General features: G+C 47.7%; 3 protein-coding genes across 3 annotated transcripts; 1 reads left to right on the top strand and 2 right to left on the bottom strand.

Moving 5' to 3' along the window:
• Positions 1-32,938: 32,938 nt before the first annotated feature.
• LOC119405313 (dual specificity protein phosphatase CDC14A) lies at positions 32,939-86,919 on the bottom strand. Its single transcript, XM_037672144.2, has 12 exons — positions 86,563-86,919; positions 77,328-77,500; positions 75,599-75,691; positions 73,767-73,846; positions 72,330-72,396; positions 70,846-70,996; positions 69,516-69,745; positions 67,727-67,866; positions 63,813-64,113; positions 50,939-51,066; positions 49,363-49,578; positions 32,939-40,357 (listed from the first exon to the last, which is right to left on the bottom strand). The coding sequence occupies exons 1-12, from the start codon at positions 86,612-86,614 to the stop codon at positions 40,318-40,320; spliced, it is 1,671 nt and encodes a 556-aa protein (XP_037528072.1). The 5' UTR covers positions 86,615-86,919; the 3' UTR covers positions 32,939-40,317.
• Positions 60,108-62,428, bottom strand: LOC125759844 (uncharacterized). Its single transcript, XM_049419255.1, has one exon. The coding sequence runs from the start codon at positions 62,406-62,408 to the stop codon at positions 61,440-61,442; it is 969 nt and encodes a 322-aa protein (XP_049275212.1). The 5' UTR covers positions 62,409-62,428; the 3' UTR covers positions 60,108-61,439.
• A 39,783-nt stretch (positions 86,920-126,702) lies between the features above and the next one.
• Positions 126,703-127,599, top strand: LOC119405636 (uncharacterized). Its single transcript, XM_037672471.1, has one exon. It carries the CDS (start codon positions 126,703-126,705, stop codon positions 127,597-127,599), a length of 897 nt encoding a protein of 298 aa, XP_037528399.1.
• Positions 127,600-144,179: the final 16,580 nt, after the last annotated feature.

Here is a 144,179-nt window from a genome sequence, read left to right on the forward strand (position 1 = left end):
CTCTACTGCTGACCCGCAGGTGCGGGATCGAGAATCCTGGCCGCCGGCGGCCGCATTTTCGATGGAGGCGAAAATGGTTTAGACCCGTGTGCTTTATTTAGGTGCACGTTTAAAGAACTCCAGGTGGTCGAAACTTCCGAAGCCCTCCACTACGGCGTCTCATAATCTTATCGTGGTTTGGGGACGTCAAACCCAACAATAATATTATTTTATTAAAATACTGCTGCCATGCTATACAGGGTGATTTTTTTCAGACAGTACATATCTTTTATAAAAAACTCTATGACGTCACGCTCAGTAGTACTCTAGTTCGAGGCGGAAATATTCTGCCGCAACAAAAAATGCGTTGACGGGACTAATTAACAAAAACCCGTTAACTAAGTTTATATTATTGACTTGAGGGCAGTTGTTTATATTAGAAATTTGTAGTGCGTGCCGCTTTATGGTATACCCATTTTTCAGAAATCATGAAAGTTTTACGTAACTCGAGATATTTATTGTGAAATTTTAAGGGCTAAATCAAAACTGATCGTGTCCGGCACACAGAAAACGCGGTTTTCTGTTACGTCAGACCGGAGCTGCCCGCGACAAGGGAGTGACGAAATTTGAATGAAGCGCGTCGTTGGTCGTACCTTTTCGTGAAAACTGGCAAGTCTCTAACTTGCGTCAGCGGATCGCCTACCTTTGCATCATGTGGCGTTTGGTGCTCATTTGTTTCTTTCGAGATGCGCGCATCCGAAACGGCAGTAATATCAACCTTTTCTTTCTATGTTTACAGATAAGTACCACACATCGCACCCAAATAATAAGCTGTTTACTTGTGTATTTCTGAATGCTTGCAGATTTTCCTGATCACATTCTGCTTCGGCCCACCTTCATTAAACTATCATCACCTTCTTTTCACGTGTAGCTCCGAGCTTACGTAACAGAGAAGCGACGTTTCCTGCACGTCAGGCGCTATCAGTTTCGATTTCGTCCTTGAAATTCAAGGATGAATATCACGAATTACGGTAACTTTCGCGATTTAAAAAAATGTGTATGCCATAAATTGGCACGCGATACAAATTTCTAATATAAACAACTACCTCCAGGTCAGGAATCAAAAGTTAATTAATGAGTTTTTGTTAATTAATCTCTTCATTGCCTTTTAGTTGCAGCAAACTATTTCCTTCTTGACATAGAGTGTGTGCGCGAAAAATCTTGAGCGTGACTATATACAATTTTGATAGAAAATGCGTTCTCTAAAAAAACATCCTTCTAATTGTACGGAGGTCATGCAGCGGAAACAGTTTGCAGCTGGCTAAGGGAGTAACAGACCCACAAGTACAGCAAAGTTAATGAGTATCCCTGGTTTTGTTCATTGCCATGACACTTCATGGAATCTGGTGTGTGAGCGCTGCCCTTGTCAGATTAAAAGGTGATCGATCTGTCTGTCATCATGTGTTTATTTTTGTGCACTTGACTATTTCAGGTTGCTTCAAGACTGCACATTGAAGCTCTACAGCTGCATTTGACCAGGAAGCCTCCTTGGAAACTTCGTGTCTCGAGGTAGTCAAGACGTGTCCAAGAATTCGGAATAGCCACGCTTAAGGTCTGGCCGTGAGTGGTCTCGAATCAGTGCAACCTGCTGTCCTTTTCGCCAGAATGCCACCTGACCTGACATGGTCTGGGAACACGACACTGCCAAGCTCATGCACGCAAGCTGTGTCACCTATTGGGGTCCTGTATCTCAGATGACTACATGAGAATCCTGTACTACATGAGAACTACACATGTTGCATGTTTTGCGCTGTATGCCACATAAAATATGTAATGGATGTCGCAAGAAGTGCTGATGGCTGGCCATTGATTCCTATTCATAAAAACTGACTGCTGGCTATGCTAATGTTTATGCCAGGTCTAGTATATTGCCGCATTTGACAGTAATGAACGATGTTAGCGAAACTATTGCTTTTCATATCTCACTCATTCTGACAGTAATGTGTCTCGCTGTATTTCTGGACGGGGTGTTTCTGTATTTCAGTTCTGTACAGAACTCTCCATACCACCGCAAAATATATATATATTATATATATATAAGGTACTTGACACACGACGTACGTTTTAGCATTAGCATAGTGCTAAAACGTACGTCGTGTGTCAAATGCCTTCCTACAGTATCAGGACCTTCGTGATCTTTCTGTAGCTCTTATATTAAGGGTCATTCCATGCCAAGTGTCCCAGACGTGGCGCTCGCACATCGCAGCTTTTGCTGATAAAATTTGTGCCTTTTTCCTGTGCCACATGGAGTATTGTGGCAAAACATTCTTGCTCGAAAAAATTTTGACGGTCCTGGCACCCCCTCGAATTTCGCTTCTATTTATTAAACTGTACCTAATAGAAAAATGTGTATAAAATCTACTTTTGTGTGTTGAGCTTCTAAACGCGCTTGCGCTATCGCAGAGGTTCTGTTTAGTTGTCCCATTCATTATTTCCGAATTTTGTGTTTCACTACCAGCTACGTAGCTTCAAAAACTACAAAATCTTCAAAGTTCGTGAATTTTTCTTGAGCTATCTGGAACTCACCCTAACCAATATTAATAATAGCCTGATTTCCAGGAAAGTGTATTTAGTACAGAAATGTTTAGGGGTAAAAATAGACTTCAGATCCTTTCCGAAAAAAAATTGTGAAATTAGAGAAAATGTTACGATTTGTTGCATGTTGACCATATTTTCATACTGATGCGGTCAAAGTAAAAATCCTCGTCATGCGGTGTTTGATAAAAGACTTCATCGTTAAGTAATGAAAAAAGTCTTATCAAATCATTTTTTTCTTTAAGGAAGAAAATAATTTTTGAATTTGGCCCTCCGAACGCGCAGTGCATTTCATTTTGGTGCCAACTGGCTATCGCCGCAAAGCACGTGGTAGCCCTTGCAGCTGACACTCTTCACAGGCAACATCCAGATGCGAGATGTATGTCAGTGGCTCGTGAGTGGTCGAAAGTCTTGGTCACGTTGATGTCAGGGCGACGAGTAATGAATTCGCGTTACAATGTGAGCTTGCTTGGCGGGCCCAATGGGAAGTATGGACCCCGAGAGCAGCCTATGGCGTCGTTGGCACATTGTGCTAGAGGCCCGTCTGTACAACATGTATACCCTGAGAAAGAAGTGTGTACAGTGTGCATTATTTCTTTCAGTATGTGTATGCTAGTTGTGCAGACGTCCCTCTAGGACATTGTGCCAACGACTCCACATGCTGCTCTCGGGCGTCCATATTTCCCATTGGGCCCCCTAGCAAATGCTCATTGTAACGCAAATTCATTACCTCGTCGCCCTGACAGCGCAACAAGACTTTCGACCACTCACTAGCCGCTGACATACATCTCGCATCTGGCCGCTGCCTGTGACGAGTGTCAGCTGTAAGGGCGACCACGTGCTTTGCGGCGAAGTGGCAGCAAAATGAAATGCAACTGCGCGATCGGAGGGCCAAATTCAAAAATTATTTTCTTCTTAAAACAAAAAAAATGATTTGATTAGACTTTCTTCGTTACTTAACGATGAAGGTCTTCTATCAAACGCCACATGACGAGGATTTTACTTTGACCGCATCAGTATGAAAAATACGGTCAAACATGTGACAAATCGTACATTTTCTCAAATATCACAATTTTTTCGGAAAATTTGAAGTCTATTTTACCCTAAACATTTCTGTACTAAAATACACTTTCCTGGAAATCAGGCTATGATTAATATTGGTTAGGGTGAGTTGCAAATAGCTCAGAAAAGTTCACGAACATTGAAGATTTTTGTAGTTTTTGAAGCTACGTAGCTGGTAGTGAAACACAAAAAAAATCGGAAATAATGATGGGACAACTAAACAGAACCTCTGTGATAGCGCAAGCGCGGTTTCGTAGCTCAACACACAAAAATAGATTTTATACACATTTTCTATTAGGTACAGTTTAATAATAGAAGCGAATTTCGAGGGGTGCCATGATTGTCAAAATTTTTTTGACCAAAAGTGTTTTGCCACAACACTCCATGTGGCACAGGAAAAAGGCACAAATTTTATCAGCAAACTCTGTGATGTGCGAGCGCCACGTCTGGGACACTTGGCATGGAATGACACACACACACACACACACACACACACACACACACACACACACACACATATATATATATATTGAGAGAGCGTAGGCATCGGCAAGTTGGTAATTCATGTTTGACTTTTTGAGCGCGCAAAAGAACAGGGACGAAAAACGACGCGGACACAGCGCTGACTTCCAACATATGCTTTATTTTCTACAGTGGTACATATATATATATAGACAACAAAAAGCAACGCACGCAGGTGCATTGTACAGGAAGGCTTCATGTAAACCACAAATAAGTATGCATGATAAGCAATCAAACAACCTGATACCGGATCTTTTTCTTCTTTAAGAGATCAAGCGGTCATTCCTGACTACCACTATTGTCTAGTCACCCTGTGGGCCTTGCTTAGAAAGTCTAGTTCTTTTTGGATAGGTCAATTGAAGGTGCACTAATGCACATGTCTCCCAAACTTGCAATCTTCGCCGCTTCAATTATCTCGCGTGTTGTTTGTGCCTGGCTCCTTCCTGTCGCAGTGCACTGCGAATACATGTGATCGCACCCACACTTCCTGCAGTGGAAAGCCACATGTCCCACACCTCCAGTTCGCACGTTATTTGCGTGCTCACGCAGCCTGTCATTGGCACACCGTCCCGTCTGCCCTATGTATTTCTTGCCACAGGACAGCAGTAACTCATAAACGATGTTGTTCTCACATTTAACAAAGCTTTCTTTGTGCTTTTCTTGGCACCTGGGGTTTTTCAGAACCACTGTAGGAGGCCTTGCACAGATTTAAAGCTTGTTTGGTGCTGAAAGGACGACTCTTACGTTGGCGTTGTTCCCTATCTTTTTCAGCCTATGTGAGACATCGTGAAGGTATGGTATGACGGTGCATTTCTGCTTGACAGGCTCCGTTTCTAGTGAAGCCTGCTCCTCACCCTCGCGAGCATGTTTGACAGTCTTGAGAAGACCCTCCGCCACAGATGTGACGACATACTGAGGAAACCCTGCCTTTTTCAGGCAGTCAGCTTGCGCCTGGAAACTACACGAACACTTGTGAGGACATGAGCGGCGAAGCGCATTCATTAGGGTTAATTTTGCAATACCCCTTTTAACTAGCTTGGAGTGGCCCGAAGAAAACGGCAGAAGCGGCTTATTGGCCCTAGGCTCGTACGACCAGCAGACCTGGTCTCGCTCGAAAAACATTCGTATGTCAAGAAAACGCAAGGCGTTGTTTTGCGGCATTTCATGCGTGACTGCGAGCGGTTGCAGGAAACGCGTGAACAGATCAAGTACGTTTGAAGAATCATTGCCAAATTCGCCTGGACTTGATTCTAGAAAAACAACGTAGTCGTCTACATATCTAAACACCTTCTTTACATTTGTGCCTGTTAGCTCTGTTTCTAGTTTCTAGTAACAGGCACAATGTAAAGAAGGTGTTTAGATATGTAGACGACTACGTTGTCTTTCTAGAATCAAGTCCAGGCGAATTTGGCAATGATTCTTCAAACGTACTTGATCTGTTCACGCGTTTCCTGCAACCGCTCGCAGTCACGCATGCAATGCCGCAAAACAACGCCTTGCGTTTTCTTGACATACGAATGTTTTTCGAGCGAGACCAGGTCTGCTGGTCGTACGAGCCTAGGGCCAATAAGCCGCTTCTGCCGTTTTCTTCGGGCCACTCCAAGCTAGTTAAAAGGGGTATTGCAAAATTAACCCTAATGAATGCGCTTCGCCGCTCATGTCCTCACAAGTGTTCGTGTAGTTTCCAGGCGCAAGCTGACTGCCTGAAAAAGGCGGGGTTTCCTCAGTATGTCGTCACATCTGTGGCAGAGGGTCTTCTCAAGACTGTCAAACATGCTCGCGAGGGTGAGGAGCAGGCTTCACCAGAAACGGAGCCTGTCAAGCAGAAATGCGCCGTCATACCGTACCTTCACGATGTCTCACATAGGCTCAAAAAGATAGGAAACAACGCCAACGTAAGAGTCGTCCTTTCAGCACCAAACAAGCTTTATAATCTGTGCAAGGCCTCCTACAGTGGTTCTGAAAAACCCAGGTGCCAAAAAAAGCACAAAGAAAGCGTTGTTAAATGTGAGAACAACATCGTTTATGAGTTACTGCTGTCCTGTGGCAAGAAATACATAGGGCAGACGGGACGGTGTGCCAATGACAGGCTGCGTGAGCACGCAAATAACGTGCGAACTGGAGGTGTGGGACATGTGGCTTTCCACTGCAGGAAGTGTGGGTGCGATCACATGTATTCGCAGTGCACTGCGACAGGAAGGAGCCAGGCACAAACAACACGCGAGATAATTGAAGCGGCGAAGATTGCAAGTTTGGGAGACATGTGCATTAGTGCACCTTCAATTGACCTATCCAAAAAGAACTAGACTTTCTAAGCAAGGCCCACAGGGTGACTAGACAATAGTGGTAGTCAGGAATGACTGCTTGATCTCTTAAAGAAGAAAAAATCCGGTATCAGGTTGTTTGATTGCTTATCATGCATACTTATTTGTGGTTTTACATGAAGCCTTCCTGTACAATGCACCTGCGTGCGTTGCTTTTTGTTGTCTATATATATATATGTACCACTGTAGAAAATAAAGCATATGTTGGAAGTCAGCGCTGTGTCCGCGTCGTTTTTCGTCCCTGTTCTTTTGCGCGCTCAAAAATGTCAAACACACACACACACACACACACAGATATATATATATATATATATAAAATGCTTGACAATTGTGGTGACGTGGCTAAGGACTACGCATTATTCGCAGGATGTTGTGCCTATAGTTTAGGTGCTTACTGATAAAACAGTAGGTTGTCATTACAATGTGAACATGTATGAAATGGCATGAAGTGTTTAAAACCGATTCAAAGAATAATTTACGAATCGCAGAGATTTCAGTTTGTTTATAGGATGAAGGCATGCAGACGTGAAAGAGAAGACACAGACAAACCAAACGCTAGCGTTTGAGCTGTCCGCATCTCTTCTGTTTCCGTGTTGCATGGCTTACTTTCTTCTAGAATCAACATTTTTTGTTGTTTTACGCGAGCGGAAATTGTTCTGAGACTCATCTATATAAACTTCGAGTAGTATTTTATTTCCCCCAGAGGAATGGAATGCAGCACTGTAAAGTTGCTACAAAAACTTGTTGCGGCTGTCATGCATCCACCACAGTGTTCCTGTTTGAGTAAACCCAGTGGAAGTGCCTTGTTGAGTAACAAGAGGTAGCGGCACCAACTTTCGTCGATTGTCAGATAAAAACCCTAATGGTGTTCGCTCTGATTTGAAGTTCTTTTGAAATTCTTGATCAATCTCTATAAAACTTGTTTAGTTTATGTGTATTTGTACGCTGACTTTGAAAATGCAAATATTTTTCTACTATTATATGTCGTGTTAAGTATATCAAACATTTCATGTGCCATGTTAGGCCTGCACGAGTTACAAAGTAAGCATATCACAATAATATGAATGGGAACTGTATGCAACATAACCAGAATGCATGTCCTAAACCCACTTAACAATAGTCATAGTATGCGGAACATTGACCAGTAGTGTATGTCTAGCTGGTGATTCGCTCACGAGAGTTCAATATTACGTAACTTTTAACTCTAATGGGTTTAAAACGCGAGTTCGTATGTGGCTAGTGGGTTCATGAACATTATGCCAGAACAGCGCAGTAAACTCCTTTGCCAGAACAGCGCAGTAAACTCCTTTAAAACTATTGCATACAGTTTTTATTCCCTAACTATAGCGATATGTCGATTTACTTTGTAACTCCAAGTTTGGAAAGGCTTGCTCATCAAGACACATGAAATTTTTATGTGTAAAAAACTGCGTTTTCTTCCAGATAATTGCATATTTGAAATCGCCACATAAGTAAACCTAAACTCAGCAAGTTTCATCAATATCGACCAAGAAGAAAAATAAACGCATTATTTGTTGCAGAGTGTCTCATTGAGTACCACGAAGTGGTCACACTGACTCTTGCCAGGGGAGTCATGTACACCACTGTCCTTAAGGACAACGGAGTCAAAGGAACGCTCCAGTGGGGGTCAGCGTTACCATGGCAAAGGGGTCACCCTGACTACCTAGAGGTACTAGCGGGAAATAAAAGGTAGTCATGTAGACTCCTGCGTTGGGAGTAACGTAGACTCTCTGCTTGTGAAGAAGGGAGTCGTTGGTCTGAAGAACGAAGGGAGTCGTTTGACACCCCAAATTGTGAAGAAGGGAGTCGTTGGTCTGAAGAACGAAGGGAGTCGTTTGACACCCCAAAAGGTCATCATATGTGTAGCGAGGCGATTACCACCCAAAGGTAGTCAGTACAGACACCCTTTTTTTTAAGAGTGCACGATGTCAGTTTTCTCGCAAAAAGCGACAGCACCGTTTTCCTCGAAACGCCAACGGCCACAAGTTTTCGTGCTATTTTTGGATGCTGTTTGTTGTTACTTTTGAACGGCGTCCGCTGTCTATTTTGAGCACCTCAGTTGCATTCTTCAGAATTGTTTTGTAGTCTTTTCTTTTTTTTTTTCGGAATGGCTTTTGAGACCTCTGCGACAACTCGTTCGTCCTGCGAGCGTCCACCGCACTCGTCTCGTCACGCGCGAAAAGACACGAGCAATTCAGGGTCAAAGTCCCTGCAGACGCGTAAACGCAGCGCCAACGTATAGCTATACAACGCTCGCTAAACAGAGAAAGCTTTAGAAATGGGTAGGCAACCTTTATGTTCGTAAAGGGGCACGACTGAAAACAATGAATCCGTCTATATTGAAAAATTTTACTCTGGGAACTCTAATGTCGTTAATTTTGCCATCTTATAGATTTATTGATAGAGGAGAAATCAAGATCCATGTTTCACTTTTAAATTTCGGACCGAAATCTCCCCGCGTGACGTTCCGGATTTCAAAGTCTTTTTCGCATTTCGACGACATTCGCTCAACGAAGCTCAAATTCGCCATGGCCAAAATCTCAATATGTGTGTGATGAAAAGGTGCGAGACCTTACGTTGCTAAGCACAGGAGCGCGGGTTCGAATCCTGGCCACGGCGGCCACATCTCGACTGGACTTCATACACTTAACTTGGTATGTTAAGTGTATGGCCCCCTCAGAGCACAATCTACTTCATTTTTACCGATTAGGAACTACGTAGGACCTGGTAGACACAGTCAAAATCTACGACGTCACGGCGTCTGGCGCGAGAATCTTAAGGTGCCGTCGCCACCCACATTTCTCTGCTGGGGGATTTCCCGCTGACCAAACACGTTCTCTCGGCAAGCGCGGTGAATTCGTCATTGTAAAAGAGTAATTTACTAATGTGAGAAAAATCGTTTTTCTCTTTAGTGTCTCTTTCAGGCATGTGCGCGTGCTACTTCTTCGAAAATATTCACAACGCTTGCACCAACGTAAAGATGGAAGTCAGAGAAGCTGTGAGTGTGGTGGATCTGGCATAGTGAATATTGCTGTAGTGAACTTATGTTATCAATATTGACTGTATTGAGCGAATAAGGAGATTACACTCAAAGATCTCGGTGTTTATCTTGCGCATGACGCATATTATTCCACCAACGGCGGTCTCAAAATGAAATCCTGGGGTACATAAGAAACCCCTTTGTTTCGAAAGTACTGAAATGACACCACGTTTCTTTCTTATAGAAGTGGTCCTGTCTTTGGGGAAAAAGTGTTCACGTCATTCTGCCATGTCGGCGAAATCATACACCTTTATATTTACTTTTACGTCATGTAACATGTCATCGAAGCGAAAACGCTGGATTACTAGAGTTAATCGGTTAATAATATTATATGGGGTTTAGCGTCCCAAAACCACGATATGATTATGAGAGACGCCGTAGTGGAGCGCTCCAAAACTTTCGTCCACCTGGGGTTCTTTAACGTGCACCTAAATCTAAGTACACGGGCCTCAAACATTTTCGCCTCCATCTAAAATGCAGCCGCCGCGGCCGGGATTCGATCCCGCGACCTTCGGGTCAGCAGTCGAGCGCGATAACCACTAGACCACCGTGGCGGGGCAAAGTTAATCGTTTAGCCAAAAATTGTTGTTCTACGCGTCTTTTGTCCGCGGACGCGATTTGCTTGGACCTAGCCATATGAAGCCTCGCTGCGACGTAACTTTTAACTAATAAATCCGTCAAATTTTTTACGGTAAATTTTGACGGATTTATCCGATAAGCCACGATTTTAAGAGGGAAGTTTCAACGTTCAAAGGGCATTTTCAAAGCTGAGAATCATCAATTGAAAGAAGCGCACCTCCATCAGCGACAGCAACCTCGTAAAGTATGCTTGCGTCTATTACAACAACGCTTTAAGGTTGTAATACGAACAAACGTAGGTGTTTTGTATTCAAGCATTTTTGCTTGTATGTATATGTGTTTGCGCGTTCAAACTTTCCCGTCATTTGAAATACACTCAGCGTGGTCATATGTTTTGGTGTTCAGACATCATTTCATCTAAGATATCGGAGTACTGAGAGTAATAATAATAATAATAGGTCTTTTATTTTTCATCAAGAAGATGGGGGAGGCTGGGTGAAAAAGCTGAGAAGCAGCTTGACTAGCTCCTGCTCCCCCTAAAAGTACACTTTGGCGAGTTTACAGTGGTGCACATCAACAGCCTCATTAACAGTGTAAATAAACAGGAAGTGAGAAAAGTGAAAGGATGGAAAAACAGGATTATCAGCAACAATGCAACGCATTTTCATTGGAAATAAAATCGATAAGAAGACATTGCGACAACTTGTAACGCGAAATTAAACACCAAGTTTCGGAGAATCGGAGATTTACGAGAAATAAGCTCCGATAAACGCCGAATTTCCTACAAAAAAAAAAAGTAGGCTCTGAATTTCAAGAAAAATAAACTCCTAAAACACGGCGCCCTTGATATGACGCACGAACCCTAGAGGTAAGCGTACTACTCATGAGCAGTGGCAACAAACGCAAGCTGTTGCGTGCGCACAGCTTCGGGCGCCCTATTCTAAAACGGCGGAACGTGTTTCTCAAAGCAGCGGCCGGTAGCACCGGAGACCTACGCCTGCTGTTCGTTGACATCCACTTGAGGTAGAAACGGCTACGGCCCTTCGCTGTCATTGATGATAACAGTGCTTTTCCTGTCGCACGGACGGCGATAAGCGGCTATAGATAGCTCGTGCACACCGCTAGCAAAACACACGTGGAAGAGATTGGACAGAGAGAAACAACGCAAGTGGGACAACGACACGCGTGCCCGCGTGTTGTAATATCCATTGTTTCTGCTCATGACAGACCGTGTGTTCGAGGCCGTAGGTAATTAAACCTGAGCTTATTGTGTTTTGTTGTTTTTGTTTTTTTTTTGAAGGGACGCTAAAGCGAAACACGTGATCATTTTGACAGACAAATTGCTTTTTTGAGATGTCTCTCTTCATTAATTTCTCTGTCATAGGTACATTTTTCAGACAGAAAACCAAGTCCAAAGTTTCGTCATTTGATTTCGCGCCGAAACATCAGCCCCTGAATGTGAATGTGACGTCATTGATTTCATGTGCATTTTTTTTTATCATATTTCGGGCCATATTGACTCAAGAAAGCTTTCCGCAACCTGCCATGTTACGCGTAGATCCCTGGCTCCATTAGACCACAGTGTCATTTTTGCCGATAAACAGTCATGTAGGCCCATTGCACGCTGTCAAAATCTGTGACGGGGATGGATGGATGGATGGAATACATGGATAGATGGCTGGTGCTGTAGCCTTTTGAGCGGACGCCGGCCAACATGTGTTTTGTTGTTGTTGTTGTTGTTGTTGTTGTTGTTGTTGTTGTTGTTGTTGTTGTTGTTGTTGTTGTTGTTGTTGTTGTTGTTCCTGCTGCTGCTGCTGCTGCTGCTGCTGCTGCTGCTGCTACGGACGGAAATTTAGGCAGGAGAGCGTGCCTGCTGCGTCACGGCCTAACTGATACCACAGCCCCGACGTCGTTTCATTATTTCCGGTACGTGGGGCCCCGATTCAATAATAATAATAATAATAATAATAATAATATAATAATAATAATAATAATAATAATAATAATAATAATAATTGTTGGGGCTCGACCTCCCAAAACCACGATATGATTCTCAGAGGCGCCGTAGTGGAGGGCTCCGGAAATTTTGACCACCTGGGGTTCTTTAAGTGCACCTAAATCTGAGTACACGGGCATCAAGCATACTAGAGCTAGGTGCGCGATTCAAAAAGTGCGCTCTCACCGTCCCCAAAGCTTGAGGCACGTGATCTTAAAGCACTTCACCGCGGCGCGGCGCTACCTTCTAACGATTTTTGGCGGGCGTTTCGAAGTGACGCCAACACCGTTCATAGCTAACGACGCCAGCCTTAATTATACGATACGTTACGGCACCTACGATTGAATTTTGCGATAATCATACACAAAGCTACACGTTAAAACATAAAAATCACAAACAAAAATTCGGGTGTCAGTGGTCAAAGAACTACCTACCTCGATGACCAACAGTCTGTTTCAATCGATATAAGTAACACGGCGCCTGTATACCTTGACGGCTTCGCAGCACGCATCCCATGTCTGGTCGGACGACTGCTGGTAGAAACCAGGCTGCGGATTCCAATTGTCCAGCGGTCGCGACGCCGTCTCCAGGAAGCGTCCTCCGTCGGTGACCAGTGCAGCGCGCACGCTCTGAGTCCCCACGTCTACGGACACAAACCGCATTCTCTCCAAACACCCTAAATTCGGCCCCGGTGAACGTGGTGGCTGCGTGGTGGTCTGCACTGCGAGTGCGGCTCCTCGCGCTCTTCACTCCCGGGCTCGGAGCCAGCGTGTGGAGAGGGATGAGAGGGCGCGCGTGCGGCGATAGCGGTGGCGGCGCGGCGCCTATCGGCCCCCCCCCCCCCCGGTGTCGAAGCACAACGCGCATTCGTGACGTGAAAAGGCGCGAATAACTACGATTACAAAGAATACAAAAATAAACCACGAAGCGCTACTAAATATTCAGATATTTTTTCCAAGAAAACATATATTTATAACACCGTTAGCCGCGATAACACAAACGTATCGACATCAAATTGAGGCGCCATTGTCCTATCGGAAAAATGGAGGCAAACGAAGCTTGGCGTGTGCGCGCCAGAGGCACTTTCTTTCTTTCTTTCTTTCTTTCTTTCTTTCTTTCTTTCTTTCTTTCTCTCATTTAATTATTCATTTACTACCCAAACCACCTATACAGGCATTACAATGGGGGGGGGGGGGTAAAGCGGGGGGGGCACAGAAAAAGAACAAACATGACAATTGCATGTTTACATAAATTTGTGCAAACGAAAAATGTACATTATTCTATACGCCGGCAACAAATATACACGGCTGCGCCGCACACAGCTACGTCGTAAATGTCACATGGGTTGGAAAAACGAGCTAAAAACAAGAGCAGAAAGGTTAATAATGAAAGAAGTGATTGCAGCTTGGCACTAATGGTGTAAAGACTAAAAGAGCGCAGCTGGGTCGCCTTCGCTGTTCATGGTTATGTTTTTTTTTCTTTATTCTCTTCCTTTCTCTTTCTCTCTGTTTCTTGTATCTCTTCTTTGTGTCTGCTTCTTTCTATTTCCTTCTTTCTCTCTCTATTTCTTTCTCTTTCTCACTCTTCCTATCTTCATTTGTCTTTCCTCCCTTTCTTTATCTCTCTCTATATGCTTCGTTCGCTGTCTTTCTTAGTTTCTCTTTATTTCTCTTTCCCTCTTGCCCTCTGTTTTTTCTATCTCCTTTTCGCGTCTGTTCCTTTTTATCTCTTCCTCTGTCTTTCTATGTCTTTATGTCTTTATTCCCTTTATTTATCTGTATTTTTCTCTTCCTCCTTCTTTCTCTCTCTCTCTCTTTCTTTCGCTCTATTTTCTATCTCTTTCTTCCTCTGTCTCGTGTTGCCGTGTTCGTTTTCGTTTGACACTCGTACCTGCTGTACACGGTAGTGGGGCTTGCACAATTGCTGCGGCGCATACCCACCTGAGGAGTTTTGCACGACGGAGCACAAGTTGCCGATAGCTTAAATAGCTTCACTGTAAAGAGAACGAAGAGAGAGCGCGCCGGTTCATGATGATGATAGTTTTTTACAACGGAGCACGAGTTGCCAACAGCCTAAACAGCTTCGCTGCTGAAAGGTAAACAACAAAGCGAAGAATAGTTACCACAAGGCACGGTAGTGGCAAATGGTGCACTTCAAGGTGCAAAGGAAGCACGAAAAAAAAACGATATAGCTTACAACTGGGATACTGTACACATCACGGTTATTGCCACGCGTACACACGATATTTTTAAGCCTGAGTGGTCAAAAGATTTTAACATTTTTAATGCAGAAAAGAAGCTTTCTTTCTTTTAAATGCGGAGCATTTCTTAGTCGCACCTGCGGCGTCGGCGGCGCCGTCCACACCCCCACTGCGCATGCTCGGTTCGTCTCGTGCCGGCAGCAAGCCTCTCCTCTCCCTCCCTCCCTCCTCTCCCTCGAACGCGGGCGGTGTGTATATAAGCGGCGGAGCGCGCGTTCGGAATCAGGGGGATGAAACTTCGCGGTTTTAGGGGCGAAGCTCCTTAAGGCGGCACCCGTTCGTCCCTCGTAGTCGTCGTAGTAGTCGTAGTGCGTAACCAGTCTTACGGTTTGACCTCCAAGGTGGTGCCGGTGGGAGATATTTCCTGTGCGTTGTTGAACAATAAAAAAATTCGCAGCGTGCGCGTTTACTAAAAGCCGAATTCTTCAGTCTCTCATTCCCCATTAGCAGCCATTGGCATGTTCCAGTAGGAAACGTTAGTAGAACTAGAAGTGTAAGTGTTAGCTAAAAGCCGACTTCTTCTGTCTCTCAGTCCCATTAGCAGCCATTGTTTACCTCCAAGGTTATGCCTGGTGAGATTTCTCCTGTGCGTGATTAAACAATAAAAATTTTGTTCAAAACGCCGTTGATTGATGAAATAAACCAACGAAAGACGCCAGATGTTTTGTAAAAGCAAAACGAAAGAAGGCCAGATGTTTCTAAAGCAAAACGAAAAGACGCCAGCTGCTTAACGAAAGACGCCAGATGTTTTCTAAAGCAATGGTTTTCTAAACAATGAAAGTTCACAGCGTACATGTAAAATTAAAGTGAGCTGCAAGTCGTCATAACTCATCGAACCTTTAACGCGCCCGATCTCACGTCGGTGATGATGTACTGGGCAGAATTCACGGAAGATTCACGGTTTACCGATGAACCTCCGCAGCTTCGCCCACTCATCATCATTCACTCCGTGGATATGCTGTGATTTTTTTTTCTGTCCCGTGACCGCAGCGATCCTAACGTTTGGGGGCTGTACTATACCTACGAGCATAAATGAACGTTCTTGTTCTATTTTATATGTATGACCAGTTTACTTATTAACTCCGGTGTTTTTAATACGCAAGTGAACCTAAAGGTTGCAGTTAGGGATTGCGAAAATACGAGCGCCACCCGGAGTGGAAAACGGGAACTGCGCCGTCCTATCTCTCACGGCGAAAAAGGGGCGTTTTAAAGACGATAGTCTTTCTTGGGATACTTAAACGGAGAAATTTTGGTCTGTCTTTCTGTCTGTCTGTCTTTCTGTTTGTCGGCATGTCCCTCGATTCAGCCACTCGGCCAAAGTTGAGCCACTTGCCCAAGGGCCAGCCATCTTGAACGGCTGACTAGGTTCATACTTGTGTACATTGTCGATCAAAAAGTAAACATTACGCACATCTGAGGCGCAACATCACTAGGTAAGTATTAGGTGGTGTGTTCCTTTAATAGAAAATGCATACATACGTAATTATAAAGACCCTAGTTTCTTAAGCTGCGCTGAAAATGCGACTGTCATGAGTAAAAGGGCACGGGGCGCGTGCCGGACAGCGCAATGCGTCGATGGTGTGCGGGGAATGGCAAAGTACCCGATGGTGTGCACCCCCGCCATGTTGACGCAAGCCATTGGCTGGAAAAAGGCGCGTGCCACGCGACCCGAACTGAGGTGCGGAACCCCAGAGGAACAAGTGGGCATTGTTCGGTGGAGTTGTCGAGGAGCAAGGTGCTGCAAGCCAGCGTCGCACCCGCGACGAGAGCAGCAGGGTTGAGTTCTGGAGGCAGCGTGGTGCATGTCCCGGGAGGGTCGCTGTCGACCTTGGTGCCTACCGAGCAAGGCTTCCCGGGCTTGCGGCAGCCTCATCACACAGTTCTCGTGGAACCTACGGCACTCCCACAGCTCGGCAAGACGACGGCGACCCACTGACAATCACCATAGAGCCACATCGGCAATTCGACCCGGTGGCACCAAGGGGAGGCCAGGAGTTGGGCCTAACTGGACGAGACAGCTGTTCTCGACAAAGGGCCGGAGGATCGGCGACGAGGAGGACTAGCAAGGCGGCGGATCGACGACGATGACCCCAAGACGTCGACAGCAGCTGCGACGACGGGGCCGAACGTCGACTTTGGCACTGGATCGAGGCGACGAGCACACCGAAGTAAGAACGTTCGATTCGCGTAGCGAGACTGGGACGCCATAGTGGCCAGACGTTCAGGCCAGTAGGGCCGAGCTTAGCTAGAAGTGTTTGTTGTATTCTTTTGTACCGCTTGGCGTTTTTGCACATGTTACTCCTGATTGTAAATTTTTAGTGTGTTAATTTTTTCGTTTGCCGTGGTGTGGGATATAAAGTTTGTTTGCTGTGACGCCACGGTCTCCGGCCTCGCTCTCTCTCCCAATTCCATAACATATTGCAAGCGTTCCCGAGATATGTGACAGCGACTGCGCCGAAACTTGCGTTCCTCCGTGCCCTCTGCACGAGCTCATTGTTGTGTTTCGTTTTCGGTTCTGTATTGCACTGTACGAATGCCATGGGGCGCCGCTCTCGCATTCCTGTTTTACCCAGGCGACGTTTAAAGAAAAGAGTGTGTGGAGAGTACTCGTTGAGTGCAGACGTTTCTTCTGCTTCAGCGCTTCGCGCCAAACCGCTTGTTCGGGCTGGCTGGCGTCCCCGCCGGTCGCGTTGGTCACCGCCGGTCTTCGCCTGCTGCTGCGCCGGGACTACCAGCCCGCAACACAGCATTCATGTTTCCCGACGTATTGCCAGATGGCGTCCATATCTCACGCAGTGCCTCTTCTATCGTCTTTAGACGACATTTGCAGCGAAGCACGCAGATACGCGGCCAATTTTCTTGTCACGCGCCCGTGTATGCTGCGGCCTACGGTGTCCCAAAGGCCGCTTTTACCACTGTAAAGTTTGTTTCAGCGAAAGTGACAAAACCCTTGCAAGCTTCAGCGAAACAGACGCATGAATATATTGACGCCGTTATCACAAATCGTGCTGTGCTGAGTGGTGTCGAAATTTTTCACGCCGCACCGGCATAAAATTCTTTCGGATCTGCGACGGATGAAAGGTATGATCTGCATGCTGCTTGTTTTGTTTTTCTACGCTTTCACGGCATATCAGGATACGGTTGCAGCAGTAGCTGTGTAATTTACTTGAGCATACACGTGCATGATTTATTTATTATATTCTGATTGTCTGCTTTTATTTTTTGTTGTGTTTTTACTGTATGAATGGTACGCTTAGGCAATAAAAGATTCAAACAAGCTATGCTCTTTATTCTTGTCTAATTTATGTGTACACGTAAACAAAAACACAGTCTTACTTAGAATAAGTGGTGTAAAAACAGGTGGATGGGCACACCTTCATGAATCAGAACGCAACGATTGTCGTTTTGATCATGTGGCGGGTTGCGCAACAGGAAGACGGTCGCGTGCTCGCCATCTGAATACCTTCCACTCGCTCAATTTGGCTTGCTGGTGCATCCCAATTGAATCTGGCGCTAAATCGCTCCCCCCGCCACTCTGATCATCAGTCCTCATCAAGATGGCGTCCCCCAGTGCGTGTCTGTAATGCGCCGCCATGTTTTAGTACCGCTCCCAAACACCAGGTGTTCGTCTGGCGCTGCGAGCGAATATCGCGTTCCATGGATGGTATAGGAAGTTTCACTCCCCTGTTCGGAATTCAGTCAAGGGTGTCTTTACTTGGCTTTCGCTTGACTTGACGCTTTGCTTGACTCGAGTAGATGCGATGGAAGCAACAGTACCTTCAATCAGCGTCCCACCACTCGTTGAAGGCAACGTTACCCCAACCTCACTATCGTCGGCCTCAACAACAGCAAGCAACGCAGAGACAAGGCTGCGAAGAGACGAGCATACGACGCTGAACGCAAGCGTTTGAAGCGAGCTGCGGACCCGGAACTCCGTGCACGCTGGAGCCGTTCAAGTCGTACTTGGTGTGCGCATCGTGTAACAATTAAGCATTCCCAAACCATACCCAATTACGCAACATTCACGCGATACCCCCACCACTCTGCGGCGCATTTACCCGAGTTCCCCCCGTGGGAAGATGCGGGCTATTTTTTTTCTTTCTTTCTTCCTTTCTTTCTTTCCTTCTTTCTTTCTTTCGCATTGCGCAATACTTCCTCCTAACTCTTTCCTTCCTCCATTTGGGAATTGGACCTTAATCCACGTGCTTAGTAACGCAACATTTCAGTTGCTACAGGCACCAACGACGGTCAGGCGTTCGTATCCAGGCAACAATGAAATATGGCAATGGGAAATGACAGGTCACCCGATAACCTCGAGAAAAGACAATATTGCAATATTGCCGTATCAGAAACGGGTGATCGCCTACAAGCCCACGATCGGGAGAGCGTCAATTATTGGAAAACGGCGCATACAAATACGCATGCGACCGGCACACCTTCGAGGGCTGCATTTGTTTGAGATCACGGGGGCCGGGATTTTTTACAGCCAAGCTGTTCTAGCTCGGCGTAAAGTGTGTCAACCAGCATCATCATGAACGGGTATGTGCATAGGCGTGCGCACAGGGGGCAGAGGGTGCGCCCCCCCCCCCTAATCACCTAAGAGAGAGGGGGGCAAAATCTGCCCCATACATGGACTTAGTAGGATGGAGGGGCGCTGCGATAAACCTTTGCCCCCCCTGATGGGGAACCCTGCGCACGCCTATGGGTATGTGCCACAGAATTTGGGCAGATCCCACTAGTCACCGCTACGGCATGGCCTGTAATAACCCTGAGAGCTAGTACAGAGAGAGAGAGCAAGAAAGAAACAGAGAAACAAACAGAGAGAAGGAAAGCAAGATAGGTGACCTTTTTTTTTTTTTTTTCGTAAAAGCCAAGTCCACTTTCAGTGAAACTGAGAAAAACGCAGTTTTTTGCTACTGACAACATGGTCGGGCCTGCTCGAACAATTGTTTGCCAGTGTGCTCATGCAACCAAAGTACATCAGTAGAGTTCTTTCTGGAACTAACCCCACCACCAAAGATAACGCTGTAACCTTCGATGCCGAAGGCATAAAATACCGACGCGATTTACTACTGGTCATATTACCGACGGCCGACGCTCTCGCCGCCGCTATCCATTACAATGTGTATTGCTTTTAGTTTAACTTTTCATTCCCTGGGCATAAGTTCGCCCGAATAAAGAGTTTCCTCTTGAACACGCCGACTGCTGCCTTATTCAACGTCATGGCCACGTGACAATATAATTGCCATGGACACAACTTGCATACACAATCTGCATTGCTACGCAAAATGCTAAAAATGTCAATCTTCGGGATTGTACAGGAAGCAGCTCCGATAAGTGTTCTCGAAGAAGAACGCAGTGAAGTATATATGGAAAACTTCCCGACAACACTGAATGCCGCTGTTGAGGTCGGGGTGGTCGATTCACGAGGATATCATTCCGAGTAAAAATATTCTATTGCAGAGTTGACCTAATTCGCGTCAAGGCGGCTTAACTCTTAAGAAAGCCCGCGAAATATGAAATAAAATCACGTGACTTCGCTCATGCGCTACCGTACTGCCACTGCAGTGCTCTTAACCGTGCTTCGAGCGAAACAACCAGCGAGCCAACCAGCGAGCCAACCGTCAACCTTGCCGTTTGCGGCCGTCGGTAATGCTGAAGTACAGGGAAGCCAAGCCGCGGCCGCTCATTTAGCCGCGGTCCGCGCGCCGGTTGTTTCGCTCGAAGAACATTTGAGAGCGCTGTAGTACGGCAGAGCAAGAATGCAGTCACGTGGTTTTATTTCACATAAAACCCCGCACGTGTACGTGGTTTTATTTCATATACAACCACGTACACTTGCTGATGGGGGCCTCGCGATAGCTAGCCAACACCTTAAATAGTGTTCGCTACCCCCGCCCACCCCCCTTTTCAACCCTCCATGCTCCTTCGGTCGACAGAGCCGGCCGACGTGTTTTATCCATGCTTGAGTCCACAAGCTTTCGCTCGCACATATAACGTACCATGCGCAAGGCAATTTAATCGACTTGTACTTTACACGGAACATGACGGCAACGGCAAAAATGCGCCTCGAGCGTCCTTATAATTTCTCTCGCAATAAAAATGTACAACATTTTTGTTGTCAAATTTAGCTCTTTCATTTCAGAGACAAACCCGTCGAAAATATTTGCAACACGCTACCTATCGTCTTGATGTTTATGATTATACAGTAGTAAATAGTAGTCCACGCATCGAAATACCTTAGCAGTGGCATTCATCTGGATGCTAGCCACGAGGTGTCTGTCATATCACGCAAGTAAAATGTCGCCAGGCATCGGTAAACATACGAACATGCAAGCACCATCCCGTTATTAAGATCTCGTGATGAACAAATAAAGGTAGACTCAAGATAAAACCATAGCAATTCTAACAACTTCGTGATAAGGATTCCACGTGTGTTTTGAAGTTTGGTGTAGCCATGCCGTTCCATGCACTTGCTAACTTCCTCAATGAGAAGATTACGTGGTAGTGAATAATACAAGTACCTAACATCAGTCGAAGAGGCGCTTACTTTCTGCGGAATCTCTTTGAAAGGTGTCCTGAACCACCCTTAGGTTCGGTGAATAACGCATTCTACGAACAGCAAACACTTTTTCGAACAATTCAGCCACCCACCGCGGTGATCTAGTGGTTATGGAGTTCTATAGGCGTGCGCAGGGTTCTCCTTCAGGGGAGGGGAAGGGGCGAAGGTTCGTCGCAGTGCCCCCCCCCCTCCTAATTATGTCAATGTATGGCGCTGACAGTGCGCCCCCCCCCCCCTCGAGTCGCAGCGCACTCCCTCCCTATTATGTCAATGTTTGGAGCTGACTTTGCGTCCCCCTCTTAGGTTTTTATTGCGATAGCAATTATATGGACAGTCTCGGCTGATTTTTGCCGTCGCCGTCGCCGCCGTCATGCTGCGTATATGTATAAGTATGTATATATACATCAATATCCCAAAGAAAAATAAATCAGAAAAATGCTTCCGAAGCGCGGAATCGAACCAGCGACCTCTGAATTCGCAGCGCGGTGCGCTAAGCACTACTCCACAAAGCGTACATCCTTCTGGCAGCTAACGGCGAGCGTTATATACACACCCTTTACCGTTTGCAGTCCTCCGAGACGGAGGCGCTTATAAGCGTTTCTTCATTGCCAGCGAGATGGCGCTAGGAGCGCGCGGGCGCTAGTGGGCGCTATAGCGGGCGCACTTAAAGGCCTCGGCCAGCTCTCTCGCTTCTTATATTTGCACAGCGAGAACCTTGTTCTTCCACTGTCTGCTCGCGCGGGCGCTCGAACAAACTACCGCAGTGTTCATGATTCTCAGCAGATCGAGCTACGTGGTAGCTCTCACCGCGCGTCACGTGCGTGTAGCTAAAAGCGTTTCAGATGTCGTGCACGTAACGTACGTGTACTTTTCACGTTTGCGTATGAGAAGTCCCTACGTACGTGAAATTAAAACTGTCTAGTAGCTACCGGGTAGTGATGGACGCACGGTAGTCGCAGCGCGTCCATCACGGGCCGCTTTTCTTGCTATCGCATTCATTGCTTCGCCCTTGCGGCGAAACTGTGACTTTTTTTAAACTATCGTTAATTAGACAAACTATAGATAGTACTACTACCCACGTAACACAAAAGAAGCTATTTGCCGTCTAAAAGACGTCTTCAACGGCTACAAAAAAGGGCTAATAGACGTCTTGGTCAAGACATTCCCCGTAGACGTCTTTTCGACGTCTGATAGCTGTGCTAATGTCCCGCTAGTTGACGTCTTTAAAAGACGTTTTGAAAAGACCAAGATAAGACGTTTTATAGACGTTCTTGTTTTTTCGCCGTTTTCGACATTTTGGACTTTCGAAATATAAAATAAACTAATATAACTGTCTTTGCAGCATGTTTGGTCGGCATCCTGACGGCTACCATAGGAAGATAGAGATTGAAGGGACCGAAAGAGCTCCCGCAAGAGCACTTTCCCGTTTTTTTCCCACTTCCTATGTCAGTCGTCAAGCAAGTGACCAAACGATCAAGCAAGATCACTATAGCATACGTATACATACCTGTTCACCCACGCATGTCCTCACTGTAGCATATATAAATTTTCGACGCTGAGTTTACTCGCGTTTATTGCGGACCGAATCAAGTTGTTGCGGTCGCTCATATATGCCGCGTGAATTATTGGCTACTTCAGCACACCATACATATCCAATTTTCACATAAAAGACATCGGTTTATAATAAATTTGAACACGTACGCAGGGGATCAACACGTATACTGTATTACATAAATGACGTTTAGCGGATGGCGCGCAAATAAATAATCGCGCTTCTCAGCAACAATATATTATCCCATGATGTTGTCAAATTGGCTTTATTAATGAATAAAGCACAACCAAATGTGGCACAAAACACGTCGGAAGGTGACCGCACAAGGTGAAGCTGAGTGGCACGGCAGCAACGTAAATAAAATGCTGCATGAATGCACTCCAAGTCTCGTCAAAGAAACTGCACTGGCTTCCGCATTAGCTGGCGTGGTCTCAGGCCCAATATCTTGCACAAACAGCAGTGAAGAAAAGCTGCATACAGAGAAAGCAAGTAAGCTACGCAGGATTTACAACAAATATCAGATCATCAAGTCACTCTAAAGAAACATTTCCAATTACAGATATGACAAAATGCTGTCATGTACTAAGAAAGGACAATCAATCATAACCGCACCTACAGGCGAGGCGCCTACGGTAGAAGCTTTGCACTTTGTCAGCGACAGGCCGGCGTAGTTGTAAGCATGCTTGCTTAAACGGTCTGTCACTAGCGTTCGTGCGTGGAGCCACGAGCTGTAACGCGCAAAACATAATTACTCAAAATAGGGCGAGTCAGTCTGGCTTACGATTCGCACCGGCGCGTATACTATTGGCCTCGAGGCCCACCACTGGAAACGCCGGCGCCACCGTCGGCGTGACGTGCTTGGCAGGATCACGTGGTCTCAGCGGCCGCGTCGGCTGCTTGTGGTGCACTGCCGCGTGCTTTGAAAACGAGTTTCAAGTCCCACATGCGCTGCGGTCTGTTCAAATTCGGAAGTTTTCTCTCATTTTCTACTCAATTGAAACCATTGTAATAGAGTGGCTGCCTCCGAAGGCGACGAACATGGGGCTCTACCGCTCGGTGCCGCAGTGCCGCGCTTACGCAAAGGAGCCCATGGTGTCAGCCTGCACTGGTAACCGCGGGACAAGAAACAGCGTGAAGCATGGGTTGCAAAGCTAAGCACCGGCAAGTAGCCATCGGCTAGGAGTCTTGTGTGCAACAAGCACTTCCGCGACGAAGACTTTTGTTACTGCGTCGGCCTTGCGATGTTCGGTGAGTAGCAGACAGCGCGCATGGAGACGATGGCTCGCGCGCGCTTCCCGCCGGCAAATGATGCTTATCTGCCACAGGATGGTAAAAGCGCTACCTTTTACCACGTGCGATGCCATCTCAGAACCCTCCAATGCGACCTCTTGATCGTCGGCCCCGTGCTCAGCGTCCACAAAATCGGCTGCAGATGCGCAAGTCATTGTTTAGATACGTTGAATGACTAGATGACTAGAAGGCGAAAGCCATCTTCTTGTCAGTCGATGTACTGATTCTCCCGCGCCCCCCTCGAAAAGCGTTCTGCACCTAACGCGGTTTTGCACGGCCTCCGTGAGCGATCACGGAGGCAATGCAAAGCGACCGTGACGTGTAAATACGTCATCATGTGGCGTCATAACGACGCTACATATTTTGGCGATCTGTGACGTCATGATGACGTCATATGGTGACACCATCACGTGACGATTATTTTTTGCATCACTCGTGTTGACGCCGCCGACGCGGGACGCCGACGGGCAAACTTCCCATTTGATGAGGCATGCATTGCCTCATAAGCTACATAAATTTTGCATTGCCTCCGTGATCGGCCCACCGGCCAACCCCATGTATTTTCTTGGAGCCTCATTTATTTACGTGAGAAGACTTCCCTTCCCCCTTTATAAGCTCCACAGATCACAAGCAAGCACGCTCCGCATGCTCCAGACGGGGTCTTACCCCTCCAGGGGCTTTCTGAGCATACTTCATCCGGATATTGATCCACTTTGTTCAGATTGTGGTGAATTTTGCTCTTTGAGTCGCATGCTCTGGCAGTGCCCTGCGTTACAGGATTTTAAAAGAGAAGAAGACTGGACGACGGCAATCACAGACCTCAGACAAAACGTCCAGCTTCTGGCTGTCAGAGGGCCCGTGAACGAGCGGAGACGCATGGCCTCTCTGTTCCGATATGGGACTAGCCAAAGCCTGGCTGGGGACCTACCTAGTTGGCCCGCTGCCTTGCCTCTCAGGATCACAATAAAGTTGTTTGTCATGTCATGTCTGTTGGCACACACCCACTGTCTGTGGCGCATAAAACTACACCATGCAAGGCTATGCCATGCTTTACCCTCTTCATTTACTTCCTCCTCACCCTCACTTCATATTCCCACCTCAATTGCTATATACCATGCTATGCTAGGATCTGCTTGGCACACACCCACTGTATGTGGCGCATACCATTTTAACAAACAGCTCTGCTGTTAAAAGGGTGGTGCGACTTAGGCCATTTTTCCCGTTTCCAGTTGCAATTTCAACAGTCCTTTTTCTTGAAAATCAGTTCTGCGGAATCCCGCAAGGTGGCGGAAAGGTTAAGAAAGGGAAAATAGACAACCACCCAATTGTAGCACGAAGCCACAAGGAAATCCATACGGATTTCTCAGAAATAAAGCTTCTTAAATTGGGTGGTTGTCTATTTTCCCTTTCTTGAACTTGAGATTTCAATTGATCTCAATCGTAGCCCATTGTGTGTAGCGACATTCAGAGAAGGCCACACGCTGCAAAAGAAGTCAGTATCCTGGCCCATGTGGCTTCCATAATGGCTCCATGCACATTCTAGCTGTTAATTATTTTTCGCTTCCAGTCATTTTGAATATGTGTCTACACTAACAGTTATCCCTTCTAGTCCCGTGAAATGCAAATGAATTCTCTCTCAAGGAGTGCCCGCTAAAGGCCACGGTTGAAACAACAGTGGCTAACACTTTCGTGACCGCGGAAAAATCTGTTGTTTTTTGGCTAGTCCCGGAAGTATTTTTTTCCTGCCACAGAATATAATTGATGCTAAAGTGTAGGGTATCAAATGATAGAGGAAGAATTGGTATTTCCAACAGTACTAATTCAAAAGAACAGATTTACTTTTAATATAATAAAAAATATCAAACAAACAAAATGCATCAAAAAGAAAGAAAGATTCATAAAAACATCAATGCTACTCTGCAAAGGTTAAACATTTAAAAAAATCGAAATATACGCTTTGAACGCGAAGCCCTCGTAGAATAATAGTGGAAATATAAGCTCTGTAAGCACAAAGACCATTTATATTAATACAAGAATATAGGCGCTAGTGCCTATCATGCCACCGCGCGATGCAGGTTCTCGACGCGGTGAAACAAAGGCTGGCTGCGCATGTTTCAGGAAAAAATTTCTGTTCAGCTCTTCTAGCACAGTTTGCAGTTCTGGAGTTTTTCAATTTTCCTGTATATTTGTTGAAATGAAATTCCAAATCTTCAAAAATCCATAATTGTACCCTCATTTGACCTCTTTCTCGCTCATATACTGCCGAATACCATACCGACCTTCACATTACACCATTTTCTCATCCACTGAAAGGTTCCGACGGGGTTAAAAGATAGCGTAGAAAAATCGTTCATGTGTTACAATAGAGAAGACACGTGGTGAAGATTCTCGTGGGATGCGACGGTCGTCTTCTTCAGATCAGAGACACTCAAGAAGCCTTGAACCTTTTCCGTGGCATCACTGACGGTGGACGAAGGCCTCGAAATGTGTGTCGTCGACACCAAGGCCAATGCAAGCGCGGGACTTCAACCATTACCATGTACACATGCAGTGAGACGAACTTGCTCATCTTCTCTTCAGTAACCTCCCTCCATGGATCTGTCCCTGTCACTGTATGTCGGCTTTTCGGAAGTATGCATCCACGCATACTTATCTGTGTGGTTGCATATCTCTCTGACGACATCTGCGGTAAAAAACAACACGAAGACGCCGCCGCGCAGCATACCGGAACGTTGGGTCAAAGTCCGCTCCGCGCCGTCGTCGCGAAGAGAACTGCGCTCTTTCTGCAGCCGGCGCCAAATGCTCCCGCCCGAAGTTAACACCTTGCAGATAAGAGCTGTTATTTTTAGAACGCACCGGATACGTTTACATCGACGTGCGGCAGCGATAAAACGACCCGAGGAGAAGACGAAACTTACCGGCGGATAACTGCTGATGTTCCGGGGAGGTTTGACGCACTTTCGCCGTCCGTACTGAAGCCATGGCGAATCGAAGTCGTCTTCCGTGTCTGTGGTGCTACCATCATCCAGAGATTCCCGCTCATATTAATCGGAATCCGTCGAAATTGGCCGTTTCTGTGGAGCACCCGCGAGCGGCGTCGGCGCGAAGTCTGAAACAACGAGCGCTCACCTACTCGACTGCGAACGAGCTTTAAAAATCTCCCCGCGGTGGTAAAAACAAACTCGCAAACAAAACTAATAAAAAAACACGTTATTTTTTGCTTTGTATTGCGTTAGCTGTCCAGAACCGTTCAGAGAGTGCCAAAACTTGATCTTGAAGTCATCGATAACATACTATCGATGGGAATAGGTGCGGTCACGAAAGTGCTAAGGGGCCTTCGGCACACTTTGGCACATGTCAACAACGCCAACTTTCTCTTGCAAATCTGCATCCAAGTTTGAACACCGAACCCAACTTAGTGCCCTTATCAGGCTTTTGACAATACCAGGGTGTCTGTTATAGCACTGTGCATTACAAAAAAAGTTGTTGTAAAGAGTCGCCTGCAGGGACCAACACAAGCCAAGTCCAGAAAGAACACACAAGACTCCCTGTGAGAGTTATTTAAAAAACTAAAATTTATTACACCGCTATAGTTTCTAAGACTCGGAAATCTAAAATAGTACACTTTTTTCTTTTCGTTCGCCTCCTGTATGCACAATATTACAAGACAACGCCTCAATACAAACATTGTACACGTATACGTACACGCAGATTTATACGTAGCAAGAACAACAAGAAGAAGAAAACACATAAGCCACACAGCCATGAATAAGAAGCTGCCCAGCTGATAATAATGAGTAAGTAGCTTGGCACACAATGAAGGGGACTGGGGACAAGGGCAAAGACCACGATCAAGGATGCCCAAAAGGCTACGTAAACTAGTGGCCCTTTGATAATAGAAACACCCGGTTTCTTTACAGCATCCATAACCCTCACATTACCTGTATCAGCCCATGGGCAACACAGCTATGTACGGCTTTCACTAACTCACGAATGCTGCTATGACAACACGTATGTTACTGTTCAACAAGTCACAGTGGTACATCCACGTATGTTCACACTTTAAACCACACTCTGCATCTTTCCATCCAGTTTCTAATGCTTCCAATTATGCACACGAAATGGGTGAGAGACAGTATCACGGGGCATTTCCTGCAGTTTTCACAAAATTTGATGAGCATGTGCTTGCGAACGCAAATGATAAAGTACACTTAAATCACATAATTGTGCGCCAGTTGTTTATGCATGCACGTAAAAAGATTTTATTCTGAGGCTTTGTGTGCCAAAAACCATGATATGAATCAAAACGTGGTTGGGAACTCCAGTTCAATTTTGACTGCCTGGAAGTCTAACATACACCCAAATTTATGTAAAAGGGCGTTTTTTATTCCCCTATTGAAATGTGGCCACTGTGGCCAGAAATTGAAGCTGCATCCTGAAGCTTAACAGCGAAACCCTTCAGCTACTAAGCTGCCAAGACAGTTGCTTAGCGTGCAAAGGAATTAGTATCAGGGAACTGGACTGAGAACACACGTTCAAGCTTACATAAAAAAATAAGATGCCTGTTTAATTATTAGTGTCACGAAAACATTTTTTTAGGAGAAGGCTGTCACCGGGGGCGTTGTTATGCACTGCTCAAGGGCGGTACTGTTAAAAAAACTGACTTTTCACCACATTTTGGCAAAGTGCGAAAAAAAAAAACTGTTCTGTTCCTAAGCACCTGGCTTACGTGACAGGCCAGGAGTGTAATCTTCACCAAAAAATAATGCGGGGCGGATTGCAGCTGCAACATGAGACAACGTTGCTGCACCAAGAACTAAAGACGGAAACGGATGTGCAGTTTTGCTTAAGAAAATTGCCATCCAGAGCCATCGTCAGCAGCCTGGACCTGTTTTGCAAACGTGAGCATGTGTGCAGTGTTGTCACAAGAAAGAAATTACAATACACTAGCTACTTCCAATGGAAGCCGTTCACAAGAAGGACTGAAGATGTACAAATCTTTGTTGCAAAATGTTTGCCAAAGAATGCTTCATGACCAACAAACCATTTTGGAGAAGTTTTTTTAGGCGTGACATCCAGCACAAAGCACAAACACTCAACAGACCTTGCCTCCAGAGAGTACTGCAAGCTAGTCCACCGAAGTTCCATTACACAGGTACATCTAGGAAGAACGTGGAGAGAAATCTAAGAAACAGCCCTACAAGTGCTTCACCGGCAACACACTTCAAGCACCATACCCCTTCTGTTAGTGTCTGTGCATTTTGATTTTCATTTAATCCACAACGGAACACCCTGAAGGAGTCAAATGTGAATACTAAACAAAATAACACACTCTTGCGTACGAGCAAACTGACAAAAAAAAACTGTAATCTCAAAATGGGCACTCCCTTATTTCTTTCGACCACTTTCCCGAATTTGAATGCACCAGGAAACAAGACACTCGAGACCGCAACTAAGCAGGCCCGCAACATCGCTTCGCTCGCTCTTACTCGAAAGAATGACACAGGTGGCTTAGCAAGTTGGCCCCTCACACTAGTGGGCAAGATGGGATGTGGTCAAACCATGCGAGTCATCACACGTGCAAGCAAGGCTTAATGCAATCCTCATGGATCACAAATTTACGCGGAACGCATCACCAGAAGTGCCTCCCAAAGAAGGCCAAGTTCACAGCACATGTTCATACAAAGCAGCGTAATGCAACAACGCAGAAACCAAAAGACGCAGAACTTGTGCGATTCTTTGTGCCCTGCGTTACGTTACTTCTCATTGCCCTCATAACAAACCCCTTGTCGAAACGCAGGGACAGCTGGGCAAGTTGACATGACAAAAAGCAGCACAGATGAACACTAGAAAAAACAGCAAGATGGCGCACAGTGTTCACTTTGTGATCATTTTCTTTGTGCTTGCCTTAGCACTTTCTTAACTTGTTTATCGCTTCAAGTCTCCATTCCATTGTGAACATCCCATATTAGGATTCTCGCTACCTGTTTTTCTTGTGATGACCAACACACGTGGCCCAGTAAATTTATCTATACTAAGAACCTCAATGACAATTCATGCCAGCTCAACGAAACTCGCATGCACTGAAACTTGTTTAGTAGCATTGCAATGCAAGATCACGAGAGAGTATTCCTTACAATACAAGTGGCCCTGCAAGTGGCACTAGTAGCACTGAAGGCTCTGTTAATGCCAAGAAAAACACAGCTGGATCTGACAGAACTTCACAAACACTTTTTATGCAAGCCATTAATACATTCAGGGTCACGAACAAAGTGCAAACCGACATTAAAAGTGGATTTCTCTTCTCGCTGTGTACACCGTAGATGACTTCACATTTGTCCCCCTTTGTGCGTATTGTGGTTTCCGCAACAAACTGTGGTGAAGCGAGTGTTTGGGACAGAAACAGCTTTCTAAATCTGTTCAAAAACAATACACTTTCAGGCAGCCGTTGGCTTTGTCTGATATTCATAATTAACAACACCCTGATTTAGAGCTTGGCACATATAGAATACATGACAGTCATAAGCGTAAGTCACGAATTAACTGTTTGGCTTAAAACTGCACTTAACTCTCGTTATAAAAAACTCATCCAGTCTAACACGAATAGCCTCGCTATATCAAAAAATTCGTTATAAATGTATATTTGTGACACCGTGTCCATGGCAAGACTGTTGTTCAGTTACTTCTTTATAACCGATAATTCGCTATATCCGTATTCATTCAATAATCAAGGCTTGACTGTACAGAGAAGAGCCCTCGAACCACCGACAAAAATACTGTCTGCAATATCGGCCAACATTCTAGAAGGTGTCACTCTCAATGTTCATTTTGCGTAATGAACCGGCACATATTAAAGGAGTACTGATACAAAAAATCTACATCTTGTATTTTCTGTTGCAATAGGTAGTTAACGACCCACTTAACGCAGCTGGTAACCTCGTTTGCTCAAGCGCAATATTGTTAATCAATTGGAGACAAATCCAACATAAATCCTGTTCCACAAATCCGACAGCATACAGCATTTCATGAAATCACTCTGCACACACAAAAAAGAAAGAGCAGCGAGTTCACTTTGTCATGAACACACAAGAATAAATAAAATTGTATTAAGACAAACAGTGTAGTTGTCAAAAAAATTATTGAAGTGGCTCATATAATCGCCGTACACTAATCCATTGTTACTGAATCAGCAAGCACAGAAAAACAGTTTGTTACAACAGTAAATTACAGCAAAGAGAAATCCAACACTGCACGGGCTCTTTGCACTAAACACATTGCTTGAATTCTTAAATATCTGTTGGGTAGGCGATTTGCGACACAACACTGCGTCCTGTTGTTTCAACTGACGAAAATTTTAAAACCACAGGAACGCATGCTTGTGTACTCAGCTAAGGTGCTTACTGTAACCACAGGTACATGGCAATAGTAACCAATATCAGTGTATGTGGCCACGCTGCTTTCCCGTTATACATGCCAGAAGGCCACATTAAGATAAAGTGGACGTTGTTAGGGTTGAAAAAAAAAAATGGCAGCACAATACGACCATGATTGTGTTCTGTGAATAAAAGAAAAAATGAATGACTGGAAAGATGAGATTTAAAAGGATAACCGGGATGATGGAGGTAAAGTGGATTGGATGGATATGCACTGTGGATGGAAAACATCACATCAGCGATATGTGCACTGGAAAAAGTCAAAAATGGACGACAGAGGCGCGAGGAACTAAAATTCACCGGTAAGATTCGCGTGTCGGCTCATTGGTTTCAAATAAAAGCCACAACTCAAATCCACGCGCGGGTATTGCCGCGTTTACCCTAGACCGTTTGCAATGGAAGATAAAAAGATGTAGAATTGTGAATATGACATTTGTAAATATAAAATGTGATATTTTATGATAATGTGAGGGTTGCTTGGTAGGCCTTTTGATTAATTGTGTTACAAATGGACAACAGACCTCCCCAATTTTTTGCAGAACAAGTCTGCATGGATTCCAAAATGCATGGTGCCAATGGGCAGTGTCTACAAATGAGACGACCAATGTCTTCACGTTGCAAAATAAATTTTTTTCAGAGATCTGCTAGCCACGGAAGTTATACAAAGGGGACAGAAATTGTCATGTGTCCAAAAGCAGTCACGAAGTTACAAAGTACACCACTTTGAAGTTCCTCAGAAAGGAAGTCTCAACGTTGGCAAAAAATTTATCCCGATCGAACCTTGGATCGACACCTCTTTCAGAAACGTCTGGTGCTACCACCTCCGACAATCCGTATGAAACCAGCGAGCATAATGCCTAGAAACACGGTACTACAGTTGAAGCCAAAAGAATTCAAATGGAAATATCCTTATGAGTCACGGTAAACTGTTTATCATATGCCAAAACACTGCTTGTATTGTTGTGCATGTGCCACAACTAAATGAAAATATTTCTAAGAGTTTATGCATACAATATTCGTATAAAAATGGCCAGAATTTTCGTTACGCGCTGCTTCTACAGAGTATCGGTGACAATCAATGTACGCACAGGTCCAAATAATCGGTCGAGCGTGAAAGACTGGGATTTTACACACAGGGAACAAGTAAAATGGATAGCAAGAATTCTGCAACAAGGATCTTTTTCCTTTTTTTTGCATATTAGTTGCGATATTTTATCGAGCCTCTCAAAAATGAGCCCCACAGCCAGCTTTACGAAAGTGGCACCCTCATTGAAATACACCAAACAGCAAATGGTAAGAAGAAGCCTGAAGACAAGAAAAAAATGCAGACGGAGTACTTGGCTCGGCTTGTGACTTGCAAAAAAAAAACTTGGAGCAAGCCAATGGACGAGAGAACCGGGATGGGATGTGCAACACGAGGAAACCCTGAATGCCTTTGGAAAATGTTTGTTTTCTGTGACTTGGGACTACGGATATGTTTCATGAATTCTACTGTGACCAGTGGAGATTGTGGAAAGCTTGTTTCAGCAGCCGTAGACGCAACATGCCCTGCGCTTGGACAGGCTCCATAAGTATATTTATGACGATGCACAGGACGAGAAATGGTGCATAAAAATTTACAGAGAATGAAGCCCAAAAAACAACATCTTCGAAAAAAAAAAATCACTTTTGAGTGCTCAGTAAATCTATTGAGAAAACCCTGTCTTTTTCTTGAGTGCTTGCTCTTCTTTTTTTTCCCCTAGAGACCAACGTGGATTTCTACATGTGCTCTTACGCCTTCATCTCGCAAAATACGTAGTGAATGGAGTTCACAGATGCTGTTTCACACTCGTCAGCCAGTCGTAACAGCTCGCGGAGAAAACGATTTGGCAGCCGTGCCAGTTCCGAAATGTCCCCGGTAACGTGTTGACTCTGGCGATGCTCGAAGACCGAAACGAACGAGACGTCCCCTGGCAGATCCTCTCACTTTAGGTGCTCTAGGCGTCTCCTACGATGACTGCTCACAGTTTGACGCCATCGTCTCCAACCTGCACAGTTACGTTTACAGCCTGTGCGCAGTGTGGTTCCACTGCGCACACACCAGAGACAACGGACAATGTCACTTCCTAAAGGCTGGAGATAATGCACGGACCGTGCTCTAAGGTGAGAGACTCGTTTTCAGGCAAAAGATTGGACTCAAAGTCCACTGCTGGGCATACACTTCAGATTACGATGTGAGATCCAGTGTAGAGTGTGCTGCAGTACTGTAATCGTTCATCTGGTGGAAGTAGGAAACAAAGCGTGGAGAGGCGAGTGAATGGTTCCCTGCACGTCACTTTGGCATGATCCAAAAAAACAGCTGGTCATCGAGGCATTCTTTTAAGGCAGCATCACCATTACAGCAGGCACAGACTAAAGAACTGCTACCGCTAGAAAATCTAACCACTGCATCCAGAAACACACCTCGACTCAACAGCTCCTTCTCAAACGGTGCCTCGTGCCTGGCAAGCACTGCTCGTCAACCCGAGCAGCAGCCGAGCTCCAACAACCCTCCTCGCCGATTCTTCTTGAGGTGAGGAGCTGCTTCACAATGTGCCCCTCTAGTCCTGTGCCTCTGAGTAAGCGCTCAATGTGTGTTATCACAAAACTACGGCGAAAGAATCGCCACGGAGCGTTGCAGAGACACGACAACCACCTCCATTTGCAGGTTGCGCTGCACTCCAGCACAGCCGAATCAGAGTTAAGCCACGTCGAAGCATATTTGCGAATGCTACCTCGAGCGTTGCAAAACCCAAGGCACCGCACATAACAGGCCAAGACTGCAGTTTTCGACAGCTTTGCCTTACGTTCAATTCTCGTTCAGAGTGACATGAAAAGAAGCAATGTACTAACGTTTTACCCAAACTAAGAACAAGCTGCCGCTACGTTCTCGGCTTAGATGGCTGCTAACTCTGAAAGCTCAACCTGACATGGCCCTCGTCCTTCCGCAACATTTACTTTCCATGCTTCGCTACAAGTGTGTCACGTGACAATGGTGATTATGATCATCGTTGTCGTGATCGTGTGATGATGACCACCCTAACAGAAAGGTCGCGAGATACCGCGTGGGCACATCTATTTTTCTTTTCGGAACGAACGACACAGACACCACAAGGACGAAGGAAGACACGCACTTATGGAGACAACAAGGAGTGAGTAAAATACAGAGACAAAGACAACAACCCGAGGCAGAAACCCGCCACAAGACAGCCACGACACACAAGGCCTCCAATTCTATGCCGACCCGGCAAAGAAGCCTGCCGTTGCTAAGATAAAAGTATGATACACATAACTATGTCGATATAAGAAATCGATGTCGATGCGACGTGGATCTAGGTTGACGACTGACCCGGCCTGCAACACTGCCACGCATAGGAGCCGGCAGAAACGAGAGGCACGACCCACGTGAAGTGGACAGCAAAAATAATTAGCAACTGGCCCGTTAATCAATCGTTAGACAACACGCAAGTTGTTAGTCCGTACCTTTTCATCCCACTGTCAGTCCAGAACTGCGACAACATCCACTGTACAACATGCATATTGACATTTATTTCTGTTGTAAGAGCCAGCCATTCAACGAGTGTCACGGCAATGTGTGGAACGCTCGTTTCATTCTGCCGGCCTCTTTCTCAAAATAAAAAAAAGCTAACCGGCCAATCCTGCCACTCCTCTCTGCCTCGTTATTCTGCAACTGCGATTGCAGTGTCTGCGCAGCAATTCAGTCCACTGCAGCCTAGCTACTGCTTCGTATGGTGGTTGAGATGAATCACGTGCCAAACACATGAAGACAAAAGAAGGACACTAGTATGGAAGGCATGGTCTACCACTGAAGAGATAGCAGTGGCATGATGCAGTGATCACGTTGACGTGGACCTGCTGTGCCGAACGCCAGCATCATGCAATGCCCTCGTATGATCTACAATGCCGTCTTACAGGAACAACACAGCGAATCATGGGTGGCATATACAAATGACCTAAACAGTGGATCTTTCAATGACACCTGAAGATGCGAAAGGAACGTGTGCTTATTCAGTAACCCACACTGCATAAGTGGGCAGTTAACAGTTGGCAATGCCATATCCTGTCTCATCGTGGACTCTGCAAAGTGTGAAAACCTCAGGCGCAGGCCAGTCGATTGGCTCGCTACAGCATAACCCTTCAACTGTGCTGCCGTACCAAAGCTGGAGCTGTCGATGAGGCGCCGGTTTTCAGTCCCTGGAAATGAGGCGCGGGCTTTCAGTCGAGACACTGAATGCTTGACTGCAATAGACTTTTGGTTTTATGGGGTTTAAAGTTAAAAAAAAAAAAGCTCTTGGTTGAGACATAAAAGTCACTAGAGCCTGACATTCGCCTGCTTCCATCATAGTTTGCGGCGGTGACTGAAAGGGAGGCACCCATGGGCTGAAGTGTTGCGCTGCAAGGATTGAGGACATGGCATTGATTCCCAGCTATGGCGGCCACATGTAGATCTGGACGTATTGCAGAAACAGCTGCAGGCTTAGATTTAGTTGTGCAAAGAACCCCAAGTCATCAAAATTAATCTAGAGTTTCCCACTATTGCGTACTTCATAATCATATCATTGTTTTGGCACATAATACCCCAAAATTTTAGTAGTACTTTCCTACGCTTCACAGAAAAAGTAATAGTGTTTGTATGTGGATAGCTACATCAATAGTACCTTTCTGAAGTGATAAAAGTTGATCGCAAGCTGCCGCGGTGGATCAGTGGTTACAATGCTCGGCTGCCGACCCAAAAATATGCAGTTTCAGTACCGGCCGCAGCGGTCACATTTCAATGAAGGTGAAGTGCTAGAGGCCCACGTACTGTGCAACGTCAGTGCACATTAAAGAACCCCAAGTGATAGAAACGACCCAGAGCCCTCCACCATGGCTTCTCTCAGAGCTGGAGTGGCTCCGCAGCTGTGTCTGCATCATGTCCCTATCTAAATGAGACCGCAGTGGCTGGGAATCAAATCCATGTCCTCTAAGCTTGGCAGCATAACACTTTAGCCTCTAAGCTAACACGACGAGTTATTTCGAAAATCGTAAACCAGTGGCAAGTCAGTGCAGTAGTTTGTCTCTTTACTAAGGTGTCGAAGTTTCAAGTTTGCGCATTTAGTCTAAATATGTTGTATCACTCATAACGTGGGAGACACTCTAATGACTGTCAACATAAACTACGTAAGGAATATGCATATGTCCAAACAAGAATTCCAGGTTGCGCCTACATACATATTTGCTGAAATTTTTTTTTAAAGTGCCATTCATTCAACTGAACCAACAAAAAAAAATGCAGCTCTTAACAAAATAAAAGTGGGCGGCTCTTTCGCACACTGACTGAGAACGCTCCATAGCCTTGTCTGTTTGCAGAGTCACGATGCGACAGGGTACAGCCCCCAATCCATGCAGGGATGAGCTGAAATGTGACGAGCGAAACGTTTTCAGTGCACCGGAATTGAAATGAGGATCAGTGATTAGTACGGTTCTAAATGCACCCTCACTTAGCTTACATAAATAGCATCGAGGTGATGAGGTCACAGTTTGCTAGGACGGGAAAGGGTTGGGTGTGACATGGTGAAGGTGAGGAGTGACAATGGGTGATAAAGGGGTGAAACCGGGTAAAACGGCACATCCAGGTTTCTGGGAACAACAAACGTGAATGTGCGATATACATATGTGTAGGTTTGAACACCACAACACTGCCACCGTCGTAAATATTGGCAGAAACCTGCCTCCCAGTGCATCTCTCAAAGCTCGCCTGTGAGATTCTTTTGCCGCTACTGCTGCATTGGCTGAAGTACGCAATGTGCTTGATGACAAATAAAACTGACATTCGCACTTGCTGGGTAGCCAACAAAATCCTTGCCAATACATTGATCGGTTCACTCTGCCGTTACCAGTGAACCTCGATACAACCAACGCAGATTTAATAGAAGTTGTCGGACATGACTTAAATATAAAATTCATTTGGCCATGCTTTAATTCGATGAGTATTCCGCTGCTATGACAATATGAAAACGAAGGATTCTGGGCAGTACTCGTAACAGTGAAGCAAATCATTTGCTCACTGCTCGAACAAGGTATTCTAGCAGCAAAAGTGCAAAAACATTCTGCAAGTGGAACGGCACATTGGCAGGAAGCTTGGCTCAGCCAGCGGCTTGGCTTCCGGCTGGGGCCCTCATACATCTAGCCAAGCCGGTCCCACGCTGTTACGCCTATTACGCAGTTGTGCATTATTAACGGTAGTGCTAGATGCATGGTTCGCAAATTGCTCAAATGTTATATGTTAGCACAGCAAGCCGACTATGTGCAATCAAAATCGATGGGAAATGCTTTGCTAGCCCGTCAGAGGCATCAACGCTCTTATATTTTCCACACAGACCCGACCGGCAGTCTTTCTTCGACGACGCTGGTCTGTATGTTTATAATTATTGGCAGGTAAATGACGACAGTATTGTGTTGGCATGCAACTTTTGTTATAGCAAATTGACTGCATGAGCCGTTTGATGACCAGGTGTCCGAGCGACGTAACAAAAAAAAGCCGATCTAGCCGGAAATGCGATGGATACAGAGCTACTGCTATCACAGCAAGCCTGAGTGCACTTAAATCACTTGACTAGCAGCTGAGTAACATAAACAACAAGGCCACGTTGGCGTGACTCCACCATTGAAGCCCTATGCTGTGACCTAATATCATGGGCCTGAGTATTGCTGACGAACTCCTCATCAAGAGTTAATGAACATCACCCAATGGAAAAGGCAAATGGCCCACTATACAATAAACCCTTGCCACAAAGTCATATCTTACATGGAAGTAGTTTCGTCACATCCAAAAATTCACTATAAACATACATTTGTAACACTGTTCCATGACTGTTCATTGACCTCATCAAAAGCGGAAATTCATCATATATGTATTCGTTGCGTCAAAGTTTAACTTCGATACGACCAATACAGATGTAATAACAAATAATTGCTTATAACAAAGTAAATGTAGTATAGTTTTTCTCTTCATACTGTGTCACAAATATACATTTATAACAAATGTTTGAATATAACAAAGCCACTTCCGTGTTGTATGAAACTTCGTTGCATTGAGGTTTGATGTAAGAAGCTGCAGATGGTCAAATATCATTCAGCACAAGCTGGCATCCGACAGCTCACCAAGCAGGAGGGTCTCTTTCTGGGGCCATATTTATGACTGATGACTTTCACTGCTAAATTCAATGCTACGTTTCATTAGAGCCAACGAACATCCCGTCAACCTGCTCAGCATACAATGCAATGATAGTGCTTGTGGAGAGTTCCATTTTGCCACATCTACTTATGTTGGCTTAGTCAATCAACGTGCACCCCAAAAGTGATCAAATGAGAACGTGGCCATCGCTACACTGTGCGTCAGCGACACAGCAGCTGCAGCAGATTTGTTTGGAACGAGCAGGCAGCGTTTCAAGATGCAAACCAGAGCCAAGCACTGGGAGGAGGCCGCAGCCAACAGTGTTCACAGTATTGCAATACGCTTTGCGAAATAAAATCTTGTCATCTTGTCTCACGTCAAACAAAATAAAAACCACTGCAATGTTGCTATAAATTAGTAAAACCACCAGCATTGCTCCATACCACACAAGCAACTCTTGCACCGGGAGTAGGTTGTTACGTCTCAACGGGATTTACAGCAGACCTGGTACTGCGGCTCGGTGCATATAAACTAGAAGCAATTCACTGGATGCAAAGGAATCCATGACAAAATAACGGATGCGTGTTAAATTCATCACCCAATGCACTGGAGATCTTCAAACACTGGCAGGTTAATGAATGCGGGGGAACTAGGCTGTACACGCCACAGATGCGGCTTCATTCTCTACAGTTTGGTGCTTCGGCTCAAGGTGAGGAACATCTGTGCAGTAGGCACACGACTGCAAGGCTTCACGTGCCTGCATCCGGCAAAACATCCAAGCAACCAATCAGCAGCAAGTGCCCTTGGTTAAATATCCTGCATCACATTACGACTACACACTTTTGAACAAAACGCTGAATGTGCTTCCACGTAAAAACTAAGCTGAATGCTCAGGGCACGAAGGCAAGCGAAGCAGAGCTGTTCCCAAGAACTCCTACGGAATAATGCACCGCTTTCTGTTCCCTCAAGTTCAAGTTAAAGCAAAACATGCAGCACTGTGGCGATACAGTTCCCGGAGGAAAAAAAAAAACGAACAACTCTGTCCAGCGACCCTCAAAGCATCTGCCAGCATCCCCAGCACCGGCATCTGCAACACTGGGCAAGAAGGTCTCATTCGATTCTGGTGGCATGTGCAGAGGAGCTGGCTGCCAGGGCCATCGCCAGCCCGCTCTCCCCAGAACCAATAATTCTTACCTAGTACCGGCAGACAGGCACGCCACGCCAACCTTCCAGAATTCCAGCAGACAGCACATCCTTCTATTATTACTGCTTTGCCACTACCAGTATCATTATCCCCTCTTCTAGAAATCTATCTGTACATCTACAGCACAATACACAGTTGGTACATAGTTGCACTATTGTACGCAGCTGGCACACGCTAGAGTGTACAGCCGGTACTCCAGTGCACAGCCGGTACCGGGTACCAGCTTGCACTATGGTAGGAATGGGGCACTGGCAGTATGCTGTTCATACTCTAATGCTGCATCGATTCTGGCAGGGGGTACCCGTGTGATGATGCTCGTCCGCATACCTTCCAGTCATGGTCGCACTCTGTCACAGGGATGACGGTTCTTGCCCAAAGGGTTCGAGAGTCGCGCCTTGCAGTCACTTCCAAACTCCAGGCAGTGTCGCACACTACTCTGGTGGAGATGTCTACGAGAAGGGAGAGAACTTGTTGGCCACACTGCCTGGTCATCATCACACCGCACACAATGGAACTGGTGCTTTTATCCTGGAGGAGCATATAGGTGGGGCGTGCTGTGCTAGTGGCATTGCCCAGGAGGGGCTCATTAGCGGCGGCTGGGGGTGGAGGGGTTGCATCTCTTGGGCCTCTTCCGGGGGGAGCGCCTGCTAGGGGGGCCGGGGGGCGCCTCCGCTGCCGCCCTCCGGAGGGCCGGCCCCCCTCGTCACCTGGGCATGCTTCCGGACGCCTGGCGGCCGGAGACACTGAAAAAAAAGCACACAGCATTCAACAGCGCTATTGATAATGAAAAATTATCGTACTGAATGCTTAGAAGTTAAAGGAAAGACACAGAGGCTACACAGAACACTGCAAAGATTTCCAAGAGCTGCTGTTGCAGCACTCGGATGCAAGGTGAACACAAAGACAAGAAGCGAAGTATGCTCAAGCATGACTAGCATATTACTGCGATTAGTGAGGGCCTCATTCTCGCGGAATTGGGGCCTTCAGGTAGTATGTGAAGGCAGATCAGTCCGCTGCCAGCTCGTGAAAAAAGAAAAAAGAAAAGAAAAAGAGAATTACGCACTATGTGACACCAGCTGGCAAAAAAAGAGTGTTCCACACTCGCTACGAGCAGCACCGACTCCCAGGTTTATATGCACATAAATACCCAAAGAAGTGAGCGGAAGGACGACCACCGCTGCAGCTGAAATGGCAGGGCATTGGGTGCATTGTTGTCCGAAGGTCGCAGGTTCGGCCCCTCCCAGCGGCTAGTTTTCTTTCCGTCCACTGCTATTTCTTGACATTGATATCCTAATTACTGAAATACAGTTAAACAACAACAATTAATGTCCCCGATACCTTCCTTGGCCTCACTGTCTGTGGATTTTCACGAAAATTGTGTCTAACAAAGAAAAAAAGAGCCCTTAAAATTCCCCTTCTTTTGTTTATAGCATTACTGTGTGTGTAACCACAAGCAACAATGTGTGTGTGTAACCTCTCTCAACCCAGCTTGTGTCCCTGAGTAGTCTACGGCCTAATGGATAGACTACCAGCCTGCTGTGATGAGTGAACCACGTTCAAAACTAACCATTGAGCCAACTTCATTCCACTGAGTAAGTCACAGATTATGTGGCACTTTTTAATAACCCTCATTGGTGTCAACTCGGGCAACACTAGGTACGTGCGCCAGGGTGTACTGTCAATCTATTTATCTGGTGCATGGAAGAATGCAATAAACAAGAAAATGTGGTCGGAATATACATTCAGACATGCACCATATGCAGACTGTAACACTTCCCCTAGATGGCGCAGAGTGTCCAAAGGGATGTGCATGAGAGGAGCGCAGCTGCACACACAACGCATTTCGGTGAAGGTATTTGGTGATCAGGGCTCGAGGCAGAATTGAAGCCCAGGTATTCTGCGTGGCAGTCAAGTATTCTACTACAAAGCCATGCCAGTGCTTGAAACCGCTTTAGAAAAAGACCCCATAGTGTCATGCAAGGAGTCATATTAACAGATGTAATATCGAGTAGCAGAAGCATAGAATTACACCAGGCTTCACACCATGGAATTTAACGAGTGGGTGGTTGACAGCTACCAACCAAAGGCTGAGCTATAATTCATCACTATCATCATCAGCCACATCATCGCAATGTTTGCAGCTAGTCATGTGACCTCTCACGCTCAGATAATGATGATATAGTAGCCACACCAGATGGCTTTTGCCTTAGAGTTGTCTTAAGCGGATGCACCGGGGACCCTGCGAGTTTTTTTTTTTTTCTTGTTCCCCAAAACTCATCATTTCATTTGAGCCAGCCTTACTGCTCGATTGCAGGGTTTTTTTGTGCGTGTGTGCTTGGTATCTTCTTGTTCCCCTTTTGATAAGGTATATCCTCACAGTAATTGTCTTACACCTGATTCTTGGCATGTCACTCCAGTGAGTATATGCCATACTTAAATATAATCATCATCAAGAACCATTTAGAAGGAATGAGACGAGTGTCATAATCCAGAAAGAAGCAATGAAGCAACACTGGCAGCTTTTCTTGCCTCTGATTCACAGCACCTTAATGTGCATTTTCCCCGCCACAAGGCAACTGAGCTGTGATGAAATTCCCAACTCTCAATTCCTCCAGGACCCTTTTCGGTGATTAAGTTTTACCACCACCAACACCATAACATTTAAATGAACCACTGGGGTTTTAGGTGCCAAAACCACAACACGATTGCGAAGCACACCATGGTGGGAAGTTTCAGACTAGTTTTAATGAATTGAAATGCTTTAGTGTGCATGTAAATGTAATAATGCGAGTGTTCTTTCATTATACCCTCATCAAAATATGGCTGCTGTTCAGCAGCACAGCCCTGTAGCCACTAGGTTACAGCGCCAGGTACTGGCTTATAAGTGTTCTAAGGAAAAAAATCTAAAAAAGATGGCGGAGCAACAAATTCGCAAAAGATTAAAACCAGAACAAAGTGGATGTACATTGACGATGCAAGATAGTGCAAAGACCCCGTCTGTTTTTACAATGCAGGCTACTGCAGCCTCATGTGCATACAAACGCAGCTGCCCAGACACACACACACACACACACATACCTGGGCATAGACGTCTTGTTGTTGGAAGATCATAAAGTTACAAAAGAACAAAATTAAGTCAAGCTAGGTTGAAATATTATCCCCTGTAATAACAGTTTCATAATACGTAGCGAGAACACAGCTTTTGCTGTTAAACCGATCATAACAATAAAGCTGCAGTGCCGCCACCTATCTCGGATGGCAGTACACGTAGCGATGTCAGCATTTGTGGATTCATAGAGCGCAGCAGAAAACAAGGCCACATGCAGGTTATGTCCGACCATCCACTGCAGCTTGGGTGACTCAAACTCGGGTGCAATAGTGGGACCGTCGGTGGCTCTTTTATACATCGTGCATACTGAAAACTGACAAAATGTGCCAGAAAATTTGTTCACATACTTCAGCCAAGATCTGTGCTTTGGCTCAATACCTGAAAAACTGTGGCGGCTGCAAATGTTACAGGGGCGCTATGACGATGCTAAAAGGTGCCAATTTCACATATGTGCGGTCTGTCCTGCTCAATACAGCTGTTTGAGTTGTTTTCTGCAAATTGTAGAGACCTCTCTGCCTGCTTGTGTCTCACCATTGCATCCAATAAACACCAACAGACACTTCATAAACACTTCACACTGAATAGTGAAGGCGCAGTGACCTATGCCTTCAAGAGTGAAACAATCTGGGCCCAGTCACATCGCCTTCTCGTTCACTTGCCATGCTCAGCTTCCGATTGGACACCTCAACCATTCCGCAATGGTGGCCACTGTAAACCTTCCGACAGTGCCTACTTCTAGCACAGTTGCGAAGTGCCCACTATGCCATAATTCGTCACTTTGCGAAGTAGCTGAAGTACCCATGATGCGTCTGTAAGGCAATACCGGCCCTATTCTGCACAGTGCTGATGCTGTGGCTGATGACGATGATTTATGGCTGAGCCCTTTGTAATACTAATGGGTTGGCAGCTTTAAACCACCCACATCTGATTTGAGGGTGTGATGCCTGGCGAGATTCTATGTCCGTTCCATGCAGTATTATGTCTAATATTGTGGCTTCTCGCCCAACATGATGCCTGTACGAGGTATTTTTCCAAAGCACTTTCACACACTGGCGTGGCTCTGTGATAGAACACTTGACTGCCATGCAGAAAGGGTGGTTTTGATCCTGGCTCGAACCAGACTTTTATTCTTTGCATCCATCGTGATGTTTTGCGCTTTTTTTTCCATCAACACAATAATACCTGAATGGACCATTTCTGCGACACAGGTTCTTTAGTTGGGTGGTCGGTTGGTTCCTAGAAGAATGGCTCAACCCAACCCGAGGGATTGGCCATGAATTGCACGGCAGTAGAATTTGTGAAAAGAAAAAAAAAAAGGGATATGTGAAAAAGTGAATTTATAGAAGTGCTAACGTGTCAATTGCAATCCAGCACTTGTGTGCGTCTTTTTCATGCATGCGTGAACGTGTCCCAATGCACTGCCTCGTCAATATTGAAATAATTTTTCTTTAGTGTTGCTTTAAGCAGCAATAATGGCAAAGGTAACAGTGTTCAAACGCGGGCTTCTTGGTACAGCATCTCTGAATATTGCAGAGCGTATAAAAAGAGACGCAGGCCTGTGTGAATATTTGAACAAATATTACTATAGTTCAAATTCACTTCTACACAAATTTCCAACACAAAGATTTCCAAAATTTAGAACTATTGTAAACAAACCGGCATAGCATGCAGCCTGCCTAAAGAACATCAATGCAACGTGGGGCCACTATGCTGTGAAACCACCTTTCAGGTGGCTTCACACTACTGCACTGCTGCAAAGCCACACTTCAAGGTCAAGTGCACTATTACCTGCACGTGATTACCGTATTTACTCTCATCTAATGTGCACCTTTTTTTCAATAAAACGAGTCCAAAAATCGCATGCACGTTAGAATCAAGTACTGAAAAAAAAAACCCTGTTATCATATTGCCATCGGCATTTCAAAATGGCCCTCTCCTACGTGCCTCCTGACGCGCCTCGGCCATTTCTGCCATTGTTTCAGTTCGTACGTGTGCTGAGGAGTTCGTCATCCCGTTCTGCGTTCGCATCGACGGCATGGAAGTGCCGACTCCAAATACTCGACGAGTGCACCACGATGCCGCACTTAAAAGAAAAGTTATTACATGTGCAGAGACGGACGGAAATCGGGCCGCATCGCGGTCGTTCGGAGTTCCCGAAACGTGCGTGCGAGACTGGCGCAAACAGAAGCAGAAGATTTTTTACGGCAAAGCTTCACGAAAAGGTTTCAGTGGACCAAAGCAGGGCCGGTTTCCCGAAATAGAAGAGCGTTTACAGCGACGAGGACTGATCCATTACGCAACTCTTATCGCCACCGTAGTGGAGACAGTTTAGCAGCAAGGTCCGCTGTTTGACTTTGTGTTTTATTTTTTGTAACTTTAGTTTTTTAAAACCCAAAAAGTTGTTCTTCGGAATGAGCGAAGGTTGACTCCCTAAGGACTTTTTTTTTGTTCTTTTCTCTCAAGATAAATGGTTGCGCGTTACAATCGATGCTTTACTTTTTTTTTTGGTCGCGGAAAACGGGTGCGCGTTACAATTGAGGGCGCGGTAGAATCGAGTAAATACGGTAACAATTTCAGGCTTAAAATTGTTGTACAGGCACTAATGCAGCAAATTTTAAGACATACCGTATTTTACCACTCAACTACCACCTTACTAGTACGTAATCAAATCCTGCAGCTATTCCAATTCTTAAATATGTTGTGCAAGTTAGCTGAAATGATAAAAATGCTCATTTTTATTTATCATGTGTGACATACGCTATCTGAACTACATCCGATTCGAAGTTATTTCATTAAATCACTTTTCGCTTCAGACCTCAAGCTTACTATTCGCCCATCCCAAAACAAGCAAGGCACGTGAACACAGACACACACACACAGCATTATACACGGTGGCGTCCACATAATTGTTGGGGTTTTACATCCCAAAACCACGATATGATAACGAGTGCACGGGCCTCAAGCATTTTCACCTCCACCGAAAATGCAGCCGCCACGGCTGGGATTCGAACCCGTGAACTTTGGGTCGGCAGTGAGTCGTGTCCACATACATACTATCTCGTTTCCCAGTCTGTATGTGTTACCATTCCACAGGTAAAAGAATGTTTAGCGAGTGAGAGAAAGTGAGAAAATAAAAGTGACAAAGAAAGAAAGGAGAAGCAAGTGGAGACAGGCAGGCAGGTGACAGGACAGTTTTCTTTGAGAATATTGTCATCTCGGTGGTGAAGGACACATCAGGTGAGGAGGAGGGATTTTGGGAGAGGAGAAAGCAGGCCAGGCGGTGGAAAGGGCATCACATGTGGCCATGGCTGTGCAGGAACAGAGAAGGCAAGCATGCACACAGTGAGAAGCACGGCTAGAGCACCAAAATTATGCGAACAACAAGAGAGAAATACAGAAGAACGCCAACTCTGCTAATATATTTCTCACTTATATGTTTTCCTGTGCGTAGCATTTCTGTCACCCAGTCACAGCAAAGAATTTAGATATACCTACACAGTAGAATTTCCTTTCCACACGTCCTCATAATGTTTCTGCCTGATACATTGCAAACTGGCACTGCGCAGTACGATGATCAGCAATTGAAATGATACAGTCAGCCTGCATGCTTTTTTGAGTCATCAGTGAATGCTGGGTTTTCACCCGGGAGTCAAATGCTGTTACAATGCGAAAGCAAGGTGGGTTAGATACCACAATGAGTTATATCGGTGATAATCAAAAGTGGACGCGATTTATGCGGTAGAATCTCAGTACTTCGAAATCTCTTGAGTTGAATTGATGGTTAATTCAATATGTACGGGTAGTCCCAGCAACAATGTGCACATTAGGAAATGAAACTCCCATGGAATCAAAGTTTAAAAAGCGTCCCATAGTTATTTCAAGCAAAGTTACTAGTGCCTGCAGACTGCCTTTTGGAAAACAGTTGAATTTTATTGTCTCTCGCTTCAACATGTCTCCAAACCATGGAGGATACAATGGCCTACTCCAAGCACGTAGGATAATAATAATAATAATATCTGGGGTTTAACGTCCCAAAACCACGATACGATTATGAGAGACGCCGTAGTGGAGGGCTCCGGAAATTTCGGCCACCTGGGGTTCTTTAAAGTGCACCTAAATCTAAGTACACGGGCCTCAAACATTTTTGCCTCCATCGAAAATGCAGCCGCCGCGGCCGGGATTCGATCCCGCGACGTTCGGGTCAGTAGTCGAGCGCCGTAACCACTAGACCACCGCGGCGGGGCAGCCAAGCACGTAGGAAGGCAGCGCAAACAAAGACACCAACCATCACAGCTTGCCTGTCTTCTGCACCTGCTACAGATTACACGCAACAGGGCCAGCTTGCCCATGCGCTCAGCCACTATGACAGCCACACGCACAGCTGCATGCTCAGCCTATCTGCGCAATTGTGCACGGAGCTGGGCCGACTCTTGCTGTTCTCAAAAAATGCTCAGCCTATCTGCGCAATCGCGCACGGAGCTGGGCCGACTCTTGCCGTTCTCAAAAAATGCTCAGCCTATCTGCGCAATCGCGCATGGAGCTGGGCCGACTCTTGCTGTTCTCCAAAAATGCTCAGCCTATCTGCGCAATCGCTCACGAAGCTGGGCTGACTCTTGCTGTTCTCCAAAAATGCTCAGCCTATCTGCGCAATCGCGCACGGAGCTGGGCCGACTCTTGCTGTTCTCCAAAAATGCTCAGCCTATCTGCGCAATCGCGCACGGAGCTGGGCCGACTCTTGCTGTTCTCCAAAAATGCTCAGCCTATCTGCGCAATCGCGCACGGAGCTGGGCCGACTCTTGCTGTTCTCCAAAAATGCTCAGCCTATCTGCGCAATCGCGCACGGAGCTGGGCTGACTTGCTGTTCTCCAAAAATGCTCAGCCTATCTGCGCAATCGCTCACGAAGCTGGGCGGACTCTTGCTGTTCTCCAAAAATGCTCAGCCTATCTGCGCAATCGCGCACGGAGCTGGGCCGACTCTTGCTGTTCTCCAAAAATGCTCAGCCTATCTGCGCAATCGCGCACGGAGCTGGGCTGACTTGCTGTTCTCCAAAAATGCTCAGCCTATCTGCGCAATCGCTCACGAAGCTGGGCTGACTCTTGCTGTTCTCCAAAAATGCTCAGCCTATCTGCGCAATCGCGCACGGAGCTGGGCCGACTCTTGCTGTTCTCCAAAAATGCTCAGCCTATCTGCGCAATCGCACACGGAGCTGGGCTGACTCTTGCTGTTCTCCAAATAAGTTCTTTTTTCCGACCTTGCCCAACACAAAACCATCCCACGGCATAGAGTTTCCAATAATATTTACTAGAGGGAACTGGGGCACTGCGATCGTTACGCCACCACGGGAATGATGGGTGGTACACGGATTTGCCTAGTGTTCGCATTTGCAGCTTTGGACGCACTTGGAGCTTCGTTTATTGTTGTTTTGGCTTTTCTTTCGTATAAAAGAACGGCTCGTTGTGAACCTCGTGAGCTGATCTGAATTGGTCAGCCTAAAAGGGTCAAGGTGGTGAAGTGGGGTTGCTGAACTTTTCCTGAACTTCATCTTGCAACATAGCGGCTGCAGGCCAAACAAAGTCGCACGGAGCCGAAAGAACGAAGCTTAGTTAAATCCGTGTACTACCCTTCATTCCCATGCTGGCTGAGGTGCCCTGCGTTGCAGCTCCCATAGAGACACTGGCGCCAGTTTTCCCTCTAGGCTACTATTATGAAACTTATGTCCTACGGGATTAAATTGGACAGCTTTTAGAAATTTCGGAACAACCTTCCTCAATCCACGTGGCCACACAGGCTACATACTTCGCCTGGCAGGTGAGGCAGGCAGCCAAAAAGCAGTCGCGCTGCCAGGTGCTCCAGGCCAGAGTTTTAAAATTTATGAAGTACATATGCGATCCAGCAACATTGCCAACAGCAAGCCAAAACTTTCTCCTTTCACTGTGTAATTCGCATTTCCCGTGTTGTCCCACTGGTCATTTGAAAGCACAGATAAATCTCGATATCGAAATCAATTAAATCGTCAGTTAAGTTTACTATATTGAAATTTGGCTTTTTACACTAAGTATGGCCCCCGAAAGATTAATTTTGACATTCTGTTTAACATTTTGCTGCATGAGATGTCCACATAGGGCAGCACAAAAGAAAAACGGTTCCTATTACCCAAAAAATTAATCTTCTAGAACTAGGCTGGTCATACTAGCCATTTGTACTAGTCAGATCCATCATGCTATCCAAAGAAATGCAGTTCATGTTCGATACTAGTCCCGTCTTCTTTTCTTGCCTATGTCCCGGCTGCAACCTACTTTAGAGTAAATAAAAAATGAACGAGCTATACCCTCGGACAAGGTTTTGTGGTTACTTGAGGTTATTTTAGGTACAAAGTCAAGACATGCATAACTGCACTCCTGAATATACCATATTTTCTTGCACATAACCCGCATTAAAAAACGAGAAAATGTGCTAAAAAAGTGAAGGTGCAGCTTATTACAGGGATTATATGCAGGGGTGGGTTATATGAGAGAAAATGCAGTACCTACATTTGCTGCTATGACTGAGTACCAAACCTGCATCCTTGAGCTCATCACCTTAGGTGTTAATTTACCACGGCAGATTATGGAAAATGGATGGGTGTCGCCGAGACCCACCTGCGTGCTGGAGGCGAGGTAGGGGAGCGGCGACGCCCCGTCGTGTTGACAGCCGTAGCAGGAGCGCGGCATCCCGTGCGCAGGGACTTCACCGGGGAAGCATAGCCTACGGATGGTGCGAAGGGTCCCCCCGGGGGCGACATGGGGGTGCCCCCGCCACCTCCACCCTTCAGGGGCTGAGAAGACGCTCGCCGCTGCGGGCGGCCCTCCTCACCACTGAAAGTGAGCGTTTGGCATATTTCAGCACACGCATGCGCGCGCACACACACACACACACACACACACACACACACACACACACAAACGTAATAGCATGCAAAACTGGGCTAGGTGGTTGGTCTTCATGGTAAAAGCAGCACGAAAAGACAATGACACGAGATGAAGAACGACACAGGACAGGCACTGAACTAACAACTGTTACAGTCGAACCCGTTTATAACGAATTCAAAAGTGTTGCGAAAAGTGGTCGTTATATCAGTAGTTCGTTGTATATGGACTCGCCCTTAAAAATGTGCGCTTAGCGGCCAAGGCATTTTTTTTTCCTGTGCACTTTTATTAAAGCGTTAACAACCCCTCCGGTGACAAGCTAAGCCTCTTCGCGTCGTGAAGCGACGCCTGCTGCATGCTCGCAAGTGAATTAACCGCCTTTGCAATGAACTGACACCGTTTCACCGAAGCGCGGCACCGCCATGTGGAGCCGCTCATCCCTCGAGAACAACAGCATGAATTTGAGAAACAAGGACAAAAATACTTGCACACAACACGGGCGCTGAACTGCAACTGAATTTTATTGCTTTGCAACTCATATTTGCTGCCTGTGACATGCAACAAATGCGTGCAGAAAGGGAAGGATAAGGACAATATGGAAGCGATAAGAAATATCGGGAAATTCATATTGTCCATTCATATCATGGACTCAACAGCTGCATATACACTCAAACCTCATTATTACAAAGTCTCATCTGCCACGAAAATAACTTCGTTATATCCGAAAATTCGTTATAAACGTTTATTTTTAACACTGTAGCTATGACAAGGCTATTCTTCATTTATTTCGTTATAACCGATAATTCGTTATATCCGTGTTCGTTATAACGAGGTTTGAGTGTACTCTGTTTCACACATCAGGTGCAATGCTGCAGAAGCTATACAAGCAGTTTGGTTAGAAAATGTTCAGATGTCTCGCACTTGGCTTTCGTCGTTGTCAATGCTTATGCGAGTCGAGCAGGGATCGCAACGAGCTGCCAATGAAACATCAAAAAGCAAAAATAAAGATACTAAGTGGTCCGGAACAATGTATTGACAATCGCATAACGGCATTTGTTTATATCTGAGGTGCAAAGCATCTTCATTTATTACTCAGCCTGAAAAACGAAAAAAAAAAATCACATTACGGGTGGTGAAATCACTCAAACATTTCTTGGCGCGAACGCATCGACCTCTACAAGTCTCGCGTTAGCTTCCATCACTTTGCACCTGATGTATGAAACAGAGTATAAGAATACGATACAGTGGTAGACATGATTGCCGCATCGTTACTGCTTTCAAGACATGTGGCACAGTGCAGGAAACTCACGCGAGTGCAGCGCTAGCTGTGAGGGAGCGCGGATGTCTCCGCTGTGCCTTGATGCGCATCAGCTTGTCGCCCTGGGTGAGGTCTTCCTCCGAGTCACCCGCCATCGTGTTGTTGTTGGCTCGGTCCACCTACACAGTGAAACGACAGGTGCTGCTCAAACGAGTACCATGGCGCCATCATGAATGTCACTATTATTTTACTACACTCAAACCTCATTATAACAAAGTCCCATTTGACACAAATACAAGTTCGTTTTATCCAAAAATTCGTTATAAACGTATATTGGTAACACTATCTATGACACGACTATTCTTAATTTACTTCGTTATAACCGAAAATTCGTTATATCGAGGTTTGAGTGTATTGCACTGTTATTCCAGTCTTTTGTGCAGTTGAAATGCTATGTACTACTGTATTGTGCAATATTATGTACCATGCTCTTTGACACCAACTTCACTGCTAGATTTTGTTGTAATGCCAAGTAACAAAAGTTGGGAAACTCGGACAACAAGAAAGAGGAGCTACAAAAAGTTTTCCAACTATGTTACTTGGCGCCAAACCTAGTGATGAAGTACTAAACAGCCTGCATCAAAACCCTTGTTCAGTTGACAAACTTCACCACTGTCTGTCTTACGAACCGGAGTTCTGTCAAGTCAAAGAACTCGCAGCTTTTTCTTTGGTTCACCCTGTTTCACTTTGTGTACGGTTACGGTGAAGATGAAACATCTCTGATTGATTGATTGATTGATTGATTGATTGATTGATTGATTGATTGATTGATTGATTGATAATGTAATGAGGCAAACCACAGCAGGCCCATGGAGCCCCTTGTTGCTCCTGTGCATCACCTGATATCTAGCCCAGTCACCGCATGCAAACCAAAACTGTGAGCTCTCATCTAAATGCACGAGAAGAGAAAAGTTGTCTTTCTTGCCTACCAACATTAGAGTTTAATGAGGCTTGATGCATACAGTAAAAGCTCGTTAATTCGACTCTCGTTAATTCGGAAAATCGGTTAATTCGGACACGTCATCTGGTCCCGGTAAGTATATGCATCACTCTATAAGACTGGGCGCTCGTTATTTCGGACAGATTTGACCGCAAATCGGATAATTCGGCGACTTTCGGGCCGCTGGCACGGCATGAAAACAAGAAAGAACCATTCGGAACAAAAGTGAAGCTCAAACGCAGCATCGCCATGGACATCAATTATCGGCTTGGCTTGACTTGAGACTGGTTGAACACCTTTTCTTCGCGCGTGATAGCGTGTGGGTTTGGCGCGGAGTCGTTTTTGTTGCTTTTGGTGTGCTGCATCATTGAACGCCGTTCAAGGGACAATTCAGTACGGCTCCTTTAGCTTGATCGTTGCTGGTGCTTTTGTGCTGACTTCTCGTGTGAACGCACTCTCCGCCGATGGCAACGCCGGCGAAGCGGCCCAAGTACGAGGCCAAGGACTTCACCACCAAAGTAGAAATTTGGTGTGCCCTGAAAAATGGGCTCTCCCGGCAAGAAGTAGCTCCTGTGTCATGATAGCTCCTGTGTCATGACATCGGCAAGCAATACGACGTGAGTCTTCTTCGCGTATGTGTGGCAGAGCACGCCTGCGCACGCCATTGCCAACTGTTTCAGGCACAGTGGCTTTGTTGTACCCCACTCCAGCGATGCCGCAGTGGCCGAAGTGTCGCCGAACGATGGTGCCGATGACGGGCAGGATTGCGAAAGTGTTATGCCTGATGCAGTGACACTCGACGATTATATCGGCATTGATGGCGTTGCCATTGCCGGCTCTCTGACTGATGTGCAAATCGTCAAGGAAGTGATGCATGGCGACGAATCCGAGAACGAAGAGCCTGAAGAGGAGCAGCCACACTATGAGCCACACAGGCCCCCTCGTACTGTGAAGGAAGTCGCGGAGGCCCTCGTCGTCCTTGAAGAATTTTGTTTTGGCACTGCAGACAGCATGCGAGCTGCTGAGCACCTTGAAGGGCTCAGAAAAATTGCGTCCGCGCGAATTTCTGCTCGAAAACAGAGACGCATCCGCGATTACCTTGTAAAGTAAAGGTATGTTGAAAAAAACTCTTGCATTTATTGTGTTTATTTCGACCATTCGATAATTCGGACATTCGGTTAATTCGGACATTTTTTCCGGTCCCTAGAAATCCGAATTAACGAGCTTTTACTGTATTAGAAAGAAAAGGTACGATCTAGGGACCTGAAAGTGTATTTCCAACTGCTGCCACAAATATTTCCTGAAAAATTACCAAACAGCACAAGATTAATGAAAAAGAACTCGCTATCATACACTTTAGCCGTAAGAAACAATATTAGATTATTGTACAAAAGAATGAAGTTTAGCAAGTATGAAGGTTGAAAGGCACTCGTTGGGTGTTTAAGCTAGAAACTAAGGTTGGTCTTGAAATGCCAGACCTGGCATTCTCAATGTTGACGTGATGCTACAAATTGAACGTGAAGTTCTTGACATCTCATGACCGGAATAAGTAAGATGAATTTACCTAAAGAAAAGTTAAGAAGAGTGCCGCAGCCTTTCTTTCGGTGATGCCCACATGTGGAAATCACAGTGATTGCAAAAATAAAGCTAGCCAGGTAATAATACTAGTTGTTGGGGCTTAACGACCCAAAACCACAATATATTACGAGGGACGCTGTAGTGGAGGGCTCCAGAAATTTCGACCACCTGGGGTTCTTTTATGTGCACCAAAATCTAAGTACACGGACCTCGACAGTTTTTGCCTCCATTGAAAATGCGGGTGCCACGGCCAGGATTCGATCCCGCGACCTTTGAGTCAACATTAGAGCGCCATAACCACAAGACCACCGTGGCAGGTGGGCTAGCCAGGTCCCCAGAACATGTACATCTGCTGGATACCAAAACCGAGACTGGTTCGCAGGAATTAAATTACGGCAAATTATTCTGGGTAGTCAAAAGCTTGCATATATTTTTCAGAGCATTTAGTGGGGGAAGGCTCGGAAGTTAATTTCAAGCAAGAAAATTGCCATTTCAAGAGTGCCACGTCAGTAGTACTAAGCCAACTGCTGCAAGTCTTTGTACAGTGTTCGCGGAATGAAACGAGACAAACTTCAAAGCAACAAGGCTGGATGCTTCACATATTAGTCATAAAGGTCACTCTGTGGAAATGCGTTGTGGCTTCAAGCGGTAATTGTCTTCCGGGTTTGCGACAAAATCAGGACCGGGAATTGCTACGTAGAACCCAGTAACTTCCAGTTTACAGGGCTACTGCAGGTCGCTGCATCTAACTATAGAGTCAAATTTACGTTAGTGAATGTGGGACTGCAGAAATTGGAGTTAGGTGGGATTTGGAAACAACAGAGTTCAAATTATTGAGCTTAGATGATGAAACAGTGCAACAAGCAAGACGAACACGAGAGGAGACGAACAATGCGCCGCTTCATCGGCGAAGTTCAGGATGTACCAGCTAGCCTAATCCAAGATGCTAATACATTACAGCCTCATTAAAACGGATCTGTTTACAACAGACATTCGGATACAGCATATGACCGCTTATAATGTAAGTCGCCGGAGTCGCGAATATCCGCACTATAAGCGGTACCGCACTATAACCAAAACAACATTTTTGAAAGGTTACACGTGTGCAAAACATGACCAACAGGCAGGCGCGCGATTCCGACTATCGAGGCATGCGACTGGGACGTAAGTTTTTATCTGCTTACATTTTAAAATGTTGAACGGTTAGCTTCTGCGGACCTGCGTTGCCGACATAACGAACGCGGAAAAAATGCGCCGTCACTGGAAGTCGCCGCGGTAACACACTGCGCGCGCGCTATGTCGAAAACGGTGGCGACCACAAACTACCACTCGAGTGTTTCACACGCACGCCCGCGTTTTCGTTAAAGATGTAAGTCACCCCTTCTAAATGCAACAACTGCCAAATGTTTCATTGACTCGGCACCAAACCGCAACTTCTGTAGTCCGCGGCCGCCGACATGACAGCTAGCGCTTGTTAGGCCTAGCGTGCGCGTTGCAACTTGGTATGCCGTCGCGAGAAGCTTGCCCTAGACAACACGGAAATTGGGCGTAGAAGAGATCGCACTCGCGAGCAGAGGGCATCACGCGTGAAACGAAGTTTCGGTTCGCCGTCGGGAGAACAGCCACGGCAACTATCCTGAAAAAGTCTTTCAAGCTTGTAAGTCCGCCTGTTGGTGGCAAAGGCGAAAGCTCAATCGTGTCTCAAAGCATTGTTACTTGCGGGGGAATCGAGGTTGCACACGCGATATCTGCGCTCTACGACGAAACAACTATTTTCCTGACGGAGACAAACGCTCTCTCGATGCGGACGCGGGCGCCCGTCCCGTACGTAGCGGAGCACGCATGTCAAGCGGCCGAAGGGGGCAAAGGCTTCTCCGTCGGCCACGCAACCGCTCCCCCTCCTCACACCACGCACCCGCGGACCCGCGCCGGGCTGCTGCCTCCACCGCCATCGCTTTTTTTTCTCTCCCTCCGCTCCTTGTTCGTTCGTTCCACGTCCCCTCCTCCTTCGTAACGCCGGCGCCGCTCTCTCCCCCGCCGGCGCATCTCCGCTGAAAAGCACGCTCGCTCCCTCGCATCTCTGATACCCCTGTCACACGGGCACCCATGGACTCCGTTTAACTCCCTCGTCTTTTTCTCGAGGAAGATGGGGTTCATGTCACACGGTCGACATTTCGCTGAGGAAGTTAAATGGAGCTTTTGGTGGAGGGAGTTCGGTTATGCCCATTTCGGCTCAATGGAGTACTCTCGTTCCCAGCCAGCTCCTGCTACGCTGAAAACTGCACTAGAAAAATCGTCCTAATGAGCTCAATTATAATTTTAAAAACTATGCTATTTTTTGCGTAGCATTTCACGCCCCGTAGTGTAAGCTTTAGTTGTATTTTTTCGGATATCAGCGCTTGTACTCTCCACACCAACGCCTCGCCAAGCCGCCGCTGTGAAGCGTCGCGCGATATTTGTTTCTGCACGTGTGAGGCGCACGTACAAGCACTGTGCACTTCATCAACACACAAAACGTTTTTGTTGCTTTAAAGGCGACTGCACAGGCAAAATATTTGAGGTTTCGACGAGCGCAGCAGCGCTGTTTCTGCCCCATGCGGCAACCGTCGAAAGCTTACACCGAGCCGTGTAGCACGGCCGCAACTCCATTCTCGTAATGCTCCATCAGGGAGTTAAATGCCGAACGGAGTGAAATGGTTTGGAGATCGGTTCCGGCAGCCGCACTATAACCGGTCTGTCATGTCGGGGGACTGCACAATAAGCAGTATGCGTATACATGGAGTTCTATTGGAGGGTAAACGGGAGTCAGAAAAACCGCATTATAGCCGGTACTGCACTGTAAGCGGTTACGTTATAAGTGGTCCGAGCTACTACATACCAAATTGTGGCGTTACGCCGACCTCCGTATTTCTTCCACTGATTGAGGTTCGTTTACAACGGATTCTGGTACAATGGACATTCGAATATAATTTGACTAAATGTCAATCCTTTGGAGCGGACTTTTCTACCACGGACATCCCAGATTCAAGAACTTCCGACTTCAAACATCGCTTAGCATACTTTCGGGACGGGAACAGCGCGCCGCGGATGTCGACGTACCGATTTAAGAACGAAGGCCGCTGATCTCCGGTCTGTCAATGATCCGCTATGCCTAGCTGTAGCGACAAAAAATCGGCGCGCAGCGTGCTTGGTGTTGCGGTTTGGGACGCCGACGCGCGAAATTGCTAGCCTCTGCCACCGCTTCTCCGAGCGGTCGCTGTGCGGCGAGCTTGGCCAGGGGGTCAGCTGCCAGTGCGCAAAATGCCCATCCGCCGTTCTGAGGAGCCAGCGGGCGATGCGATTCGTTGCTTGAGATGAAGGACATTGCGGCTTTTTCGCTATCGCATGTCCACAGACATGCAAAATGTTCTTGCCCGCAAAGTTCGGATTTGTTTCGTACATCGGCACCGTGAACGGAGTTGCACTTAGCAACGACATCGAGTAGAAAGCTCGGTTGCGATGTGCGTGGTCACGGTGCCCGATGTTTCAAAGTACGTCATGCTCGATTGCGAGCACAAAGAGTTGTCCCGCGGTGGTCTTTGTCATAAGCTCTGAAGTGCTGATAAGCAGAACCTCTAATCCCGAAGCGCGCATCACGGCAGAAGCAGCCAATCGGAGGCCTTGAATAGAATTTCAAACATGTGCTCTTTGTACGCTTGTTACTGAATGGAGGAGTTAGCTGAAACTGAGAACTTGAACACGGAGAAATGCTCTTTACGACGAGCCCAAAATGGTGGCACCCGGTTGCGCCATTGCCGAGCTATAATTTTGAAAAACGCTGTTTTTCTTTTGCTATTTCCGCAAGTTTCGCCAAGTCGGCCGACGCAAAGAACAATTTTTTATAGCACTTCTACATAGTTTTCAGTGAAGATATCTTCGAATCAGATAGAAAATGGGCTACAGAAACTGAAAATGCGATTTTCCATAAATCGAATTTTTTTGGTCCTCCGTTAACAATAAGACCATGTTTGAGACTCGTAATTTTCTCTGGTTATAACAGACCCATTCAGTGTTTACATAAAGGTCTGTTGTAACAGTACCTGGATTTTACATACTCCTTTACAACGGACCAAAATCCTCTTCACTATGAAGGTCTGTTGTAATGAGGCTTAGGGTGTCTAGCAAATTGCAGAATTCAATTTCCCTGACTTTTCCAGGTGTTCCCTGACCATTGTGGGGATGCTATATCACCCCTGTAAAGGCGACTGCCGTAGCTTGGGCGTGGCCGCTGTGTTTGGAACGCACGTGCTTGGCGTAAGTGAACACGTTCGTCCAAGGTCAGGGATGCGCTTTGCTGTAACCCGAGTTTAGCACGGTGGCGCTGGCATCGCCGCCGCGAATTTAGGCCGGCGCATAGAAACAGCAGCAGCTCTTTTAGGTGTGGCTGCGCGCGCGGATGGGCGTCTCGTCGCGGTGGGTCCGGGGGACGGTACCGCGGCTCGCTGCCCTCGGGCCCTCGTGGTGAGTCATGCATCTGCGGCGGCGCCACCGCATTTGTATTGTATTATGTTGTCTTATTTTATGTCTTATTTTATGTCTTATGTTATATTGTATTGTATGTGTTACATTGTCGTGAGTGTATGTGATATGTTCCCAGTATTCCTTGTTAGCGTGTTAGGTGTTACAAATTTGGCCGGCGAGCTCGCCATATGTGAAGAAGTGTTGTAATAAACCTCCGTTTTTGTTGCCCGACCGCGTGAACTGTGTCCGTGAGTTCCGAGGGCGGCTTATCGCCTCAGACCCCACACTGGCTGCCCAACGTGGCGCTCTTGGAGCATCGGACGACAGTTTTCGCGGTTCGGGGCAGCATATTTGTGTGATATGAGCTTAAAGTAAGCCTAAGGGTGGGGATTTTCATCGCCAGCGTCGGCGGCATGCTTTTTTGAGAGCGAGCTGATCGGGTGCTGTGGCGTGTTCGAACTTGTCGGCACGCTAAGTTTTATCTGTTCGCAGGCGGTTCATTTTTATTTTTAAGAAGGTCGTTGAGTGTCGGTACGAGAGTCACATGGTCCGCATCCTGGGGAGCGAAGCATAGAGAACGTGGATGGTAGGCAAGCCCGAAGCGAGTGAGTACAGAAGCCTCGTAGGTGGTCCGAGCTTTTTCTGTAAATAGTTTCTTCTCTCTCTTTGACTCTGGGAGTCGCGGCTTGTGTAGCCGGGTGGCCAGGGGCCACGGGTGTCGTTGCTGCTTGTATTGCGGCTCGATGCCGGGGCGTCGTGACATCGTCCGGGACGGTGGACGCCGATCGCTCGGTAAGCTGCTGTGTGCAGCGAGCGCTTAGGGCCACCTCACAGAGCTGATGTCTCCTCGCGGTTGCCTCTTCTGCTCCTGTGCGAGTGCTTGTTTTTGGATGCCGGTTGTGTCGAGAGAGTCGGTAGGCCTAAGGCTCTGCTTAGCTGCCTGTTGCACGTGAGACACAACCCGTCGGATCGCGGCCTCGAGTTGTTGGACTCTGTTTCCTTCATTTTAGCTTGCGTGCATGATTGAACTAAAAAAAAAGCAACCGTTCATTGCATTTGTCGCTCAGTCACCGCTGATGTCATTGCTAGCCGGACTGCACCGTTCTTTCGAGCGTGTACGCAGTGGGAGTTGTAACCCGCGGCTGGCTGTCTGCTGCACATCGACTTCACCGATGGCCGACATGCCGTGACCTGCGTGGCTGCCTTCAAATTGGCGCCCTCGTTGAGTGCTGCCCGCAACCAGAATACGTGTCTGCGCGAGCGACGCTCTCTCGCGCCGACGGCCACGTTGCCTTCGCGGTTCCGGGACTGAGGTCAGACCAGTGCAGCGGTGTCGACGAGCGGCTGTGTCGCGGTGCACGGACATTCTGTAGGGACATTTACGCCACTTGTTCGTTCGTAGAGCTTGTGTAGCTGTTTTTGTTTTGAGTTTTTCCGGGATATGTGCTTGATTTAAGGTTGCGGGGATGTGGGGGTGCTATATCACCCTCTGTAAAGGCGACTGCCGTAACTTGGGCGCAGCCCCTGTGTTTGGAACGCACGTGCTTGGCGTAAGCCGAGGCGTTCGTCCAAGGTCAGTGATGCGCTGTCTGTAACCCGAGTTTAGCGCGGTGGCGCCGGCATCGCCGCCGCGAATTTAGGCCGGCGCAGAGAAACAGGAGTGAAATCTCTCTTTTGGGGTGTGGCAGCGCGCGCGGATGGACGTCTCATCGCGGTGGGTCCGGGGACGGTACCGCGGCTCGCTGCCCTCGGACCCTCGTGGCGAGTCGTGCATCTGCGGCGCCGCATTTGTATTGTACTTTGTATGTCTTATTTTATGTCTTATCTATGTCTTATATATATTGTATTGCATGCCTTACATTGCCTTTAATGTGCGTGTTGTTTTTCCCAGTATTCATTGTTAACGTGTTACTTGTTTACTAATTCGGCCGGCGAGCTCGCCATATATGTAAAGAAGTGTTCTAATAAACCCCCACGTTTTTGTTGCCCGACCGCGTGAACTGTGTCCATGTGTTTCGAGGGCGGCAGCGGTTTTATCGCTCATACCCCACACCATTTTAGCTAAAATTCCCTGACCTATACAACAGACACCATTTTGTGGAAATAGTCCGTGAAGCATATTAAAAGGGTAGAGAAAACACATTTCATTGCAGAGTAGAACATTTATTGCAACTGCCCTCATTCTCGAAATGCACTTCAATTAGGGCTTGAGAGAGTTTATTTCGTCTTGAAGAATAGAAGCTTCAAGTTGCGCTTCACTAAGCAGCCTTTGCTTTTTTTCTTGTAGCTCTTTAATCAGAGCTGCTGCTCTCTTTTTCTTCTTCAACTCGGTTGTTTCGTCTCGCTCTCTCTTCTTTGTTTGCAGCTGCTCCCTGTAGACGCTGTAGGCACTGCGAACTGTCTTCACCATCCTGTCGGTAATATCTACTTGAGCGATGCCACCTGCTGCCAAGACTGCATCATGCACTACTCTCTGTGCCACAAGAGAATCTTTCAAATTTTCAACAAGGCATTCCTTGTTCACAGAAAAGCCTCTCTCTACTGCAGCATTGCCGTGAGACAAGCACAAGAGAAGTTTCACAAAAAACTGCAGCTCCTTGCGATCCTGGGAACATATGTTTGTCCACAGAGTATCCAGCCTCTGTTGCTTCCTGTCAAAATTTGCCAGCTGTGCCTGTGTACTGCTTTCTGAGCACACCTTCATGTAGGAGCGATGGGCTCGCTCTGCTTGCAAGCCGGTCATCCAGTGGTGCTCGGAAAGTACTTCAAGTGCCAGCGTAAGCCGCCTGGGACCAGCCTCCAAAGACAATGTACAGACAGGGTCCAAACAGCCTGCACCCACGGCCAATTTGTACTTAAGCGGCGATCTCTCCACCACTTTCTGTGCACAAGCCTTGACAAACGATATGCAGCATTTTTTTAAATTCATTATTGCAAGCTGCGACAACTTCTTGTTCTTGCGGAGCTCGTTTTTTGCCGAAAACCCAACGTCGAATGCGGCTACATTTACTGCATTTTCTGGTATGCTTATGTCTATCTTCATCAACTTGGCGATCGTGTCGGCAGCATCGAGAACTTCCCATTTTACAATTCTCGACAGCAGTGAACGCAGAATGCTCTCTAGTGCTGCTGACAGGAATGGAACCATCGGTTTATCCGTCTGAAATTCACGCAGAAAGGGTTCCGATTCCTCAGCAATAGAAAGAGCGAAAGCTAGCTTTGCTGACAAGACCTGATCAGGCACAGCTTCTTCAACCACTTTGTAGCTTGAGCATGTTGGCCTCTTGTGTGCTTTTTCTTTGCACTGCTGCACTAATACAATGAGGTGTGGTAGAATCTCCAGTGCCCTACAGATTACAGTACTGTTTTCCAGCCACCTCACTGCACAGAACTTCATGGGGAATTTCGAGACCCCGTGAGGCTGACGAAGTCAGCGCGATGTGCAGGAACGCATTTGAACAGGTCATAGGCGCTTCAAAGAAATGATACCAAATCCCAGCCAGATACAACGTGGCCAGCTTTATAAGCACCATTGATTACATGGAGGCCACAGCTTCCTATGTCGAGGATATGGCTTTCATCTGACCCGCGAAGCTCTTCCTTCAGAGACCGCAAAAACTTAAAATTGACATTTGGTCCGTCCATCGACACTTGCAGGATTTTCGATCCTTTGATTTCCTGCACCGCTTGACGAAACGCTGACGCCAAGTCTTCAGCGCACGTGTGACCCATGAAACAAGACGTCAGGTAGCGAGTCTTCATGCTGTCGTCAGCAGCATCCCAGTATCTAATGAGAACATCCATTTGCTGTTTCTGGGTGACCTTGTTCAGCGCCTCATCGAAACAGACTACCAGGTAAGGCACATTGACGAGACTCGACAGCAACATATTGCGAAAGTACGGCGCAATGCCATGGCAAATGGTGGAGCCTACCTTGTCTTTACCCAGCTGAACTTTTGCAGCCACCTCAGAAGTGGGAAACATCAGTGGAAAAAGCGCCGCAGACGCTGCCGCAGAACGAAAGGATCCATGTGTCATTATGGTATTGAGACACCAAATTATTTCTGCTTTAGTCACGTTGTTCTTGAATAAAAAACCACCCATTGACACTTGCACAGGAGCTGTAGTCACTGCAACTTCAGTAGCAGCAGGCGCAGATCCAGCGCTACTGCTAGGCGAGGCGTCCGTCGGTCTCTTAAAAAATGACAATAGCTTTGGCTTGGAAGCACTTTTGAGAAAATTCAATGCAGCGATGTGCTTCTTGCTAGAGGCATGACTTGAAACAGCTCTGTGACCCATGTTGCTCAGCAAAAACTTTTTTTGGTAAACTGTAAACATGGCTTTGTGCGGATCATTTTCCACAGGCCTAATCCAACTTGCATAGTCGGAGACACTTGGGTTCGCCCAGTCCGCATTAAAGGAACACTTCTTGACTCCTGACATCTTCGATGAAATAATATTTTGCAGTGCGCGACACTGAAACACAGCACTGATAAGCAGCACGCGACACTGATACTCGCGTCTGAAATGCTGCAGGTCCAACGAATTTCTTCTCTCCGGAATATGTCTTCACAGAAATATACGGATATGTTCACTTCAAATCACAGAAGCACTTAGTCGTGGACAACGTCGCACACCACTATTCGCGCTACGCAGGAACTCCGGGAAAACGTCCGCGAAAACGCAAAGCTCACAATTCACACATTTTCAGTCGTAGTAGAGCCTAGCCGCCCTGTACAACAAAGGGACGTCGGCATGCTGGATTTATTGTGCGCGGCTTGTCGTGGCTCGGCTCGATATGCTACGTTACCCTGCCTTTGCAGCGAGAACGCACAAACTAATTTTAGTAGAGGTCAGTGCGTGCAAATGATGCCGCAAGAATAGGCGACACCGAAAACATGCCGTGTTCCACTTCGATTACGTAATTCTGGCTCTTGACGTCGTAAGAAAGCATTGCCTTCAATATTGGCGACCAAAATGCATCGCCTCCAAGATTGGCTACCAAAATGCATCGCCTTCAAGATTCCCTACATAAAAAAAAAAGCAGAGTGAGCGTGGAATTTAGACACCTCCTATCGTCCTTCTATGGAAATTTCATTCCCGACTCGTGTTTCGCCCAAAGCGATCGGCTGTGCGAGTCATTAGTAGTGTGAGCAGGCCCCAAGACAGTTTTCCTTTACTTGTCTCGCTTGATTGACGAATTCCCTGACAATTCCCTGACTTTTCCCAGTGGCTAAAAATTCCCTGACATATCCAGGTTTTCCCGGTCGCCAGACACCCTGAGGTTATACTTATATTGTAAGCACATTTAACTTTTTATGTCATCGTTTTCACTTGTACATAGTCATTCTTCGTGTTTTGAGCAGAGACAGATGCTGCAGAATAAACAGTACTGCTGGCGTTGTCTGGTCTGGTCGTCCCGACACTTCCAGAGTGGTGGAGGGTAGTCAAGATCCCGGATTCCTTCTGCATTCGTGTCCTACCTGGAGCTACAGCCGCTTGTGCCCTGCCCATCCCTACAGCTATGCAGCCATTGGACCTAACTGCTAGCCCTAATACTCAACACAGATGCCACCGGCTGCCCTCCCTTCGTCCACTGTCACAAGCCAAGTATTCCGCAGTGTCTGCCTTGGCTCAGAACACGAAGAATAGGAATGATGATGTATATGTACAAGTGAGAACGATGAAGTACATTAAATGCGCTTAAAACATATAGAATTTCCTTGTGATCCCCTTGAGATTCAATATATTCAGGTTTGATTGCTTAACCAATCAAGTCAAATATCATTACACTTGGCTGCCAAGAAGGACACAAGACACACAGTGAGCCTCGAAACGTACTCTGACCTGCTGCTGCTGCTGCGTCCTCTTGTCGGTCAAGTGGAAGCGGCCCAGAATGTGGCTGACCGTGCCCTCAGTGTCGGACGCCACGGCACGCCGGGGCGACCCCCGCCGGTTGTTGCTCGTCACGGCCGGCGGGGACACGCTGCGGTTGTGGGGCGACAGCGAGCGCCGCGTACCACCCGTGGTCGTGGTTCCCGTGTTGCCCAGGGAAGCCTGGTTGTTGTTGACGTTGTTGGCGTGCTGCTGGCTGCTGCTAAGCTGCGACCGGTACAGGTCGCCCTGTAGCCACAGGTAATGCTGCTTCCTGGAAAGTGGACAAAGTGGGCAAGATTGGTCTGTATTCGATTGGGGGACATGGGACTTGAAAAAATCTTTTACTTGCAAGGTTATGTACATTCGTGTGCAGACTTCAAAGATACAGTCGCCGACCGTTTATTCGGACGCCGAAAATTCGGACATGCTCGTTTATTCGGACACCTTCGCGGCACCGCCACTCGTCCCATTGAAGTAATGTAAACTCGCGACCGAAAATTCGGACGCCCCACAGCCCGCCGTTCGATTTTTCGGACTCCGGCTGGTTGACAGAGTGCGACGTTGAACGCCATAAGAAGGTGTCAGCAATGTTTACAATATCTTTACTATGTTGCCAGCACAGAAATGTTGCACTGGCTGTAACTGGAGATCGTGCCAGTGTCAAAAATCCATGCAGAAGTTACCGATCTCGAAGGCTATGTTTGTTGGCTACACGTAACGGTTGTCTTTTGGCTTTAGCCAGTCACGTATCCATTGAACGGCTACCATGGCCAAACAGCAGGCCAAGCCAAGCCAAGCTTGGAATCGGCTCTGTGCGGCGTTTGAGGGGAACGACAGCGCGTACGAGTACGACGCGGATCCGAATTCGGACAAAGAGAGCACGACAACAGATTACAGAAGCGCTGCAACATCAACTAGACCAACGTCATTTCCTTTTGGCGTGTGAGGGTTTGCGTTCTCAGATGTTTCTGTGGCTAGGCCTGATCTGCATCCCGAGCTTTGTGTCCTGCTCGTGCGAGGCCTGATCTGCTGAAATTGCTCCGACGCTGCCCGTCGGAACTAAAGAAACGCGGCAACTACAAGGCCCTGACGATGGCGAAAAAAGCGGCGATTATTCACCAGGTGAAAGTTGCTTGGGAGTTTTCGCCGAGTTGGGCGATGAGATCATCCGCCAGCTACTCGAACCAGCGCATGTGGACAGTGACTGCCTGACGACGCACCTCCCACACCACAGCCATCAAATGCGGATTTAGCGTAGGCCGTTGCAGTGCTATTGCTGACCATCAGGGGTGGCCAAACAGTGGCTGAAATCGAGCGTAAGCGTACATGTGTACAGACGCGCACTAACAAGTTTTTTCCGGCCGCTGGGCCAATAAATGTGCTTTCTTCTGGTGAATCCTTTTTTTCGGACTCCCGATTATTCGGACTTTTCAGCGGTTCCCGCCGAGTCCAAATAAACGATCGGCAACTGTACAATTATTTTTCTAGTACAGCAGATGGAAACTGAAGGGGCCAGGGAAATATGTTCCATTTAATAGGAGTTCCTTTTGCTGAAAGATGAACAGTGTTGCAGTACTTAAGTATGAAACTAATTGTACCAGAGGCAGTTGTTCCATTTAAGCAGCAATTCCATTTAAGAGATTTCCGTTTAATGAGAGTTTACTACTGTATACAGTTGAAACCCGCAGTAACGAAATCGGCGGGGAAAGCACAAAATTTTGCTCTTGCGGGAATTTCGTTGGCACGAGAATGCGGCAGAAAAGACATGGAATTTACAAAAAACACATTTTATTTCCAAAAGTCAGTAAGCTTGCTTTGGCGGGCGTTACCATGCAGCATTTTGATGCCTCTCGTTTGGCAATCTCGTTTGCCCCGGCACAAAGTTCGCCCCATGTACTGGTGAGTGACGGCGGCACTGCGCTGTCACCAGTACCGTCATCAATTGCGCCTGCAGGCGAACCTTCTTCCGACTCCTCTGGATCAGCGCAGAATCGTGGGCAGTGAGCTGCACGCAACGCCGAATTCTTCGGCGATGTCCATTTTTTTCCTGCCTTTTTCCGCCTTACTGATGATTGCAGCCTTATCTTCCAGCGTGATGAACTTCCGCTTTTTCGTTGGAGGCGGCATCTTCGCAGGCAGCAAAATCGGACGAAGCAATTGCAACAAACAGTTCACGTTGCACCAAGCGACCAAGCAAATGCTCCACAAATGGCTCCACACACGCGACCATGTGCGCGCAAAGCCGACAAAGCCAAGCACAGAGCCAAGCGAACAAACAAAACTCCGGAGGAATGTGGATTTGGCTGCGTAGTCCGCGATAACGAGCAGGTGTATCGGCAAGCCATCATCATCATCATTGTCGTCAGCTTTATGTTTTTTGTAAACAATGATGGCGGCTGCTTCTCAAGTGCGCTGTAGCGACAGTTTTGCACAATTTAAGTGTAGCATGAATGCATTTCAGTAGTTTTCGAATGTAGTTAATGTTGCGAAAGTAGATTATTTGCGCACTCGTGTTTCAAAAATTTCGTTAATGAGGGACTGCAGTATGAATATCTTTCGTAGTCTCGAGTTACGAAATGCATTGACTCCTATTAGGCGTTCACCGGTGCTTTGAAAATATTTCGTTGCGGTGAGAATTTCGTTCGCTCGGGATTTCGTTATCGTGGGTTTCGACTGTATACTATTATGTAGTTTTTAAAATATCAAAAATATCAAAGATTTCATATGCTTTTTGGGAGCAAAGTTCTGTCTAATGTGAGAGAGTTTTGATTACATTTTGTTTCAACTTGTTGATTTTGTCATTTTTTGCTAACCCCCGCTGTCAAGAATACAGATTTTGCGTGTTAATGAGATCAGAAAACGCGTTGAATGGGTGAATGCCATTATAGCTGTGTACGTCATACACTAGACCCATGTAGCAGCGACAAAAATGGCATAACATGTAATCCCATTTGCTGCAAATGAAAATTACACGTGCTGTGCGAGAGGTTTATGAAAAGAGAGGAGGTTTGGTACTCAGTAGACTTTCAATAATCTGAGATCTCTTAGATGAAATTGCTGCTTAAATGCAACAACTCTTTTAATATGATTGATTTCGTACTTGAATTCTGTACCTCTGTTCATCTCTCAGTAAACGGAATTCCTGTTAAACGGAACGCATTTTGCTGGTCCCTTCAAGTTTCATTTAAAGGGATACTGAACAAAATTTTCGCCGCCGAGATAAATGGCCCAATTGAAAGATTGGGTGCTGAAATTTGTTGAAACAACCTTCATTTCAGCCAGAGACTAGCAGAAAATAATGAATTTAATGCATTTTTCGCAAATTGGCGCGTCTAGCGGCCGCGCCGCGAACTAGAGAGGAAGTGACGCGAAACTCGGGGGATACCGACTCGCCAACCGTGCTCGCTGCAAAATCGCTTACCAATCGACATCGCAAGCCGCCACCCGCTGCCGCGCGTCTCTCTCAAAACGTGTTCTCACGGTCGGGAAGGTGTTCTTGAGAGGAGAGGTGGAGAAAGGGAAGTGGCAGGGCAGGAGAGAGCGTGCCGGTTGCCCCCCTCTTGCTGGAGCATTTGACGTCACGGCCGTCGACAAGCGCAGTGGTGTGCAGCCGCCGCGCTCTCACAATCCACTAAAAATACGCCCAAATGCTCGAAATTACGTGAAATAAACGCTGTTTATAGGAAAAGTCGTGTCGTCCGAGTCGAATGCAAGTGTTTTCGTAGCTTTTTCAAATTTTTGTTCAGTATCCCTTTAACGAGTCTACAGTACTAGCGATCGATTGTGATTGGCCGTGACCGTTTTTTTTTACCAGTACCACTATGTTCAAGTCGCCCGTGTGAGTCGGCATGACGACAAGCACAAGACGAGGCAGCCACGCTTACTCTTCGAGCCAGTGCTGCTGATGTCCAATGATGGAGCCCGGCCGGCAGATACGAATCCAGGCGATGGCCTCGGCTGCCGTGAAGCGGTAGTGCTTCATGATGTAGCACGCTATCAGGGTACCCGTGCGGCCTAGGCCGGCCTGCAGAAAGCACGGTAAACCTCCATGACAAAACATCCGAAAAAATTACGAGCCAGCAACAACTTGCGAAACGCGGTAGACTATCTACTTGCACCTCAACAGCTTGGAGTCATGTGACCCATGCAGAAACGTCATGCATGACGTCATTGGTACAGCGGCAGGTCACTGTCGACCCTGGTTCTTGGCAGTGGTGATGCAGGAAAATAGTGAGACCCGCAAAGAGGCATGGCGTAGGTTACTGGCAAATCCAGTGGCACGGGCCTACAACCGACAATGGCAAAATGGCGGTACTTATGCGAAGACAAGGAGAACCTTGCCTTTCATTCAAATCGTATGGCATTAATATGACACCATACGTGGCGTTCCTGCTCAAGTCGTGCGATCCCGAGCAGTTCAGGTGCGAACAGAACCTACCGCTAAGTGAATCACTTGAAAGTTCAGTCCGCAAGGTAGGCACACCTTGCGCGAACAAAGGAGTAGGAGACCAAGCAAGGATTTATGCTGAACTGCAAGCTGTACCTTTCCCAATTAGAATTGCATCGGAGGAAACACTGGCGCTGTGATTGTGACTATTTTAAATTTGAGTGCTTTGTACAGAATACAAAAAACTAGAGGCGTGCGAAAATTCAAATATTTGATTCAAATAATTCGGTATCCAATTCTCAAAGCAAACTCACTATTCAAAATATTCGACCCCCATATATCAGCATAAGTAATCACATACCTGTGCTAAATTTCACAAAATTTGATGCACGAAGACAAATCAGTTTCACACTTTCCGCAGCTTTCAGTTTCAGAAGCTCTTTAATGCTGTCGCATTAATATGCTTGCATTAACAGCGCACGATGGCACACAGTCATCATTGCATCACACAGTGAGAAGCTTCGTTTACATAGAAGTCACATATCTCTTTCTCGATCAGAGCTACTGACAAAAACAACAAAACACAAAAGTATTCTATGCCAACACCATATCATTAACACTCCCAACTATGCAGTCGCAGCACCCAGTCAGTGCAACGCTCTTCAGTCTTTACGCAGCACGATTCCTCGCAAAAGCTACTCACAGCAATGCCTTAACGCAGCTATAATGCCAACACTCAAGTATGCTTGGGTTGATATCAAAGTCAATGCTGATCAGGGACAGTAAAATACAAATTTCAAGCATGCTTGACTACACTCCTGCCCCATTCCCATGCGCTTCCATCTCTAACTGCACACTAAAAGTTTCAATGCAATGTGAACTCTATGAGGATGGAAAGTTTCCAGGCCCAACTGACAAACTCAGGAACAACAAATAATAATAATAATAATAATAATAATAATAATAATAATAATAATAATAATAATAATAATAATAATAATTATTAATTATTATTATTATTATTATTATTATTATTATTATTATTATTATTATTATTATTATTATTATCTGTGGTTTTATGGGCCAAAACCACAATATGATTATGAGGCACGCCATAGTGGAGGGCTCTAGAGATTTCAACCATCTGGTGTTTCTTTTTTAACATGCACTGACATTGCACTGTACACGGGCCTCTGATGTGACAGCCACAGTCGAAATAAAACTTGCGAACTTCGGGTCCAGCAGCTGAGCATCGTAACTGGTCTAAACTCAAAATGGGAGACTACCTTGCAGTGGACTGCGATGGCACCGGGGGTGTTCTCGCTGATTTCGATAAATTCCCGCATGATGGCGTCACTGGGCGTAGAGCCGTCTACAAAGAACAGGTCCTTGTGCTCAAAACCCTGGTCGGCAAAGCGGCGTGCGTCGTATATCTTCTTGTTGAGCCGAACCACCGTGCTGACGTTGTGCTTGCGGAAGTACGGAAAGTACGTCTCCGGAGAGTGGAACGGGTGGCCTGGGACAGAATGGGACGGTTGCACTTTTTCACACTAAGGCCAAAGCACACTGCTCAAAGAAGCACCAATCATAAAATTATGCTAAGCATTATCAATAACCCTTCCGACAAGGTACTTTATGATAACAAGAGGTCCGATGAGACAGAAAAGACAAGAACAGAAGATGAGATGAAAGTTCATGCACCAGGTTGCTGACATACCGTGGATTTCGATCACTGTGGCACAAGGTAATCCAGAGGGAAGAAAGGGGAACTACAACCTCCTTCACGATCATATAAATGCAAGCTATCTCGACACGCTATCTCGACACGCCATCTCGACACGCCATCTCGACACGCCATCTCGACACGCCATCTCGACACGCCATCTCGACACGCCATCTCGACACGCCATCTCGACACGCCATCTCGACACGCCATCTCGACACGCCATCTCGACACGCCATCTCTCGTAGGCATTAGAAAACGTTATCGATTCCACAGAAATCCAAATTTTCTGCAAAATCTGAGCAAGTACAAAGCAGCGGTAAGTGCAATTTCTTGTTTATACATGGTGTTAAGCAAAATATACCCGGCCATGGATGTTGTCACACACCCTGAAGCACAGGGTGTTCACGTCAGTCTGAAAATGTACAACAGCATTTAAAACGTGCACACAATACCTTAATGCTGTTTTAACAATATTTACTACATTCGTTATGAATGTATGTACACACACCTTTATGCTGATGCGGATGAGAAACATTTAAAATTTGCTTCTTTACATCTCTGTTCATTACAATATCGAGGTTAGACCGTACAACCTGATTACTATTATGCCGCCTCAGACATGCTTGGCTTATGCTGATATTGACAATACTTGTTATAGACGTATCTGCACCACACACCAATGCAGACGAGAAACATTTTAAATTTGCTTGTTTACATCCTCGTTCACTATAATATCAAGATGAGACCATACAAGCCGATTATGACAGTGCTGCCTTACTACCACAAAGTCACATTCACAGTGGTTCTGGCACAACAATGGTCCGGCAATGACGATCATGGGCCAAAAGTAAAAATTCCGAAGCACACACACACACACACACAATACATACCGTTTTCAATTTTGCTCTTGGGATGGGGACCACAGAAGGCAATGAACTTGTTGGGCACGATCCAGTTGAGGTCACCATTCTCGACGCGCTCGTAGTACTCGTACTCTTCCACGTCAAATGTCTCGAAGTCGAGGAATTTGTGAAGAACCGCCTGCATACAGAGATTGAGTATTTCTCTAGAGAAACTCCACAGAACAAGCCAAGCCTGACAAAAGGGGCTACTGATACATACTTTCTAACTTGTAGAAACGGTGCCACAAGGATTATGCGCGGAAGGATGACACAGCAAGTATGAAGCTATCTTCGTTTCCTGCTACAGTTGCGCTCGAAGCAAACGCGAACCAAACATCGGACACTACTGCGACATTATCTGACCACATCGTTTAGCAACAAACTACGTAAAGTGACATTGCCCGTAAAAAATGAGCACATTTGTACACACTGTACGCACAATGTACACACAATTTGTAAACACGATGTGCACATTCGTCAACACTCCCCGAGTGGATGGACAGCTAGAGCTCATTTAATTTCAATGTTATGCACATGACTGCAGAGGATCACTCTGCTGAAGATACTACTGTGTGATTATGATGGTATATGGTGGTTAGTGGTGCGACGGCCATCGATGGCCAAAGAATGCCAAGACAATAGTTAGTGATCAATGATAGTGTAATCTGGCTGGATAGGGGCCTAAAACCCTGTGCACTAAAAGTGCATAAAACATATATAATTAATAAAATCAGGAGAGCAAGGTGAAAGTTCAATTAATTAAGACGGTGCAATTGGTGAAAATGTGCTAAAGGTTGATATAATACGAGAGCACTACTGCCTTGCAGGGACCCTTGCAATCAGGGGCCCGCAGGATAGTGCGTTCAAAACTTGATTCTCGCGTAGCAGCATCCTCTCTATAAGGATGTGCTCAGATCCCTGTGCAAATGACTTTTACTGTGGCAGGAAGACACAGTAAAACAGGTCGTTCTACGTGCCACATTTCGGGAACCGTGCCAAAGCTTTTTTTTTTTGCTCAGAATGGATATAACTGATCACAAATTGTCCACGTTTTCGTGCCCAAGATTAGATTTAATACAAAAATAGAACATGACTGAGTTGAGATTAGACATTTAATTACAATTATTTACTGCCCGAAGTATAAACCAACACATCACCACCTTCTCTTTCATGCATAGAATATCAAGTGCCTTGGAATAAAGTTGCGTTAAATTTGACAATCTTGAAGACAGTCCATCATCAGATGCACCTTAAGGAGATCTAGTAGGTACTCTGAAGAAAGTATCGCAGATTACAAGCAACCTCTTGGCAAAACATGTGGAGTTGGTCTTGCACTCCACATTACCTGCATAGCTTATTCATACTTATTGGCCGCAGTGTAGCCACACAGCTTATAGACTGTGGCCAATAAGTATGAAATGTAGCCTGTGATAGTTCGAACTGTTAACAACGATCCATTGGGTCACACCCACCTTCTCGACGGCCCGCAGACAGTTGAGTAAGCTCAGGTTGTATGTGCACGGCCCAAAGGACGCATCTCTGCGCAAGAGAAGGCAAACATCGCAAGGCGCTACTGTGTCGTCCATTCTTCCGGCCCTGCTTTTTTCCGAGGTTCACATCCAGAACTGCTATTGTTTACCAGCAACCAGCGCAATTTGTGTAAGCGCGCTAGTAACACCATGAAAATTGCAACAGAATCACAGTGTAGTGATGGTGAAGAAGAAAACACAGCCGAACTGGCAAATTAAATACATTACTTTCTATAAGTGAACTATGGCTCAGAAAGTCACACCAATAGCTGCAAGCCTATCATAGTCACCGCATGTGTTAAGTACCTCCTCTTTACACATACTAACTAAACGTTTCAGAGTACTAATCCGGGGAGCTTGCACCTACCTGAGGAAGTACTACCGTATTTACTTGGTTGTAACGAGAGATTTTTTTTCAGATTTTTGCTACCTGAAGTCGACCCCCAAGTTACAATCAAATACCGAAATTCAAGTTAACTAAAAAAGTGCAATGATGCACCCAATTCTAGACGATTACAGTTCTGGCCATTTTGCAATTTGCGATGAAGCCACCCCTCGCGTTATAATTGTGGTCACATTACAATCGAGTAAATACGGAATACGGTACACAGTCCAAACCTCACAGAATTTGATTACACAAATCTACCTTGGTGTAAAAAGCTGATGACATCCAAAAATACTTTATGTACAACATTCACTGAGTGATAACATGGTAATATCGACACCCTCTTAAAAAATGGCTATCAGCTAAAATAGCAATACAATCTACGTGTGGTAATGCACAAGCCAATTGCCCGTCCACTAGTGATAAAAATTATCATGGTTTCACGCAGTTAAACCAAGTTTGTCGAGCGAGAGTTCAGTTTTCGTTACTTTGGGAAAGGACAGACATTCCAGGGTTTCGAGCTCTATCGGCTGGGTGGTCGGATTCGGCTTGCCGTTTTTGATGTTCCTGGCGATACTCATTGTCAGCCTCACGGCTCGACGGCACCGCTCCGCATCATTCTTCCATGCTTGGTTCTGGCAAACAGCAGCTTTTGTAGCAGCAACTACAGCATCTACAACTGCAACACATGACAGCACACAGAAGTGCTTGGCGGAGTCGGTGCTCCTCCATGGAGTCCACACAAGACGCGTGGAACAAAGCGTGCAATCTATGTGTTCGTACGCTGGAGGAATGTCTTCACCAACTCATCAGCGAGAACTCTGCGTCATCTCAAGGGCAATGTGTTAACAATTTTCTGCGGGGCTGCCGCACCTCAGAGATACTGGCACGATCTTGGCCTAGCTTGAAGATCAGATTCGCGGAACCAGCCGTTTTCTGCATTTGTAACTAGAGGAGTAGAGAGCTATCGCTCTAAAAAGCTTTCACGGGCTCACCTGAAGGAAATGTATGGCGTGATGATGCCTGCACACAGGGACTTGTAAGCCTGCTCAGCAGACCGCTTCAGGAAGATTACCTGGAAATGAGAAAGAAGGTCTCGCGGTTGTCGTAGCAGGCACTTTAGTCTTGCATTAACATGCATTTTGCATTAATGTGATGAATGTACACAAGCGATTACTAACAACTGCGAGACATTGATTTTATTGATTGATTTCATTTATTTATCACAACATATGTGATGGGAGGCCACGGGAAAAGCCATTCAAGAATGGCTTGAGGAGTCTTTTGCCCCATATTAGCAAATACAGCAAAGACAGAGGCATTTCTTTCTTTCTTTCTTTATTTGTTTCTTTCTGTGCAAGTACAGAAAATGGAGCGAAGGCAAAAGGCTTAAAAGCCTGACAAAGGGCCTTTGCTCCAGGTGCAGTGAGGCATGCAGGCCGTCATAAGCACTTTGCAGGATACAAATAATAGGAATGAAAGAAAAAATAAAAAAGGTACATGTGCAAAATTCGTTTACACCATCATAAACTTTGACAAACCATCATCATAAACACAAAATTGTCATAGACTGACGAAACCACCACATTAATCAAACACCTCATTAGCCGTTTCCTTACACAGACCGTCATGCATTAACAGACATCACATCTGCATGACACACCAGCGCAACACTTCATTTCCGCTTGACATTGTAATAGTGGCATTTGAAGAAAATGCTAATCAAAGACAGCTCTAGAGGTCAATTTTATGCTAGGAAGAACCCATACAGGTCAGACAAACTTAATTCACGTATATCGATTTGTTTTTATAATAGTCATCAAGGAAACTCAAATGTTTGTTGTGAAGCATTTGCCGACCATAACCAGTGCGACAATACGGAACATTCCATACTTTCATTCCTATTTTATACGACGAGTCTTTCGGATGGAGATGCCTTAGGACATGCCTTAGGACAACGCATACTTCAGAGAACTGATACACAACAATACAAAAAAGCTGTAGTTTCGCAGCTAAGCTGTTGGACTACTGAGCTGGAGGACGCGGGTTCAATTCCCAACCATGGCGGCTGCATTTCGATAGGGGTGAAATACAAAAGAACAACTCTGTGCTTAGATTTATATAAGCATTACAGAATCCCAGAGGGTCACGATTAAAGGGACCCTGCAACACTTTTCCAAGCAATCATCGAACGATTTCATTAAAGGAATTCATTGCCTCACAAATCGACTGCTGCAAAAGTTTTTAGAATCCGTCAAGCACAAGCGGAGTTACGGGGATTTATTGTTAAGCGCTTTCTATCTCCTTTCATACCAGCAAGCGCACTAAAAGCTATGCAGTGGGGACGACAAGGGGGCAAGAAACTACATCCATTTGTCAGGGCAACATGACCTTGGGAAGTTTTTTTTCCCCTTTAAAAGCATGACTTATTTTCAGTGTGATCACGAGGGCACTGCACAGGCCCATCGCAGCATCCCGCGCCAACCGCAGTAACTTTGCAGCTCACAATGCTCAAATTAGCCAATGACTGCGGACTCTGCATTTGTGACACAGTAATTTTGGATTATGGAATCATTTGTCAAGTTGCCAAGAGAAGAGTAAGCGATTTCTTGCCGACTTTTTAAAATTTACAGTAAATTCCAGGCCGTGTGCTATGCTATGATGTTCAGCTCATACGTTCTCAGGAGCCTCGACTAACAACCGGCAGCGTTTTCTGACCGTGCTCGTTGCAAGGCCCCCTTAATGCGGAGCCCACGGTTTGGGCACATGAAACTCCAGAAATTGTCAATCCACAAGAGTTGTCATGCGGGAATTGTACTCCACTCACCGAATAGGAGCCCATCAAAAAGGCCGCGTTGACCCGCTTCTTCGCGTCGCTGGTTGTGTAGTGAATTATCTTCTTCTGGGCCAGGGCATACGACTGCGCAGATGAAAAACACATTACGCAGTGGTATTACATTGGTTACACGTAGCAGGACATCAATCAAGAATAGTTCACATCTCAAGGCTTGCAATTAAATTTCAGTTGTGTTCAATCACCTACTGGAACTCGTTTTAACAAGTATTAGGATTGCACCTTCATGTGCCTCAATTTAAGAACCGTCTTGATGAAATAAAGGTTTTTACTGTTTAATACACTGCAATGGGTCAACACTGTGGCCAGGCCCGTAGCCGGGGGGGGGGGGGGGCTAGGGGCACGGGCATCCCCCCCTCGCCGAAATTTTGGTGAAGTAGGTGTTTTTTACCAAAAATAAATAATAAAAATAGCTCTTTTTCTTAAACAGTCAAGGTTTTCAGCAAGTGCCCCCCCCCCGGAAAAAAATTCTTGGCTACAGGCATGACTGTGGCATTCTACTACTGTCAGGTGGCTGAAAATTTGTTTTGTGACAGAAAAGCCACGCAACTATTTTCAAGAGGTAAGCAAAGTGAAGGCACAGCTCCTTTGAAAGTGGTCATTTGAGTTGCCAAATTTTTAAGCTGATATTTAAATAACTTTGTTTCATGTCAGAGCATAATACATTGATGTATAAAATAGTTTCGTTTGCACAAATATGCGTTCGAACTTCAACTTCTATCATTTACTCTATTTCCCTGCTTCAGAAATGACAATATATCGCGAGAGAAAATTTCTCGCCAAAAATATGTCGTATTTCACTTGTAGGAGGGTGGTCACCCAAAGTTGCAAGTAGTTGTCCGAGGACTGTGTTTCAAGCCAGTTCATTAGTCACGTATATATAGGAAAAACTGAAATGTCGCATAGTTACATTACACATTGTAAGATACAACTGACGTGTGAACCAATACGTGCCATCCTTATTGTCAGCAGGCAATGCTAAAAGGTTGCGAGAGGCCTTTTTTTTATGATACAACATACTGTACATCATGTACAATGAACCCGCACAGCTTGTCTGTCTACGTTTACACCAAACGTATTGTCACGTGGTTACGACGGTGAAGAAAGCAATTGCAGCCGGTAAAGATCAAACTCTTTAATGGGTGAACTTGCGCCCAGAAAAGCAATGACACTCAAAGCGCTACAATATCAGCGTGCGCAGTCATTGGTTGTCGAATAATTTGATCAGCAGTAAAAGCGCGTCGGCATTTATACATGTGGCACTGCAGATTCCAGCGTTATCGCTGGTGGCCAGGTTAGTTCCAAAATAAGCTCTATTGTTCGCATGGGGCACAGAATCTTATCAGAAAATTTTTAAATAATCGGGAATGTTCCCAGACATCGGGCACGGTTTGCGCAAGGCAGTGGTTACACATTTTTTTTATTTACTCATACTGTTGGCCTGTCGGCCGTTACAGGGTGGGTGAAAAGCAGCATTTCTGCATGTCGTACATTACATAAAAAAAAAGAACTACACAAGCGTACATATAAACCATACTACATAAGATACTACACAAGAAAACATACGCGTACATAAGCCAAATAGTTCGTATATGCAAGAATTATACAACACCATAAATACACATGCAACAGGCCGGTTGATTAAAAATAGAAAAAGAAGTGCGCATGCCAGTATTAGACTAAAATGGAACATTGCACTCACATTGAGCTTCTTCTGCAATTTGATGTAGTAACGATACAGCATGGCAAGATTGAGAGGTCCGAAGTCGGCGTAGAAGCTCTCGTAGACCAGCTCATCGTCGATGGTGAAGAAGTGGTTCTGGCCACCCGAGACTGGCTTCACCGTGCTACGCACCGTGGCAAAATACAGCCGGTCTGCGAACACAGCGGGTGAGAACAACCATTAGGTCAAGTAGTGGGCAGGCAACTCCTTTCATATCAAATCAACGTCACTCCTTGCATGAGCATACTTAAAGTCAAACATAGCGATGTATGCAGAAGTGGGTCCAAGAATGACTTTCTACAGGTAACCTTGATAACAATTGCGACAAAACCTAAACAAGCTGCCTATGAAACGATTGCAGGACTAAAAGGCTTAAGCAACTCAAAAGCAAAGCTAAACACTATTATATGATGACACAAGCAAAACAACAATGATTAAATTTCATCAATACAAAGGCATAAAAAAGTGCAAACAACTATCTGAAATCCAAGATTCAAAGGACCACTTCAAGCAGAAGACAAGGATAGCAATTTCAATGCCTCCAGTAAAGTATTCCAGTTAAATTTTAGACCACCTAGGGTTTTTCAACCCGCACGTAAATCTAAGTACACGTTCCTCTAGCATTTCGACTCCATCAAAATCCAACCGTCGCTGCTGAGGATGAACCCCTGACTTTTGGGTCAGCAGCCGAGCACCGACCTTAAATAGCGTGACTGGATGAGAAGAATGGAAGGAGTCTGGACATGCACAGCACAACAACTTTCAACTAAGGATGAAGAGGCATAAGTAAAAAAAAAAAAAACATGTGACAAATATGTTATCACAGGACGTCCACGTAATTCAGTTCTTTCAAAACTGTCACAGACGTCTGGCTTATACACGTGTCGAGACATTAGATGCAATGCAGAGGTAACATGTTCAAGTCCGACACTTGTATCGTTTTTGAGAGCTGTGTTACACAGACGCCCTGTGATAATCTATTCATCATGTATGGTTTTTCTTTTCACTAGTTCCATTTCTTGCACTGAAGCTTCATGTTTTCCTTAAACTTTATCTGAAAGAGATAGCGCTTGGCATGCATCTCCCTTCTTCACTGTTGTATTTCATTCGGCAGCACCACATAAGACCACGCTTACAGTGTAAACCAAATGGCCAATTTTCTTTTCTATTAACCTTGTAGGGTAATCAGCGCTAAGTTACAATCGAAAATATCACACAATGACATCTGCCAAACGGATTGTCATAAATTGTTACATAAAGCACATGACTTAAGTTTTTTTCCGGCAATTATAAACCGTGAAAATTACTTTGCTAGCACGAGCTTCTTAAATAACTGAAACAATACTGAGAAGAGGCTTCCTACAAAAAAAAAAAAAAAAACTCAAATGGTATGAGAGAAAACACAGTAAACCATGATGCCAAACAAATCCTCTTGCCAACATTAGACATGCCTTCTTCATTTCCCTGGTGCTGGCCAATGTGCAGTGCTAAGACTATGGCAACAATTGGCCAAGATAAAACAATTTGCGCCTAGTCCTTTTTGTTGTTTTTTTAACCTTACCAGCGACCAAGTGATGCTACTGCTTTATTTTTGCAAGGATCGACTGATAATGTGCAATGGATGACAGAAGCATGAGGATCAAGATAAAAGAATCATTATTGCTGTACTGGCCCAGGCAATTGCTCAAAAGAAAATACCACACAACAAAGTGCCGTTCAGTTACCGCAAGATGCGAAATCGCTAGTGCAGCAGTTTTGCTGAAAGCAAAGCTGAGTGACAATTTGAACAGATATATGCAATGCCCCAATTTGAATGCTAGCCGCTTTTGCTTTTTGCTGTTGCACACTATGCCGCTGTGAAAATTTCCATCCGCCACAACATTCTAGTTGAGTGGGCACTCAGTTTGATATATTGTGCAGTTCAAGCAACCCATTGATCGCACCCCAATGAAACCTGGGATGTCCACACAAATGTGCAAACACTCCTTCAAAGCAACACAATGAACAATTCTTTATTCAGCTGTCCGTTTTCACAATATTCCACGAAGGTGGAAGAATTAAGTTATAAAACAGCGCACATCTTTGGTAAAGCATGCACGGAGTCTTGAAGGCACATTCCTTGTCGAGAAGACGTCTCAGAGCCATCTTTAGCAAGATGTCTTGCTAGCTGAAGTAAATCTAGACTTTTATTCCCAAAAGCAATTCACATTTTTTTATGTCTGTTGGCAGGCATGTTATTCAAAGACTGGTGCATGGTAGCGCGACAAGGAAAAAGCCCGAGGAGGAAGCAGGAAGCAATAGAACTGACGTGCTATAGACCTGTTGCTATCCACTCGCTCCTTCTTATTCAGAAGTCTTGTTGTGCTACCGTGCATACTTTAGCATGTACACAGTGAAGAATTCGAAAGAAAATCATTCATAGGAAAAATCTTTCTAGACCAAAAAAAAAAAAAACTGTGCCAGCCTGAACAACTGACATGTTGACAGTGAAGCAGCTTAAATTAAGCAACACTTTTTTTTTTCTGGAGTGCAGTAATGAGCTGAAGCAACGATGGGAACTGAACCCATAACCTTTGCGTTAAGGCTCCATATAGGCATCTGTAGGCAGTTCCCAGTGATCATTAATGGCATCTACACATTATCGCAGACGCCTTAGAGCACATGCCGTGAGTTCGGAGCTCAGAACATCAACAAAAAGAGCATGAGTAATGGGAATCATTCCGTTTAACTTGGCCATAAAGACGATGCTGCAAGAAACAACCAGCAATATCTAGCAGATGCCATCTCACTCAAGCGCACCTGGGGCGTGAACAGCTGTGTGAATCGTAAACGCCCAAGAAGGGCCTCTTGAATACACTTGTGCAGTTCAAACTCTTACTTCAAGGTGAACGTTGTATGAGGAATGCATATGCAAGCTTAAAATTCATGGCTGAGCTGGTTGGTTCGTACTTAAATGCCCGATAGTGCCGCTTTAAAACTTGTTTTAGGGGAGACGCTACTCTAACATTTTTCTTTTTTCAATTCTTTACAGATTTTGATGAAACTTGCTGCTAAGTTTATGTATATTCATATGCCAATTTCACATGTGCAATTATTTTTCTAGTACAGTATACAGATTATAAAATATCAAGCATTTCATGTGCCTTTTAGGGGGCAGCGAGATCATGCAATAATTACTTAGAGTGTTGCAAGGCCCCTTTAATCAGCAGCATGTTGAATGTAAAACACCGCTGGCTTCACCGCACTGGCAGAATTACCACAGGGGGAGGCTGATCTAACATTTTAACCTGCCCCCCCCACCCCCCATTTTTGTGCCTCCTGGAGTGCCAGAAAACTTATCCAATGGTGCCCTTAGGGGTGCCCTAGCCTCCCCACTAAGAATATTTTTTGCATTGAGAATAATTAGGTTTAGAAGAACAGATACTTGGGCAAGTTTGTAAGGATCCATGATGGTACTTGGAAGTGCAAAACACACAAGACGCACAAGAAAGCACCACAGCTTTTATTCAACATTGTCTTTTGTGACCCTCATGCCCCAAAGGTAGCTTTTGTTTTTTGGTGGTGTTATGCTTTTCTCTGAGCTCATAGTTCTTTTGTTAATATGGTGTTGTTTCACGCATGCGTTTCACTGTTGCTTTTGCCTTTTGGTGTAAGATTAAACCTGTGAATTTCTGAAAATAAACTGCAGTTTGAAGTGAGCGCTCAGCTTCTCTAGCTCATTCTTGTCTATCTCGCGTGTTCTACGCTTCCAAGTACTATCATGATTAGGTTACTAACCATGTAAAAGGAAACCCAATTTGCATCCAGGGACATAAAATGTTATCAGTATACTGGCCAACATAAAATTTCTGGCGAAGCGGAACAAGTGAAGTCCACGTGTGCCCTCCTTGAAATGCCCTCCCAAAAGTGCACAAACGATCACCGGAGAATATCTCTGAAACTTACGGTATGAAGATGACAGTGGCCTGTTCATCTATACCAGGGGTGAATTGCAATGAATGAATGATGATCCCACCTCAGCAAGCGTAATAGCAACACCGACTAACTTCAAAAGACAAAGGCAACGTTTAATACAGCCTGCTGAGAGAACAGAAACACATGAAGAAAGCCAGGTTGTGGAATATCTTCAAGAACATGTTTATCTAGGTCAACTGGTATAAAGAGACCCTATCATCACAACAAAGCTTACAGATTGAAAATGGGTAAAAGCGCGTGTGGCAGGCATTATTAAATCATGACCAGCAGCTTCCTGTTATCCTTGAAAAAAAAAAAAATATATATATATATATATATATATATATATATGTATATATATATATATATATATATATCGCTGCATTTTGCTGGTGCTGATAAACTGAGCTTAAAGAAGATGATTAAAAAGTTAAGGACCATGCACTAATGGTACAAGATAAGGCAAAGAAACAGGAAGACAGCAACGTAGATTAAAAAGCAAGGAGGGATCTTGATATTCCAGGAAAACTGAGCTTGAGCTTGGGAGGCAATGTAATGTTTACGCCAGATAAATGGCAATCAATAGTATTAAGTTACAGAATAAGTGCCAACGAAAGGGAAACGCTGTCGAGCACCACCCACAATTAGATGCTGTGGCAAGGTAAGGAAATTTGCCGGCATAAGATGGACTTGGCTCGCATAAGATCGGGTAATTGGAGGACGTTTGAAGAAACCTTCCTCTAGCAGTGGCCATCATATAATTGTTAGAGTTTTACATCCTAAAACCACGATATGATTACGAGAGACGCCGCAGTGCAGGGCTCTGAAAATTTTGACTACCTTGTGTTCTTTAATGTGCACATAAATCAAAGCACACAAGCCTCGAGCATTACACCTCCATTAACTGTACACAGATGCAAATTCGATTCCTCAAGTGCCTATTTCCTGTTGCAAGAGTAGTGCAAGAGTTTCTTTTTGAGGTTGTATCATACCTAATATGTAGCTCATCAAGTGCCTTTATTTTTACTTTTCTTTTTCTTTTTGAAGAATTCTTGTTGCATGTTTGCACTGACATAATAAATTCTTTGTACCCAAGTTTAATTTTTTGTATTTTTTCCATTAATTCAAGATTTTTCCTGTATCTTTTTTTCCACAATAAGTTTTTATATGCATTTATTCACTTTTTTATTATAATTTATACGAATATACTCCCCCTACAATTTCTTAAATCTGATTTCATTAAAAGTTCTTTTTTTTTTCGGTCTATTACATGTACCTGTACTCCCCTTCACTGTCTGCTGACAAACTGCACCAAAATATCAGGTCGGGGATCCCATCAAGCTGCTTTTTTCAACAGCCATCAATTCCTGTCCTTGTGTCTTTTTCACTGCATTTTATTTTAAATTTTATGGAACCCCTATCATAGTATATAAATATTGGATCATTGTACTTTAACACCTAATCATACAGAGATGTGTGTATACATGTGTATTTAAGAATTAGCCTGTCGTTGCACTTCCATAAGTATGCACCGCATGTGTTTATAGTAATTATATAAGACATAAGTATCACTTTATATGTATTCGCTCCTTTTTGGACCTTTGTGATGTGCATGCTTTTAATTTTGTCTTTTGTTTTCACTTCATTACATACTGTTTCATGTGATAGATCCACTGCTAGCCTACCTGGCTATGGATCCAGATGGGTTTTTATTTTTTTGTACAACTCCTGTTTTGCAATAACACATTTCTTTCTTTTCTTTTTTTCCATAACAGTGCATGAAAAAGAACGCTCAAGGAGCTGAAACTGGTTTAGTACACAGGTACCACTATGCAGTTCAACGTCAGCAAAGTGAACTTCAAGACACTTCCTCAAGTGCATTAACAGGAGACGGCTGCATTAACAATAGAGCACTTGTAAACAGCCAGCATTGTCTTTTGGCCAAAGGGAAGTGCCACAAGTTTACAAATGTAACAAAAAAGTTTTCCTCCACAAGAGGCCTGCATTCTTTGCCAGCGTAGCTAAAGCAGCGAGAGTTGTTTCACCTCTGTGTGGCCCGACTGTTATATGGGCTTAAGCACTCCCTTCCGGCAGGTTAAGTAGCATGCACAGCTGCCGTGCTGAAGAGGAAGAGAAGAAAAAAAAAGGACTGCCTCCTGATGACAAGGGCTCAAGCAGAACACAGCTGGCAGCTAGGTTTCACACCGCAAACGCGTTGGGCGTCTCGTCCTCACATGCCATTCTGTAACTGCAGTGAACGAATGCCTCCGTCCGTTTATCAGTTTCGGAATGGATTCTACATAAAGAAAGCTAAATGAAAGTAGTGTGAGCACATCCGCATTGCAGAAAATGAACAAGTAGACTGACACAGCCTGCAGTAGCTATCTATGTCAGCAACCAGCGACGAAATAATGCTACATGCATCAAGTGCACAAGCAGCAAGAAGCACTGGGGTGTGAAGTATGCGTAACAAAACTGCATGTGGAAATTTTTTTTAAAAATAAGGAAAGCAAGTATTGGAGAACAGTATTGCTACAATATTATTGATAAGATTCCGGTAACCAACTAGCTAGGAGCAAAAGTGGACTTCATAAACCTCGCCATATTTAGCAGGCAATATTAATTGCAGGGCCCCATCTGCCCCAATTTGCTCTTATGCACGGAACTAACCATACTAGCCATTAATTCACTGCAGGAATACACTGGTGTTTGCACGTCACTTTAGTAAGAACCTTGAGATGTTTGGAGACTAGGAACATAAAATTGACGAGGATGTGTTAGCCTGTATTTACTAAAAAGGTTGCGTGTGTGATCTCTCTAGCTCACTGCACCTACATGCTTTTACAGACACAAAAGCGGGAAATAGGTGAAGCAGGTGAAATAGGCAACTGCCTAGGCTCAGCATTTCACGAAGGGCCCACCTCTGCTTCACCAGAATTTTTATCATCTGGTATACAGATAACGTTCGGATTTCCATGGATCCATGGGTTTCACTTCACATGTTTATTCGCCTAATTATCCTTGCAAAAGATATAATAATAACATCTGGGGTTTAACGTCCCAAAACCACAGTATGATTATGAGAGACGCCGTGGAGGAGGGCTCCAAAGATTTCCTGGGGTTCTTTAATGTGCACCTAAATCTAAGTACATGGGCCTCAAAAATTTTCGCCCCCATCAAAAATGCAGCTGCCGTGGCCGAGATTCGATCCCGTGACCTTCGGGTCAGCAGTGGAGTCCCATAACCACTAGACCACCGGGGCGGGGCTCCTTACAAAAAATATATGCGTTAGTATATATATTAATTACTGTTAGTAACACAAGCGTTCAGCGGTTTACCTGTGACAGAACAAAAGACAAGCAAGATTACAGTGGAGTTTAAGTTACTGTTTGACTGCTCCACCAGTCTCACTATGAAACATCTTATCTGTGAAGTGCATAGCACACTTGTGCTGTTTTAGTATCATTGCTGTGAGTGCGTAACAAAAGATGAAAAAGCTTAATGAAGACTGTGTGTGGAACTTTGAGGCACAAAGGCCGGGACTGGCCAAAGTGGGCCAAGCGAGTCGTCTTGAAGCTTCAACTAAATGGTAAATTACTAACGGTCAATAAAGTACCACTAAAACATGCTGGTGGGTTAGTTGGTTATAATCCACGATAGAATGTGTAAGCAAGACTAAATCAGTGCATAGAAGGAGCAGCACTGTGTAGCAATGTATCAAGATTGAGTTGTGATGATGTCCCGAAGACCTAGTGATGACGTTGAGCACATTAAAGTCAAAATACCTGCACAACGTGTTGGAGATAAAGCTTACTGTGCTAAACCAGTCTGTGAACCGGTTCAGTGTTTCAAACCAGTCTGCAGACTATTACAGATTTTTATTCCTCTAAACTGAAGTGAAATGCACAGTGTTGAACCCAAAGTTGTATTTCATTCAACACCCTGGCAGGTACAACTACAGCAGGTACAACAGTGGAAGGTGAGCAGGCTTTTACAGCTGTCAACGGAGCAGTTTAACCAGCCAGAACATTGCCCCCAATACCTGTTCCCTGGCACCAAGCGTATTGCAATATGCTCGTTAGACGTACATTTTGTACTCATTAGATATGAGATGATCATTGAACGCAATAAAGCCTTCAGCTGTACTAATATGATTATGAAACACTACAAGGCTGTCATCTGGTCCCTCTATGCACATTTGATCTGATGCAATGTTTGTTAGAGCCTTGAACAAGAATGCCAACATTTTAAAGTGTTGTGAGCCATTGGTTAAAAGCCGCAGTGGTTAAAGGTAAAGGCACATCAGTGCTTGCTGAAGCTTGACCACCATAACTCAACTGCATAACCTGATGGCCGAGTCTAGACAATAAACACAAAAGTACCGAACAGTGTTCTTCGACATTATGCAAGTGCTGACATATAAGCAGGAAAACACACTGAAGGTATCAGATGGTGAGTACGGAAACTGACTTGTAAACAGAAAAACTGAATGTATCTGATACAGATTAGATACATCTTATGGAGTGAATGAATAACTCCGTAGGGACTGTGCCATTTTGCAGAACCTGTTCCACCTACACCGAAGAGTCAATTCACAACTCGCCGCCTTCTTTCCGCGGCAGGCTCCTCAGATCGAATGAGTGCGCGATTCGGCATAACGTGATGAATAAATTAGCATCTCTGAGCAAGAGCAACCGCGAAGTCTTCCCGTTCCGTCTTCCAAGCGAGACGGCCTTCGCGCAAAACCACGGCCACGCTCCGTGATCGCGTTGTCATTCAGCGAGCTCCCGCCACGTACCTATTGGCCTCGATGCTATGCCCTGTCGTGCAGCGTCGCGTCGCCAATCGTGCACGATATGATCGGTCGAGAATTCGTACACTCGACGCCATGGTGTTACCAGTGTTATAAACATCACGTTACAAAACTAAACCTGGACGATGTGCCGTGCGAAGGGACGCCAAACAGACACGCCTCCAACAGGAAGAGCTACGTGAATGAGCCTGTCAATCAAGCGTCGCGTCGAGCGCTGTCGCGATCGGCCAGCAACCGTAAAACACGCGCCGTGTCCACGCGTCGCATCCCGCGGAGCGACCCCGTGTCCGTGCGCGCGGCCATCGGCCAATGCGGCCAACGCGACCCGCGAAACCCAGCACCCGTCCCAAAACGGTCCGAATGGGCGTGCGCGAGTCCGCTATCTCATCCCAGCGTCACAAGCGCCGCCAAGTTTGACGCGTCCGAGCCAGCTGCTCGTCGACTCACCCGTGATGATCTCGGCGATGTGGAGGACCGCGTCGCTCTTGATGTCGTCCATGGCGCTTCGGGAGCTAGCCGTCGTCCCAGCGACGGCGGCGGCGACGGGGTCGCACTGTGGCAAGCTGCTGGCGCTCAGCTGACGACGACCCGGGAGCGCATCACCTCTGGCGAAGGTCCCAAACTCCGAGGCGCGGTTCGGGCCCGATCCTTCTTTTTTCCTTCCCGACACGGCGGCCGCAGCCCACGCGAAGCCAGTAATTTGGGGCGGCCTGTCACCCGCCGACGGTGGTGGTGGTCGCTGGCTCAGCTGGCTAGGCCCCTCAGCGCACGGCCATCTTTCTACCACCCGCCGCCGTCATCGGGAGAAATTTTTTCAAAGGGCCCGTGAGCGGGTTCGAACGAAGCCCACGTGACCGGGCGCGACCAATCGGGAGACGGGCGCGCGCTCTTCCTTCTCCGGCCGCCATTACCCAGTCCGAATACGGTAGAAAAAGTACAAAAGGAAGAAGAAAAGCCAACGCGCAGGTGTGTTAGGTGGCCGAGTGTATAGTGGCCGCGGTACACGCGCCGGTGATTATGCGGCGACGAAGGAAGGGGGGTTAGCCGCGGGTAGAGGTCCCGCCACCGTGGCCGCGCTCTCACCCCCCCGGGTCTTGCGCAAAAGGGCACCACGTAGGAGAGCGCAAACCGGTAGCGGGCCGACGCGGCGGTTTCGGTTTCGGCGGCACGCCCAACTTCGCTCATTGCCGACTGCGCAGCGCAACCTTTTGACGCGCTTCTTTCGGCGCCACCGGAAGGCCCGGAATGTGCGCACATGCTAGCGACGACAACAGGCACGTTTATTAATAGGATCCATTTCCTCTTTATCCGGTGACACTAAACGTGAGGCTTTCTCCGTGCTGGATTGCCCCTGCCTCGTTAAATGCGCTCTAAACACGCAAGGTAACCCTTCAGCCCTTAATTTTCCTCAATCGGCAGAACTTTTTTCTCGTAGCTATTTCTTTACTACCATTTCAACCAACTCGCCCAGCAACAAGTCTACCATAAAAAGAGTACGAATAATTCACTGCGAATTAAGGCGCCCTGTAATATGCACCAGGGCTTAGTGCCTCCAAATAGTAATATGGTGTAATTCGAAATTGCCATCTAGTTCTAGCTTGTATTAAAAGAAGTAGGTTATAATACCCACAACAGCTCCCACTTTTAAGTACGATCTAACTGCTGACGACTCAATTGGTAACACGTACTGTCTAGCACACTAAGATCCAGGGGCGTAGCCAGAAATTTTTTTCGGGGGGGGGGGGGTTCAACCATACTTTATGTATGTTCGTGCGTGCGTTTGTATGTGCGCGCGTATATATACGCAAGCAAAACTGAAAAATTTCGGGGGGGGGGGGGTTGAACCCCCCCAACCCCACCCCCCCCCCGGCTACGCCCCTGCTAAGATCACCTAGACGTTACCCTGTGGCCTCTTGAGTATACGTCTAACAATCTTGTGCGCGCGTGGCCTCATTTTTGTATAGTTCACCACCAGTGCAAGTTATTTATTTAGGATTCTGGATACAGATTTCAGCAGAGGGGAGGAGTGGTCGTCAAAGCTTTCACATTTTCACATTTTGTAAGTGCATAATAGGCTCACACACACGCACGAACATAGATAACAAATAGGTAATAAACGGGGGTCCAATCATGCCTCCGAAAAAAATTGCTAGCTACGCCTCTAGGGGTGGGTGGTTTGTATACTGGCGTAGCCAAGAAGGGGGAGGGATCAACCCCCTTTCCTAATTTATTAATTTATTTAGTTTTGCGTCTTTATTTGTGCACGCACGAGCATATGAAAATTGGTTGAACCACCCACTACCCTCCCCCCCCCCCTTTCCGCAAAAAAAAAAAAAAAATTCTGGCTACACATTGGTTGTATCTCCACTCGACGTGCGACTCTCGATCTTCTCTGCGCATCGTGTTTAATCGACATTCGCAAAAGCTCTCTCGCCGCACTGAAGTCCCCCAACTCGGCCGAAGCAGCGCCGGTCCGATAGATATGACGACACGCTCCCTGGGACGCGTGGGCGACGAGGTCCGCGGGAGGGCTTCTTCCACTACAATCGCGAGGTGCGACCGTGGGCGGCTGGATGACGATATACACACAGCTGGCGCACGTGAAAGCGCGTCGGAGCACGCGACGCGGCGAGCTCGCGATCTGTGCAAGAGAAATTGGCCGCGGTTGCCGGCTCGTTTCTTCGGAACTTCGGGAGACTCGACGCAGTCGTGCAACGAGCATTTAATTTCGAGGAGCCTATGTGCCTCAAATACGCACCTGCCCATTGGATATGCCCACTGAATGACCTTGAAGGTCGGCCTCTGCGTGCGAGTGTACGGTATGCTGTAATAGTTCTAATTGTTTCGACATTTCCGGTGATATGTTTCATATAACTTTACGCCATTGCGCAGCAGTGAATAAAAAATAAATAGCGCCCGAAAGCATGAAATAATGAAAGGACAAAGAGTCCGAGCGTACGTAACTATAGCTTTTCTTATTCGAGAAAAAAAAAAAACGAACGTGTAATAAGCGATTCCATGCATGTGAGCAAACAAGACCGAGTGAAACTGTCTCATACGCTGCACCAGGTTGTCTGTTACGAGAAGGATGGGCTACGTGGAAATCCACGCCGATTTCTCAGAAAGAGCTTCCCACCTGACAAGAAATTCGTGCAGGCCGACTTTTTTTTTTTGTTATCTCTTACGAACCTGGGATTTCGAGAAAACTGTCACGCGCTAGCGTATGTGCACACTAAACAAACTTCGAGTTTTCTGTCAGATGTTCCTCCAAAGTGGGCGAAGACCGCCCATAATGAAATGGAAAAACAAATGCGTGCCTCATGATGACATCATGACATCTGCCTTTCAGTGCTTCAGCCTCCTCTTAACCGGTAGTTATGGCCTGTGCTCCATATAACTGATCTTTACAGGTATTCAACCAGTTTTTGTCGCCCTACGTTCTATAAACGTTCATTGTGGCCCCATGCCTCGTAACGGGTCACTACAGCTCTATAACCGGTCACAACAGCCCTGTGCTCCATAACTAGCCATTACAGTCATGTGCTCCATAAGCGCTCTTTCCAGCTGTGCTCCATAACATATCTTTGTAACTCAAGCTGTGCTCCATAACCGGTCATTTTAGCCCTTTGCTCCATGTCCGGTCATTTCAACCATGTGCTCCATTACTGGTCATTTTAGCCCTGTGAAGTTCGGAAGGGTTGCGGCAACGGAAACCCGTAACAGAGTTGGATAGCCTGCAACGTACGCGTTGTTTTTTTTTTCTTTTTTTTCAACGCACAAAAAACCAGGGGAGCTTTTCAAGCTGACTTGCCCACGAAATGTCGCTCCTCCAGCGTGTGGTTAAGAAACACCACGTTAGATTTGTTGATTGTGTATCCTGTGTCGTCTACAAGTTTTCATTATCATGCGGGATGTACTATATTTGGCAGACCAAACGGTGCCTGAATGACAGAGAACACTGCTATAACGCGAGAAATAAGCTTACGGCGGGAGGATTCCTGGCGGCGCACTGCAAAGGCTGTGGGTGTTCCCCTGATCTGTATAGTTGTGTTGTGTTCGGTCGTGCTATAGGGATCGGCTCACACGGGAGATAAAAGAAGCCGAAGCTATGAAAGAATTATTACACTTGTGTGTGGGCTCGTCATTGATTTCCTTGTCTCAAAAGGAGATGACGTTCCTCGGTTTAAGAACACGTGCAAGATGAGAATTGTGCTTTCTCGTGCACGTATCAAATGAATGTGAATGGCATGAAATAAACAGTTGGAAGCTTAGCGCCTACCTATCACTACGTCTGTGGGATCAGTGGCGTAAATCCTGGGGGGGGGGGGGGGGGGGGGGGGCTCAGGGGGGTCCTGTCCACCCTTGTATTCAGGCTGGGGGGACACTCCTTGCAAGTGTCCCCCCTTGAAATTTACCTTTGAATTATCATATTTGAATTGCTTGACAGTTAAGCACAGCGCAGTCTCCTTAAATTCGACTCTGCAGCCCTACTAATAAGTAGAAAAGAAGAACACGAGGAGGGAAAGATGTTTCAAAAGGGTTTCCTGAAAAGCCCCGCCACGGTGGTCGAGCGGTTATGGCGCGCCACCCGAAGGGCGCGGTATCGAATCCTCGCTGCATTTCTGATGGAGGCGAAAATGCTTGAGGCCCGAGTACTTGGATTTAGGTGCACGTTAAAGGGGGTCGAAATTTCTGGAGACCTGCTCTACGGCGTCCCTCATATTCATATTGTGGTTTTGAGGCGTTAAACGCCAGATATTACATTATGAAATGCTACGGGTGACTTCTGATGTGCCGAAAGTGTTCATTATACTGGCCTTTGAAGCGCAAGGCAAACAATTCCCGATCATCTACCGTTATTTATTTATGTAGACGATGGGCTAGAAGCCACTGACAATGAAGTATGAAGGCGATTTCTCAAATAGAATCGTGTTATAAAAAAATAACTGGTGATTATCAACACGCTTTACAAGAACGATTCCCGCATTAAGTCGTGGGATGCTAACAGGATACACGGTTGGAGCTGAAGGTAAATAAAAGCATTTGCTTTACGCGTTAAAACAAAAAAGTGTTAGGATTTTCAGTTGATGCTTTAACCAGAATGACATATCAGCTACATATATGCTAGAGCCTAATTTTGCCAGCTATTGGCTGCCTATGCCCATGCTCCTTTCTTAATTTTTTTGAAAACACTATTTTGAGTTATTATATATAATAAATTATTAAAGTTAAAAATAATTAAAAATGCATATTTATTGAAAACAAGATGGCCGCCATGGCATCAAGGTGAGTGCCCCCCCCTTGAGATTTTTCTGGATTTACGCCACTGTGTGGGATATCCACCTGTTTTGTTTTGTTTCGACGAGGTAAATTGCACCACGTGCCCCCTTTTTCGTAACGTATTTATGCGTGCTCTTTCAATAAACCTTCAGTTGCGAGTGTGCGCTTTGTGTCGTCGGTTCCTCCCTTCTTATGTCCTTGTTCCCGTAGTGCGCCTTTTTGCTTTAAGATATGAACCACGCAACGTTAGCCCTGTGCTCCATATCCGGTATTTTCGGGCCTGTGCTCCATGATCTGCTCATTTTAGCCCTCTGCTAAAAAATTAGCCGATCATTCTAGGTCTGTGCTCCATAACCGGTCATTTTCAATTTCAATTTATTTCCCTAAGAATGGAGGAAGGCCCGAACAGAAAGTGGCAATTCCTACTTGACGAAGATTCGGGCCCCCGGTACAAGGTATACAGCAAAGAGACATATATAATACACACATTGTACATATAGCGTATTCAATATCACAGGAAGTACAGAGAATTTGCATGTAGAAGTTAAACAATACTGCTATAATACTGCTATATTCAAGCCCTGTGCCCCACAACCGTTCATCTAAGTCCTGTGTCCTATAACCGGCGATCGCCAGGAATCCTCCTCGATCCAAAGTCGCGCTTTTGAACGTGTTGCGCATGAACCTCGTGCCAGCTTTTCGTATTTCCGTCGTGACAGCTAGCGCATCGTGAAGTTGTATTGGCCTGCATCTACCTGCGGGATCAGTCTGTGGGCCTTTTTTCATCAGATAGATGTCTTCATAAAGTGTGCAGTCTGCCGGCCATGATATCCCGTATGAACAACCTGACAACCGGTATGAAGTCTGCGGTTAAACAGGTCAGCCACGCCCCGGAAACAAAAGAAGTTGCTATCCCATGAACACATTGCTTTTAGATAGACGACCGTTCACTCTGAAAGCAGAAAAAAAAAAATACTACTGCCATGGCCAATATTGGGTGTTCATTAAAAAAAACGCTTGTCTTATTGTGTTGTCAGGGCGATTAGAAAATGTGAGGTAAATGTAAGGGTTAGTGTGTTCCCAGAGCGAGTTCATTTATATTATTCTGCACTTGACGTATGGTTTCATAAAGTTATGTCCTATGCTTACAGCCGGTCCTGGACCAGATACCTTTTATCGTTATATGTACATACAGTCGCGCTCAATATGACTTGCATCACGGGAGCGCGTGGACTCACCAGTTCAGAGATGGCGCATGGCTACAACTTGACCTAATTTCCCCAATTAAATTATTTTTCTTACTTGGGATCACCCCCAAGTTAGATGAACAGTATTTAGTTGTGGAAATAAGTAATCATGGACGCCATCGGTGGCCTTGAAGCTTGTCAGGCCACGCGCTCCTGTGTTGCAAGTCATATTGAGCGCGACTGTACATCTTATGCAATGATCGTGTGCTTACACATTCTTTAACCATTCTTTTTTAGTGGCACGATCACTGAGTGACACTTTTGTTTCTCTTCCAAGCACTTCCGGTCGAGCCCTGACCTCCGGTTTCAAGAGTATTCATGAAAGGTATTCTAAAAATAAAACTGCTTCGAAATCGGTGGTTCACGTTCAGGTTAATAGTTATATTACACAGGATATCGGAGTATAACTTTAAGATAGGGGTCAGTTAAATGTGAGGATAATTAGTGAACATTAATTGAATGAATTAATTGAAAGAGCAGACAGGCACATGAACGCCGAGGTGCGAATGCCACTACCAGACACCAAAGTCAAGGATTAGGGTCACGTGAAATTTTTTTTGTATCTAGGAAATTTAAATATGTCTGTCTGTACTCTGTACATGCACCTGTGTACTTCATCTTTCCTAGATACATTAACAAAGCTTTTGCGTCCTTGTGCTGAGTTTTTGTACTTATTACACATCTCGTGGGACGCTGCGTCAGATCTTTTTTACCTGTCTTTTTTTTATTTCGTTTTGTATGCAATGCGACAAAGGGTATAACAGCTGGTGCTGCCTAAAGGCGCCAAATAATGGAAAGTTAAACAGACTCTGAAAGATCGCCCGAGAAATCCGTAAACTCAGCATAAGTGTACAGGGTGCTTCAAGAAATTTTTCCGAAAATCCTCAAAAAATGAGGGAAATATTTGTTAGCTGCCTTCACAATAACGTTTTCCATAGCGGCAGACACCTTAAGATTACTAGAGACATCAATTATGACATTAGTTCGAGAAGAACAGATTGTAGTGATAAATACGGTCACCCGTAGAGAAACGATGAAGACGGTTGTTGTGGTTGGTGCTCGTGTTGGCTCCGTTTTGGGAACTGACTGCTGTCCCGTCGCTGTCCCGTCTATAAAACGCTCACCGTACCTAAACCATTAAACGTGTACTATCAATTGGTGGTGGTGCTGGGTATCGATCCCAGTACCTCTCGCTTAACTTACCTCTCGCTTAATTAACTTCTCGCTTTATTGACTACTATTTCAGTTAATGGAGGCAGGCTGTTGGGTCAAATAGGAGCATTGAAGGGCTTCCTGCGAAGACCCCATTGCCGCTTTCGAGACTTCGAAAAAGCGGCCTCGGGTAATCATTGCGGAGTAATTAAATTTGACTAAATTCAGTTGCTAAACTGTAGCGCCGATAAGCTCAACTAGCAGACGACAAGAATGACGTCACTGTACAGGACAACGACTGCAGTGGTGGTAGTTCTTTGACATTCGTTAACGTGTGCATGCGTACTGTGCTCGCAAAAACAGCCCTCACCACACATGGGCGTCGTCAGGAGGCCGAAGGGGGGGAGGGGGGGCGAAAGGGGCCCTCACGTCACGTGACTAGTGTTACGCGAGTTTGGCAGAGATATATGATGTGACTACAGTGCTCGGCAGTTTTAAGTCACGTGCTAGCGTTACTTGTATACAGTGTTTGCACATGTATTGAATTTACCTGCTTATGGAAATAAACTTAAAACGCGACTACTGTTACGTTATTTTACGCCACGTGCCCCTTCTCTTTCCTTTTCCTTCTTTCTCTATTTCTCGTCACTCCCTCTTTCTTTCTATTTCGTTCTCTTTGTTTATCTATCTATCTCTTTCTGCCTTGATCTCTGCTTTTTTCTATCTCTTTTCTTGTGTCTATTTCTTTGTCGTTTTCTCTTCCTTTCCTTTGTTTCTCTTTATGTTTCTCTTCCTGTCTATCTATCTCTCTCTCTGTACTCGCTCTCTCACTCATCCGAGTTATTGCATCCCACGCTGGACAAATCGGCGCAGCGGGAGAGCGCGCGCCGGGCGCACGTGTTCGGGGAACGAAACCGAAGATGAAGACTAAGAAGAGAGCGCGCGCCGGCATGATGATGATAGTTTTCGCGAACGCTATACGAGGGTAAGCCGAGCATGAACAACTCCGCTGTTAGAAGTTGCGGGATGCATTTGCATTAAACAAATAACGTCGTGAAATGGGTCAAACATCCGCAGAACTATCGGGCCCGAAGTGTCCGAAAAATGCTAATCGCATTAAATTATGAACAAAAAAAAATCAAAGTTTCGGGCAATTTAACATCCCTCCCACCTCCCTCCCCTAACACTACCCGCCTGGTTACGTCAATGACTTCGGGTCTGGTCACCATGCGGTTCACCTTCGCGGTGCTGTATTCGCCGCATCAGGACGAGCTGATGCGGGGAAGCCTGCTTGGAAGGCACCTAGCCGATTTCGCAAGACCGCGCGTGCGCGCTTATAAACAACACTGGGCGGGGTCGCTCACGCTTCCTCGAAAATGTGAGCAAGCGCGCTTGGCGGCGCGGCACGACCAATGCTAAAAATGCGCCAACGGCAAGAATTAAAGTCTAAAAAGAAATTCGTGCAGAAACCATTGACGACGATTTTCAATGCATGCGCGAATAGCTGCGAGCTTCAAGAAAGCTTTTAGCTAGATTGAAGTGCGCGTGACGGACGCTTGCAGTGAGGGCGCTTCGGTGACGTTTGCTGTTTTTATTGTGTAATTTTGTAGGGAGCAGACACGCTGTCGAGTACGTTTATAGCAATATAATTGTTTTGGCAGACAGCCATGTGAATCTCAAACAGGTGTAACAGCCTCCGTTCGGCGACGAACATGCTTTTGAAAACATGCGTCAGTATGTGCACGACCTTGGCTTGCGCAAACAGCGAATGAATGATTTTAGGTAGTTATGAGTTAAACAAGTGTGAACGCAAGACCTTTACAAATACTTCGATGAACGCCTTCTTCATACGTGCCTGCATGCAAAGAATTTCAAGATTACGTTCATGAGCAGATTGTAGTATACACATACGACAATTAGCCCTGGGTTTATGTAATAGGAACTTGTTTAATATTGCAAAGCTAGTTGATGATCCAAGAACAAACTGATAAGTGTGTAGTAAAGGGGCTAGCTGAAACATCCTTATATATAAGAATCCCATAAAAACATATGTTCAGTCTTTGAATCTATAAAATGCCATGCGAGTAGAGTAGGAAGGAGGCATGGGTCATGAAGCTGCGGAAGGTTATTCTAACTGCGTGTTCTTAACGATGCTTGACGGCTGATAAATGAGAGGCCTACGTGGTTCCCATGATGAAATGGATAACACCACTGTGAAAGAAAGCGTAGTAAAACGACAAAACAAAATCGAAAGAGAAAAAAGACGCGAACTTTTACTGACATCTAAATGGCGTATATGCTGCTTCAAGCATAAGCAGTGAAGTATTCATCTGTTTCAACCCCGAAGGACATTGCACTAGTAAACAAACGCCCTCAAGTTGATAATTAAAAGTTAATTGACATGTTTTTGCTAATTTGCCATTTCGGTGCAACTAGCAGTTGCAAACTATTTCCGCCTCGACGCATAGTTTGCGAAGAGGACAGGTGCTTAACTGTCATGGCATTTTTATACATGGGGTGACCCGCGATGCAGGATCGACCTACGGGATCAGCCCACAATTTTTCGGCAACGGAAGGAATTTTTTGGCTGACTCGCCAAATATAGCTGCGCATACGAAAGAAAATACGAAAGTAAATACGAAAGAAAAATTTCTGGCGCGCGGTCGCTACCCTCGCCAACTCAATATCAGAAGGAACGCTGTTCCACGGATACCCACCATTCAGTGCATTGGAAGGCTTCGTGGCGCTCTTCAAAGCGCGACAGCCAGCAAAGGCTCGCCGTAAGTTCTCGAAAATGCATTCCCAGAGCAGAAAGCGGTAAAGGAACGTTCGTCCAAATGGAGAAGTTATAAGGAGCGCTAGCTCAGTTAGCCACCTAAGTGGTTTCAAGCACGAGCAATAATACGATATCTGGACGTTTACGGGCCAAAGCAGGCCGCAGTGATGGCTGCGGGAATTTCTTTACGGTGCGCTGACATCGTGCAATACACGGGCTTCTAGCATTCCGCCTCCACCGAAATGCCACCGCCGCGGCCGGTATCGAACCCGCGACCTTCTGGTCAGCAGCCGAAAATTGTAACCACTGTGCCACCGAGAGCAACAGTTCAAGCACTACCCCTTCTGGCATGACCCTAACTAGTACCACAAACCAGGTAACCACGCGGCGGGAGGGGGTTGACCCTCCCCCGCCCCTCACGCTCTGGTTACGCCCCTGCTAATACGTCGTTTAAGACTTATTTCGCAGACACACTTTCTGACAGCTTCAGGTATGGCATCCTTACCTTCAAGAACGGAGAGGAGATCGCTAGCCGGACTGCCAAGCTCGGTGGCGATGTCGCAGTTCTTGCGGTCTACGGACACAGCGCGAGGTGCCTGAGCATTTCCCTGGTCCGTTAATGCCCTCCGCTTCTTTTTCGGTGGTCCCATGTCCTGCCTGGGGCGAAGCGCCGTAGCACACAGCGAATGCACTGCGGTGCTGCCCTGACTGCAGCCTTGTCTCCTTCTTGAGTTGTCACAACTATAGATATCGCGTTTCCATGGCCACACAGCTGGATAACGCGCAATCGCGGCCACAGCTGTTCGCAGGACGGCACGTTATGGCTTTATCACGCACACGCACGTTCATGTGGTCACGTGCGTCAGATACAACTTCTGCAATCTAGGACAGAGGAAATGAACCTGGCTTTTCGTTTGTTTACGCCATGGACGAAAGAAGAAAAAGAAATGATTAGTAGCTAGTAGCGTTTTCAAGCCGACGTCCTCCGACGCCGGAATCTCCTCCTTTGATCTTTCCCGCAGGTTGTTCAGCTCTTCGCGCGTTGGGAATTTTAGCTAGACAGATAATGGAGATAAGGGTTGAAAAGTGGAAATCGTGTGAGCTCAGGCGACAAACATGCGAACCGAGCTGCACGAACACCTCCACCAAGCGCAGGAACAGCATGAGCGCACGCGTGAACACGGTGGGCGAGCGCACGCCGAGGCCAGGCAAGCGAGGCGCACCGCTCGCCTGCTGCTTTACGCGATCACTTGTTTATGGTAGAAATAATTTCGATCAGGAGAGAAGCAGATTGGGCGATATCTTGTGCGACCCTTGCGGAAGCACGGCCAGCGCCGACGTGGGAAGGAAGAAGGAAGAGACCGTTGAAGAATGAGAAGAGGGGCGATGAAAAGTAGCTTCCCTATACCCCGGGCCGCACGTAACGACGCTGCTCCGTGCGCCCTTAAGGCCTGAACACACGTACGCGTTGCAGCGTGTCAGCGCGTGACTTTCTGACGCGGCGTCGTTCCCTCTCCCTGTGGAGAGAGGGGGCGCGCAGCTTGGCGTAGCCGCGCGCCCTCTCTCCCCATAGGGAGAGGGCGCGGCGCCGCGTCAAAAGGTCACGCGCTGACACGCTGCAACACGTACGTGTCTTCAGGCCTCTAAGCCCTAACCACATGTACGCGTTACAGCGCGTCAGCACGTGGCATGCCCTCTCCCCATGGAGAGAGAGGACACGCAGCTTCGTGTATCCGTGCGCCCTCTCCCTTCATAGGGAGAGGGCGCGGCGCTGAGTCTACACGCCACGCGCTGACGCATTGTAACGCGTGTGGTTACGGCTTTATGTGTCACTGAAAAAAATCTCACTCGTTCCCTTATGCATTCGATCCAGGCGAAGGCGAAAGTCTCCTCCTCAGTCAATTGTATTGATCCTTTACACTCCCCCTCCCCACCCCCGAAACTTTCTGCACTTCACGTGGTGTCGCACAGCCTCCGAGATCAGCCCACCTTTGACCAAGTGACGGTCATGTGATTACGTCGTCATGTTGACGTCGCAGCTTCGCATCTCGTATAGCTGATCTCAGAATGTCGTATGGCGCGTCTTTCAATTTTTGGTACCATTATTGTTGACGCCGACGACGGTCGTTTTTCCCGTTTGATGAGGCATATAAGGTTCTGAGCTTGATAAGCCGTCTTTTCTCACCGCAAACCACGGTGAGCAGGGGGGTGCGGCCATCGGAGGCCCGCAGTGTGGAGGCGAGTCCTGTCGAGTCCGGATACGCCATGACAACCTACAGTGCAGAGGCGTAGCCAGAAATTTTTTTCGGGCGGGGGGGGGGGGGTTCTACCATCCTATTTTGTATGTTCGTGCGTGCGTTTGTATGTGTGCGTGTATATATACACATGCAAAATCGAAAAATCCCCCCCCCCCCTGGCTACGCCCCTGCTAGAGTGCAGGACCCTTGTAATGGCACCTGTATCAGCCCCGGTGTTTCAGACAGGTGACTAAGAGGTGACTGCACCCCCCCCCCCTCCTCCGCGTTATTCAAGGAGGGCGCCAAGTCTGCCCTGTAACATTACTCCGTCGCGTCCAATCTGTCATTGTCTAAAGTGCAGACTTACGGCAGTGCACGTTTGACAATAATAGTCCTCTTCGGTAAGCCGAGGACCAATGGCAGGCCTTCCTGAGAAGCACGTCATCGCTTCGTTTTCATTTTTGCATCCATTGCGAAACTGGTTTTCTTTCAGACTCAACCATTCGGGGGGAGGGGCGCTTCGGCGAATATTCGTCCCCCTCCCCCTAGTGGAGAACCCTGCGCGCGCCTATGCATGTGACAGAATTTCTATGATCCCCTTGGATTATCCTCTTTATTGCAGAAGGGTTCTCTCCTTCGTCTGTAACGGAAGTCTCTTCTCTTCAGGGGGGAGGTCTGACGTTTATTACATTTCTTTCAGTTATACATGAAAGAGGACTAAGTGCTGAAGGCCATGTTGCCTGACAGAGGCTCTTACTCTTATGCGCATTTCGGCATGCATGTACATGGTTTCGATGCGAGTACAACAATAGAACAACCAAACAATTCATTTAAACATACATGTACATTATTTTCACTGCAAATAAGGCAATACAGGTAGACATCATGCAAACACTTCATGAAAACAAGCATATCATACAAACACTTTGTGAAAACAAACATGTTATACAAACACTTCAAGAATATACACTTATATGCATTAAATTGTGAACTTTCAAATGGCAGCACAAACCTGAAAAAAAAAAGAAAACATATATATGCGGTGTACATAAAAAGTTAGTGAGATGTATTTTACTGATAAGTTATCGTAGAACGTTTCTTACAAATTATTAAAAGCGGGGTGCATAAAAATGTGTGATGCTCAACAATGGGTACTTGATATTGTAGGTCTTGAAGTCCGTAGTTAGCTCGCATGAGTGGCGGCATTCTCGTTTGGTGGCATAATTGATATTACGCCACCAAACGGTGGGCTGGCTCAGGGGCGTAGGCAGATTTTTTGGGGGAGGGGGGGAGGGGCACGGGCCTGGTGTGCCACCCCCTGGCTATACGCCACTGCCGCTGGCTAGTATCTAAGGTTTTCACGTGACGCTCCCTCCTATCTTTTCTTTTTTTTTTCCTCATGCTTTACGCCATGTGCGATCAAGTCCCCTTGTAGCTGTTTTCTTTCTTCCCTTTCTTTTTGTTGCATCTTCAGGACGGCTTCGAAAAACTGGGACCAGCGCGACGCTCTCATTTCCTTCGTAAGAACGATTTCGAAAACACGGAAAATCTTTCAGAAAACATAATTTCTTGCTTGTGAAATCGCCACACCGCGTTTCGTAAAACCAGGAGTAGTTAAACTTTGCAAGAAAAATTCTTAAGGAAAAAGCCAGCATAAGCATGTATACACAGAGTTGAAACTTCCGCAGTTTATAGACCCCGTGCAAAAACTTCATCATGCTATGCTTTAAATACGTGCCTTGTGTTTCACCTTTATCACCTCAATATACCGGGTAATTTTTATCTAAAACGACGGTTTCGCTTTAGACATGCTTTCAGTGGTGACCGCACTGTAACGACGGTTCACACATAGCAAGTGGCTCTTAATTAAGGCCAATTTTTCTCATTTAGGCATGGAACATCTCGATTACCCGCCAACTGCAGCGCAACCGGAAGCGCATGGCTGCCCCTCGCGAGGCGATGCTGCTTTTTACGTCGCCGAAAGGGAAACTTGCGGTGGCTTGGGCGAGGGTTGATTTGGAAAGATCGACAGCCTCACACCCTCCCAACGAAATTTTTAATTTTGTATGTGTACATATACATGCATACATATACACACACGCATAAACTTACATAACGGAGGGTCGGACCAGCCCTACCCCCCCTCCCCCCAACCTCCCTCCGGGAAAAATATTTCTGGCTGCGTCCATGGAGACTTCAACAAAGCACATAAAAAATGAATTTGACATAACTTACTGAGTTTCGCGCGAAAAAAAAAAAAAAGCATTTGAGCAGAGTTCAAAATATACAATTCAGAATACACTATCTAGGTACAGTATAAGTACTTCGAAAAAAATACGGCACATGCACGCACTCTGGGAATCGATGTAATGCGAATCAGCCAGCAAAGAGCTGCATACATCTCCGTGTTTGCCTTTGAGGCAAATGAAGTCATTCATGTCATGACATCTTGTTCACTGTATATCACATGTTTGTCATTCATTCATGCATGTACAATCTTTGATTTAATGAAATGTATATTCTGGTATGTGCAATCCACGACCTGTCGTTTATATTCGTCACGTACTCATGTCATGCCATTCCAGTTTTGGTGTATATCCAGTTAACGAAACGGCCGGAAGCGCGCCAAGGCAGTGTCATGTAAATCGGGCCGTACATGACATGCATGTTATGATTTGCGTGTTAGGACCTGTGATTTATGATCACCATACAGTCGCGTCGCGCAATACCAGTTTTGGTGTATATCAAGCTAGCGAAACGGCCACGAGCCCACCATGAGCATGACATGTAAATCATGCCCTACACGACCTGCGTGTCATGATTTTCATGTTGCCACCTATCATTTATGCTCGTCATACAGTCACGTCATGCAATACCAATTTTGGTGTTTATCAAGCCGGCGAAACGGCCGCGAGCGCACCATGAGCGTGGCATGTAAATCATGCTGCACATGAAATGCATGTCATGATTGTCATGTTACCACCTGTAATTTACCGTGAGGCAATGGGTTCGACACCCGGGTCATCCGAATCCATGAAACCTTTTCTTGGGTTTTCTTTATCTTCTGTTTTTGTGCATTTTGCCGACATCACTTACCTAACCTAAATGATGTCGGCGAGATCTCGATGCACGCTGTCATAAAACACTTTCGTGTTAATAAATTAACGCCTTACGGTTTATCAGCCGCATTATCATTGGTCATTAATAGACAGAGAACATGCTCAACCATCAAATGACTGTCTTTGTAATCCCGTGTTCAACGTGTACGCTTATTAGCTGACATATTTTATTATTTCTTGTCATTGCTTGCTTCTTCAAACCACCTCTTTTTGAGCCAACAAATATCTCCTAGATCATTACACGGTTCCAGGCCTGTATACAGTTTCCCAACGGTCATTTATAGCAGCACATCCCTAAAGCGCATGGCTCCGTTCAATAGTAGTAGTAGTAGTAGTAGTAGTAGTAGTAGTAGTAGTAGTAGTAGTAGTAGTAGTAGTAGTAGTATTCCCTACTGCATGGTTCATACCCACTCTGGGGGATTGGCCAAGAAGTCGTCTTATGAAAAAATAAATTTAAAGTATTTTGAGTATTGAATGTTGATGCCAATAAAAATAACAAATGAATAATAGTATACTGGCACGACTTCTTCTTTTCCCTCTGTTTAACTTGTTTAGATGCGACACATCTCTTGCTCTGGGGTATGTAACGCGGCGTGGTAATCCGCACGTGCCGTGGTAGTCCGCACTCACACTAAGCATGCGCGCCTCTCCTCCTTCCCTCTCTCCGACAGCTGCGCGTTACTCTCTCCACTTCTCTACCAGCACCTGCTTGTGCTTCTCCTGCGTTCTCGCTTTTGCTTTCGCGGTGCATGCGCTACTCTCTGCGCTACTCTCCTCCTCTAAGCGGTTAGAGCGCAGCGCGCGTTCAGTGCAGCGCTTGCTATGGTTGACTCCACTTGACTACATTGGTGCATCTGATGAAGCGTGATGGAAGCAACAGTCCCGTCAGTGAGTGGGATGACGCAAGCACGCGTCAGCATCAGCCCAATTGCGTCCACTCAAGACAAAGCTGCGAAGCGAAGGGCACGGGATGCTGAACGCAAACGCTTGAAGCGAGAAGCGGACCCTGAACTTCGTCAGCGCAAAGCAGCTTCGCAGCGTCAACGTCGAGCGGCGGACCCTGAACTTCGTCAGCGCGAAGCAGCTTCGAAGCGTCAACGTCGAGCAGCGGATCCTGAGCTTCGAGCACGTAGAGCAGCGTTGGAACTTGAACGTCGAGCAGCAGAACCTGAGGTTCGGGACCGTGACGTTCAACATAAACGTACGAAGCGAGCGGCGGAACCCGACCTTCGAGAACGGGAAGCTGCGTGTAAACGTCAACAACGAGAGGCTGCTCCCGATGTTCCACGCGACCGCGAGCGCGGCATCAGCATCATCCCAATTACGTCCACTCAAGACAAAGCTGCGAAGCGAAGGGCACGCGACGCTGAACGCGAACGCTTGAAGCGAGCGGCAGACGCTTAAGTTAGTCAGCGCGAAACAGCTTCGCAGTTAACCGTTTCACCTTCGTCTACAACGTTAATCACACCGTTAATAACGATCCGAGGTCGGTAGCATTCCCAACGAACGCCAACGAAACGCGATCGTGCAAGTGCCCCGGCTTCGCATCGCCTCATGGTCCCCTTTAGCGGGAGATGGCGTAATTTTTTTGCCCTTTGCGCTTTTGCAGCGCCGGATGTTCGCAGTTTGACTGTCCATGTCTGCTTGTACGACCACGCCACGGCGCAGTCGTCTTTGACCAGCTTGACTTTGGGGCCCACCTAAGGCTTCACCAATTACCGCTAACACGTTCCCTTCTGAGCTTCACGTGATTTCTTACAGACCTTACCAGCCTTTCAGAAGTTAGTGTCCCCCCCCCCCCTCTCTCTTTTGAATGCCTTCACCTGTTATTTCACATAAAATGGTCCCGGTCTCGTCGTGTGCATGAGGGTTGACCAAGGGATCCAACCCAAAAGATTGCGTCGTGAAGCTTGTCTCTCCAAGGAAAGCTTCGCAACGCAATCATTGCAATGCTGAAGTAATACGACACCACTAAACACTCTTAGTACAGTCTGCTGCATTATGGATTGAGTGAGGAAAAATGGCCCACCGTCTGTTAGAGCTGCATGATTGCATCGAGATTAGGGGTTCAATAAAGACAAGAACACTAAAATTTGATACGTTAACACGACACTGCTGAACACTCGTGCGACAGTTTACTGCATTACGGATTCAGTGAAGCAAAGGGAGAGACCTTCGGTTACAGCTCTATCATTAGATAGAACTGAAAAGTACAGCATACACGAGGACACAAGAGAGAGAGAATTTATTTGAAGGCAGAGAGGTCAGCCTGAGCTAGTGCGCTCTAGCCTGCTACTCTGCACAGGGGAAAAGGGGAAAAAAGGAGTGATTAGGGGTGATGATGGGGAGAGGAAAGAGATATGCGTATATACAATAACCACGTAACATAGTGGTTACGCTAGAGTCTGGTGCCCAGTCCTGTGCTCTTAAGAAAATCTATCACAGCCCTAATAGCAGTTGGTGACTTCGTCTGGTCGCACATAGCTAACAAAATACCAGTTTCACTTAGTGTTGCCACACCGATTCCTGCCAACGTTGAAGCGAGCGTATTACGATGCGACACGTAAAGTGGGCAATTAATAAAATAAATGCGCCGTTGTTTCATGCACTTGGCAGCGTTCACAGTTCGGGCTGTACGCACGGCGGATGAGGTGTGCAGAGCAGCTAGTGAATTCAACTCCCAGACGAATCTGGTACAGCAAACTGGCAGGCACACGACACAACTGAACACTCGAGCGGCAGTTTACTGCACTGTGAATCCACCAAGAAAAAAGGGGGGACCATTGGTTACTGCTCTATAATTACATAATATTCAAAGGTGCAGTGTACACAAGGATTCTAAAATATCAGGGAGGAACACGTCACAAGCGAGCACTCGCGCGACCATTTACTACATTAAGAATCCAATAAGGCAAGAGGGGACACTGTGCCATGGCTACATCATTTAATCGAGTTCAAAGGTATAGCGTACATAAGGACTCTAAAATTTCGGACCTGAACACGACTCAAATAAACATTCGTGTTAAAGTTTACTACGTTAGGAGTCCAATGAGACAGAAGAGGATGCTTTGGGATAGAAGTCCACAACTTCATAAAATTCAGCGGCGCAATGAACACAAGTACACTAAAATTTCCGTCACTAATATGGCACAGCAGAATACCTGAAGCATTGCGTACTGCACAAAAAACCCTGAGAGGTCAAATTCGAAACTATCGGGTCCACTTCTGTGATTGCAGTGGGAATAATCTTCGGGAATCACTCTGCCTTCGTCAATGCCATGAAAGAATCTTCGCAACGGCTGATGCATTTCCAGTGCTCTGGGCATTACGAATCCGCTTAGCAGCATCCTATAGTGTTCTTTGAAAGCTCGAACTTCAGGAACTTCCTTCAACAGTTCACATGTTTGCTCTAGCAGAGCATAGCAGACACGGTCAGAACGTCGAGCACAACGAAAACAATCGACAAAAGTGTTTTTAACAAGCTTCTCCCTGCTGGGTTGTTTGAAAGATAGTTGCATCTTGGACATTAATGAGACTTCACGTTCGGTATCTAGTTGCACGTCTGCGCACGAAGCATAAGTGAAGACGCAGCAAGGTGCAACCTCGTGTCTGTCGAGGGCATCTTCCAACTTTTGGAGTGTGTCGATTCGGTCACCGGGTTTCTTAAGCGTGACCTTCGATGTGAGTTCACTGCGGAAATAAGATGACAGCGGCAGTATAGCGATCGACCAACTATATAACTGTGCAAGTACGGGTATCGAACGGCGCGAAATTCTGCTTTGCCGAGAACATGAGGTTGCCAGAACTTCGGGTAGCAGTAGTGTAACCAAATCAGTAATTCTCACTAAAAGTGGCCTCTGACCACCCTCCATTTTCACCAGCACTAATGAAACTACCAAGAGGAGTACAATGATGAATGAGAAAAGTGGCCAGGAGTTGTATACCGTTTCCGAAAGCGTAACAACACGGTGAACATTGATCCGGGAATAGAACGTCTCGTGAAAAGGCGTAATTGTTGGGATGTCCAAATCCAGAACATGATTCCCGCGCAATCTAACAGAAAGGAATAGAATGTCCCATTGGACAGTGGCCATTGGTCCGAGCGCAGAGATCAAATGAACGTCGAGAGAAACGTTTTTTTCTCGCAGAAGCTGAAGAAACCGTTGGTGAACGTAATGTTCGCAGGAATGATTACTGGTACCATAAAAGCGGCCTTTAAAGCAGGCTACCTTCAACCGCCGCCCCGAAAGGCGTTTCAGATTGGGGCTATCTATTCGTAATTTTGACCGCACTTCTTCTGTTGACGGGTTATGGCTTACCGATGACGTGAGAGGCCACACGATGCTTTGAATGTCGGTGCCGTTCATATGGGGGATACCGATGACCTGGCATGCAGGGAGGCGCGCGCCAGAATTTTTGGCTAAAGTACGGCTCACGGGGTTGAACACTGGCATGAGCCATGGCAGGCATAAGTTCCATAGCCCCGCCGAGTGCAGAATCGAAGGCATGCTTTCGACGCGAGAGTCTGGATCGGCATCAACCACGATGGTTCTTTTGGCTTGCAATCTGTCCTTCAAGTAATAGGAGCTCAAACCTTCGGTCGGAACGCGCCACGTAGTCACTGTTCCTTCGAATAGGCGCGAGAACATGGCATGAGATTCTTTCCACTGCTTACTGGAAGACACCAGCATGACATCTGCTCTTTTTGTGGACAGTGCTGAAAGCGTGGCACTGTCTTGTGTTTTCGTGCTAACTGCACAGGCGATGTAAAGCCACAACGCAATGATCACAAAAATTTTAACTTGCGTAACGGCGATGCACGCTGTTTTGGCCATTGCTGTGTTGCCGACGATGCACATTTAGGTTTAAGTCAGTTGCCTTGCCTTCTACAAAGTGCAAAGTAGTTTCCTGCTTACTTTTTTTAAAGTCTGATTTCTTTAGCCCAGAGCAGGCAATCTCTGAGAGTTTCTGGTGGTACCTTCTTCCATGCGAACGCCCCGAGACAACTGATTCTTTAGAGGATGTTCAGCTGTAGTCGGCGTCCGTGTGAGTTTAGCAAAGGATTTTATCCGTCTTGTTAAAAAGGAAAGGGATCCCTTTTTCGCGCTTCAGAGCTGTGTTATTGGCGTACAAAAAATCGACCATTTGAAGCACGTCCCTAAGAAATCTTGTCCATGGACCACTTTTCCATACCAGTCTTAAGAGGCGAAATATGGGTCACGACTAATCGAGTTATACTCTACATCAAAAGCCGGAAACAAGATAAGACATCACTTTAACAGCTTCGTGACTGTGATATTTTACACTGTCGTTGTATGCAGGCTGTATGCAAACGTATCTGAACTGACTTGTCAATATATCGTGCCAGTGGGCCGAAGACGAATAATGGCCATCAACGATAGCATCGCTTCCACGTGGCAACAACATGAGATAGGTGCATGTTTCGAAAGTAATGGGGCCTTTTCGTGATTCCTCACAGAGCTAGCTGCTCAAATCGAAGCAATGTTGTGTGCCAAAGTGTCTTCAACATGATAAGTGCGTTGAATTTAGCGTTGAGTCGGCGTTGAAGGTGTCATGCAAACTTTGCAGCACTATCGTTGCTACTTTTCGCGTTTCATGGTGATCACTATCTTCTTCTGCCTGCCAGTGTAGTGGAGAACTTAGACCCGTGGCGACGATTTCGCTTTGCCGCAACAGAATTTCTGGGCATACGTCTTTGTGAATGGAGAAACAACAGACCGACACTGACGTTGTTAGCGGTGGCAGAACACTGAAAACTGCGAGGAAGGCGACCACTGAAGTAGCCACGCATGAATACAAAGGGAAGTGGTGGCTGTGAAAACAGGCTCGAGGAAAGGTTTTATCAGAGAGAGAGAGAGAGAGAGAAAGAGAGAGAGAGGAAAGCAAGAGAGAACACTTCATTGAAAAAAAAATCCGGCAGATGCCACGCACTGTGGCAATAGATGTAATGCGAAGCAGCAGCAAAGAGCTGCATACATAGCCTTGTTTGCCTTTGAGGCAAATAAAGTCATTAATGTCATGACATCTAGTGCACTATATACGGCAGGTTTCTTATGCATGTACAACCCGGTATATATCATGTGCAATGAAACGTATATTCCGGCATATACAATAGATGACCTGGCATTTATGTTCGTCACGCACTCATGTCATGCCATACCAATTTTGTACACATCCACTTAACAAAACCGCGGGAAGGGCAACAAGAGAGTGTCATGTAAATCATACCATACATGTCATGAATATGGCGATTCTCATATTAGGACCTGTCATTTATGTTCGTCGTACAGTCACGTCTCGCAATACCAATTTTGGTACATATCAAGCAAGCGAAACGGCCGCAAGGCTCAAGCGCACCATGAGCGTGGCATGTAAATTATGCCCTACGTGACATGCATATCATGATAGTCACGTTACCACCTGTCATTTATATTCGCTAGACAGTCAAGCTATGCAATACCAATTTTGGTGTGTATCAAGCTAGCGAAACGGTCGTAAGCTCACCATGAGCGTTGTATGTAAATCATGCTTTACATGAAATGCATGTGATGATTGTCATGTTACCAACCGCCATTTGTGTTCGTCGTACAGTCACGTCATGCGGTACCAATATTGGTGGATATCAAGCAAGCGAAACGGCCGTGAGCGCCCCATGCGCGTCTCATGTAAATCATGCCCTAGATGACACGCATATAAAGATTTTCATGCTAGCACTGTCACTTTTGTTCGTCATACAGTCATGTCGTGCAATACGAACTTTGGTATATGTCATGAGGGGGTCCGCTCTACGTACGGCTGGTGCAGAAGCCTAGCTCCGGTCCCAGCCGCAAATAGTCGTACCGTGTCAACGTCCCCTTCCCGTAGCGCGCGTCATCGCAGCTACGACGGGTTCGGGCGAATAAGGCAACAGGCTAGAACAATAAACAACACTTTATTGCTACGTTAGCAATAACGCGTAAATGTCGCGTAGAGGGATAGTCCGCTCTCGTAGAAAACAAAGGGTATGGCTTACACCTTCGGTCGATGATCGGCTCGCGGGTCTCGGGGCGGTGAGATGTTCCTTCGCAGGTCAGCAGGGCACGAGAGAGCGTCTCTCTGCCTGGTCGGCAGTTTTGTTCACCTCCCCTCCCCACCGCGAGGGTTGATTCCCTCGCAGGGCGAGTTCCCTTTCCCGCGAGCCGGGATGCGAGGATTAGCGCGAGGAGTAGCGGGAAAGAAGGGGTTGTCCGGAAAGGGCGACTGTGCTCCTCTCCTAGTGGTTCCTTCGCTCCCGCTGTCAGTTCCCGATCGCGCCTGCCTTAAAGGGACACTAAAGGCAAATAACAATTTATGTCAGAGTGAAAGCCCAATGTATGACAACTTCTAAAACGGCAATATTATCAACAGCAGTGCCCTACTTACCGAGAAATTAAGCTAAATGTATCACATGATGAGCGCCACGAGTGGGACATTTTCGAAGTGATCTCGATGACGTAGGGAAGTCGGCCTACAATAAATCACTAGTAATCAAACTAGCAGCAGTAAAAAAAGAACATTCTGAGCATCAAAAGACGTAATAAAATGCTGTTTGTTCGTTTCCGCTTGATTCATGGAAAACAAAACCTCCGTGGCGTTGCCATGGGGAACGGCGCGCGTGGTTCAAAGGTTCCGTTTTCGCCGAACTGCGCCTCGCCCGTCTCAGTGGTAGTTTCGGGATCGCGTACTGCCGTGCGTGTTTTGCGCGCTCGTGAAAGTCGCTCTGACAGGAAGTTCGACAAAATGCCGCATGCGTGTGATACTGCCGGATGCCCGAATGGTGCACAACGCCAGCGCTGCAGCAAGGAAACCGGTGTGTCTTTTCACTGGGTGCCGCGGAATGAACCCTTACGCTCGAAGTGGCTTAGTGTCATGCCAATGCGCCAGTGTGCTAAACAGTCAAAACCTCTGCGTGTGTGCTCGCTGCACTTTTGTACTGAGGATTACGAGACCAACCGCAACTTGGTGACGGCTTTGAATGTGCCCATCCGAGCAAGTCTTTGCCGCAGCGCCGTTGTTGCTACTGTGGGTCCCGCTACATCCGCTTGACTGCTACTAGTGTCGGCGGCCGCGCAGTAAAAGCGGGCAACGTTGGGCACGGCAGCAGTGACGTATGAGAGTCGTATTTTCAGGCGGGAGATTTGAAGCGCGCTAACGCGATGCGGACCACTAAAAACGTGATTTTATTTCAAAATAAGTACTTCCTTGGCACAAAAACAGCGCTACGAGGTTTCTGGACTGCTATTTCAACAATCAACTTCGACTTAATATTTGCCTTTAGTGTCCCTTTAAGGAAAGGAAATGGGCGCGCGTGCTCTCCCACATCCTCCTCCCCTTAAAGGCCAACTCCGGCGATTTTTCGAGGTCGATGAATCTCAGTGGAATTCGCTGGGTACGTTCCTTTGCACGTTTCCGTCATTTATGCCAAATTACAGGATTGAGACATGTGCAGATTGTTTGCAAATGAATTTTAAAGATTGTCTGCAAACGCCCTCCTGGCTTCCCACAATTATTGGCAACATTGCGTCTGTGACGTCAGTGTTGGCAAGGCGGCGGAAGTGACGCAGCCGAGGGCACCGCTAACTTCGGCGCTTAGGCCGCTACAGCGAGCGTCTGCTGTGCACAAGGCGACAGACAGCGTTGGTTTGGCCGGCGCTTCGCTGGTCGTCCCGGCTGTCACAGTTTTCATACTCCGCGCCTGCGTGACCGGCATGCCTTGCACGACTTCCGGTTCGTTCGTAACAACGTCTACGTCATACGTAGACAGTACACACGGTTGGGTTTCGGTTTCGGTGTTGCGCTTTTTTGCTTATTTAAAATTATTCTCCGATTTTCCTAGTATTTCTGCTATCGGGCCCGTAACAGGAGCGTCTCAGGAACATAAAAGCACCATTACTTTGACATGGCCAAAAAATCGCCGGAGTTGGCCTTTAAGAAAGCCCTCGGACGACAGAGACTGCACCATGAGGTAATATTTTGTTATTCCTCATCGAGAAAGGCTAGGACGGATCGGTCCAGGTCCGTGCCCTCCTGCGGTCGGCCCTCTGCCGTGGGTGTCGCCGGTGCCCCCACTGGCGTCGCCGCTGCCTCCGAAGTATCCACCACCGGCCTCGTTGCGGTCTTCGCTGCCGTGCCACCTTGCGTCATGGCTTCCCCAGTCGTCGCCTCCGCCGTCACTGCTGCGGTAGGTCTGGCATGCTCCTGCAGCCCCGTGGTCCGGACCGCGCCTCCTTGAGCCCCGCCTCTCTGGTCGTTGTTGGTGTTTGAGAGGAGCGAGTCAACGAAGTGTTTCGTTCCAGGCGGCCTCTCCAGCATGGTTCGGGCTCCTCCGGTCTGGTGGGGCTCGGGGTTTTCAGCGTGCTGCGCCGTGGCCTTGAGGGAACATAGGCCATCGGGGTGTCCACACAACCCTGGCACATCCCGGTGGCTGCGGCCCCGAGGCAGCTGGCTCTCCCAGTTGGATTGGCATTGGTCTTCGGGCCTCTTGTGTGGAGGCCGGGTGGTGGGGCGATGGGGTAGCGTGGAAGTGGCGGTGGGATGTACCAGTCGACCTCCAGTCAGGCGTCCATGCCGATGCTTGCCGGTGGTGGTGGGGCTGCGACAACGACGACGTAATGTGGGTGTGGGCTCGCCGTGAGGAGGCGGTCTCCTCTCCAAGCCGTCCCGGCGGCACCTATTTCCCTTTTGCTTATCCAACATGCAGAGTTGTCTCCGCTTGTTTCGCAAGAAGTACCGCGGCTCGGGGCTCTTCACTCGGTTTCGAGCGTTCCCGGCCGCCGGCCGCGGCTCGGAGGGGGACTGATAGTCGTCTCCATGCTCCTCCCGTGACACGTAGCGTTTCAAGTCGCATACGTGCACTGGTCCGCCGCTTGGTTTGCCTTTCATGTTCGCGAGCCGATAAACAAGCGAGGAAACCTTCTCTCGCACTCGGTACGGCCCGGACCATTTCGGTGCCAGCGAGGCTGCAAACTGATAGCGTCGCTAAGAACATGATGGCGTCGCAGCACCAGATCGCCCACTTCGTAGTGTACGTTCCGATGCGAGCGGTCGTACTGCGCCTTCTGTTGTGCCCTAGCAGTGCCGAGATTACTGCGTGCTTTACGTAAAACTTCCGCTAGCTTCTCGCGCAACTGCGCTGCGTATTCAGCTCGTGCTGATGACGCCACTGGCACTCCACTGCGATCCGCGAGTACAGTCTCCATCGGATTCGGCAGTTCTCTCCCCAGGTTTAGAAAAGAAGGCGCATACCCAGTCGAGCGGTTCACAGTCGATCGCAACGCAAACCCGATCTCTGGAAGGTAGGTATCCCAGTCCTTGTGCCTTTCAGAGAACGCGACAAGCATGTGCTTGATGTTGCGATTAACTCGTTCCGTGGGGTTCGACTGAGCATGGTAGGTGGTTGTTTTCTTGTGCTTAATGCCAAGCGCGGCGCACGTGTCAACAAACACCTTCGCAGTAAAATAAGACGCGTTGTCTGTTATCAACTGCTCAGGGAAACCAAACCTGGTGAAAACCTCCATCAACTTATCCAAGATCACACGAGCCGTCAGCTTTCTAAGGGGGAAAAGTTCTACCCACTTAGTGAAGTGATCCGTGATCACCAGCAAGAATTTGTTTCTGCTAGGAGTTGTGGGGTACGGTCCCATTACGTCACATGCCGCGATTTGCCAGGGACACGGTGTTAGAAGTACAGGTGGAACGACGCAGCACCGGCGCCATGCGCTCGCTGCGTCGAACTTCGGTTCCTCCGCGCCGTCACGCCGCGAGATGGCAGGAGCAGTCAAGAGGCTCACAGCGGCGCGCGCCGGCCTCTCTTCCGACAAAGCCACGGTGACGAAGCAGTTGTCGCCACATTGCTTCCTCGTTTAATTCTTTTTGTGCGATGGCAGGTCATGCTATTCGAGTGAGAAAGCCGTGAAATGGGCAAAAAGTGTTTTGTGCCGCGGTGCAACTCTGTGTACAAGACCTGCACTGAAAAGTCGATTTTTCTGCACCCTGAGATGCGGAACGCCTGAATGTTTGGCGCCATGCGATTCCGCGCAAGGACCGCGTGCTGCAGTCGACTGATTACGTGTGGGAGAAGCACTTCGAGCCGAGGTACATAACGAAGACGTGGGAAGCAGTGAACAAAGGGCATGTTCTTGTGAGCACATCACGAAAGGCGGCTCTGGCTAATGACGCCGTGCCGACGAAGTATTGAGTTCGTTTTGAGTTCATCGTCTTGAGTTCATCCACGCCGTGAGATGGCCCGTTTTTTTTTAACACCTATGTGCGTGTGCAGTCTTTCTCTCTCCGTGCGAAAGCTACGCTTGTTAACAATGAGAATATCTGGGGTCTTACGTGCTGAAACCACGTTATGATTATGAGGCACGCCGTAGCATAGCTCCACAAATTTCGGCAATGTGGTGTTATTTAACATGCACTGACATCGTAGAGTACACGGGTCTCTAGCATGCCGCCTCCATCAAAATGCGACCGCCACGGCTGGGATCGAACTAGGGAACTTCGGTCAGCAGCCGAGTACCGTAACCGGTGTACCATCGCGGTTGACTGGCTACGCTCGTAAAGACTCCGCACACCGCGATCGACGTGTTCCTTGAAAGACGAAGTAGTAACGCTGTCTTCGGGTGACTATGCGAGACATAAACAGTGAAATATATTCCTCAGTTGGCAACAGAGAAGAATCGGAAACATATATCCACCATTCATAATGTCTCCCCTTCTGGCACTGCCAAACCAGGATGCTTTTTCATATCCTTCGTCGGTGCCTCAAACTTAGCTGCTGGCATTCGCTAAAATTCAGTATTTTATGCACGACCAGCTAAAAAGTCGTATTCGTGACACATCTTTTTTATCCGCGATCAACGACCGCAAATTACTTCGAATGTTCGCGACAGCAAAGACAGTGTGCATTTTCTGTTGTAATACTACGGCTAATGCGGTATTTTTTCTAACTATCTAAACTATACTTCTACAAATAGAACTAATTTTTGTCATATTTCAGCGTGACATCACTGTCACATCTTTAATTGTCCGAATGAGGAAAGCATATGTTGAATTTGCCACCGCCAACCTTCGCGGTGGCAAATTCAAATATTCAACAGGTAGCGGCTGTATCGTCCAAATTTCGATTTATTCGAAGCTGTTATTTATTTATTTATTTATTTTTGCGCTCGTTATAGCGCGAACGCACAGTTTTTTATTCATTTCGAGGGGCGGTCGCGGCTCCGAAGCGACCACGCCTGATACCGCTCTTGAGCCACCAGTAGTGTAGCGCCATCTAGGGCCCTGTGAACAAGACGCCACAAACTGCGGACAGAAGTTCGCCGCTTCCGGAGGCGCCGTCGGTCCACCTATAATACTTCTAACACCGTGGCCAGGGAGTCTGGCTGTTGATCGGCTGCATGAGGCCGGGCGGTCGTCCGCCTCGGGGCTTGACGCTTTGGCACACGTGGCATGAACGGGCGTAACGAATCACATCCCGCTTCATGCCTGGCCAGGTAGCGAGGCGACACAACTTAGCATAAGTCTTAGGGCCGCTCGCATGCCCAGCAATGCACGAGTCATGAAAGTAGCGAAGCAGTGCTCCTCTCAACTTGCGCGGTATAACGACCTTGAATGACTCACTTGTGTCATCGTCGGATGGGATGTATCTCAGCAGGACGCCATCAGAATCCAGCAGATAAGAATCCAGTGCGCTCACAGCATTACCAGCTGTTGCCGAGCGCTCCGCACCGACAGCAATACCAGCTGCCCCCGTGTGCGCGGTGGCCTCGCCACCCGGCTCCCGGAGCCCGTCGAACACCTTTCGACAAAATGGATCTTTCTGCTGAGCTTCTAACAGCTCCCTTCTGCTGAAAACAATCCCCGCGGTAACGACAGCCTCTACGTGGTTCACGCTTGTGCCTTGAACTGACGTTTGTTCTACTGTTTCCGTTAGCGCTACTTCGAGTGTCTCGCTCACAGTCCGTTCCGGGTCAGTCTCGTGACGGACTGGAGTACGCGATAGTGCGTCGGCCGCGGTATTGTTCTTGCCCTTGCGGTAGCGTACGGTGAAGTCGTAACGCTGCAGAAGCAATGCCCAACGAGCCAGGCGGCCGCTTGGTTCGTTCAAGCGCCTCAACCAAGTGAGCGCCATGTGGTCCGTCTCAATAACAAACGCCACTCCGTCGATGTAATAGTCAAACTTACGGAGAGCGAAAACTATCGCGAGACACTCTTTCTCTGTTACCGAGTAGTTCCTCTCCGCCGGCGTTAACGAACGGCTCGCGAACGCAATCGGTCGGAGGGCACCTCCATGCTCCTGAAGCAAAATTGCTCCTAAGCCCAGGTCGCTTGCGTCTGTTTGAATCACAAACTCCCTGTTCAAATCGGGTAGCTGCAGTTCAGCCGTGTTAGCCAGCAACTTAGTGAGGCGACGCAGTGCGGCCTCCTGCTCTTGACCCCAAGCCCAACGCTCGCCTTTCCTCAAGAGCTTTGTCAAAGGCGCCTGCACTGCCGCGCAGTCTGGAATGAATTGGCGATAGAAGTTCGCCATCCCCAGAAAGCGCCTCAGCTCGCCGATGTCTTTCGGCGACGGATAGCTGACTATCGCTTCAAGCTTACCCTTATTCGGCAAAATGCGACCCTCGTCAAGCGTGAATCCCAACAATGTTATTCGGGTCGCCGCTATCTGAGCTTTGTTCGGGTTCAGAGTGATGCCCGCAGACCTCAGCCTTTCTAGAACGTCTCTTAAGTGGCGCAAGTGCTCATCGAACGTTTTCGAGTAAACCACTATGTCGTCTAGATATGCGAGGGCGTGCTGCCACTTTGCATCTCCCAGAACTTGGTCCATTAGCCTCTGATAAGTAGCGGGAGCTCCCACCAAGCCAAAAGACATTCTCCTGAATTGGAAAAGTCCCCTGTGGCATGTGAAAGCTGACTTCTCTCTGTCCCGCTCGTCCATTTCGACCTGAAAATATCCACGACTAGCATCGAGCGTCGTAAAGTACTTCGCCCCGCCTAGGTTGGATACTAACGATGAAATGGATGGAAGAGGGTATGCGTCCTTCTTCGTAACCTCATTCAGCCTGCGGTAGTCTACACAAAGGCGATATGTATCATCCTTCTTTGGAACTAGAACCACCGGGAAACCCCATGGGCTGTTTGACCTTTCGACCACGCCTGTGTCGATGAGTTCGTCCAAGGCGGCGTCAAGTGCTTTCCGCTTAGCCAAGCTAATCGGTCGGGGATTGCATTTCCAAGGTCGTGCGTCACCCGTGTCGATTGCGTGCTTGACCAGCGTAGTGCGGCCCGGGCGGTCAGTGAAAATCGCGTCGTACTCGTACAACAGCGACGACAGGTGCACCTTTTCCCTTTCTGGCATGCTGTGTGCATCTGCCAAAAGCGGGTGCACTGACCTTCCCTGTACCGCGGCACATTGTTCTGGCGGGGTTACTCGCTTACTCCGCGCGCTTTCCTCCTCTCTCACTCGCTCTGCTCCCTGCGATTGGCATGCCGTTGTCAATGCGGGTGCTTTCGAGAAAAGCTTTAGCGCGTCGCCGTCGCGCTCTCGGTAACCGCCTCTTGCAATGTCAATGATAATACCTGACTTGGCGAGAAAGTCTCGACCCAGGATTAGAGGCATTGACAAACCGGGAAGATGGACAAAGCGTTGTCGCCTCACGCGTCTTTCCCAGCGGATCACAAGTCTAGCCGCACCGCTCGATTGCGCTGTGCCCGAAGCAAGGCGGAATGTGGTGTTGCTTTGTCTCAAGCGGATATTGTTCTCGCAGAGATGGTGCAACACCTCGTCCCCAAATAAAGAAGCGCTTGCCCCAGTATCCAAAAGTGCTACAAACTTCTTTCGAGCTATTGTTAACTCGATTAACGGTGCGGGCGAGTCTACGGCATCACCTGCGCGACAGACTGTAGGTGCTAGTGATCCGAGCGCATCGGTAGGACTACTGATCGCCGCGCGGTGCCCGACGTGGTTCACCGGCGGCGTCGTCCATTTCCCGAACCGCGTGTTCGCTCCTGAACCGGCGTGCGGCCGCATTCGCGAGCGATGTGCCCCGGTGCGCCGCACCGGTAGCAAGGACCGCGGAAACCACTCCGTGCCGGGCGCTCGTCGCCACGATCCGGCGGGCCTCGCTCCGCGTTGCGCCGCTCGTCTGGGCTCGTCTCGACCACGTGCTCCTGCCGCGGAACGTCACGTGCAGGCGCAGCACGGGCCGTACGAAGCGCGTAAGCGTAGGGGTCCAAAGCGCGGTCTGACAGTTCCCAACCGCGCGGTACGTGCTCATCAGCGAACGATGCTGACGCGTTACCCCTAAACGCCTCTGAACCGACCGCGCCACCGTTCCACGCGCAGCGAGGCTCGAGTGACTGCGCTGCGGGTGGAGGCGGGCGGTACGCTCGCGCCGCGAGGATGTCCCCTTGTATGCGCTTCGCTTCGGCGGCGAGCTCTTCTAGGTCTGCGAACTTGCATCCCCTAAAGTGCGCCGCAAAAGTCGGGTGCGCTTGCCGTGTAACGCGCTCGACTTTCTCCGCGTTGGTGGCGAGAGGGTTGGCGAGGCGATAAAGTTCGTCCATCGCCCGTACGTACTCCAGCAAGGATTCGTCCGGATGCTGGGTGCGTAGCTCCAACTCCCTCCTCAAACGCCACTCGTAATTCGCCGGAAGGAATTCGTCGCGGAAGCTCTCGCGGAACTCTTCTACCGTGCTGGCGCGATGTCCGGTCAGTCGGAACCATCGAGCCGCTTGCTCTGTCAGCGACACCGGGACCACACGCGCGAGAAGTTCGGCGTCGGGAAGCCCCATTGCTTGCTGGTAGTAGAGCAATCGGTCGAGATACTCATTTGCGCTCCTGCAGTCGTGGTAGCCACTGTAGGTAGGCATGTCTACCTTGACACGTGGTCCCGCACTTTGCGAAGGAGGCTGCGCTGTGTTTTGCAACGCGCTGGCTAAGCTCTGCATAACTGACAGCGCATTCTGCAAGAGTACCTCGCTCGAGGGCACACTATTGCCCGAAGACGCGACCACATCTGCGGCTTGTGCCGAAGCAGCATGTGGCGGCGTCTCGCTGTGCGCGTCGCGAGGTGACGGGGCGCCCGGCGTGGCGCTCTCCGTCGTAGGCCTAACCTCTCCTAACGCAGTCGCCGCAACACCTTGGTTGTCCCGCGTGAAACAACCAAAATTTACGCTGTCGGAAAGTCCAAACAATGCCCCCGCGTTAGCCATAGGATCGACATTCTGCGACGCGACATCAGACAACATGAACAAATCCTGGAATTCAGACATGCCCGTTGTCCTACGTTGACGGAGCGTCGGTAGTCGCTCGCGTCCACAAAACTAGCCGCGTTGCCAAATTCGTTAACGTTGGGCGCCAGATGAGGGGGTCCGCTCTACGTACGGCTGGTGCAGAAGCCTAGCTCCGGTCCCAGCCGCAAATAGTCGTACCGTGTCAACGTCCCCTTCCCGTAGCGCGCGTCATCGCAGCTACGACGGGTTCGGGCGAATAAGGCAACAGGCTAGAACAATAAACAACACTTTATTGCTACGTTAGCAATAACGCGTAAATGTCGCGTAGAGGGATAGTCCGCTCTCGTAGAAAACAAAGGGTATGGCTTACACCTTCGGTCGATGATCGGCTCGCGGGTCTCGGGGCGGTGAGATGTTCCTTCGCAGGTCAGCAGGGCACGAGAGAGCGTCTCTCTGCCTGGTCGGCAGTTTTGTTCACCTCCCCTCCCCACCGCGAGGGTTGATTCCCTCGCAGGGCGAGTTCCCTTTCCCGCGAGCCGGGATGCGAGGATTAGCGCGAGGAGTAGCGGGAAAGAAGGGGTTGTCCGGAAAGGGCGACTGTGCTCCTCTCCTAGTGGTTCCTTCGCTCCCGCTGTCAGTTCCCGATCGCGCCTGCCTTAAGGAAAGGAAATGGGCGCGCGTGCTCTCCCACAGTCAATGCCAGCGAACCGGTCGCAAGCGCACCATGAGCGTGGCATGTAAATCATGCCTCACATGAAATGCATCTGATGATTGTCATGTTACCAATCGCCATTTGTGTTCGACGTACAGTCACGTCATGCAGTACCAATATTGGTGCATATCAAGCCAGCGAAACGGCCGTGTGCGCACCATGACTGTCTCATGTAAATCTTGCCCTAATGACACGCATATAATGATTTTCATGCTACCACTGTCACTTATGTTCGTCATACAGTCATGTGGCGCAATACGAACTTTGATATATGTCAATGCCAGCAAACCGGCCGCAAGCGCACCATGAGCTGGCAAGTAAATCATGCTGTATATGAAATGCATATCATGGGTACCATGTTACCACCTGCCACTTATGTTCGCCATACACTCTTGCCACTCCATACCAATTTTGGCGTATATCAATTTAACGAAATAATCACAAGAGCCCCAAGACCATGGCATGCAAATCATGCTGTACATGACAAGCATATCATGGGTGTCATGTTACCACCTGTCATTTGTGTTCGTCATACAGTCATGTTATGCTATACCAATTTGGTATACATCCCATTAACGAAACGGCCAGGAGAGCACGAAGTCGTAGGCGGCTAGATAGATAGATACGCTCAAACTCGCAGAAGTTCGCTAAGAAATGCTTCGCATTTAAAAACTAGATGTTAACCAGTGTTTCTTCGCTTTCACGTCACAATGCAGGGGTTGTGACGGCTGGCTGTTGAACACTCTGGGAAAATTTTGGCAGAAGAATATATGAGAGAAATGAATGCCCTGTTATTTATCAGCAGCAATCTCATTGGTGATTAAGATAGAGGTAGCGATCATTGAGGGACATTGCTTAGGAGTACTAACTGCCACGCGTAAGCGTGGTCCCAAAACATAGGTGTACCATAAACATATGGCGGCGAAGGCCAGCTTGCCTCTATAAAACATTATGAGGCTGGTTGCGTTTAAAAGCGCATTGCAGTGTTCGACAACGTGGGACCTAAACAAAACTTTACAGGGTAACAGAGTGTGGAGTACAAGAAGCGCTGCTCTGAGCATCAATGACATCGATATGTTGCGAAACAAAGCTTCGAATTTTGTAGATTGCAACAGGGCACATTGTATGTGCTGCGGTATTTTTTTAATAGACCCCGTGCAAATCGTAACACTTCTGCTTTTTAACAACCAACACAGCTGGAACTAGTCAAATAATGACACATTTCACTTTTCTGCTAGCGTGCCATTTCACGTGTAAGAGGGATGAACCATTTAGTTCATCAACTCGAGGTTCCAGTCCGCTATTGCTCAGTATATTCTGCATTTCCTTGTTCTGTTCCATATATTGCATGATAACCCAATGATTCTGGGTAACCATTTGTAGCCGAAGTCAGTGGAAACATACTCAGAATATTTATTAACGAAGCTACTCCTCATGGAACTGTGGTCGTAAGCACCGGCGTGAACAAGAAGGGGGGGGGGAGGTTTCAAATTCCCCCGAAATTTTTCATTTTTGCTTGTGAATATAAACAGGCCGATATACAAACGCACGCACAAACATACATAAAGTATAGTAGAAACAGTAAAGTGTTCCCACAGTGCAAATGTGGTGTCGATATCAATTGGCTCGTTCACCTTGTCAAAAACATGGAGGAAAGAACGTAAATGGTGATCGCCAGTTTATCACCTTCGCACTGAGTCGTGTTACGCGAGAAATTATTCAATAAAAACTTAAATGTATCGTCGAGGTCGTATGAATGCTTCGAGCCAGGCACGTAGCCAGAAATTTTTTTCGGGGGGGGGGGGGGGGGCGAGGCCTAATTGTTCGAAAGAAAGTCTTTCCATGGCAAAAAGAAGAAAAAGTTGCCCGGAAATATAGAAGGTTGGACGAATTTCGGGGGGGGGCCCGGGCCCCCCGGCCCCCCCCCCCCCTTGCCTACGTGCCTGCTTCGAGCTCAAGAAAGCAGCCACAAACGGTGTATCTCAATTGACAAAGTCACGTTGGTGGAAACTTTAAATGAGTCATGATCCAGCTCTCGGGCTTGGTGAGTAAACACATCCTGCGGATAGCAGATACTCCAATGACCATCTAAACCAAATCGTCCAGTCGTGCGCAACAAACATACCTTACAAGCGGAGCGCGAAGTTCCCATTTTCTTAGGCACCACTCTTTCCATACAGAGGCCTGTGCTCGCTCTCTTCTGAGCTGCGGCTGTTTGACACCGAATAGGAGGTAGCATACTATTTGCCGACAGCCGACATAATTCAAGAGAGGCGTTTGGATCAGACGCCGTCATGTGTTGGTGCAGCGTTCGATAGTCTGAGAACATTGTCTGCTATGTAGTCAGACTATCGAGTGCTACCATAGTCTGCTAACATTACACAGTGCGCCACACGCGAGTGCAGGAATCACTACGGTATGGAGCGATCCCGTCTAATCACGAGCGCTAATGGCCATGACGCGCCTGACGTCACTTCTTTCCCCGTACCGTCCACTACTGCTTCGCTTCCAGCGCTGAATAAATGTGCTATATTTATTTGATACAATATATGCAAAAAGGCGAATAACAGACAAAATACTAACAATTTTGGACATAGCCCAAGCCAAAATGCAGTTTCACCAAGTTAGCCAATGCACAAGCCTGTCAAGTGATGAGAGAAGCAACGTTCAGCTCACAATGTACTGCTCTAGTTGAGCTAAGAGTCCAAGGCATATAGAACGCGGTTCTGAACCAGCGGAGAATTAGGCAGAGCAGTGTCCTTACAATAAAAGTGCAAGGAAAAGGCGGCATCCTGGCCAGCTCAAGGCCCAATGACCTGCCTGCTTCTATCGTGTCTATGGGTGCTGAAGCTGGGGAGCCTTCAGGCGGAGGGATGTGCCTTCGCGAAATCTCTCGAATTATATGTGCGACCTGTTTCAGCAGTGCGTGACTGCGTAATTCATGCAGAATAAATTATTAAGCTCTTCAAACATAATTGTAGGCTATGGTTTTCCTTGATGTTTGAACGCACATGAACGGAACTACTTTTATTACTTGACCTGATTTCAGTAAACTGACCGTATATGATCTCTATTGGCTGCTTGATGGACCTAGTTTGAAGATATAAATTAGCTTAAATTGCGTGTGCCACGTAAAAAACTCGAAGTTACACGTGTGCCACGTGCTTTCTCGTGTCAACAGATTTGTTGATAAGAGAATGTAAGAGTCGTTTTTCGCACAGTACTATATGCACTTGTCGAGAGCCTGGGCGTGCTTTTCTATTAGTTTCGAATTTCTGAGCGCATGATAGTCCAAGGCGCGTTTTAAGGGGAGGAGTTCGGCATTTTTTCTCAGTACCTGACAGGGGCGTAGCCAGGAGGTAGGGGGGGGGGTGTTGGAGGGATGAACCCCCCTTTTCAATTTTTCTTGAGTATATATACACGCACACATACAAACGCACGTACGAACATACAGAAAGTGTGGTTGAAACTCCCGCTCCCCCGAAAAAAATTTCTGGCTACGCCCCTGATGCCTGATAACACCTTGCCTTTACTGTCTGAACGCACCTGTTGGAACTTGTGGATTATATTTTCCCTTCTCTGTTAACCTCCTCATTCATCTGTAAGCCCGGCGCCTGTTAGCAGAATGGTCGAAAAGTTATCTAGCACGTCACTTGCGCCTGCTTAATTATAACATGCTCGCTGTCTGTCGCCGTACAGTGTCATCGGGTTTCGCATTTTCACGCCGTCCTCTGTAAGGTATTAATGCATGAAACACAATTATCTTTTTTTTTCCTATTTTTTGCAGGTGGTACGTGCCCTAGATGTTTAGAAACAAGCACTACGCCAACTAAATTATGACTTCTCTACTGATGGGGTTACTTGCTTTTTTCGTATGCATGCAGGTAGATGTCAGTTTTTCTCTTTTCCTTGGGGACTTCAAAGAAAACAAAAGGTCACACAACTTATTAAAGCAGTTGCGAACTTCTGTGAGTGTCTGTGTGTTGGCATTGTGAACAAATCGCACCGCGGGGTGCCCAAGTCGTTTCGGCAGATCATCGTCGCCCCATATGTGGACGCCATACCTGTGCTCTCTTAGCTTTGTAGCACTTAATTTTAAGCTGTGCAATATTTCTTCCGTTAGCGGTTAGAACATGCGCTTTACTACCATTATTAGATGCGAAGCAGCTCTTTGACTAGCCTGTGTAACGCTGTCCCTCCGTCCGCACAAACGCGAGGCAGCGCGCTTCCCTCGGTGCACATGTTGGAGCGGTGCCAAGTAGGTCACGCCGCAGCTGGGCGTTGACGTCACGCTCCCCTCGCACGCTTCCCTCGCAGGTTCGCGCGTACGTCACTCTCTCCCTCACCTGCCGGAGCGCCCGCAGCTGCCGGCTCCAACGCCCCCTCGCCTCCCGTGTCTGCGTTTCAAACAAACGTTTACACCAGTAAACGCTACACCGAGTTTCGCTTCAAACGAATCTTCCTGCGCTCACCGCAGCACCCGCTTTAGCGTTGTTCAACCCGTGACGCCACCCGTGCGCAACGCTGCTGCTTCGCATCCCATTAGGGTTCCCTTCGGGGAGATGGTCCAATTTTTTCTGTAGCTCGGGCATACATTTGGGCATTTCTCACTTAAATAGCACCTCATTTTAACCTTTGCCATTGTTATTTTGTGCAGTGCTTGAACATAAGTTTCCACTGCCACTATATTTTTCACAGGGAACTGATACCTGCATCGCAACTGCTGCCTTTGCTCTGTATTTTGTTTCATTACTCAGTTCTGAAATACTGTTCTATCAAATTGGAATATATTGTGGGAGCACCGTTTGTGCAACTAATTTCTTGTTGACTGACACTTTTGCGCATTTAGTGCTTGCGAACAAACAGCGGTGCTCGAACATTTGAGATAAACCTTTGCAGCCAGTGAACTTAAATATAAGTTCATGCTCTCTTGCAATTCGAGTCATCTCGCTTTTGTACAACAGTCTGCACGCGAGCTTACTATACATATTGTAATAAATCCAGGCAGCTCTGATCTCCTCACATCTTTTTCCTGCTGTGATCACTGGTCCGACGAGACTTGCGTGTTCTTCATGGCCGCCCGTTCTTGTACTTTCACTTGTGACATAATAAAAATATTGTCGCTGTACTTGTGCCTTCCACATCATTACCTGCCGGCAGCCGCTCGTTCTCCTCCCCCGAATATGTACCAGGGAGACAGTGCACATTCGGGGAAGCGGAACGAGAAAACTATGAGCATGGGAAAGAGAAACAAGGTGAGTAAGGAGACGGGGTATAAACAAAAACAAAATGGGCATTTCAATCCCGATTGTAGAAGGTTTCTATCCCCACTTTTCAAGGCTTGCGGTGGTCGTTGAGTATCTCCTTAGAAAGGATTTTTGGGATCTTTTAAAAGCAGGATTGTAGAACCTCTTCGACTGTTATACTGGCTGGACATTAACGGAGAAATACGACCGATACAGTCGGATGAACGCATTTTAAGCACACGTTGAAAGACGCTCGTTTCGGGTTTGTCGATCCGCTCCGTAACAGTTTTATATCGCTTTTGTGCTAGCTGGGGTTCGCTCTCAATGTACGTGTAACCGATCGCTTGTAGCGCGCATGTCACGCACCGAGTTTGCGAACGTCCCTCACACGATTCTACTCGTGCCGGAGAAACCCTACATACTTACGTCAAACACTGACGTCATCGACGGTCTGGTAAACGAAGCAGTGGGAGGAACTCTACGAACGGGAACCGCTGGGTGCCCGTGCTGCGCACTTCCTCAGGTTTCACAGTAGTGGAGCTGCATTTAGCGCAGGATTCAGAACTACACCAACCCCTACCCTTTTTTTTTACTTCTGAAGTAATACATACAGTAACAAAGCAGCTTCCGGTTCATAATCGCTATACTCTCTGGCCCAGATCTCTGCCCGTGCGAAACTACATGAGAAACGAGGCGCGTCTAACATGCACTCGTGATCAATTGAAGTTCGTGACCAATAGTTTCCGGAGGACGAAAACTTAGATTGCCCCTAATATGAAGGTACAATTTTATTATACGGTCTGCCGAAATTCAGTGATATGTGAACCGAAGTGTTTGTTATACAGACAAAAGTTGCAAATCTCGTAAACTGCTTCGGGTGACTTTGAGGGAAAGTTTCAATGTTTCCAACGTCAGCCTGAGAATATTACGCTTCTAGTTCATAGATTAATTTAAATACGCATAAACACGATGCTCTAGCACTATATTGAGAAGACAAAATTTAGCTTGCTGGTATTGCATAATAGCCGACAGTTCTCTAAATTACGCAGAATGTGTGCATCTATTTTTCTTAATTTCCGTTTGTGCTTCATTACTTTGATAATTATGTTCCGCGAGAACAACGTGCAAGGACTTATGAGGCCACGAAGGGAAGTTTGTAGTTAATTAATAGCTGCTGAAAAGCAGCATGAATCATTTCTCGACTTCTGAAAAAACACGAGCGAAACATTGGCCGCCATCCCGCCCTCTGAACATGAATGTCCAGCGAAGCTGTATCAAACGCCACACATACTTATGAAGCATGTGTGATGTTTTAGCATGTTAGGTTTTAGTATTACTGCAGAGTAATGGTAGTGATAATCGCTTTGTGGTCACTGTGGTAGACCGTGATTGGTTCCACGACCATTTTCAGCAAGTCGAACTTGTTCCGTTCTTCGAGCATTGTACTCACGCTGTTCTTCTGGTGTCCTCGATTCCCGTGGTCTACGCATCGCTGTCTTAAATCAACTGAAAGAGTGGCTAGACGGGTCTCCCTTTTATATATGAAAGCGGAAAACAAACGCGGGGAGAATGAAGGGCCGTTTGACGTCATTCGAAGCTCTCGTGTGAAGTGCAAAGCAGCTGCAAACTAATCTTTAATGGGAATGCGTGGGAGGGTGTTCTCAATTTTCACAGCCTCCTTATCATCCATCATGCAGTTTTTATGCTTGTTTCGTGGTTTTCTTTATTGAAACCAATGCCGAGCTCTATGCTGTATGCCTGATTGCAACGAAAGACACTATGTTTGCCTTCAATATATTAAAGGGCCCCTAAACCACCCAGAGGTCGAAATTTAGTTGTGGCGTTGCAGTTGTGCACGAGACTACAGCGAACGCGTTCGTCGGCTCGTCTGCCCACCTCTCCGAATGCCCTTCCTGGGGTGAAAACGCAATGAGCGCGCATCTGCTAGCAGAGGAGCACACGAGCGTGTTTTGGTGGTTTATGGCCCTTTAACCTGGCGTTCTGTGCTTACGCAACAAAATTTTCTCACCATCGAGAGGTATACTGCTTCGCTGTAATAAGTAAATCCGACTGGACCGCGACGGTTTGTCGACCAGGCCGAGGCAGGGGCTGACACCTTTGGGAAACAGAACGCACGCCGGTGAATTCATTGATGTGTAGCGCATCCTCTTACGTCGCGCCCCGAAACCGGCGCCTGCGGCCCCCATCGCAAGGAAACAAAATAAAAACTCTCTTGCTAAGCCGCCGCCGCCGGTCCGGCGGCGCAGGGAAGAGGGGACTAAAGCCCCTTGATCAAGGGGCTTTAGAGGGGACAACTCGAACCGCGCTCCTTCTCTCCTATTTCTCCTCTTTCCCTTTCGCATCGCCCCGCGCGCCTGTTCGCGCTTTTGGGAAACAATTAACAGTTCCTAACCAGATGTTGTAGCTCTCAGTTCCTCCTGCGCGCGCTCTACAATTTGGTGACCCTGTTGCATACACGCCCTTATTCAAGTTAGTCGTCCCTCGCAGAGCCAGACGCACAACTGACACTAGGAACCACCATGCCACAAGATCAGGCAGATCCCCCTAATATCGGCCGGAATTCCCACACTGCACCCGGTGACGCAGTCTCTGCGGTATCCCTACGCCTGCCACAATACTGGGAGCGCAACCCAACCGTCTGGTTCCTGCAGGTGGAATCGCAGTTCCACATCTTCCGCGTAACATCGCAGCTGCAAAAATTCCACCACGTCGTCAGTGCACTGCCGCCTGCTGCAGCAGAAGAGGTCTCCGACATACTCGTTTCCTTCAGTACGAACCTCCCGGCAGCTCCCTACGACGAACTCAAGGCAGCGCTGCTCGACAGAACCGCTGCATCGGAACGGACGCGAATTCAACAGTTGCTCTCAACTGCGGAGCTCGGCGACCGGAGGCCCACGCAGCTGCTTCGTCAGATGATGCAGCTCCTCGGTTCGCGCGCCCACGCAATGGACAATGTCGTGCTACGCGAGCTGTTTCTCCAACGCTTGCCGTCCAGCGTGCAAATGGTGCTGGCCACCGCTTCCACTATGGATATACCGTCACTCGCCGCACTCACCGACAAAGTCATGGAAGTGGCGACGCAGCACTTGCAAGTCGCTGCCGTCAGCACTCCTTCTACACGACCCCCGTCGTCATGTGCTGCTTCTAATTTGACAACCGCTATCCCCTCGCCTTCCCACATCGACCCCATCTGCGACAGGCTCGAAGAAATAATCGTGGCAACCACGCGACAAGACTATGCTCCACGCCGTTCGCGACAACGTGGCCGATCCTCAACCCTCCACCGTGCCGGAGAACGTGATCGGAGTGAGTCTACAGGTCCAAGCTTGTGCTACTACCATCGCCGTTTTGGAGCCGAAGCCCGCCACTGCCTGTTGCCATGCGCTTGGACGGGAAACCCGCCGGCCGACCACTAGCGGCGACAGGCGGTCAGGGCCTCGAGGAATGTCGCCTCTTCCACGTCGCCGATCACACCACAGGACAGAAATTTCTCATCGACACCGGAGCCCAGGTCAGCGTCCTTCCTGCCGCAAGGTCAGAACGTACTTTGCCTGCCATTTTATACCTTAAAGCTGTAAATGGCACTCGCATTCCTGTGTACGCCCAACGTTCCCTCACGCTGAACTTGGGGCTTCGCAGACTGTTCCGGTGGGTGTTTTTAGTCGCCGACGTCGGGTCCGCAATAATAGGGGCCGATTTTCTTGCCAAGTATGGGCTTCTCGTCGACCTCAGACACAAACGTCTCCTGGACTCAGCAACGAGCCTGTCTGTCCAAAGCATCGCTGCGGGCGCAACTACTGATGTGGCACCTCCCTGCGCTGCAGTAGCCTCAGAACCGTTCGCCGCCTTGATAAATGAATTCCCATCCCTGACATCGCCACCAGATTGGACTCAACCTGTTGCTCACGCTATTCAGCACCATATAATAACATCCGGCCCACCTGTTTTCTGCCGTCCACGGCGCCTTGCCCCCGACAAGCTCAAAGTGGCCCGGGCTGAGTTCGAGCACATGTTGGAACTTGGCATAATTCGACCGTCATTCAGCAGTTGGGCATCCCCCCTCCACCTGGTCCCTAAAAAGTCAGGTGACTGGAGACCATGCGGAGACTACCGGCTCCTGAACACCAAGACAGTCCCTGACCGGTACCCACTGCCCAACATCCAAGATTCACCTCTGCTCTGCACGGTGCCACCATATTTTCCAAAATCGATCTTTTTCGTGCATACCACCAAATCCCCGTGGCTGAAGAAGACATCCCCAAAACAGCCATAACGACACCATTCGGCATTTTCGAATTTCTGCGTATGCCATTCGGACTCCGAAATGCTGCGCAAACTTCACAGCGCTTCATTGACACTGTGACACGCGGACTACCGTTCGTGTTTGCCTACGTCGACGATTTGCTTGTAGCAAGCTCTTCCTTCGAAGAGCATGTGCAACACCTCCGGCTTCTCTTTGAGAGGCTGGCAGCCAACGGAATCGTCATCAACAGCGGGAAGAGTGAATTCGGAGTGCACGCTCTCGCATTCCTCGGTCATTATGTGGACACCAACGGCATCCGCCCACTTCCCGACAAAGTGAATGCAATCGTAGAGTTTCCCAAGCCGACATCGCTTACCAAGCTCCGCCAGTTTCTTGGTCTGGTGAATTTTTACCGACGCTTCGTAAGAAACTGTGCCGCGCTACTGTGGAACCGCTCGATCGTTTGCTTTGCGGCAAACAGCAGTCTACCACACCACTATAGCATGGGACAGTGCCGCGGAGGACGCCTTTCTTTCAATTAAGCGTGCTTTGGCCGAAGCCACCCTCCTCGTTCACCGAAATCCGGACTCTCCATTGGCGCTTATGACCGACGCATCCAGCTCGGCGGTGGGAGCGGTTCTTCAACAAGAAGTTGATGAGACTGGCAACCTCTTGCCTTCTTCTCTAGACGCATGAACCCCGCCCAAACCCGCTACAGTGTGTTCGGCCGCGAACTCCTCGCCATGTACCTGTCCGTGCGCCATTTCCGCCACCTGCTCGAAGGCCGATCGTTCACCATCTACACCGATCACAAGCTTCTGACCTACTCCATCGGTCGTTCCAAGTCCATATATATATACACTCCACACGAGGTACGCCAGGTTTCCTTATTATCGGAGTTTACGACGGACATTCGACACATCAGCGGCTGTGATAACGCCCCGGCGGACGCTCTCAGCCGCGTGGACGCCGTCACGCACAGTCGTTCGAACAGCCTCGTTTCCATTCAACCTCCGAGAGCTCGCAACAGCGCAAGAGAGCTGTCCGGACTTGACATATCTGCGCAACGCGACGACCTCTCTGCAACTGGAGCCAGTGACCTTTCAGAGTGTACCCATTGTTTGTGATACCTCCACCTCAGGAGGCACACCACGGCCATTTCTACCCGTCGCCTTTCGCAAGCAAGCCTTCAACTCATTGCACAATCTCGCCCACCCTGGAATTCGAGCAACGCAAAAGCTCATCGCGGCTCGATTCGTCTGGCCTCGCATGAACGCGGACGTTCGCGATTGGGTGCGCGCGTGTGCACCTTGCCAGCGTGCTAAAGTTCACCGCTACCCGGTACCGCCACCCCGCCGCTTCCTGCAACCTGATGAACGGTTCGCGGTGGTGCACGTTGACATTGTCGGACCACTTCCACCTTTTCAAGGCCACCGGTATTTGTTGACATGCGTTGACCGCAGGGGCGGCGCCAGGATTTTTTTACTGGGGGGGCACCCACGACAAGTGGGTTCCTTCAGGGGGGGCAGAGAGGCTGGGAACATATGCATTGTATTTTGACTATGCTTGCTCTTGGGGGGGGGGCAAAGGGGGGGCAGGCGGAAATTTTGGGGGGGCTGGAGCCCCCCCAAACCCCCCACTGGCGCCGCCCCTGGTTGACCGCTTCACCCGGTGGCCCGACGCAACGCCACTTGCTGACATTACAGCAGCCACAGTCGCCGAAGCGTTCGTCTCCACTTGGGTTGCACGGTTTGGCTGCCCGACAACAATACTCACTGACCGTGGCCGTCAGTTTGAGTCATCGCTACGGCCCGTTTGAGAACAACTGCTTACCACCCCCAAACAAACGGCCTCGTCGAACGCTTTCATCGGCACCTCAAAGCGGCATTGACAGCGCACGGGTCCCGAAACAAATGGGTCGAGACACTTCCCCTCACTCTTCTGGGCATCCGATCCGCATACAAAGAAGAGCTGTCGGGAGCCACAGCAGAGCTTGTTTATGGCACCACACTTCGCCTCCCCAGCGACTTTTTCGACGCCACAACACCAAGCGCTCCTACAGCAGGCGCGTGGGGCGATGCGAAAGGGAAAGAGGAGAAATAGGAGAAATGGAGCGCGGTTCGAGTTGTCCCCTCTTCCCTGCGCCGCCGGCCCGGCGGCGGCGGCTTAGCAAGTAAGTTTTTATTTTGGTTCCTTGCGATGCCGCAGGCGCCGGTTTCGGGGCGCGACGTAAGAGGATGCGCTACAGATGAAATGTGACTAAATTCAGCGCACTGTGTGCGCTTATATAGCGGAATATCTTCCGAAATGTCCCTCCATGAGGAATCAGCTTTACACATATGGCGCTGCCCTCAGGGTGGCTCCACGTGGGCAGGGGCCCTTTCGGCCCAGGCAGCAATAGAGAGCTGGGTTTCCTTCATGGTTTTTTTTAATAAGCTCTTCCCACGCTGACCGTTAGCGACCTGGCAGGAGCGTTCGGGAGGAGGAAAGCCTTCACAACACCACAATGAATATGCAGGACCAGTGCTGACGGAGCCGGCGAGCCGGTTTGAGAGGTGCTCCACCTCATTGTTCCTTTGTTTAAGCAGCAACTGTAGCCCAAGCTTCTTTTTCAACTTCTTGCGGAATATGTGCGTTTGAATTAAAGGTATATCCTACTACTACAAAAATTACGCCATCTCCCGCTAAAGGGGACCATGAGGCGATGCGAAGCCGGAGCACTTGCACGATCGCGTTCCGTTGGCGCTCGTTGGGCATGCTACCGACCTCGTGTCGTGGAACGCGAAGAGGGACGCTACGCGCGTCGTGTCTTCCATCTAGCCTGGCCGTTAATTCTCACAGGGCGAGCGGGGAACGCGGTCGACAGGCAGGTGAGAGGGGGGGGGGGGCAGCGTAGGAGAGGAGAGAGAAGGGGAGGGGACGCGCATGCGCTCGAGCTCATCGCGGCGTTGTGCAGGAGAGAATTTCGGCATGTCTAGCCCGCGTTTCAGAGGAAGAGTGGAAAGGGGGATGGGAGAGGGAAAGTGGAAAGGGAAATGGGAGAGGGAAAGTGGAGAGGGGAAAGGGAGAGGGTGAGTGGAGAGGGGAAAGGGGAGAGTGGTAGAGAGGTAGTGGAGAGGAGGCATGTGGAGAGGGTATGCGCATGCGCAGTGAGGGTGGTCACGCCGCACACCACCACCACCACCACCGCCGGATTGAGCTCGACCTTAAGATACTTCGCATCTAAAAACCAGGCCTGTATTCGCATGGCACGCCAAACCTTATTTCTAGCTCTTCACTACCGCAATAAAACTCTGATATGGGTCAGTTGGTTCACCGCTGAAAACATTAAAGAGTAGCGCAAGGATCGAGGACAGCGAAAGCGCAAGAACGCAGGAGCGGCGCACGTACAAAGAACTCACAGGGTCGGCTATGCACTCACCCAAGACGGACTGGAGGGCGAAACCCATCTTTCAGGTGCGAAGCACGCGTCCGTCGTCGTCTGCTGTCGTGACGGTTCATTTGCTTGAGCGCAGGAGAGGGCGCCACCGAACGGCGCGCTTTGACTATTGAAAGGCTCTTTCTGTGATGAACGCTGGACTACCAGCTCGCAAGGAACGAGAACGCGCCCTCGCCCGCGAGAGACAACCACTGACCTCCATTAAAAAGGCTGGACGGCGCATCCCCGCTCTGCGAGGCGGGCGCTTGTGAAACCACCGGAAAGTCCCCCGTTTGTCCCGGAAGCTGGCGTCTTCTGTCCGTTTCAGTCGCGCAATTCAAATATTCTCGGGTGGCAGCGGTTGTTATGATCGTTTTTCTTTTTTATTTTTTAAAACTCTGCGATTACGCCTCACTTTAGACGCCGACGAACGCTACACAAAAGATGACAGACGCCGTGCCGACACCGTCTGAAAACGGCGGAGTGCTGCAACGTACAAAATGCGTAAAAAGTAATGCAACTTTGAGGTACTTACACGTGAAATGTCTTCCCTGACGACTTTTCCGGTTGATTCGCACAGATTACTGCGCTACAGGCAGGTATTTCTTTAAATAAGAAGAGAAAAGCTCTCTTCCGGGACAAAAACGGCGGCTTCCGGTGGCTTCACGCCCCCGGAAGCCGCCGTATATATATATATATATATATATAATATATATATATATATATATATATATATATATATATATATATATATATATATATATATATATTATAAAGAGGTTTATTAGCGGCGACGATACTCGACGATACAGCGACAGTCAAGGCGGGGCCGACTCTCAGCGCGAGCTGCGTTCTCTTCGAGCCGAAGAGGGCGACCCACTAGAAGGTGCTCGAGAGGACGACCCATTACCAAGTTCGAACGCTTCGCTACAATTACCCCCGGGTAGGAAAAGGGAGCCACCTGGCGACCTAGCAACTAGTCACTATGAGGGGGTCGTGGTAGGGCTTCAGGCGCTCCACGTTGACAATGTCGCGCCCTCGACGGCGCATGTCCGAAGACGGTTCTATGGGTTCGATGAGGTAGTTGACCGGGGATGTGCATTCGACGACACGGTAGGGGCCTTCGTATTTGGGCAGTAGTTTGGAAGAGAGGCCAGTTGCAGTGGTAGGGACAGAGAGCCAAACGAGCGCTCCAGGGAGGAACGTGGGCGCAGAAGTGGTGTTGTCACCGCGAATGCTCTTCTGCCGCTCTTGGTTATGCGTAGTGAAGGTCTTGGAGAGCTCACGACACTCCTCAGCAAGTCTGGCTGTGGCAGAAATAGGCGCACATTCAGAGCGATCCGGCTTGTATGGAAGTATCGTGTCCATGGTGTGCGACGGGTGCCTTCCGTACAGTAAGAAGAAGGGTGAAAAACCAGTAGTGCTCTGAGGGGCGGTGTTATAGGCGTAGGTGACGAAGGGCAGAACGGCATCCCAATTGGTGTGATCGGCGGCGACGTACATCGAGAGCATGTCGCCGAGCGTGCGGTTAAAGCGTTCGGTTAGGCCATTCGTCTGCGGGTGGTAAGCAGTAGTTTTGCGGTGAACAGCATGGCACTCTTTGAGAATGGCTTCCACGACTTCCGACAAGAAGACACGGCCTCGATCGCTGAGAAGCTCTTGGGGTGGTCCGTGACGCAGTATGAATCGGTGTAGTAGGAAGGAGGCAACATCGCGCGCTGTAGCCGCTGGGAGGGCGGCGGTTTCGGCGTATCGCGTTAGATGGTCAACAGCGACGATGGCCCAGCGGTTACCAGCCGAAGTCAGAGGAAGTGGTCCGTACAAATCGATGCCCACGCGCCCAAACGGACGGTTAGGGCAAGGTAATGGTTGTAGACCTGGTGGCGACACGTGCGTTGCAGGTTTTCGGCGTTGGCAATCGAGGCAGGAGCGAACGAACTTCTGCACGTAGCGGTACATCCCTCGCCAGAAGTATCGTTGTCGAATGCGGTGGTAAGTTTTGGATACCCCAGAGTGCGCGCATTGCGGGTCAGAGTGGAAGGCCTCGCATATTTCAGAACGCAGACTGTGGGGTATCACTAGTAGCCACTGGCGGCCGTCGGCGTCGTAATTGCGTCGGTGCAGTAGGTCGTCGCGAACGGCGAAATGGTGGGCTTGACGACGCAACGCGCGAGTGGATGGTGTTGCGGACGGATCAGTGAGCAAGTCGATCAGCGAGGTGATCCATTTATCCTTGCGCTGTTCGGTAGCGATGGTGTGAACGTCGATTGAAGCAACAGCTATGTGAGATACTGAGCAAGGGGCATTGTCGTCAGGCAAGGGAGAGCGCGAGAGGGCGTCGGCGTCAGCATGCTGGCGTCCGTTGCGGTACAGCACTCGGATGTCGTAGTCTTGCAAGCGAAGTGCCCAGCGGGCGAGGCGGTTACCAGCCGAAGTCAGAGGAAGTGGTCCGTACAAATCGATGCCCACGCGCCCAAACGGACGGTTAGGGCAAGGTAATGGTTGTAGACCTGGTGAGGGATCCTTGAGTGACGACAGCCAGCATAGTGCATGATGGTCGGTGACGACATCAAATGGGTGGCCATACAAATAAGGTCGAAACTTTGTAAGGGCCCAGATGATCGCCAGGCACTCTTTTTCCGTGACCGTGTAATTGGTCTCGGCTCTGGTAAGCGTACGGCTTGCGTATGCCACGACATATTCGGGGAACCCTGGTTTGCGCTGCGCAAGGACAGCGCCGAGGCCTACACCGCTGGCATCCGCGTGTACCTCCGTTGGGGCCGTAGGATCGTAGTGGCGTAGTATGGGAGGAGACGTCAACAAACGACGGAGCTTTGCGAACGCGTCGTCACACTCGGACGACCACGACTTTAGGGGTACGTTACCTCCAAGGAGCTTCGTCAGCGGTGATATGATGGTGGCAAAGTTTCGTATGAAGCGTCGAAAGTACGAACACAGTCCTACGAAACTGCGCAGTTCTTTGACGGATGTAGGTTTGGGAAATTCGGCCACGGCCCGAAGCTTGGTCGGATCGGGAAGGATTCCGTCCTTGGACACGACGTAGCCGAGGATTGTCAGCTGCCGTGCTGCAAATCGGCACTTCTTCAGATTCAGTTGAAGGCCGGCGTTGCGCAAACGCGTCAAAACATGCCGCAGACGTTGGAGATGCGTGGAGAAGTCCGGAGCGAAAACCACGACGTCGTCCAGGTAACACAAGCACGTGTGCCATTTCAAGTTGCGCAGAACGGTGTCCATCATGCGCTCGAAGGTCGCGGGCGCATTACACAGACCAAACGGCATGACGTTGAACTCGTACAAGCCGTCGGGCGTGACAAAGGCTGTCTTCGGTCGAGCGTCATCCGCCATGGGAACTTGCCAGTACCCCGAGCGCAGATCAAGAGATGAAAAGAATTCGGCTCCTTGCAGGCTGTCAATCGCGTCGTCGATTCGCGGCAGCGGATAAACATCCTTGCGAGTGATCTTGTTTAGCCGTCGGTAGTCCACACAGAACCGCACGGAACCGTCCTTCTTCGCAACGAGAACAACGGGAGACGCCCATGGGCTGTCCGAGGGCCGAATAACGTCGCGACGAAGCATATCGTCGACTTGCTCATTAATGACCCGACGTTCTGCGGGAGACACGCGATATGGACGTTGCCGCAGTGGTGGTTGGGCGCCAGTGTCGATGCGATGCGTAACAACAGAAGTGCGGCCAAGAGAAGTTTGCCCGATATCGAAAGAAGAACGAAATTCTTCCAGCAGGCACAGAAGTTGGGAACGCTGGACCGATGTGAGGTTGTCAGCAATGGAGGACCTAAACACATCAGCAGGTGACGAATCGGATGTGGAAACAGCACTGAGCGTACGGGAACTGGGACAGTGCGTGTCGTTGGGTGCGTCCATAACTTGTGCGTCTTCGAGGGGTTCCACTCTGCCGAGACATTCCCCTCGCACCAACGTAACAATGAACGGGGATGGGTTGGTCACAAAAATATCCGTGTCGCCTTGAGTGATTTCCACGGTCGCAAACGGCACCAGCAAGCCTTTCCTAGTGAAAACGCGGTCACATGGAGAAAGGAGTGCAACGGCGTCGCAGAGACTGGTGCAATAGACTGACACAGCCGTTGACCAATTTGCAGGAACTGTGATGTCGTCTTTGACGAATACCTTGGTCGCAGCCGATGAACTGTCTGCCGGCGTCAAATCTGAGAATGGTGAGAGCTCTATTTCGGCTGGTGCGCAATGAATGACGGCGTCGTGGCGGGCGAGAAAATCCCATACCAGGATGACGTCGTGAGAGCATGAAGAAATTATAATGAATTCGACGGCGTACAGAGCGTCCTGAATGATGAGGCGGGCGGTGCATACCGCCGTCGGGTGAATACTTTGGGCGCTGGCTGTACGGAGGGAGAGCCCGGAAAGTGGCGTCGTCACTTTTCGTAGCAGGCGGCTTAGTTTAGCGTCCATAACGGATACGGCGGCTCCAGTATCGATAAGGGCAGAGGCGCGAACACCGTCCACAAAAACGTCTACCACGTTCGATGGGCTTCGCTGAGGGCTTTCGCAGTTCGACTGCGTCGCAGCCCTTGCCTCGTGGACTGCGACGACTAGTTTTCCTGATCGCGTGGGACCGGACGTGGCCGCATCGGTGACAGCGAGCGGCGTCGTGGTGACTGTGAACGGCGGGTAGATGCAGCTGGGCGAGACGTCGGCGACGGAGGCGTAGGTGAGTCGTAATATGGGCGGTTCGACTGGCTGATGGCAGGCGACACGTCTATAGGCGGCTGCACGCGATTGCAATAGCGCGCCACGTGGCCGGCGTAACCACATGCGAAGCATATGGGGCGATTGTCATGTGTGCGCCATCGGTTCGCTGGGGCAGGGCCCGCCCATGGTGCAGGACGGGATTGACGGGGCGGCAACTGATAGGACTGCATGGTGGGCTGCAGTCGTGGCCTGTGCGTGACGTCGGCATAGGTTACCGGTACATCCGCTTCGAATGAGTGAGGTCGAGCGGAGGCTTCGGCGTAAATGTGTGGGGCAGCCGTAGCGATTGGTGGGGGCGTTCTTGCGACAGCTTGGGCGTAGCTCAAAGGTGCAGGAGCCGGATGATGCTGGTGGTACTCGGGCATGACCTCCGCGATTTCCTGCTCGATTGCTCGACGGAGGGGAGGCAGAAGGGTGGGCGACGGCTGTTGAGCGTACCGAGGGCGAGCAAAGTCCAGCAGAGAGAACAGGCGCGCGATTTCCTCGCGCACGAATGTCTTCATCTCTGCGAGCAACGCGGAGTGGTCGGGTACGGTCGACAAGCCAGCGAGCTCGGCGTCGCGTGATGGAGAGCGACGGGTCATCGATCGCTGCCGGCGCAGCTCCTCATAGCTTTGGCAGAGCGTTATGACTTCTGCCACTGTGCTGGGGTTCTTGGCGAGGAGCATGGTGAAGGCGTCGTCGTCGATGCCTTTCATGATGTGCCTGATCCTGTCACACTCGGACATGGTGGCGTCGGCTTTCTTACAGAAATCGAGGACGTCTTCAATGTAACTGGTGAAGGATTCGCCGGCCTGCTGAGCGCGTTCACGTAAGCGCTGTTCGGCCTGCAGCTTACGAACGGCAGGGCGGCCAAACACGTTGATAATGGCGGTCTTGAATTCGGACCACGTCGTAAAATCGGATGCGTGGTTGTTGTACCACAGGCCCGCCACACCCGCGACGTAGAAAACCAGGTTAGTCAATTTTCCTGCCTCGTCCCATCTATTGGGGACACTCACGCGCTCGTAAATCGCGAGCCAGTCCTCCACGTCGGTACCATCGGCGCCAGTGAAGACGGGAGGGTCGCGAATACGAGGGACACCAGGACATGAGGTCGGTGCGGGCGGGGGCGTTTGCTGGGAGGCGTCTTGAGGCATGGTAGGCGGCAGGGTACGGGATCGAAGAGCCAGGGGCATCGAATGAGGGCCGAGGTTGTTGTGAAGGCCCAGCACTCTCCACCAAATTATAAAGAGGTTTATTAGCGGCGACGATACCCGACGATACAGCGACAGTCAAGGCGGGGCCGACTCTCAGCGCGAGCTGCGTTCTCTTCGAGCCGAAGAGGGCGACCCACTAGAAGGTGCTCGAGAGGACGACCCATTACCAAGTTCGAACGCTTCGCTACAATATATATATATATATATATATATATATATATATATATATATATATATATATATATATATATATATATATATATATATATATAATACTACCGATACAGCTTATTCTAGGTGAATGTCAGTTTTCTCGCAACACTCACAGGCTACAGAAGTAAGTTGTGTTTAGTGATGCCAACTGTTTTTAGAATTGAACAAATGCTTATGAATTTTATACAAATAGGTTTAGAGTTTATTTCGGGCATTTACCCAATGTCCCGATCCATTGAAGCACAGTAAAGCATTTTTAAAACGATTTTTACAAAATAGCTGGGTTTGTAAAGGGTTAAAGACATCTGAGTTCAAAGCAAGTCAGTCTAGTTGCAACACAGAACATTAGTTTACTAAGTGCACTGAGAACCTCAAGCACGACAATGCTATGTTTTACAGCGAAAGCTTTTATGAGATCATTTCACCGGCCGTTTTTGGCGCCGTAGTTGTCCGCCGCCGCCGCCGCCGCCGCCGCCGCCGCCGCCGCCGCCGCCGCCGCTGCCGCTGCCGCCGGTGTCCGTAACCATCTATCGCAATGCGAATTGCGCAACGAGTAGGCTGTTGAATGCTTCCAACCCATTACAAAGGGCTCTGCCATAATTCTTCATCGTCATCAGGCACAGCATCAACAAAGTGCGCATAATGCCTTACATGCGTTTAGCAGGTAAGGCACGCTGGAAGAGATAGCTGAGTCACAAGAGAGGGCGCAGTTTACCGCACTTTCTACCACCAGTGACGGGAGAAACATCCTGAGCGAGCTTGGAGTTCCCCCGACAGCAATCAATACCAGATACTGCAGCATCCCTCGAGAACAGAGAGAACGCATTACTGCTGCCCCCATTCCTCGGAATTTGCACCCTGAATACAATGTAGGCAGACGACGGGCAAGGGCTAAAGCCCTCCTAAAAGATGCCCGCGCACATGTCCAGAATTGCTGTTTCGTCGCAGCAGCATGTTTACCAGACGGAAAAGCATTCGTTGCCGTCAGCGTTGATTAAAAAAGGAAAGTCACAAACTCCTCGACGGTCCGGACGACGGCGGCCGAGGTTGTGGAACAGGTCGCGATAGCCTTGGCCCTGCTAGACGACAGGAGAACGACAATATACAACGACTCGAGATCGGCTGTCCGAGCATTCGCCAAGGGCACCAGAGAGAAAAGGTTTATTATGGCAGAAAAGCTGAGAGGTCGGCCTGAATCAATGTTCTGGCCTGCTACTCAGCAGTAGGAAAGGGGAGAGTGGTAGTATAGAGAGTGGAGAGAAGATGCGGATGATGATGATGGAAAAAAGTGGCGACGAAGTAAGTCCTTGAATGTCCAAAAACTATTTACAGTCTCTCGTCGAGCTCTGTATCGCGCAAAAACATGTTCAGCGCTTTCAGAATATCGCGCTGATGACATGGTGGTGGTCCCAACAGAACTTTTTCTGAAACTTGTTGCTTCGATGGCAACAAGACGGCCGCCATTGTATTTCTTTGCGTGAGGTATCGTGGGCAGACGCACAGGAGGTGTTCGATAGTCTCAGGAGTGCCACACATCTCGCAATTGGGACTGTCGGCACGGCCGATAAGGTGTTGGTAACGGCGAGTGAATGCCACACCTAGTCGTAGTCGGTGAAATAAGCTTGTAATACACCTTTTCATGGTTGGTGGGATTCTAACACTCATATTTGGGTCAAGTTCGTGAAGCCGGCGGTGACGATGGCTTGGTAAAGACCAATATGCTGCTGTAGTCTCACCCAGGAGTGTGTACACTACGGTGTTAGTATCCGGTCGGGAAAAGGGGATAGCTAGTACTCTGGCGTTATCATGGGCTATCTTTGCCTCCGCATCGGCTTGCTCATTGCCCTGCAGACCGCAGTGCCCTGGAACCCACTGACACATGATACGATGGCCAGTTTTCAGGGCGACATCGTGTAATTCGGCCACTTCGTGAGCAAGTATGGAATAAGGCCCTCGTTTAAGTGCTGAATCTATCACTTGGAGTGCTGGCTTACAGTCACAAAATATAGTCCATTGGTGAGGAGGTTGCGTCGATATGTAACGAATTACCTCGCGGATGGCTACAATCTCTGCCGCCGTCGATGTTGTTCGGTGGTCCAGACGGAAGCGTTCACTGGTCTTCAAACTTGGTATAACGAATGCCGCTGTTGACGCAGTGGGTAACACAGACCCGTCAGTAAAAACATGCACAGAATTGGCATATTCTGTAGATATATATGATAACGTTAATTGTTTGAGTCCACATAAAGGTATGCGCGACTTTTTACCCACTCCTGGAATGGATAGGCGCACTGTAGGTCTTGATAAAATCCATGCTGGTATCTCTGCAACTTTTGCGGGAGCGAAGCCTGAGGGAATGATGTTCTCATGGCGTGAGATGATTTCTGCAAAAGTGCTGTCCGGTCGGTGGGTGTGGATCGTTGCCAGAGGATGACGTTCATGCCGCGTCAATAGTCGGAGATAAACTCTTAACGGTTCGCATGAAAGATAACTATCCATGGGAGTTATGCGTGCTTCCGCAATAACTCCTAATGTTGACGTACATCGCGGTACGCCAAGACATGTCCTCAATGCCTGAGCTTGCAAACTTTCTAATGTACGCAAGCAGGACGGGCGTAGGTTTGTCATGACAGGTAAGCTGTATCGTAGGTAGCTTACGAAAAGTGCCTCATACAGCTGAAGCAACGACCTCTCTGATGGGCCCCATTTCGTGCCTGCTATATATCTAAGCATGTGTATTAAGCTGCTTAGTTTGGATCTAAGCATCGACACGTGCTTCGACCAGGACAAGTTTCGGTCAATCATCACTCCTAAGAATCGATGATGTGTTACATATGGTACGGAAGTGCCATCAATTATGATTTGGTAACGATGCATCGTTTTGCGTGTAAATGCGAGGGCCGCACACTTCGCTGTCGCCAATTGTAGACCTCGCGAACGCAAATATTTAGAGGTGACCGACACTGCACGTTGTAGTCTTGCCCGAAGCTGTGGTCGTGAAACGCCGGAAGCCCATATACAGATGTCGTCAGCGTACAAGCTCATCCTGGCTGTGTCTGGCACTACGTCGGCGAGTCCTATGAGAGTGATGTTGAAGAGCGTCGGGCTGAGAATGCCGCCTTGAGGAACTCCACGGAGGACTTCATGACGACTCGTCTCTCCATCCGTCGTCGTCATAAAGATGGTCCGGCGTGTAAGGTAATTTCGTATCCACAGAAACATTCTGCCTCCAATCCCTAGCTCCTCAAGTGCGTCGAGGATAGCGTCATGTAACACATTATCATATGCCCCTTTGACATCCAAAAATAGCGCTCCTGTCAAGCGTCGGCGCCTCTTGGCCTGTTCAGCAGTTGATACGAGATCGATCACGCTGTCAATAGAAGACCTTCCCTTGCGAAAACCTGTCATTATGTCTGGATAAAGGTTGTTCTTCTCAAGAAACCATTCCAACCTCGTCAACAGCATTTTCTCCATGACCTTTCCTACGCAACTTGCCAGGGCAATTGGTCTGTAGGATGCCAGGGCATGAGGTGTTTTGCCAGGCTTCAGAAGCGCCACGACACGACTGGTTTTCCATTTTTCCAGTACAGTACCTGTGCTCCACGACGCATTGAACAGGGATAGAAGAAGAGTGCGTGCCTCTTTTCCCAGTGAACGGAGCGCAGCGTACGTGATGCCGTCTGGTCCCGGTGCCGATGAGCGTCGAGTTGAAGCAAGTGCAGCATCTAGTTCTTGCATCGTGAACATGACATCAAGACGGTCATCAAGGGCTGGCGGGGCTTGTCGGTCGTTTGTTGGGGGAATACCAGTAGCTCCAGCAACAATAAGTTTGCAGTAGTCCTCCGCAACGTCTACTTCGCTCCTACGTTGTACAACCGCCAGAGCTCGAAATGGGTACTTTTCTTGAGGGGGAAATCGTAGGCTGCGCATAACGTGCCATATTTTGCAAAGTGGCTTTCGGGGATCCAGGGAAGTACAAAATTTCCTCCAGCGTTTAGTGTCCAATTTGTCAAGGTGCCGAAGTACATGTCGCTGAGCTTGGCGGCATGTCCTGAGGTCCGAAACAGATTTCGTTCTTCTGTACTTCCTCTCTGCTCGGCGACGTATGGCACGCAGTTTTTCATATTCAATGTCGACGGACGATCTAGGTGCCAATACGCTTATGTATTTCGTCGTGACTTGAAGAGTTGAGCTTATGATACGTTCGAGGTCCGGCGGTGTAGTTTGATGTGAACAAGCGTTTTCAACCGATGTCTGGAAATCTTGCCAGTTAGTCGACTGAATACGAGGAGGAGAGGCTTGGAGGAACCATTTCAGTTGTACATAGGTCGGTATGTGGTCGCTGCCATGAGTCTCGAGATCTGTACACCAGGTAGCTGATGGCAGAATGCTCCTGGATACAAATGCAAGGTCTAAGGAGCTACTGTATGTTGGACCTCGTAGAAATGTGGGCGAACCGTCATTAATCGTTGCGAGGCCTTCGTCATGTAGGAAGGTAGCGAGCTGTTCTCCCCGTTTACTTGTCGTAACGCTTCCCCATAACGGGTGATGTGCATTGAAGTCTCCGATAAGAATATGCGGTCCTGGGCAGCTTTGAATGACAGAACTAAGGTATCTGCAGTCAAATCTCGCTTTCGGTGGTATGTAGCCTCCAATGATAGAAAATACGCGTTGCTTATGTTTCACGCTCACACATATGTATTCATTGGAGGCATGATCTGTAATGTTATGCCTCGCGTACACAATGTCACGCCGTACAAACAACAGAACTTTGCTTGTGGATATATCTTGGCGTGACCAAAGTTGCAGATACCCTGATAGTCGGAAGGAAGAAGTAATATTCGGCTCGCAGATAAGCACAAATGGAAATCGATACTTGAAGAGACGCTGTCGAAGATCTGAAAGGCGACCACGTAAACCACACGCGTTCCACTGCATAATAACAGATCGACGCAGGCACTCTTCGTATGACGAAGATCTTCCTGAGAGCGCCATGATGAATGACTACTCCATAGCCGCTAATAGCGGCTCTAGAGTATCCATTATTTGTAACGCAGCTTTCGCTGATGGCGTGCGTAAACTAGAGAGCACATCTCGCATAACAGCCATCAGTTGACGAAGCATGCCCTGGACCTTGACTCCATCAGACTTGTTAGGCAGACGTATCGCAGGACCTTCCTCTGAGTGATTCTGGAGAGAACCTATCGATGGCAGGGACGGCCATGTAGCCTCATCAGCATTTTGCAGGGGAACTGTCCCAGGGACTGTTCTAGCCGGCTTAGGGATACCGCTTGTAGTCGGTCGCTCCTTCCAGATGTTGCCCGACTCTCTAGTTGGCTGAGAAGGCATGATGCTGGGCGGCGGTGGAAGCTCCGGTTCTTTGGATCTGGTTGTACTGCTGGCGCGCTTGTGCTTCTGTCGTGAACGGTACCGCTGTCGACGAACAATTTGAGCTGCCTCTCTTCGGGAAGAGTGATCTCTCACCATCTTCTTTAGAATCCGCGTTTCGTCTTTGAGTTTTGGACACAACTTGGAGGTCGCATCATGTGTCCCAGCACAATTTGGACACTTAGGCGCTTCAACTTTACATTCCTCCAGTTGGTGACTTTCACCACACCGTTGACAAGTGACAGAGTTCTTGCAGACTGCACTCACATGTCCTATCTTTTGGCACCTGTGGCACTGAAGAGGTCTCGGTACGTATGGCCGCACCGGATGCCTTACGTAACCCACTTTCACATGTGCTGGTAAAGAAGATGAGTCAAAGACTAGCTTGACACAACGTGACAGTCCGAAGCGGTGGACATTCAATATCCGCACTGTTGATGTCACAAGTTTGGCAAGAGACTCTTCCGTGATTTGAGGGTCCACATCAGAGATTACCCCGATTGACGCATCCTTTCCGTACACTTTGAAGGAACGCACCGGAAAATTACCAAGTGCCTGAATGTTTTTCAATGTCTCTAGTACTGTTGCATTCTTCGCATCGACCGTAAGTATGTTCTTGCGGGGGTTGATTCGAACTTCATTAATCTGGCCTGGTGCTCTGCGGTCAAAGAACTCCGTCAAGAATTGCCTATTAAGACTATTCAGATTGTCACTGGCTGATGTGGTCACATACCCAATCATACATGACGGAACTTCCTTATGCACCGG

Source organism: Rhipicephalus sanguineus, chromosome 9 (assembly GCF_013339695.2).
Source record: "Rhipicephalus sanguineus isolate Rsan-2018 chromosome 9, BIME_Rsan_1.4, whole genome shotgun sequence".
Lineage (NCBI taxonomy): Eukaryota > Metazoa > Arthropoda > Arachnida > Ixodida > Ixodidae > Rhipicephalus > Rhipicephalus sanguineus.

Excerpts from the sequence above, each read along its gene's own strand:
- LOC119405313 (XM_037672144.2), bottom strand. The coding sequence starts at position 86,614 with ATGGACGACATCAAGAGCGACGCGGTCCTCCACATCGCCGAGATCATC. Across the intron at positions 49,579-50,938 it reads ACAGCTAGCGCTGCACTCGC|TGGTGAGGAGGGCCGCCCGC; the intron begins GTGAGTTTCCTG and ends GCTCACTTTCAG. Across the intron at positions 40,358-49,362 it reads ACCTCGCCTCCAGCACGCAG|TGTCTCCGGCCGCCAGGCGT; the intron begins GTGGGTCTCGGC and ends CTTTTTTTTCAG.
- LOC119405636 (XM_037672471.1), top strand. The coding sequence starts at position 126,703 with ATGCCACAAGATCAGGCAGATCCCCCTAATATCGGCCGGAATTCCCAC.
- LOC125759844 (XM_049419255.1), bottom strand. The coding sequence starts at position 62,408 with ATGTCAGGAGTCAAGAAGTGTTCCTTTAATGCGGACTGGGCGAACCCA.